Source organism: Microcebus murinus, chromosome 15 (genome assembly GCF_040939455.1).
Source record: "Microcebus murinus isolate Inina chromosome 15, M.murinus_Inina_mat1.0, whole genome shotgun sequence".
Taxonomy (NCBI): Eukaryota; Metazoa; Chordata; class Mammalia; order Primates; family Cheirogaleidae; genus Microcebus; species Microcebus murinus.
This window is the reverse complement of record NC_134118.1, coordinates 3160330-3304508: the sequence shown is the minus strand read 5'-3', so window position 1 is coordinate 3304508 and position 144179 is coordinate 3160330. Positions and strand designations below refer to the sequence as shown.

General features: G+C 41.6%; 3 protein-coding genes and 1 pseudogene across 8 annotated transcripts in view; 1 reads left to right on the top strand and 3 right to left on the bottom strand.

Moving 5' to 3' along the window:
* NQO2 (N-ribosyldihydronicotinamide:quinone dehydrogenase 2) overlaps positions 1 to 17803 on the bottom strand; it is a 24026-nt gene extending 6223 nt beyond the window's left edge. The window contains exons 1-4 of one of the 5 annotated variants that reach the window (XM_012768435.3): positions 17557 to 17803; positions 4750 to 4920; positions 4201 to 4293; positions 2447 to 2611 (exon numbers count right to left, since the gene is read on the bottom strand). In XM_012768435.3, coding sequence (XP_012623889.2) covers positions 2447 to 2611; positions 4201 to 4293; positions 4750 to 4852 — 361 coding nt within the window. In that variant the 5' untranslated portion in view covers positions 4853 to 4920; positions 17557 to 17803. Of the gene's footprint in view, positions 1 to 2446; positions 2612 to 4200; positions 4294 to 4556; positions 4921 to 17556 lie in introns of those variants that run through there. The other 4 variants (XM_012768430.2, XM_012768429.3, XM_012768436.3 and 1 more) reach the window with 4 other exon arrangements.
* A 25426-nt stretch (positions 17804 to 43229) lies between these two features.
* LOC105873486 (eukaryotic translation initiation factor 4E type 2) lies at positions 43230 to 44621 on the bottom strand. The gene has a single exon (XM_012768437.2). The coding sequence runs from the start codon at positions 44186 to 44188 to the stop codon at positions 43451 to 43453; it is 738 nt and encodes a 245-aa protein (XP_012623891.2). The 5' UTR covers positions 44189 to 44621; the 3' UTR covers positions 43230 to 43450.
* A 28893-nt stretch (positions 44622 to 73514) lies between these two features.
* LOC105873523 (acylglycerol kinase, mitochondrial pseudogene) lies at positions 73515 to 82407 on the bottom strand (annotated as a pseudogene).
* Positions 82408 to 94638: 12231 nt separating this feature from the next.
* On the top strand, positions 94639 to 123604 carry LOC105873487 (GLIPR1-like protein 1). Of its 2 annotated transcripts, XM_012768438.3 has the most exons (6): positions 94641 to 94930; positions 109332 to 109577; positions 113188 to 113288; positions 116909 to 116997; positions 123197 to 123223; positions 123312 to 123604. In XM_012768438.3, exons 1-6 carry the CDS (start codon positions 94757 to 94759, stop codon positions 123398 to 123400), a joined length of 726 nt encoding a protein of 241 aa, XP_012623892.1. In that variant the 5' UTR covers positions 94641 to 94756; the 3' UTR covers positions 123401 to 123604. The 2 variants fall into 2 exon arrangements, with proteins under 2 accessions (XP_075866877.1, XP_012623892.1); XM_076010762.1 differs by lacking the exons at positions 123197 to 123223; positions 123312 to 123604 and adding an exon at positions 120467 to 120693 and having other exon boundaries at positions 94639 to 94930.
* The last annotated feature ends 20575 nt before the right edge of the window (positions 123605 to 144179 follow it).

Sequence of the window (144179 nt, the reverse complement as noted above, 5' to 3'; positions counted from 1 at the left end):
CACACTTCTTCAACCCAACCAGGAGCCGCACCCTGGGGCAGGCCTGGGAAAGAGAAAGAGCCTAGGACGGCCACAGATTGAGCACTACTGAGTAGGTACTTAGAGAAAACTGGACCCATACCTCACATCATACACCAAAATAAATTTGAAATGACGAGATATTTAAATTTAAAAAGTAGACCCTGATCAAATACTAGGAGAAACTATAAAACTTTTAAAAATATAATCTTAGAGTTTATAGAAATATGACATAAAATCCAATGATCATAGAATAAAAGATGGATCAAAAGTCAACAAAGTCAATAAAACCCTACATGGAAAAAAAGCATAATAAGTAAAGTCAAAATTTTTTTAAAAACAAGCAATTTAAATAAAAAGTATTTACAATTCATATCCCACACTACAGGCTAATTTTTAAATATATAAAAAGCTCTTTAAAATCGATCTGAAAAAGACCAAGTCTAATAGAAAAGTGAATAAGAGATAAGAAAAGCTATTTCACAGGAAATAAAATATTTAATACATTAAAATATTAATATTAATCAATATAACATAAAATACTGCAATACTAAACCTCACTTATAATGAGAAAAGATCAATGAGAACTATACCAGAGACCATTATTCACTTGCCAGACCAGCAACTGGTAAAAAAGTGGTAATGGTATTGGTGACGTGAGCAACGAGCATGCACAGACATTGCTGGTGGGAGTGTAACTGGCACGACATTCATGGAAAGCAACTTGATACTGCCTATGGAAATTAAAAACACACATTTCCTTTGACCAGCAATTCCATTTCTAGATGTACCTGTATGCATAGGAAAACACATATGGCCATGATTATCTATTGTAGCCTTGTTTGTATCAGCAAAAGATCAGAAACACCTTAAAACATACTTTAGTAGGGGCTACTCAAACTATGACAACACAGCCATACAAGGGAAGACTTTGCAGAGGTAAAAAGGAAAGCAATGTGAAAAACAATGAGTATAACATGCTACCATTTTTGTAAAAAGCAGACAGAAAATGAAGAATCCCCTGATTTTCCAATTTGTTGGCATATAGTTGGTTCAGAATAGTCTCCAGTGATTCTTTGTATTTCCCTGGTCTCAGTTGTTATGTCTCCTTTTTCCTGTATAATTTTCTTCTGTCTTTTTTTCTTAGTCTTGCTAAAGGTTTGTCACTTTTGTTTATCTTTTCAAAAGCCAACTTTTTGTTTCATTGATTTTGATTCATTCTGCTGTTGAGAGGCTCTAAATGAATTTTTCAGTTCATTTAAAGAATTTCTCAGTACCAAGATTTGTTGAGTGTTTTTTATTATTGCAATCTCTGTTAAATGTGTCTGACAATTTCTGAATTGCTTTTCTGGGTTATCTTGGAAATCACTGGGTTTCCTTAAAACTACTCTTTTGGATTTTTGGCAGAGTACTGCCATAGGGTCAGTTGCTGGTTGTGTTGCGTTGTGTTTGGGAAGGTCATGGATCCCTATTAGCTATTGTTTTTGTGGATATGTGGCCATGTCTTTGCATTAAATGATTATTTATTTATTTATTTCGGTCTTCCCTGTCTGGCTTATTTTGGTTTTTATTGCATGTGTTTGCTAGAGATTCTTTGTCATTTACCTATTGAATTTCTTTTCTTCCCCCCACTAGGTTGCTGCCTCCTTTTCAGCACTAGATGGTACCTTAAGCCCAACTTTGCCTCAGCTCGAGTAAATGGTCTAAATGACCGCCCTGTCTCAAATGGGGAAGTCCCAAAGGGGCTATCCTGGAGTGCGGGAAGGCGGGCTAGGGGTTCCCACCCAAGGGACCTATGGAACGAACCTCCTCCAGCGTGGTGCTGAACAACCACTCTGATTTGGCGTCTCCTTTGGCCAAGGTACAGAGCAGTCTCCAGGGCTGGGCGTGGCGGTCCTGCCTCCCCGCTTGTTTCTGGCTGTTTTCAGGAATAGTTGTCCCTTCAAGCACTCCCAGTGCTTCCTGTGGGGTGAGGCAGGGACAGGCCTCCTTTGAGGGAACCCAAGATAATGGGGAAGCTAGTTGTCCACCTAGATCTCACATTTTCCAATGCAGAAACCGTGAGTTGGAAGGGAAAATTTCCACGTGCTTGGTGCTGGGCATATTGGGAACAGGGTGTCACAGATATGAAAGTCCAATTCTCTTACCATCTGCTTGGAGTTTTTCACCTCTCTGTGGCCCTGGGAGCCATCTCATCCTCATATTTGATGAGATGGGATATTGCTCATCTGGTATATTGCTGGGGATAATCTCAGTGCTATATATATATATATATTTTTTTTTTTTTTTGGCTTTCTGTGGGGGTAAGGGGAGTGAAACCAGCTTGCTTTTAGCTGCCCTTTTGGAATCAGAAGTCAACATGTTTTTAATTAAAAAACACAAAGAAGAAAGTTAAAAAAAAAAACAATAGAGCTGACCCGTGACTCACCAGTGATGTCGTTCCTCGTGGCCCTCGGCTCGAAGTCCATGGCATACAGGTCGGACACCGCGACCACGCAGCCCTGCCTGCGCAGCTCGTCCACGGCCACGTTCTTTAAGGTGCCGTTGAAGGACCGGGGCTCTTGGTGTGCATAGACGATGAGCACTTTCTTACCTGCATGTACAGAAGAAACAGTTCCCCTTGAAGAGCAACTTGTCTATGTCAAAATTCAATGAAGACTAAGATGAAAATTAAATGTCTCAGTGCATTATGGTGGTTGAAGCAAAGAAATACCAATGAGTGACAGTTTTAAAGCAATGGACTTTTTATCCCGTTATACCCCAGCTCAACATTACTTGGCTTTACTAACACATGAAAATACAATGGACCAAATTATGTCTCCTCAAAAATACCACCACTAAATTCTTCAAAAGACTGATCTAATTTGTTTATCCCCTGTGAAAAGGGTTAGGCCTGCATCCTAACATCAAAATTAAAAAGCTGCTGGAACTAATCTTCTATGCAACCCTACAGTGGCAGGCATCAGCTTTCGGTCTGGCCCAGTCTGTTTCTGCCTCCTCCACATCCATCACAATCTGACACTTAAACAAAGCCAGAAGAATGGAAGCCCTGGCTCCCACGGGAAGGCAGGGCTTCCGCGGGTGCGTCTTTCAGCGTAGAGGCAGATGACAAGTGCAGGCACTGGCCGTGTCACCAGCACTGGGAGCCCTGGAAGCAGAGTTTTCCTCGTTCAGAAGAGTCTGTGAGATCATGTACTGATTTTTTCCTGGAGGCAGCTTGGTGATTTGCTTAATGAAATTTACCTGGTAACATCTAAGAGGATGTTAAACTCTTGATTTAAAATTTTCAGTCTAGGACCTTAAAGAGAAAATACACATGTTTGAAGCAAACAGTTTCCAGGGCATTCAGCCGAGTGTAAAGGTTGAATTCCAGGAGTTAGGTTAATAGTTAACATTTCGATTTTGCTTTCTCAGACTCCTAAGTTACAAAGCAACTCTACTTTGGGGCTTAACAGGAAAATGGATACAAATGAAATACCCATAAAGTTTCTCAACTGGGGACAGTGTTGCCTGTCAGGGGACATTTCTCAACATCTGGTGACAGTTTTGGTTGTCACAACTGGTGTGGGAGGAGTGCTACTAGCATCTGATGGGCAGAGGCGAGGGGCACCGCTAAATGTCTCACAGTGCGTAGGCCCGATCCCATGATGAAGGATTATCTGGCTCATGATGTCAACAGTGCCAAGGTCAAAAATCCTAATCTACACTATAATATATAGAATAAGGTAAATCTGTGTGTTCGATAATGAAAGGATTTCCATGTTATATTGCTGAATGAGAAAAATGAAGTTGCAAAATTGTGTGTGTGCGTGTGTGCGTGCGTGTGCGCATTATAAGCAATCACAAGAGTAAAGAAGGAACCACACCAAGTTTTTGACCAAGGGGGGGTCATCCAATCAACAACTACTTTGGGGCAGCATGTCCCAAGGGTGATTTCAGGGACAAGAGACAGAGAGAAGACAGGACAGGAAGGCTCCACATTTGAGGAACTTACATTCTGGAGGGGATGAAATGGACAACAAAACAAGTGAGAAAAATTCCAGATAGTGGCCCATGTAATAAAACAGGTTTATATACTTCCATGTGGTTTGGATTTTTTGTAACAGTTTATAACAATTTTTTATAAATTGGATTTTTTCAATTTATCATGAAAAGTCTGCGTCCCCCATGACCACTGGTCACCTGCCATGCTGTGGTACTGCGGATCCTTCCTCTCTGACTGAGTGGGTGGCCCGGGCTTCCAGCTGCGGTCACTCTCCTCAAGAACCCAACAATCTGGAAGAGAAAAGGAACCCAGGGAGGTGGCTGTGCCATGGCTCGGCCCCACCGCAGGTTCCTGGAGGACATGCAGATGCATCAGTGAAAAGGCATCTCAAGATAGGCAAGGAATCCTCCGGAGACTGAGGCCTCAGAGCACAAACCATGCAGGATGTCAAAACCACTCCTTTATTTGTTTGAGGGAACTCAGAACCTTCTGTGAAGGCAGCCATGGAGAAGAGGACCTGGGAAACAAGCCGGGTAGGAAGCAGGAGCTGTACCTCCTTGGCCTTCCTGCATCCCTTAAGCGTCCCCTTCAGATGGCAAGTGGAGCCGGGCAGAGGAGGCTCGAGGTGCGAGCTGCCTCCCTGCCCGAGCTGCCTGGATGCCTCAGTAGTGTTGGAGACACGAGCGGATGGGAGTGGGTGTTGCTAGGCCTCTTCGTCACCTGAAATAAGGGGAGTTGGTTTCGACCTGGTTTCCCGCCGGAGGTGTCAGAAGTTCCTCCAGGGAGGCAGTGTAGGCCAGTGGACACCTCGTTGTCAGATGGGCTTGGTGTAGGCTCCAGCTCTGCCATCTGTAACTGTGGCCCTGCAGCGCGTGCCTTCGCCTCAGCCTCCTCCTCAACAGAGTCACAGCATGGCTCTGATGGAAAGAGACGGTCCGGATGTGTGGTGGCGGGCACACAACAGGGCTCTGGGAAAATGTGAGTTTCCCCTTGGGGGCCTCAAAGGCTGTGTTGTCACCCCCCCGTAGCCATCTCTGAAATAACTGGCTTCCTTCTGAGAGAGACTAGATATTTCTAACAAACCTATTCTGGTTGCTGAAAAAATAGCTCAGATAAAACTCAACACCAAAAACCAAACAACTCAATTTTAAAAAGGTCAAAGGAACTGAATAGACATTTCTCCAAAGAAGATATACAAATGACCAACAAGCATGTTAAGAGATGATTGACATCACTAATCATTATAGAAATGCAAATCAAAACTACAATGAGATACCACCCTGTACCCATTAGAATGGTCACTCTCAAAAAAACAGAAAATAACACTGTTGATGAGAATGTGGAGGATTGGAGCGCTTGTGCACAGTTGGGGAAGATGTGAAACGGTGCATCCACTATAAAAACAATACGGAGGAGCCTCAAAAAATTAAAATGAGAGTTACCATACAATCCAGCAATTCCACTTCCAAGTATGAACTCAAAAGAATCGAGAGCAGAGTCTCAAAGAACCGTGTGTTCGCTCACATTCACAGCAGCATTCTTCACAGCAGCCAAAATGTGAAGCAACCCAAGTCCATCAATACATGAAAGGATGAGCAAAATGCGGTCCATCCACACAATGGAGTATCATTACTCCTTAAAAAGGAAGGAAATTCTGACACAGGGGACAACATGTACGCGCCTGAGGGCATCTTGCTCAGTGAAATAAGCCAGACACAGAAAGATAAATACCGTGTGATTCCATGTATACCAGGTTCCTAGAGGAGTCAAATTCATAGAGACAGAAAGCAGGATGAGGGTTTCCGGGGCTTGGGAGTGTGTGTGGGTGGAGTGAAAAGTTAGTGTTTAATGGATACAAAGTTTCAGTTTAGCAAGATGAAAATAGTTATGGAGATGGATGGTGGTGATGATTGCCATTATGAATGCACTTATGCCACTAAACTACAAACTTAAAAATGGTTAAGATGGTAAAATTTTATGTTAGGTGTATTTAACCACAATAAAAAAATTGGGGAAAAACCCAAACAACTCAGAGCATGTGACTGGGGCTGGTGTGAAGACACTGCATGCTGCACACTGTGTCCGACAAGTCTACCATATCAGTGCATCTTTATGGGATACAAAAAGAACAGAGAGATGCAGAAGTTGAGCTTATCCCATGCTACAGCGGGATCCTGGAGCCCAGCCTGCTCCTACCTCCAACTGTCCAGACGCACAGTGCAGGGCTGGGTCTGTAGAACACTGCCAAGCAGCGAGGGCTGCAGAGCAGTGGGCTCCACCAGGTGGGTGCCCTGTGTACAAAAGGAAAAGAGGCTTCCACCATCCTGGCTGGGGAGCTAAGTTGGGGGGCAGGCCTGGGACTTACAGAGTGGGGTGCTGTCACCGCTAAGAGGGAGCAGACAGCTCTGGTTGCTCCAAACACCCTTACATCCCAAAGGTGAGTTAAAGTCCTTCCCCATTCACCTGACTATTGACTGCCGCTCTGGCTACCCAGCATCCCTCCTCGTTCCTCAGGAACAGAGCCGGAATTCATTCAAGGAGCCAACGTGCCCTGGTGAAGACCACATTTCCCCAGCCTCCCTTGCAGTCAGTGGTGGCCAGTGAGGTGTGAGCAGAAGTCATTAGGTAGGGCATCTAGAAAATGTCCTTAAGGAGCTAACTCAGCTGGAGGGTGAGGGGAGGTGCCATTTTGGCCCTTGTCACTGGCCTTCCTCCTAGCTGGACTACGGTATACGAAGGCACAGTCAGTCATCCTGGGAACAGAGGCTATACACGGAGGATAGGGAGCAGAAATACAAAGGGAACCTGGGTTCCTGATGCCTTACTGGAGAAGCAAGATGGTTCTGGAATACCAACCTCCAGATATTTTTGCTTTGGTTTCTTTCATGCAGGAACATCTGCAGTGGCTTTTAATCTGTGGGGAGGGTCATGGACTGTCTCTTTGGAACTACATAAGCCCTCAAGGTACATGTTTTGTGTCCAAGCACTTCAGTGTGTTCAAGCCCTGTGTCATGAACTTGCTACATCAGAGCACAGGTGAATGTGGGAGAGGTCACATTCATTCATTCAAAGTTCAGGGGGTTTCTATTCTGACAACAGCAACACAATGGTGAACCTAAAGCTGGGCAGTGAGGAAGGAAAGAAAAAAGAAAGCGTATGATGACAGATGGTATTGTTTGAAACAAAAAGTTGCAATATAAATCACAACGAAAAATACTATGTCATTAAAACAGAAGAGTTCACCTGATCGAGGATATGGCCTTTGGATTTCAGACATTTGCTACCTCTTGTAAGTCCAGGGACCTGTGCTACCCCTGCTTTTGTTAGGGACCGACCTTCCACAGCCCCACCGGACAGAAAAGCAGAGACATCGAGGATGCAATCACACAAGAGGAGGTTTATTTTCTGGCTAGCCAGGGTCTAAGCCCCAGAGCACCAACGCAGTGGCCACTCTTGCAGGCAAGGACCCCGACCTGAATTGCGGGGTGCCTTTTATCCCCCCCCCAAAGGGCCCTAGCAACGCACAAACTAATCACACGCTGGTCATGAGCTGACCTTTGAAGTGATTAATTTCCTTAGTATTCTGCGCGATCCCTGCGCATCCCACCTCCCTTTTGCCTTTCTTCACAACCCAAGAGATAACCGGAGGTATGAGTATAAACAGATGTGTGCTGTTCGCTAATTGCCTCACCCTACTTCACACGAAGGGGGGGGGGACTCTTTTCTTGTTGTGCCACTGAGACGCCGCCGAGGCTCCATCGAGGCGCCCCCACATTTCCCCCTTTCCTTTACATCGCCGACGAGCACTCTTGCTCGTCTTCTGGGTAATGTATAAGTTCTGGGTCTGCATTATTTGTCCCGAGTCTTTGATATTGCTGTTGCAGCACCAGAAGCTGAACAGCACTGACCCTGTCTCTTACAAATCTTATGAGTTTGTTTAATATGCAGGGCCCAAATGTCAGGGCTAAGAGTAAGATCACCAGTGGTCCTACAAGCGCGGAAATCAGGGTAGTCAGCCAGGGGGAACTATTGAACCAGGACTCAAACCAACCTGTTTGTTCTTCGTATTCTCGTTTGCGACGAGCAAGCCCTTTTCTTACTTTGGCCATGGACTCTCTTACCACTCCTGTGTGGTCGGCATAGAAACAGCATTCCTCCCGGAGGGCCGCACATAGCCCTCCCTGTTGCAGGAACACCAAGTCTAACCCTCTCCGGTTTTGCAAAACTACTTTCGAGAGGGAGGTTAAAGACTTTTCTAAGTGTGAAATTGAATCTTCTATCCTTGCAATATCTTTATCAACAGCTGCCCTCAGAGTATTAAACCCTCTTTGCTGCATTGCCAGAGAAGAAATACTAGTTCCTGCTCCTATTGTCCCTAAGCCAAAAAGAGTAGCCAGGGTTATGGCTGTGAAGGGCTCTCTTTTTTTTTCAAAAATTAGGTTGGTGACTCTTCGCCCTACTATGCCCTCATACATTATCTCCTCAGTGTGGTATATTATTTTTGGGAACACTAACACCATTATACAGTAATCTTTAGACCCATGTAAGGTTATGGGGTTGGTGGGGGTTTGGGGCAGTAAGTACAGCTGTAGGTCTCTATCCCAAAAACATTGGACCAAAAACACAACATCCCTAAAACACAATAACCAACCCCCCACCGCGACCCATCCATGTTTGTCACCCAGTCAATCTTTAGATGCCACAACCCCAGTCCAAGTCTGTGTCAGCGGTCCTGGGCTGTCACTGCCACTCGGGTCAGTCTGGTCTTCAGAGGATTCTTCGGGTCTGCAGTTGCTTTTTATACTGGTCCTGGCACCGCTCCTGGTCTTTTTTTATTAGCAAGTCTCACGTGGGAGCGGTGTATCCAGGTCGCTACTATTCTATCAACCTTAAGAGCAGTGGGGGTAACAAGAATAATTTGATAGGGGCCCTTCCACCTCGGTTTCGAGGGTTCTGTTGTTATGCCGTTTCACCCACACCCAGTCCCCCGGCTGGTGTGGGTGAAACGGTGTCCGGCACCCTCCTCCTCAGGCTGGTAGATAGCACGGAGGCCCGGCCATACTTGACTGTGGACACGTTGCAGAGCCTGCACCGCTTGTAACACTTCTTTGGGATGTCCCAGAAGAGCCTCAGGGCTCATCCTAGGAACTACAGGAGGGGGTGTGCCATACATGATTTCAAAAGGGATTAAACCCAAGTGATAAGGGGTGTTCCGGGCTGGGAACAGGGCGAAGGGAAGGAGGGTCACTCAGTCTCTGCCAGTCTCCAGGGCCAATTTAGTCAGGGTCTCCTTTATTGTTCTATTTATTAGCTCTACCTGCCCAGAGCTCTGGGGATTATATGCACAATGTAATTTCCAATCTATCCCCATAGCCTGGGCCAGCCCTTGACTAACCTGACAGATAAACGCAGGCCAATTATTTGATTTTATCTCTTCCGGCAGTCCATACCTGGGGACTATTTTTTTCAATATTTTCTTAGCTACTGTCAAAGCTGTTTCTCCTTTCGTAGGGAAGGCTTCTACCCATCTGGAAAACGTATCTACCATGACCAGTAAATATCGGTACCCGTATTTTCTAGGCTTGACCTCTGTGAAATCCACTTTCCAAAATAGTCCTGGCTGCTTCCCCCTTCCCTCGTACCTGCGTGGGTCCCTCTGGTCCTCCCCGGCTGCATGACCTGACAGGCTCGGCAACTTTTGATGATGTCATCTGGAACCCGTCCTTGTGACTTGAACCTTAGTTGAGCAGTGTCCAGCAGTTGCAGCATCTTTCTCTTCCCTAGATGTGTGGTCTGATGCAGGTGCTCTAACAGGTGGCGTCTTAAGAGTTCTGGCACTATTAGGCGATGCCCTTCGTCCCGCAACCAGCCATCTTCACATAGCTGCTCTGGGGCCCAGACCTCATCTACACTGGAATAGTCCAGCAGAGGAGGCAACCGTCCCATGCCTGGGGGTGGCAGGCTAAGGTGCAGGATGTTTGGCTGCGGAGTGTCTTCTGCAGCCTTCTTAGCTTCAGCGTCCGCTCTCCGATTGCCCCGTGCTTCCACGGAATCCCTGCTCTGGTGTCCCGGGGTATGGACTACCGCCACTGCCTTTGGCAGCAAAACAGCCTCTAGTAGGTGGAGTATTTCAGGCATGTGCTTAATTTCCTTTCCCTCTGCCGTGATGAAGCCCCTTTCCCTGTAGAGGGCCCCATGTATGTGCACAGTCCCAAAGGCATAGCGGCTGTCAGTGTACACCGTCAGCCTTTTTCCTCAGGCCCGGCTAAGAGCCTCTGTCAGTGCTATTAGTTCTGCCTTCTGAGCAGATGTCCCTTGCGGAAAGCGTGCTGCCCAGACAAGTTTACCTTGGTCGTCTACTATGGCCGCCCCTGTGTACCTGCGTCCGTCCTGGATGAAACTGCTTTCGTCCGTGAACCAGGTCAGGTCGCTACCTGGAAGGGGGCGATCCTTTAAGTCTCTACGGGTCGTCTGGGTCTCGGCTAGGATCTCAAGGCAATCACGTTTAGGTGCGGCTGCAGCGGGGGTTGGCAGAAGCGTAGCCGGATTCAAGGCAGCAGGGGCCCAGAACTCGATGTGGGGTGCGTCCAGCAAAAGCCCTTGGTAATGAGTCAGCCTCGCATTTGGGATCCACCGTCCCGGTGGCTGCTTCAGAACCCCCTCTATGGCGTGCGGGGTGGTGATCTGCAGCCGCTGCCCTAGGGTGAGCTTATCAGCGTCTTTGACCAACAGGGCCGTGGCTGCGATGATTCGCAAGCACACTGGCCACCCTGCCGCCACCAGATCTAGTTTTTTTGACAAGTACACCACCAGTCTCTTCCAGGGTCCCAGGGCCTGTGTGAGTACCCCCTTGGGTATTCCCCTCTTTTCGTCTATGAACAGGTGAAACTCTTTTGTAGGATCAGGGAGTGCTAGGGCCGGGACTTCCAGCATGGCTGCCCTCAGGGCCTGAAAAGCATCTTCCATTTATTTGCACAGTCCACTCTCATGCTCGCCCCGCCTTACGCCCTTTATACAGAGATCAGCCTTTTCCGCAAACCCAAGGTCATCATGGAGGGCCTTGTTGAACAGGGTAGGCGAGTTTATCTTGAACCCAAATCCAATCTCTGCCATGTGGTCCATCGATATAGTTTGGCTCCTGTTGCCCCCTGCACCCAACTTGTCTTACTGGACAATTTTCCTGTGTCTTCCGTTAGTACCAAATGTTCTGCTCCTGTATCTATGAGGAAGCTGACTGGGTTCCCCTCCACTTGCAAAGTTATCCTAGGTTTGGGGAGGGGGACCGAACCCCATCTTCCCTATTAGTCTATCACCTGTCCTGCAACCATGACTTTTTTTAGGACCTCTAAGTCTTTACCCCCCTTTCTTTTGGGGCACTCTCAGGCCCAATGTCCATGCTCTTTGCAATTGGCACATTGATCTTTGCCTAGCCTTTCTCACCGGGGCCTTTCCCTATCCTCTGACCCTATCTGCCCCCCTCTTGTGGCGGCTAGTAAGATTTCAGCCATCTCTCTGTTTGCTTTCCGTGCTTCCCTAGCTTGGAATTTCCTATCTTCTATCCTGATCCTCTCTAACCTCTCTTCTGGCGTCTCTCTATTGTTATAGACCTTCTCTGCCACTTTTAACAGGTCCTGCAGAGTCTTTTTGCCCAATCTATCTATTCTCTGCACCTTGCGCCTAATGTCGGGGGCCGCCTGATTGATAAACGCTATCATAACAGCTGCCTTACTCTCTTTCATAGTGGGATCTATGGGGTGTACTGCCGGAAGGCCTCCATGATCCTAAGTATGCTGCCGGGCTCTCCTCTGGCCCCTGACGAACATCTCCTACCTTGGCCAAATTGGTCGGCTTTCGCGCCGCCATACGGAGACCGGCCATCAGAGTCTGGCGGTAGACCCGGAGACGCTCCCTACCTTCAGCCTCATTGTAGTCCCAAAGCGGCCGTTCAAGGGGAAAAGTTCGGTCGATGGTTTGTGGGTTTGTAGTAGGTCTGCCGTCCTCCCCGAAACCAGCTTCCGTGCCTCCCCCTGAATCCTTTCTCTTTCCTCCATTGTGAAGAGCACCTTAAGCAACTGCTGGCAATCATCCCAGGTGGGCTGATGAGTAAAAAGAACAGAGTCTAAAAGATTAATTAGGTCTCTCAGATTCTCAGAGATTGGCATCCGGCAACACTGGCGTCCCAACGGACCGCGTGCCCTCTCCTTTCTGGCCTCTTTAACTACCAGAACTCGCGCCTTTCCCCTCGGGGCAGGTAGGAGGGCCTTCAGCCAGGGTGGCGGGTCTAGAACCAAGTCTTGCCAGACCACGATATAGGGGATCTGATCAGGGTGGCCGTGGTGGCCAAATACCACCCCTTTTACCTTTTCGATCAAGGAGGCATCAAACGAGCCCTCCCTGGGCCACCCCACTCCAAACGTGGGCCACTCGGCCTTACAAAGGGTAACAAACTTTCCCTTCTTGACCTCCAAGGACAGGTTGTGTGCCCTTGCCCTGACATCTTTAAAATGGCTCACCAGGATGGACAATGGTGTTGTTAGAGCCTGTCCCATGGCTAGTCGATAATAGGCAGATGTGCAAACCAATATTCTGCAGTTGGGGCACTGGGGACAAGGATCTGAATCCCTAGCCTTTCACACTCCCTACGGAGGTAACGGCCGTGCCCCTCCCACACTAGCCACTTCTGGCACAGGCGGCAGGAGATACACTGTGCGCTGCCAGCCCATGCAGGGGAATACTCACCTGGAGGTCCTAGTCGCCCCTGCAGATCTTTTCGTGGGTCCCCTGATTCCATGGCCCTAGCCCGAAAACCCATGCAACCCTGATGGGTTCTCGGGCTGAAACCACAGAACCCAGAGACTCCAACAAGCCAACGAGAGATGTCACACTCACTCACACACACACAGAAAGCCGGCGACAAACAAAGCAGACAACAGACAAGTAGACAGTGAGGTAAACACACAACCTAACCTGGTCCAGACCTGCTCCCCGGTATCCTCCTGACCGAGCCCTAGGCTACAAGGTCAGCTCCGGAGTCCCAACAGAGCCAGAGGACGTGACCGAGCCCTTGGCTACAAGGTCAGCTCTGGAGTCCCAACAGAGCCAGAGGACGTGACCGAGCCCTTGGCTACAAGGTCAGCTCCAGCTCCTCCTGACCGAGCCCTAGGCTACAAGGTCAGCTCCGGAGTCCCAACGGGGCCAGAGGACGTCTCCGCCTGGCTCCAACCGGCGACCCACCAGCGCGTCCGCCTAGGTCCTGTGCCGGCGTCCTGATCCGGGGTCCCGCAAGGATATTCCGCGTCCCTTGCCCAACACCACACCCGGCTAGTCCGGGGTGGATTTTCACACTCCTCCCTCATCCCTGAATTCTATCCGGTAGTCTGTGGGGAAGGCAAATCCCGGACGAGCCCCCAAATGTTAGGGACCGACCTTCCACAGCCCCACCGGACAGAAAAGCAGAGACATCGAGGATGCAATCACACAAGAGGAGGTTTATTTTCTGGCTAGCCAGGGTCTAAGCCCCAGAGCACCAACGCAGTGGCCACTCTTGCAGGCAAGGACCCCGACCTGAATTGCGGGGTGCCTTTTATCCCCCCCCCCAAAGGGCCCTAGCAACGCACAAACTAATCACGCGCTGGTCATGAGCTGACCTTTGAAGTGATTAATTTCCTTAGTATTCTGCGCGATCCCTGCGCATCCCACCTCCCTTTTGCCTTTCTTCACAACCCAAGAGATAACCGGAGGTATGAGTATAAACAGATGTGTGCTGTTCGCTAATTGCCTCACCCTACTTCACACGAAGGGGGGGGGGACTCTTTTCTTGTTGTGCCACTGAGACGCCGCCGAGGCTCCATCGAGGCGCCCCCACACTTTCCCAGAGTTATTAGTGCAGAGCATATATTGTGAGAGACACGGTTGTCCCATTGCTGAGGCTGAAATTCTGGATGTTCTCAGCAGCACAATTGTGGAAAGGAAGCTCAAAGCGAGCACGTGTCTAGCTCCCTGGAGGTCACTCCTCAAAGCCTGCTGATGAGGCAGGTTTCCAGGATCCACTGTCCCAGGGCTAGCTGCTGACACCAACACCTCAGGCAGTGAGAAATATGGCTGTAACTTACAGCACAGGCCAAAAGGGCAAGTCATGGTGTGTTCATCGCATTAAGAAAAACAGAGTTAACGACTCAGCTGGGAGGCTTTGCAGTGCCTTGGTAGACAGACATTGCCTTGAGGTTTAGCTTGTAGAAAGTGAACTTCGGCCATCATATGTATGTAACATCATATGTATGTAACAATGTAACAATTGCACGTGGAAGCCAGAGAAAAGAACGGGGCGACAGAAGCCGAGTTGGTGAGCCAGGTAGGACGGCCCATCTGGTGATTCCCTGAGCATCAATTAGCATGGCAGCTCATGGCCTGGCTGACCCGATCAGCTTCTCTCTCAAGTCTATCATGAGCATTTTGGGAGGCCAAGGCAAGAGGATTGCTTGAGGCCAGGAGTTTGAAACCAGCCTGGACAACATAGCAAGACCCTGCCTCTACAAAAAGTTTAAAAATTAGCTGGGCGTAGTGGTGCATACCTGTAGTCCCAGCTGCTTGGTTGAGGCAGGAGGTTGAGCCCAGGAGTTTAACCACTTCGGTACCAGCGTCAACTATAGTCGATAGCCACTGATGAACACACACAACAACTTTAGCCAACAGCCGTGATATGACTTTTCTAATTTTTTTTCTTTTTCTTTTTTTTGAGACAGAGTCTCGCTTTGTTGCCCAGGCTAGAGTGAGTGCCGTGGCGTCAGCCTAGCTCACAGCAACCTCAAACTCCTGGGCTCAAGCAAACCTCCTGCCTCAGCCTCTTGAGTAGCTGGGACTATAGGCATGCGCCACCATGCCTGGCTAATTTTTTCTATATATTTAGTTGGCTAATTAATTTCTTTCTATTTATAGTAGAGACGGGGTCTCGCTCTTGCTCAGGCTGGTTTTGAACTCCTGACCTCAAGCAATCCACCTGCCTCAGCCTCCCAGAGTGCTAGGATTACAGGCGTGAGCCACCGGGCCTGGCCTAATTTTTCATTTATCAAAATAAAATCGTAAACATTTAAAAATAACATAGTAACAACATATATGTATATGTTACCTACTCTGATTTACATTACAAGTGAAGCTGCCTATAAAGTAAAACAAGCTTTCCTCATCACACAAGATCAAAACGGATCCATCGTCAATGCACAGCACAAACTGTCGTGTGAACTATGAGTGCCGGCCGTGGGCAAGGTTTCATGGCCGTACCAAAGTGGTTAAGGTTACAGTGAGCTATGATCATGCCACTGCACTCCAGCCTCAGTAACAGAGCAAGACCCTGTCTTGAAAAAATAAACAAATGTAAATAAAGTCTGTCATGAACCTGGGAGGAAGGCAGCTGCTAAGGAGCACAAACTACGGAGAGATCCTGAGGCCAGAGCTGGTGGTGGTCTGAGGTAAAAACAGGTGCTCTGAAGCCAAAAAAAAAAAAAAAAAAAAAAAGAAAGAAAGAATCTAAAGCACAATTGAGAACAGGTTCCCAGGAGGGTTACAGGTCAAGTTTGAGGTGAAACTGTGAATGGGAGGTGAATATTGAGCTCAGATTCAGGCAGGTTCCAGAAAGGCTAATGGTTTCAGACAAATTCCAGATTTCTTCACATGAGAAATCAAACCCTGGGCTTTGTGAAAGCCACTGGAATTGACCCTATTATGATACGAGCAGTAAATGAGACACAATTCCTAACAGATATGCTCATTCCTTCATTCGGCCATGTCCAGCCTTGGAGGTGACCACGCACTGCACTGGGTGCTGAGGCTACAGTGGTGAATAAGCCAGATGAGAAAGGAACTTTGTATTATACTTCTGTCCTGGTGGTGATGGGGAGTAAACAAACAGGCAAAGAAAGCAACCGTAGAATTCCAGATGCCAGTACACAATAGTAAAAATGGTAAATAATGGTGATCAGCAAATAAAGTATTTAGTGGATAAAATGGCAGGGATATGTTTGGTACTTTAGAGGTAGTCCAGGAAGGTGTCTTGGAGCAGGACAGTGAATGGTGACATGGAACCAGCCATGCAAAGATCTGGAGGAAGAGGTGTCCAGGTAGATGCAATGGCCATACGGGCCTGAGGTGGGAGCTGGCCTAGGTTCAGGAAACAGCAAGAGAGCCTGTTTGGCTGGACTATAGTTGAGAAAAGAAGAGTTCGGTGGTGGGAGATGCAAACAGAGAGATGGGACAGGCCTGACCCCTCCTAGGGCATGGGCAAGGATTTTAAATTAAGCCCAACAGAAAGCCACAGGAGTTTCTTAGGCCAGGGAGTGATGTGATCGGCTTTACTTTTTAAAAATGCTGCCAGTGCTTCTGCAGACTCAAGGAACACCTTATCCTGAGACTCCCAAACTGAGGGCCAAAGACATGTTGGTTTGGATCAAATGCTTTTAGTTTAAGGCCTCTATGCAGGTTGGGCACCTTCAGTGTCCCCAACCCTCACCACTCCCTGTGGTCTTGCTTGGCCCAGTTTACATATTTTTACATCACATGCCCAGCCTGGCATTTGCGTTTGTGAACCTCCATCTCCAGTTCTTCTAGTGCTGTGGTAAGAAACTGAGGCTCAAGAACTGAGCAACTTGTTGAAAATAACAGAGAAAAGAATCCAACCAGGACCCTGACTCACAGTCCAGGGCACTTCAGCCTCAGGCACCTCCCTGAGCGCCCCATCCACAGCAGGGATCTTTTCTCCTTTGTTAGAAACTATGCATTTACCTAGGCCTACAGGAAAAAGGGCCCTGTGGTTATTAAACACCAAATGGGCTTTGCTATTGTTGACACACACATTATTTCACCTTAATCAGCATCCTGAATGTATTTTACCATGTTTTTGCTTTACTTCCTGTGCCTCTTTCCATTAGTGCAGGCCCCATGCTGGACATTCTAACAGCTAGACAACTTTTCACGGTGTAGCAAGTGTAGTGACACCATTGCCCACCTGCCCTTTTGTGCGCATTTCCCTATTTCTGGGCACTCAGGTTACTTCCATTTTTTAAAAAAAGAACTATAGGTAGCATGGCTAAAAGTGTGTATTATTTAATACATATTCCTTTTCACATGTTGGTTTGGCTGAGATTTTCAGAGATTAAAGGTTAAAGACACTGATTTTTTCAGACTGCCACAGTGTCCTGGATAAGGGCAGCGCCAAACCGCAGTGACTCAGCCGCGGGGTCAGGGCAGCCCTGGGCGGTGCCTGGCCTAAATCACCGCACCCTTTGCAGACTGACCTCGGGCTCCCGGATTCCTGCGTGAAATACGGGCCGAGGGCGGACTCGGTGGGATGACTCCTGGGAAGCGCTCGCGGCGCAGCGGCGCGCACGGAGAGGTCAGCTCCACCACGTTTTCGAAATGGTCCGCAGCTGGGGCGCAAGGAACCACGGAGCCCACGTGCCCACCGTCTGGCCCGCCAGTTAAAATCCCAGAGACCTCTCGGGCCCTGCGGTCCAGGGAACTGTCCCTCCCAAGCCCCGGGTCCCTGGTCAGGGGTCACTCACCCTCTGGCCAGAGCAGGCCCGGGTAGAAGCGCAGGGCTCGGACTCGCGCCTCCCCGAGGGGCGCTCCGGGCGTCCGCTCCAGGTTCCCGCAGGGCCCAGCAGAGCACTCGCAGTCGGCGGCGTGCGGGAGTGCCCGGCAGCGCTCTCCAGGACCAGGTGTCGGCGCGGTCAGGGCTGCCGAAGCTGGTCGTCGCCGCCAACACCGCCCACGCCCAGGCCCCGCCTCCCCGAGGCGCTCCGCCCACGCCCAGGCCCCGCCTCCCCGAGGCGCTCCGCCCAGGCCCAGGCCCCGCCTCCCCAGGAGCTCCGCCCACGCACAGGCCCCGCCTCCCCGAGGCGCTCCGCCCACGCCCCGCCTCCCCAGGAGCTCCGCCCACGCCCAGGCCCCACCTCCCCGAGGCGCTCCGCCCAGACCCAGGCCCCGCCTCCCCGAGGCGCTCCGCCCACGCCCAGGCCCCGCCTCCCCGAGGCGCTCCGCCCACGCCCAGGCCCCGCCTCCCCGAGGCGCTCCGCCCACGCCCAGGCCCTTTTCAGTCGGGCGCTCACGCCCAGGCCCCGCCTCCCAGAGGCGCTCCGCTCACGCCCAGGCCCCGCCTCCCCGAGGCGCTCCGCCCAGGCCCAGGCCTACGCCCAGCCTCCGCGCAGGCGCTGCGCGCACGCCGAGGCCCCGCCCACTCCTCCTCAAAGTCCTGGGCGTCCGCCCGGGCCTCGCTCCCACTCGGGCGTGGGGCAAGGACCCTGGTGGGTTCCAAGGAGGTGGAAAGTGGACCAGCAGGACCGGACTCCCGGACGCCGTGCTGGGAGGAGCAGCGCCCTCCACGCTCGTCCGCGTCCGCCCGCTCGCCGGCGCCGGGGCGAGGAACGAGGGCGGCCCGCCAGGCCGCGGCGCGGCACCTAGCCGCGCGAAGCGAGCCACTGACACGCACAGCCGCCCGGAACTGCGGCGAGTCGGCGCGTGGAAACTGCCGGCCCGGAGGCGAGCGCCACGGCGCGCGCCCCGAAGGAACAGGTCCTGCGGGCGAAGGTCGGCGCGCGGTGGGCAGGCGAGCGGCCGGGCTGCGGGGCCGCGGGGCCGCGGGGTCCTGCGGTCGGCGGTGCTGTGCTGGCGGCCGCCGCCGGCCTGCGGCTCTGAGAGACGTCGTCTCTGGGAGGACTGGGTAGGGGTACTTGGCTCGCAAGGAAAGAGTAAAGGGAAATGGACGCGGGGCGCCGTGAGCCCTGCCTGCAGTCCAGCCACTCCTTAGGCGGAGGCGGGAGCATCCCTTGGGCCCAGGAGTTCGAGGCTGCAGTGAGCTGCCATCAGGCCACTCAGCCTGCGCGACAGAGCCAGACGCTATGTCTTAAAACAAAAAACCAGGAAAATGGTTAAGATCAACAGCATCCCCTAGAAAGTGGAAGGTCTTGGAACCAGAGCCTGGGGGCCTAGGGGTGGGGTGGGGGAGAGCACTGATGCTGAAGTTCGGGCTACTTGTCTGCTTTTCCAGTGCTCTCTGGTTTGCGCCACCTCATTTGCAGCCCACCTGCCACCGTGACCTCCCAAAGCCCCTCCCTAAGCTCTGTGCCTTGATTTCTGGTGTCCTGGGATGGCCTTGTTCCAACAGCAGAGCAGAGGAAGGTTTTCCCTGTGTGCATAGGTTCCTAATGAAAGTAACCGCAGCCGTTGGTTCCTGGGACCTCCCCTCTTAGATTTTGTTTATTTACTTTTGCTTTTCCTCGCAGTGGCCATCCCCATCTTAGCATGTGGCGTTGGGCTTGGTGTGTCTGTCGATGTTTTCCTTGCCTTCAGAGATGGGAATATGGCCTCTCTGACATATCCTCATGCCTAGGCGCTCCGCAGCAGGGAACAGGCTGCCTTGTCTGGCGAGCCCAGATCACAAGACAGTTTCCTTTGGGAACGGTCCTCCGGGAGCAGGACGTCTGCACCACAACGTCGCCACCGTGTGGCAGCAACGAGAAATCACAATGGATGAGCAAGCTGCAAGCTGGACTGACCTCAATTCTTGGTTCTTTTGAGTGGTGTTAAGTTGAAAGGTGGTTGGTTCCAGGACCAGTTCAGTGGGAGCCCATCTTCAAAAGAGAAATAACAGAACTTCTAGCTAATCTGGCATCGGGGGCTTAGCAATTACTGCAAACAAATGAGGTGTGATAGTATTTGTATCCCGAGTTTGAGGAGGAGGTCATGCTATTAAAACAAGATAAAATGGAGTAAGCACCAAAGAGAAACATCACCTCTGGGGGGATCCAGACTTGCATATATACCCAGCAGTGGAATTGCTGGTATTACAATAATGCTATGATAATTCTATATTTAGCTTATTGAGGAACAGTCAAAATATTTTCCACAGTGGCTGCTCCATTTTGCATTCCCACTAGCAATGTGCAAGGGTTCCAATTTCTCCACATTCTCAGTCACATTTGCTTTATTCCTTCCCCATGGCTATAAAATTATAGCCATTTTAATAGGTGTGAAGTGGCATCTCATTGTATTTTTGATTTCCCTAATGATTTCCCTATTTTTGTATTTCCCTAATGACTAATAACTTTGAGCATCTTTTCATGTGTTTACTCGCCATTCATATATATATTTCGGGAAAATGTCTGTTCAAGTCCTTTGCCCATTATTTAACTGGTTTTTTAAAAATCTATTTGTTGTGGAGTTGTAGGAGTTCTTTATATATTATGGATATCATTTGATGTATGATTTGCAAATATGTTCTATTCTATAGGTTATTCATCTTCTTGATAATTTCCTTTGATACATACAAGTTTTACATTTTGAGGGAGTCTAATTTATCTATTTTCTTGTATTTTGTTTTGGTTTTTTGTTTTGCTCTTTTGCTTTGGCTTTTGGTATCATATCTGAGAACCTATTGCCAAACCCAACTTCATGAGGATTTACTCCTCTGCATTCTTCTAAGAGTTTTATGGTTTTAGTTCTTATGTTTAGGTCATTAATTGTGAGTTATTTTTTGTATATGGTGTGGCATAGGGGTCCAACTTCACTCTTGCTTGTGGAAATGCAGTTGTCCCAGCATCGCATATTGAAGAGACTGTTCTTTCTCCCATTGAATGGACTTGTCACCCTTGTCAAAAACCAGCTGGCTATAGATGTATGGGTTTATTGATGATCTCTGTATATCTCTTGCTGCTTTTCAGATTCTCTGTCTTATACAAGCGTATCTCTTTTTATTGCACTTCCCTTTATTGCAATTCACAGAGACAAATTGATGGTTTTTGGCAACCCTGTTTTGAGCAAGGTACCATTTTTCCAGCAGCACATGCTCACTTTGTGTTTCTGTGTCACATTTTGGTAATTTCTGTAATATTTCAAACTTTGTTATTATGACATCTGTTATGATCTGTGATCAGTGATCTTTGATTGTTTTCACGAACCATGCCCACATAAGATGACAAACTTAATTGATAAATGTTGTGTGTGTTCCAAGTGCTCTACAGCCTGGCTGTTCCCCCATCTCGCTCCCTTTCCTGGGGCTTTCCTAGACACAACAATATTGTGTCTGAGACACAATTTTCCCTGAGACACAACAATATTGACATTAGGTCAATTAATAACCCTCCACTGGCCTTTCAAGTGAAAGGAGGAGTTGCACTTATCTCACTTTAAATCAAAAGCTAGAGGCCAGATGGAATTATGCCTATAATCCCAGCACTTTGGTAGGGAAAGGTAGGAGGGTCACTGGACGCTAGGAATTTGAGACCAGCCTGGGCAACATGGCAAGACCCTGTCTCTACAAAATAAGTAAATAAATAAATTAGTTGGGTGTGGTGGCATGCACCTGTAGCCTTAGCTACCTGGGAGGCTGAGGCAGGAGGATCCCTTGAGCCCAAGAGTTCAAGGCTGCAATGAGCTATAATAGTACTGCTGCACTCTAGGCTGGGCAACGGAGCAAGACCCTGTCTCTTAAAAAACCTAGAAATGATTAAGCTTAGTGACAAAGGCATGTTGAAAACCAATATAGGGTGAAACCTAGGACTCTTGCACCAAGAACTTACCCAAGTTGTGAATGCAAAGTTCTTGAAGGAAATTAAAACTGCTATTCTAGTGAACACAAAAATGACTAGAAAGCAAAATAGCTTTAGTGCTGGTAAGGGGAGGTTTTACTGATCTGGATAGAAGATCAAACCAGCCATAATACTCCCTAATCCAAAGCCTAATGCAGAGCAAGGTGTAGGGACTGACATATATTTTCCTAGTTTAAGAATTAAAGTTAGTGAAGTAATGTATGTTCTGCCCTGAGCGTTTGACAATAATGTATTCCAGACAGGCTCCCTGTGATAAACAAAGCTGATGCCTAGAGGCATAACAAAGGATCTGAGTTGCAAGTAAGCAAGAGCTGCCCCGCCCCACGGCATTGAGGGTCTGGAGGCCACATGATAAACACCCCATAAGATGGCTGGTTAGTCAATGATGGGTAAGACCCCTCAAGGGAGGGATGACCTAAGCCAGGCACAGCCACCGGGGTTCAGCCAAAGATCTTAGGGGGTCACCCTAAGAGAAGCTGGGGATGAGAAATGCCCCCTATGGCTTGCCTTGCCCATCCTTGCTAATCTCAGTCCATGATCTATGCCTAGCACCTAGAGCAACCACCGCATTCTGGAATTTATGGCCATTGCTGAAATGCCTGGGTGTTTACGTACAAGGAACTAACTTTAATTTTTTACAGTATAAAAATAAAACTGACCCAGTGTATTATTACTCGAGTCAACCGTCTGTATGTGTGTCTGCGTTTTTCTTTGTGTTCTGCGTTTTTGTTTTGTGTTCTGTGTTCATTCTCCGTCCTGTAAACGGGCCATGACAGCAAGGCCCTGATTCTCTTCAATTCTGTGAAGACTGAGGGAAGTGAGAATGCAGTGGCGAAATCATAGCTCACTGCAGCCTCAAATTCCTGGGCTTAAGCGATCCTCCTGCCTCAGCCTCCCAAATAACTAAGACTACAGGCACACACCACCATACCTGGCTAATTTTTTAAAACAACTTTGTAGAAACAGAGTCTCACTGTGTTGCCCAGGCTGCTCTCAAACTCTTGGCCTCAAGAAATCCTCCCACATCAGCCTCCTAAAGTACTGAGATTACCTGTGTGAGCCACTGTGCCTGGCCCTTGAAGAAAATTTTGAAGCTGGCAAAGGTTTGTTCATGAGGTTTATGGGAAGAAGCCATCTCCGTAACTAAAAGTGTAAGGTGAAGCAGCAAGTGCTGATGGAGAAGCTGCAATAAGTTATCCAGAAGATCCATTCTGCAGGCCATATATCAAGGAGTAATTTCAACTTTCAATTGATATTATTTAATAATTATATTTCATTAGACTATAGCTGCCATAAATAGTGATTATTCTGAGAGATCTGGGCAACGTAAATTGAAAACCTTCTGGAAAGGATTCACCATTCTAGATGCCATTAAGAACATTCATGATTCATGGGAGGACATAAAAATATCAACATTAGCAGGAGTTTAGAAGAAGTTGATTCCAACCCTTATGGATCGCTTTGAGGGGTTCAAGACTTCAGGGGAGGAAGGAACTGAAGATGTGATAGAACTAGCAAGACAACTACAATGATAAGATGTGGTTGCACTGCTGCAATCTCATGAAAAACTTGAATGAACGAAAAGTTGTTTCTTATGGATAAGCAAAGAAAATGGTTTCTTGAAATGGAATCTACTCCTGGTGAAGATGCTGTGAAAATTGTTGAAATGACAACAAAGGATTTAGAATATTACATAAATTAAGTTGATAAAGCAGCGGAAGGGCTTGAGAGGACTGACTCCAATTTGAAAAAAGTTCTGTGAGTAAAATGCTATCAAACAGCATCCGATGCTATGGTGAAATCTCTTGTGAAAATAAGAGTCAATATATGTGTGGCAAACTTCATTGTTGTCCCATTTTGAGAAATTGCCACAGTCACCCTAACCTTCAGTGACCACCACCCTGATCAGTTGGCAGCCATCAACATCAAGGCAAGACCCTCCACCAGCAAAAAGAGTATGACTTGCTGGAGGCTCAGATGATTGTTAGCTTTTCTAAAGCAATATTTTAAGATTAAGATATATATACTATTTTTATACATAATGTTTTTATACACTTCATTGACTATAGTATAGTATAGACATAATTTTTGTATGCGTTGGAAACCACAAAATTTGCCTGACTTACTTTGTTGTGATACTCACTTTACTGTGGTGGTCTGGAACTGAACTTGCAATATCTCCTCAGTATTCCTGTAACTAGTTACAATGTGTCTCTATGTGAGCCTCCTTGAGTTCCTACTTGGAGTGCATTAAGCATCTTAGATTTGTAAATGCATATGTTTTATCAAATTTGAGAGGTGTTGGGGCATGGTTTCTTCAAATATTCTGTGTCCTTTCCTCTCTCTCCACTTTCCAAGACTGCCATAATGTGTATCCACATGACAGGGTCCCAGTTTCCTTAGGCTGTGTTCACTTTTCTTCATTCTTTTTTCTTTCTGTACCTCAGACTCAATTACTTCAATTGCCCCATATTGTCTGATTCTTTTTTCTTCCTGCTCAAATCTGTTGAACCTCTCTAGTGAATTTTTCATTTCAGTTATTCTACTTTTCAGCTACATAATTTCTGTTTGGTTCCTTTTTATAATTTCTATCTCTTTATTGACATTCTCATTTTGATCATACATAATTTTCCTGATTTCCTTTAGTTCCTTGTCCATGTTTTACTTTAACTCTTTGAGCATATCCAAGACATTTCTTTTGAAGTCTTTGTTTGGTAAGTCTGATGTCTGGGCTTCCTCAGGGACAATTTCCATCAATTTATTTAGTTTCTTTCAATAGATTATATGTTCCTGTGTCTTTTTAAGCTTTGTGATTGATATTATCCATTTTTATATTGCTATTTTTCAGAAAGGTTAGGCAATCTATTGAGACTCTAGCATGGAGTGATCACACACATAGCCACATGTACAACAGATATGGATACCCTGTCAGTCACAAAACTGTATAAATTTATCAAAGCAATCTTTGAGTTTAGTTTTCTCTCTGGTATGACCTATCTAAATGGAGATAAAATTTTTTTAACTACTTGCATTAATCTAGATTTATTAATAGATACAGTAGTCTCTACACATCCATAGGTTATAATACAGTCTATCTGCTGATTCAACAACCATGGATGGAATGTGTGTGTGTGTATGTATATGTATGTGTGTGTGTGTGCGTGTGTGTATTATATATAATAACAATACAACAATAAAAAATGATCCAAGTTTTAAAATACAGTATAACAACTATTGACATTTTATTAAGTATTATAAGTAATCTAGAGGTTACTGAAAGTATGGAGGAGGATGTGCATAGGTTATATGCAAACACTATATCATGTTATATAAGGACTCAAGCATCTACAGATTTTGGTATCTGTTGGGGGTGGGGGGTCCTGGAACCAATCTCCCTCAGATACCAAAAATCTACTATATATTTAGTAGAAAAATCAAATAATCCCATTAAAAAGTAGGCAAAAGACACGAATACACACACACACACACATAGTAGATTTTATATATATATATATATATATATATATATATATATATATATATAGATTCTTGGATTCTATTATATATATATATATATAGCAAATGTTTTCTCCCATTCTGTACACTGTCTGTTTGCTCTGATTATTTCCTTGGCTGTGCAGAAGGTTTTTAATTTAATCAAGTCCCATTTATTTTTGTTGTTGCTGTAATTGCTCATAAATTCTTTGCCTAGGCCAATATCTAGAATTATATACATAAAATTTCAAAGTATTATGGGGACATAAATATTTCTGGTTACATGGAAAATTTTTGTAATGCTTGAGTCAGGGTTAAAGTGTGCCCATCACCCAGATAGTGTTCGTTGTATCCGCTAGGCAGGTTTTTGCCCATCTCCTCCTCCTCCCTCTTCCCTCACCCTGTTTGATTTCCATTGAGTTTTACTTCCCTTTATCCACATGTGTGCTCATCAGTTAATTCCAGTTTAGTGGTAAGTACATGTGGTGTTTGTTTTTCCATTATTTAGATACTTCACTTAGGATAATACTCTCCAGTTCCATCCAAATTGTTGCAAAAGGCATTAAGTAATCCTTCATCATAGCTGAGTGGTACTCCATGGTATACAGATACCACATTTTGTTAATCCACTCATGAATTGATGGGCATTTGGGTTGATTCCACATCTTTGCAATTGTGAATTGGGCTGCAATAAACATTTGAGTGCAGGTGTATTTCTGATAAAATAACTTCTTTTCCTTTGGATAAGTACCCAGTAGTGGGATTGCTAGATCAAATGGTAGGTCTACTTTTAGTTCTTTGAGTAATCTCCATACTATTTTCCATAGAGATTATACTAATTTGAAGTCTCACTATCAGTGTAGAAGCATTTCTTTCTCTCTACATCCATGCCAGCATCTACTGTTTTTGGATTTTTTAATAAAAGCCATTTTTTTTTTTCTGGGGTAAGGTGATATCTCATTGTGGTTTTAATTTGCATTTCCCTGATGATTAGTGACATTGAGCATTTTTCATATGTTGATTGGCCATTTGTCTATCTTCTTTTGAGAAGCTTCTATTCATGTCTTTTTGCCAACTTTTTAATGGGGTTGTTTGATTTTTTTCTTGCTGATTTGCTTGAGTTCTTTATATGTTCGGTTGTTAGTCCTTTACCGAATGTATAGCTTGCACATATTTTCTGCCATTCTGTAGGTTGTCCATTTGCTCTGTTGATTATTTCCTTGGCTATGTAGAAGGTTTTTTATCTTAACCAAGTCCCATTTATTTTTTGTTGTTGCTGTAATTGCCATTGGGGTGTTCCTCATAAATTCTTTGCATACGCCAATATCTAAAAGAGTTTTCCAAATATTTTCTTCTAGAATTCTATGGTTTCATGCCTTCATTTAAGTCCTTTATCCATCTTGAATTAATTTTTGTGAGTGGTGAAAGATATGGATCCTGTCTCATTCTTCTGCCTGTGGCTATCCAATTTTGCCAGCACCATTTATTGAAAAAGGATTCTTTCTCCCAGTATATATTGTTGTCTGCTTTGTCAAAGATCAGTTTGCTGGATGTGGATGGTTTTGTATCTGGGTTCTTTGTTCTGTTGCATTAGTCTATGTCTATATTTTTGTGCTAACCCCATGCTGTTTTGGTTACTGTAGCCTTGTCGTATAGTTTGAAGTCTGATAATGTGATGCCTCTTGATTTGTTCCTTTTGCTTAAGATTGTTTTGGCTATTCATGTTCTTTTCTGGTTCCAAACAAAGCATAGAATTAATTTTTCTAGATCTGTAAAATATGATGTTGGTATTTTTATGGGGATTGCATTGAATCTGTAAATCACTTTGAGTAGTATGGACATTTTAACAATGTTGAGTCTACTAATCCATGAGCATGATATGTTTTTTCCATTTGTTTTTATCATCTGTGATTTCTTTCCTCAGTGTTTCATAGTTCTCTTTGTAGAGCTCTTTCACCTCCTTGGTTAAGTATATTCTTGGCTATTTTATTTTCTTTGTAGCAACTGTGAATGGTATTGAGTCTTTGATTTGACTCTCAGCTTGACTGTTATTGGTGTATAGGAATGCTACTGATTTGTGTACATTGATTTTTAACCTGAAAGTTTGCTGAGTTTATTTATCATTTCCAGGAGTCTCTTGGAATCTCTGGGGTTTTCTAGAAATAAGATCATATCATCTTCAAAGAGCAATAGTTTGACCTCCTCTTTCCTGATTTGGATGCCTTTAATTTCTTTCTCTTGCCTGACTGCTCTGCCTAGGACGTCCAGCACTATGTTGCATAGAAGTGCTGACAGTGGGCATATTTATCTTGTTCTAGTTCTTAGTGGGAATGCTTTCACCTTTTCCCCATTCAGTGTGATGTTGGCTGTGGGTTTGTCATGTATGGCTTTTATAATTTTGAGATATTTTCCTTCTATGCCTAGTTTGTTGAGGGTTTTTTTTTTTTTATCATGAAAGGGTGTTGAATTTTGTGTAATGCTTTTTCTGCATCTATTGAGATGATCATATGATCTTTGTTTTTGCTTCTGTTTATGTGGTAAATCACATTTGTTGATTTATGTATGTTGAACCATCCTTTCAGCCCCAGGATGAAGCCCACTTGGTCATGGTGGATTATTTTCTTGAGTGCTGTTGAATTCTGTTTGCTAGTATTTTATTGAGGATTTTTGCATTTATATTCATAAGCAATATTGGTCTGTAGTTTTCTTTTTTGTTGTGTCCTTTCCTGGCTTTGATATCAAGGTGATACAACTTCACAGAATGAGTTGGGAGGATTCCCTCCTTATCAATGTTATGAAATAATTTCTACAGAATGGATACCAATTCTTCTTTGTAGGTCTGATAAAATTCAGTTGTGAATCTATCTGGTCCATGGCTTTTATTTGTTGTTGGAAGATTTTTTTATTGCTGCTTTAATCTCATTGCTTATTATTGGTCACTTGAGGAGTTCTGTTTCTTCCTGATTGAGTCTTGAGAGGTTGTTTGCAGAAATGTTTCCATTTCCTCTATGTTCTTGATGATATTTTGTATTTCTGTGGTATCTGTTGTAATATCTCCTTTTTCATTTCTGATTGAGCTTGTTTGGGTTCTTTCTCTTCTATTCTTGGTTAATCTAGCAAGAGGTCTATCAATTTTGTTTATTTTTTCAAAGAACCAACTTTTTGTTTCACTGATCTTCTTTATTATTTTCTTATTTTCCATTTCATTTAGTTCTGCTCTGACCTTAGTTATTTCTTTTCTTCTGTTGGCCTTTACTTTGGGTTTGGTTTGCTCTTCCTTTTCTACTTCCTTGAGATGTGTGACTAGATTGTTAATTTGTGATCTTTTTGTCTTTTTAATTTAGGCATGAAAGGCTATGAATTTTACTCTTAGGACTACTTTTGCTGAATCTCATAGGCATTGCTAGCTTGTGTCCCCTTTGTCATTTAGTTCAAGGAATCTTTTAATTTCCATCTTAATTTCATCTTTAATTTCCATCTTAATTTCATCTTAATTTCATTATTGATCCAATAATCATTCAGTAGCAGGCTGTTCAATTTCCATGACTTTGTGTGGAATTGAGTGTTTCTCTTGGAGTTGATTTCTAGTTTTATTCCACTGTGGTCTGAGAAGATACATGGTATGATTTCTATCATTTTTAATTTTTTGAGCCACATTTTATGTCCTAAAACATGATCAATCTTGGAGAATATTCCATGTGCTGATGAGAAGAATGTATATTTAGTAGTTTTGGGGTAAAATATTCTGTAAATGTCTGTTAGGCCCATTTGTTGTAGAGTCTCATTTAAGTTCAGGGTTTCTTTATTTATTTTCTGCTTGGATGATCTGTCCAGTTCCGTCAGTAGGGTATTGAAGTCCCCAGTAATTATGATGTCGCTGTTTATCTCTTTGCTTAAATCTAGTAGCATTTGCTTTAGGAATCTGGGTGCTCCTGTTAGGTGCATAAATATTTAGGATTATTATGTCTTCTTGTCGAATTCCTCCTTTTATCATCATATAATTTATTCACTATTGTTGATTTAAAGCCAATTTTTATCTGATATGAGAATGGTTATACCTGCTCTCTTTTGGTGTCCATTTTTTCCATCCCTTCACCTTGAGTCTGAATGTGTCCTTGTGGGTTAGATGTGTTTCATGGAGATAGCAGATGCTTGGCTTGTATTTTTTTTCCATTCAGCCAGCCTATGTCTTTTGAGTAGGAAATTCAAACCATTCTTGTTGACTGCTAGAATTGATACTTGGGATGCTGTTCTGTTCATCCTATCCTGTTGGATAGTATGTTATTGCTTTGTTTTGCCTCTTGTACTATTATTGTTTTATATGAGCTATGTACTTTAGCTTTTGGATGGTTTTACTCTGGTGGGTGACTATTGTGTTGATCCATGTATAATGCATTTCTGAGTTTCCTGCAGGGCAAGGCTGGTCTTGATAAATTTCCTCACTGTTTGCTTGTCTGGAAAAAACTTTATTTATCCTTCATATATGAAACTTAGTTTTGCAGGATACAAAATTATAGACTGGCAGTTGCTATGTTTAAGAAGAGTAAAAAAAAAAAAAAAAAGAAGAGTAAAGATGGGGCACAATCCCTTCTGGCTTGTAAGATCTCAGTTGAGAAGTCTGCAGTTAGCCTGATGAGTTTTCCTTTGTAAGTTACTTGATGTTTTCACCTTGTGGCTTGCAGGAGTTCCTCCTTCATGTTGACTTTGGCCAGTTTGATGACTGTGTGTCTTGGTGATTGCCTCTTTGTGATGAATCTCTTAGGTGTTTTTTTGAGCTTGCTGTACCTGGATGTTTAAGTCTCTATCAATACCAGGGGAGTTTTCCTCAATTATTCCCTCAAACAGGTTTTCCAGATCTTGTGTACTTTCTTCTTTATCCTCAGGGATGCCTATGATTCTTATATTTGGTCATTTTACATAATCCCATATTTCTTGTAGGCTTTGTTCATTCCTGTTTATTCTCTGCACTTTATTTTGGACTGAATGAGTTAATTTGAAAGAGCTGTCTTCAAGCTCTGAGATTCTTTTTTCAGCCTGGTTAAGGCTATTCTTAAAAGTTTCCATCATGCTTTGTATTTCTTTAAATGAATGTTTCATTTCCAGACGTTCTATTTGGTTTTTTTTTTAATATTTCAATCTATTTAGCGAATTTTCTATTCATTTCCTGATTTCTTTGAGGTGGTTTTCCATTTTCTCTTGTACTTCATTGAGCTTCCTTACTATCCATATTTGGGATTTTTTATCTGTCATTTCAATATTTTCATTTGGGTTGGTACCCATTGCTAGAGAGCTGGTGTTCCCTTTTGGGGGTGTCCTTTCACTCTGATTTTTCATATTTCTGGAGTTCTTTTGCTGATTACTTATCTAATCTGGAGCAGCTGTTGCTTCTTATTTTTGGATTTTCTTTTGTTTAGATGGGGCTCCCCCCCACTCATACATGTGTGTTTGTAGTGTATGTTTGGTAAAAACTTTTGACTTTGTTTTGCTTTATTTGCTTTGATGGCGATCTATGTTCTGGATTGATGCCTTGATTATAGCTATCTTTGGTGTGGTGGTTTTTCTCAGTTGCTAGTTGTTTGTAGGCTGTAGGAGTGGTAGTCTATGTGAGTGGGCAGATTCCCTGTCTCTCTTCGATGGGGGAGGATGGAGGTCTTTGAAATCCTTTCTCTTTCCCCAGCCCTATGGTCCTCTTAACAGTACGACTTGTAATGGTAAGCCCAGTTTAATCTCTGAGACATTAAGTGGTACTCGTGGGTAAGAATCAACCACACCCCATATGCTTGAGTCAGTAAATGCTATAAAAGGCATGTAAGTTGACCTCCTTGTCAGTAGGTGGTGCTTGACAGAAGGGAAAGCTGCAATGTTGTTTTGGGGACCTGTGACTAGCTCTAGTCCCTCAGGAGAGGTACTTGAATGCCAGGTGGTGGGTGTGGCCCTGGAACTTCCAGGTGAATCCCTATTCTCTGCCACAGCAGAGACAGGTAGGTGAATGGCACTGGGTGGGGCTGGGTAGGGTGAGCTTGCCCTCAGACTCCACAAAAGCTGGCAAGGTATTTGTTTCAGCAGAGGTCAAAGGTCTGCTCCCAGCTTCTGGACAAAGCCACCAAGCAGGGGCTGAAGTGGTCCCAGCCAACTAGAAAGGGCCATCTGAGATTCACGATCTGGCTGTCTGGAGCAGGCTTCACTTTTCTCTCCCCTCCTTTGTTCTGCGGTTCTCCTCTGCTGGCCATCTGCCAGCATGCAGGAGTTCAAACTAGCTGAGCTCTCCCATGATTGTGCTGCAGACTAGAGAACTTTCCCATCCATGATCCCGGCTTGGGCTGAAAGCACAGCCTTCCTGTGGGGGGAGGGGTGCCCCATGAATACATAGTGGCTGGGACCCACACTTTCCTCTCAGTTCTGCCCCCATGGGCTCCCTTGCCTCCCAAGATTAGTTCACAAATGTCCCCTGTGTGCCCCTAAGCAACACGATCGAGACCTGGGGTATGGGATCTAGCATGTGGGCCTGATCATGGATCCCTGAAGATTAATCCCTGACCATACCAGGGAAAAATTTGCTGGTCCTGAGTTGCCTATGGGGTGCTCAGGCAGGTTTGATGTCCTTCTGCTTGGGGGTATGCCCTGCTCTGATGGGGCCACCATGCAAGCAGCACCAGGGAGGGCTGGTGAGTAGGGAGCTCATAGTTGGAGCACCTCCAGCCTGCTGCAGGACCTTAAGAGCTCTCGGCAGCCACTGGTGGGGGAGGGAAGGGGAGGAAAAGAGTCTGGATGGAGGAAAGCTAGCACTCTGGTTGTCTCTGTCCCTCCCTCCAGGAGGCAGCCCACCTAGAATATCCAGGCTCTGGTCATCCAGATCCCCTGGAATCCAGTAGACCCCTGTGACTCCCACAGTCTAGGCCAAAGTTCGGAAATGTTTGTGTGAGAATGAGCAAGACAAAACCTGAGGAGCTGACACCCCTTAGGGAAGACAAAGGTACACAGTGGGTAGAGAAACAATGTGGTGCCTGCCATCCCAGCTGGGGTCTGTGGTGATAGGGAGCACCCTGGGAGGGCGGGGGGGTTGGTGCTTTGTCCACAGGAAGCTCCCAGTTCACTGGTGGCAGCAGCTTTTGAGCTCATGAGGAAGAAAGTCTCCCCAGCAGCTCAGGAACCTGCTTACTGTCGGAAATGTGAGCCAGGGAGAAACACACTGGGCCACCTGCCCTTTTCACTGGACTCCAAGCCAGTTTATTTCAGCCAATGTTTCACTCCTCCTTGTTCTGTTCCACACCTTCTTCCTGTGGAGTCTCTTGTAGGTTCTGCACCCTTCCCTCAGAATTATACCCAATCTATGTTTGTTTGTTTCTCTTTCATCTAAAACTTTTGCCTCTTACTGAGATGCTTTGGCAGCTGATGTTTCTGGTCAGCCATCTTGAATTCCTATGCCTGTTTCTCCTATATATATATTTTTTTGAGCATTAAACCACCTTCTGAAACTTAAAAAAAAAATTTATCAAGTAAACAATCTTTAGGCAACATAATCTGTACTAGTGCCATCTTTCAAGTATTAGTTGTTTGTCAGCCACGTTTCTATTAAGACTGACATAAATTTGACCGGACCGTGTTTCTGAACAACTCACTTGCCCAAGCCCAATGCTAGTGTCTCATTCCATACGTAGCCTGTCTTTCTTTGCAGTGTCTAGTTTTTCATACATGCCAGACACCTAACACTTATAAATTCTTATGGCCTTACTAGTATGTAGAAAATATTTTCAAATCATGTCAGAACTTGTGACACTGGAGATCATGGTAAATGTAACAATGTAGATACTGCAGTCTTAGACTCAACACTCATTCATATGTGGCCGCCTTCTAAGGACTGGAGGATCCTGGTCTGAAGCTACTGTCACGTTATTGATGCAGATCATTTGGAAATATGTCATTGACAGCAAATACTTTGGAAAACTCTCAAGGTGGCAAAAGCACCTGCTTTGAAACAAATGTGTCATTTTTTGAAACTATCAAACTGATCAGTTTTCTTAGTAAATAAGTCTTGAAGTAATGAACTGTAGAGATCCTGTCATATCTATACAGCTAGAGAGAATAACAAATTTTACTTTTATCGCTTAAACATATTTTGTCTTAATATGACTTTTATTTACATTTCAGAAACACTATGTTATTTAATTGCATACCTTATAAATCTTGAGGTATTTATAAGGTCACTGTATTATTATTGTCACTGTATTTCACATGCATTACTTAGTGAAGAATAATCTTTACCAAGGCCTCATTTCTCAAGTACATTGATATAATATATAGTTAAAGGTGATATGTTATTATTGATAAATAAGTTTCTCAAGAATATCATTTGTTTGTTTATAAATCACCACAGTACAATTAAATCCCTTTTTTCTGCTGACTATTTTTAAAATACTTAGGCTGACATTAATGGAAAAACTGTGAAATCCAAATGAAGTCTATAGTTTAGTTAATAGTAATGTACCCATATTGGCTTTTTAGTTTTGGCACATGTATCTATTTTAATTTGGGATCTTTAAGATGGAAACATCCCTTCAATGAGTAGGAAAGACATAAGATAGAAATAAAGATATTATTGCTCTCAGGCTCTGGGGGTAGACAGCATGCCTGGAGGCCAGACAAACAGGCCAGGGAGTGTGGAGACCCATCGGCCAATGACTTTATTGGGGTCAGGGCATTTTTCAAACACGTTTCCCAAGGGAAGTTTTAATTGGTGGGTTTAAAGTAAGCAGGCATGAGTTCTAGGAGGTCATACTATGACTGAGAGGGGGTCACTGTGCCACATCTGCACAGTCCATGCAGGGTGTGAGGGCCAACAGATTGTATCCAGCTGTCCCCCAGGGATGTGGTCACCAGGAGGCAGTTATACAAGGCAGATATCTGGGTCAACCACATAAAAGAACTGGGAGAAGGTGGAGAACTGGAAACTGTGTCCAGGGCGACTAAGCCCTGCTTCTAGTATGAGAAAGTCCAATTTATATTTGCAATGGATGCTGAGACAACATAAAATTATAAGAATTTGATACATTATCACAGTAATATAAAATGTTACCATTAAGGGAAACTGTGGGCTGGGCTCCGTGGCTCATGCCTGTAATCCTAGCACTCTGGGAGGCTGAGGCAGGCGACTTGCTCGAGGTCAGGAGTTCGAAACCAGCCTGAGCAAGAGCGAGACCCTGTCTCTACTATAAATAGAAAGAAATTAATTGGCCAACTAATATATATAGAAAAAATTAGCCCGGCATGGTGGTGCATGCCTGCCTGTAGTCCCAGCTACTCGGGAGGCTGAGGCAGGAGGACTGCTTGAGCCCAGGATTTGAGGTTGCTGTGAGCTAGGCTGACACCACGGCACTCACTCTAGACTGGGTAACAAAGCAAGACTCTGTCTCAAAAAAAAAAAAAAAAAAAAGGAAACTGTGTTAGGGGAACTCCCTGTATTATCTTTCCAACTTTTCTGTGACTCTAACATTATTCCAAAATAAAAACTGTATTGAAAATAGCTTATATATATAAAAGTTTAGATATGCTAAAATCCCTGCTTTAAAAAATCTCATGAGCTAAAAGAGCAAATTTCTAATTTATATAAATATAGATATTGTTAGCTATAAGAAGAAATTCTTTAGTAATACTAAGATCTCCCCCAAATTATGTTTTTCTAATTTCTTTTAAAACCCTACCACACTACTACTTATTGGTGGTCTCATCAGCTGCTATTCTAATTTTGGACTGATTGCATTATTCTAGGTTGTTTTTACATATTCATTTAATAAAAAGAAAAATTGGATCTGACATGAATAGTGTATATATTAGCCCAAGAAATTGTCTTTTCTGAATCAAATCTTGGTCCTGTGTTATAGGATTAAAGAATTTTAGAGCCTAATGCCAGAGATAGAAAATTATAATAATTATTTTATCATATCTTTAAGACACAGTTTGGGTCTATCATAATATCTCACATTAAATGAATAAAAATCCCTTGTGTTTGTGTTTTAGCAAATTACAAGTTGTGTATGGTTGTGAACTCAAAAGAGAAGCAGGTAACATGTGAATTGGGATCATGGAAACCAAGCTAGAATAAAGCAAGCCCCGCACAACACTATCCTGGAGGCGGACAGTGAGAAGATCTTAAGCATAATATATTTCAAACAAACAATAAAAGATAAAGGATGACCCTAGAAGCTTTAGATCAGTAAGAGTTAGTCAGGCATTCATTCATTTAAAAAGTGCTTACTAAGAGCCAGGCACAGTGGCAGGGTCCTATAGTCCCAGCTACTCTTGAGATTGAGGCAAGAGCTGGCCTGGTGTGGTAGCTCACGTCTGTGATCCCAGCACTTTAAGAGGCTGAGGCAGGAGGATTGCTTGAGCCCAGCAGTTTGAGGCTATAGTGTTCTAAAATATTGCCTGTGAAGGAGACACTGCACTCCAGCCTGGGCAACATAGTGAGCTCCTTCTCCAAAAATAAAAAAAGAATTTTTAAAAAAGTATTTACTGAGCCTCTACTCTGTCACTCACTATTTGGGGCATGGAGGACTTATTTCCCATCAAAAACAGACCCTAGTCCCCTGGTCTCCTGGAATCATGTAGCTTACAGACTAGTGGGGGAAATGGACTAAAATTCAGACCTAGTGCAAAGAATGACTGCAAAATAAATTGCAGTCATCTTGAAGACACATGCATGTGTGTGTGTGTGCGCATGTATGTATGTGTATGTTATAGATATAGATCTATACAAACGCACACACCAGGCTTTTTAAATAAAGTGGCTTTAGGTGGGGGAATTTTGCTGACATTACTCCCTTAGTATGCATTTATGTAGCCTGTCTTTTTGAAATCATCACAGTAGATGATAATCATGCTTTGGTAATCTCATTTGTTACCAGAGAAAAATAAAATTATTTCAGGGTCCTGTCAGAAGGAGTTTCAGTTCCTGCTGGGTTGGTTTTGTTTTGTTTATAGATCTTCCTTTACCAATAGTATGGTTTTATTTTTGTAAAAATATTACATAAATGTAGAAGGTAATGTACCTAGGGTATCTGGGGGAAAAAGAAGAGATAGTATATTTTATTACTTTCTATAATTCTGGATTGCTTGATTTTGTTACAAGAACATATATTGCATTTGCAACATTCTTAAAGCAAAGTGTATGTAGAAGAGTCCTCTGGGCTAAGCTTGGAGTGGAAGGGGAGAGGCCTACATTTACAGAATTAAAAACAGCATGGAAGCATTGTGTTGCAAGATGGCATCTAAACTCATGTGAAGCCTTTCCATCCAAATTCTTTGAAATATAAAAAACTTTTAAAAACATAGGCAAACCTTTAGTCCCACTAGAAAACAAGAAGGCAAGCTTTGGTGGGCCAGAAAACTCTCAGTAAGCACTAACAAATAGAAAGTTGACTATGAACTTTGGGTGACAATAATGTGTCAACGTAGGTTCATCCATTGTAACAAATGGACCACTCCCGTGGAAAATGTTGATAATGGGGGAAGGTATGCATGGGGTGGGGGGAAAAGGTATATGTGAAATCTCTGCACCTTCTTCTAAATTTTGCTATGAATCTAAAATTGCATTTAATTTTTTTTTATAAAATAAAAAGCTGGGATCAGTTCAAAGAACTACACTACTGATCAGAACATTCCCAGGAGAAGCCCGCTATAAAAGTCAGGAACAGCTCAAGAAAAGCCCCTGAAATGCACCAGGCCCCTCAGAGACGGACCGCAGGGTGATTAGTCAAGGACCTCAGCAGGAGCAGACAGGAAAATCAGCTCTTGAATGTGAGCTCTGCTTCCCTACCAAAGTTAGCAGCAAAATGATGCCTTTATCTGGCCTACTTTGAGAATAGTACACTACAGTAACTAACCAGCAAAATTTAGCAAAATGCATCTAGTTTTAATGATCTGCATAGGATAATGAAAATTCTACATTTTTTTTTTTTTTTTTTTTGAGATGGAGTCTTGCTCTGTCACTTGGGCTGGAGTGCCCTGATACCAGCCTAGCTCACAGCAAACTCTTGGGCTCAAGCGATTCTCCTGCCTCGGCCTCCCAAGTAGCTGAGATTACAGGCATGCACAACCATGCCCAGCTAATTTTTCTATTTTTAGTAAGGATGAGGTCTGGCTCTCGCTCAGACTGGTCTCAAACTTCTGACCTCAAGCGATCCTCCCTCCTTGGCCTCTCAGAATATTAGGATTACAGCTGTGAACCAGCCTCACTCAGCCAAAATTCTACTTTTTGATTGATGTTAGGCTATTTATATTTTGTGCTTATTTTGGAAGGTGCTTTAAAAATGGTCTGAAGTGTAGATAAGATCTCAAATAGCTAATGAAAAACTGGAGCAACAACAGAAAGCTGGGCTGTAGGACTTCCACAAGCACAGACTGCTGCGAAAGTTGTCAGAATCAAAATGGAGTCACTGGTACTAACAAAACAAAACAGAAAAAGCCCTGACCAACAGAGCCTGGGAAGGCCATGAAGGGAGTTTTTATGCACCAATGCCTGATAACAAGAACTACCACAAAAGACTGCAAAAAACACAACCTTGCACAAATGTCATCACAACTTACACAAAAAATATTTCTACAAAGACATCCTCCCAGCAACTGCCTGTCCAGCTTTGGACTGGTGCCACCTTTGTTACTGATCCTTGTAGCCAAAGATAATTATCTCAAAACAATTATGTAATCTTCAATTTTCCTCTAAACACCTGTGTCTTCCTTTACCTCCCAAATAAATATCGTTCTTTTCGAGCACCTCCCTGTTATTTAGGTTGACGCTGCGCATGCAATGCCCGTTCTTGGTGTGACTCGTGGGGATCCAACTGGTGTGCGGGCTTTCCTTGGCTAAGCCAGGGGCCCTGACAGTGGCCTGAGCGGCCCTGGCGTGGGTCCGCAGGTTGGACGTGGTGAAGTTTCTCTTAGTGCTGGGCCCGTTGCGAGGCAGCCAGTGCCGGCAGCCCACGCGGACGTAGGCTGGGCCTTGGCCCGGAAGCCGGAGGTCCCGCGCGCCCATCTCCTGAGCCCGGCCTCCCTCCCGCGCCGCCGACGCCAGGAGCCCGAGCCCTCTCCTGGAAACTGCCTTCTAGTGGACCCCGGGATGACTGAGTAAAACTACAGACGGTGACGAGTGCTGCGACGGAAATAAAGAGGAAGCTGCGGAAGACACGAGCAGCCGCGCCCCCTTCGGGTGGCCTAGGTGTCGCCTGGCCCTGCTCCACCCAGCCTGGGCCCCAGCCCGCCCCCGGCGCAGCCTCCCGCCAGGCCCTTCCGTCCTGGCCCCCGGCCCCAGCAGCCCAGCCCGGCCCGGCCCGGCCCGGCGCGGCGAGCCGCGTGGCGGGAGCCTTCCGCCGCCAGGGCGCGCGGGACGCGGCCGCTGGGTGTGACCGTGGGGCGCGCCGGAGCGCACCTGCTGCCAGGACGGCGCCAGGCGGGGCTCTAGCCGGGCAGCCCGTGCGGGGCGCGGCGGGGAGGAAGGGACGCCGCGAGAGAACCGCCCTCCTCGCCGTGGACCCGGCGGAGCCCTCCCGCAGCGCCCGCACCGCCTGCTCCATGCGCCCGGCAGGGCTGCGGAGGGCCTGGGTTCTGCCACCGCGCGCAGGGGCTAACCTCTGGGGAGCCCGGCGGCGTCTGTGGCTTTCAGGGGCCGCGTTCCCTCTCGGTCTCCGTCTCGGTCGCGCTCCGCTCCCAGTCCCGACGCGGGCCCGACCCGAGCCCGGCGCCCCCGCCTCCCGGAATCCTCGCCTGCGCTGCGTGACTCCGCCGCACTCTGCCGCCGACTCACCCAGGCTCTGGTTGTCGGGAGCGCGACACCGTGTCCCCGTCTCCCCCGCTGCTGCAGCGCTCGGTGTGGGGCCACGCGTTCCCATCCCTCCCGCCCAGGGCAGGGGCCGCAGGAGAGCTCGCCCGCTCTTGAGTCCCTCCCAGACCACTAGAAGCACCAGCCTCCACCCTGCTGGCAGCCCTTATTTCCCCAAGCCTGGTCATTTCAGGCCCACGCGTGGAGGATTTTAGCGCCCGACTCGGCTTCCCCACCAACCTCCGTCCCGCCTGCAGCCTTCAGCAAGCACCCTCAGAGAGGACGGCCTAACCCGACCCCTCAGACCCTACCCCGCCCACTCTGAAGGCCACTGCCTCTCAGCCCCGGTCTCCCACTCCTGCCCAGACAGCTCAGCGTTCTTTAAAATGCTCCCTACTTTAGTGTGTTTTTAGTGCCTCTTGCTTGATTTTTTGCATGCCTCTCTGGCCTCTCGTCTTTTTCTGGATCTTTCCTCTCTATTCACCCTATGTATGGCATTCCCTGGAGTTCTTGCTCTTCCGGGAAAACCTCACCATGCCCATGCCTTCAGCTATATTCATTTGACCCCACGTTAACATCTGGTGCCTAGACCTCTCTGCTGACCTTTCACACTATGCCAAAAAGCAAATACATTTTTTTCCCCTTAAAATTCATTCACCTTTCTGTCTTCCCAGTCATGCTTGTTGTCACAGCCATGCACCTGCTGGTCCAAGTCAGTAATCTGAAAGTCCTGCTAGGTTCCTGCTAGGCTCCTCCTTCCTGATCCACCCATCCAACAACCTTCAATCCCTGTCTATGCTCCTTTTAAAACAGCTGGTACATCTGTTCCCTCATCCCCACTGCAGCTGCCTCGTTCACCCGTCGGTTTCCTGCCGCAGTCTGGCTCCATCCGTTTTGTCTAGGTTGCTGCAGAGCCGTCTTTCCCACGGTAACTTTCCCGTGGTAATGATGTGACCACCCAGCTCAGGGTTCTTCAGAAGCTTTCCGCTGCCTATAAAAGGAAATAAAAACTGCTTGGGGTAACTTATTGAATATAAGGACACTCTTCATAGGTGCCCAGTCTAAATTGCCTGGTGTTTAATGATGTAATTGACAACCCCAAATAAGTGACTGAGGCAAAGACCTCAATCAATGGAGATTTATTAGGCCAAGGGTTGAGGACGCACTGGGAGAAGCGCAATCCGCAGCATCTGTGGCCTGTGCTCTCTGGAGAGGGATTTGGAAACTCAGTATTAAGGGCAGAGGGCACACAGAGAGAAAAAGGAGGAGGGCGTGGGCAGGGAGGCAAATGGTTACATTCTTGTGAGGCTCTAATTAGTGCTCAGTAAATCTATATTTTACATAAGATGAGGTGAATGTTTGAACAGAAAAAGGGAGTGAAGGAAGAATTCATTATGCGAATGTCTCTGGATAGGTGGAGGAATGATTGATCTTGTCTCTGTTCTGCACCTGGGAAGATAAACTTGTAATCAACATTATTTAGTGTAGAGTCAGACTTTAGTTTTAGGAGCCAGACTTACAATTTGCAAGTCCTGGCTTGAAGGCCAGCCAGGAATTTCCTTATGAATGATCTGGGGGTGGGGGCGGTCTCTGTAGATGTCTGAGGCCTTTTACTTGTCCCTGGGGATCTGACTCAGGTACGATGTTAGTAATAATGAATAGTAATAGTTGTTCATTTGGAAGGGGGTGTTGCATGACTCACCCCCAGGCTTGGACTTTCCTTTTACATAAGGAGTTGGAGTGTCTTGGGATTTTTATTTTTCTTTACATAGTAATAGTAAGCTATTTGTTCACTCAAATGTCCATACTTTGGCCTGTTCCCAATCACCTAGGTTGTCATGCAGCCCTCCTGTGTGTCACCTGGTCAGCTCATCCTCATTCTTCAGATCTGAGCTCAAGTATTAGGTGCTCTGGGACACCTTTCTTGATTCACCTAGTCAGACTTACTGTTACTACTTCTAATTTTTCTTGCCCCTTACACTTGGCGCCATTACAGTACATAAGCATCTTATTTCATTTGTCTGCACATCTGTATGGTGTTTAGAAGCCAGCAACTGTGTCTCCTGTCTTCATATTGCCAGTCCTTAGGCTCCTGGCCTATAGTAAGTACTCAATAAAAGTTTGTGGAATGAATGAAACAATTAGTTACACCACAGTCAGTGAGTAGGTCATGTAACGATGTCATTACAGCTGATCAGCAAAGGTCAAGTTATCCAAAGGAAAGCACTGCCAATGATCTAAAGGGCTTTGCCCATCAGGTTGCATAACTGAAAGGATTAGAACTCCCCATAGTCCTTGTGAAAATAGTATATTGCCTTTGGGAGTGGTGTTCAGCTTGGGAAAGAAAAGAGTGTGCATTGGGGAAATGTTTTGTGTGGGAGAAGTGAGAGAGGAAGCGACAATGGTGACAGATGGTACAGCCCCCTCATTCAACCCTAGCTGCTTTGTCCTTGGGGCTCAGTGAGCAGACATCTTCCTGCTAAGGGGCTGGGGTTCTCTAATTCAGGGAGGGGGGTACTGAAAGTGAACTGCCTGCCTTTGTTTAAAAAGAATGAAAATTTCTAATCACTCTTATTATTGTGAGTAGGAAGAATGAAAATGCATATCTCAGCCAGGCACAGGTGGTGCACACCGGTAGTCCCAACTACTCAGCAGGCTGAGGCAGGACAATTGCTTGAGCCCAGGGGTCCAAGGCTACAGTGCACTATGATCGCACCTGTAAGTAGCCACTGCACTCAAACCTAGGCATCTTAGTGACACTCTGTCTCTAAAAATATTTAATTAAAAATGCATATCCCATGCCTTCTTTTGCTCTAATTCTGTAATAGCCAAGCCTGCATTTGGAATTAAACCCCTTACCCTTTGTGTGAAATCCAAGTGGGTCTTCAAGGGGATCCCTTTATGGGGAGCAGTAAGTTTGACCAAGGAGGCACCCTTCTGGATCTTCAAGGCCACCTTGCTGTAATGCAAGTCCCAATTTCAGCCCCTGTCTCCAAGAGCATCCTCTGTTCCAGGGTGGCATGATCCAGAGAGTCTTGTTGCACCATGGCACCAGCCACCAAGTGGCTGGAGTTATCCTTGTCAATGGAAAAGAACACAAACTCTGTAAAATAATTTAAAGAGGTTTATTCTGAGCCAAGTATGAGTGGCCTGGAGCCACATGCAAGAAGCCTTGAGCAAGTAGTCTCACCATGGTTGGGTTACAGTTTGGTTTTATTTTAGGGAGACACGAATTACACATAAAGTCATAAATTGATACACGGAAGGCATAGATTAGTTTGGCTCAAAAAGGCAGGATATCTCAAAGTGGGGGGTTACATATTATAGGTGGGTTTAAAGATTCTTTGATTTGTATAATAATTAGTTAAGGAAATGAAGCTTTGTCTAAAGGCTTGGAATGTTTTAAGTTAAGATGAGGAAGTCTGCTAATCATAGACAAGCCACTGGACATGTATCAAGACACAAGTGATCCGTCTAGTAAATTGAAGACCTGCAGAGGTGGTTTAAGCTGTGTCTTGCATAGCCTTAGGCCTGTTAATGGGTTACAAAGGATTATCTCAAAGAAGGCAAGAGGGCATGTTGAGGTATATCTGACCTCCATTCTCATGGCCAGCAATCAGCTTTAGGGCATTTCTGGGGTCCCCTTGGCCAAAAAGGGGTCCATTCAGTCAGTGAAGGGCTTAGGATTTTATTTTAGTTCACAAACTAAAAAAGTAAACAAACAAACAAAAGCTGTTGAGAATGGGGCTCAGTGGTTATGAGGCTGTGAACTAAAACAACATGTTAAATCCCCCAGCTGACGGAACAGACCCCTCTCTGCCAAGGGGACCCCAGAGAAACCTGAAAGCTGAGATCCCAGCCACGATGGGAAGGGAGGTCAGACACAGCTCATCACACCCCCTCCCTTGCTGACAGCCACCAGGCTTTTCTTTTTTTTTTTTTTTTATTTTGGCATATTATGGGGGCACAGATTTTAAGGTTTCAAAATATGCCCTTTTCCCCCCTCCCCCCACAAGTCTGAGTTTCCAGCGTGACCATCCCCCAGATGGTGCACATCTCACTCATTATGTATGTATATACCCATCCCCTCCCCCCTCCCACCTGCCGAATACCCTATTACTGTAGTACCTATGTGTCCACTTAGGTGCTGCTCAGTTAATACCAGTTTGCTGGTGAGTATATGTGGTGCTCGTTTTTCCATTCTTGGGATACTTCACTTAGTAGTATGGGTTCCAGCTCCAACCAGGAAAATATAAGATGTGCTATATCACCGTTGTTTCTTAGAGCTGAATAGTACTCCATGGTATACATATACCACATTTTATTAATCCATTCTTTTTTTTTTTTTTTAGTTTAGCACCATTTATTATTAAGTGATCTCAGCTGTTGTTGTAGCTGCTGTGTGTCAGCCTGTTCTTAAAACATAAAATGCTCTTCCAATTCCTCTCGTCCAGGACAGAAGGATCTTCCAGGTAGCATGCCAACAGAACAAGAGACTCCGATGACGCCAGCTTCAATGATGGTGCCATCCAGAGAGGGAGAGGATCATGGCACATTCAACCGTGGCTTCCAGAGGTTTTGAAAAAGGAGCCTTTGGGGGCCCAGCCTGCCTGGCATTTTGATGCTGTCGGTGTGAGTTTTGTATTCCATAATGGTGTTGGGAGGTAGGTTAAGCACTCGCCGAAGCGTATCCCGGATTCGGGCTGTGGTTGCTTGGTCGCTGGCAGTCTTATTCCATATTGAAATAATGTCCTCCTGAAAGCGGACAGAGACCACAGCCCCACAGATCTCCTCTCCAACCATGACCTGTTCCCCCGACATGGCCAGGATGAGATTCTCCCAGCAACGGGAGGCCAAGCCTTTCCGCAGCCGAATAATCCACTTGCCACCATTTTTATTTGCGTCGTCCTCCCACATGGGTTTAATTCCTTCTTTGAAGAGATGGAAGTCACTGTGGCCCGTCAGGTCCCCGGGACGTACCATATGGCTATAAAACCTCCAGAACTGCTCCACAGAGGCAAAGGCGCCAATCTGTTTGATATTCTGTTCATAGCTCTGCGAGCTGGCAGGACGGCCGGGCATTCTCCTGGAGTCCCAGAAAGTGTAGGTGTACGGAAGGGGATGCTCTGCCGGTCCAGGGACAACAGCCTTCCTTTTGCTGCTGTTCTGATTCTTGTCTCGTTCCGTTTTTTCCTTCTCACCATCTTTCTGTGTGCTGTTTTCTTCATTTTGATCATGGTCCCCACTGTCATCATCTTTCAAGGCGTCGAACTTGTTGTTCATCCTCTCGCTGCCGCTGTCTCCACAACCTCACGGAGTGACTTCCTATTAATCCATTCTTGGATTGATGGGCACTTGAGCTGTTTCCACAGCCTTGCAATTATGAATTGTGCTGCTATAAACATTCGGGTGCAGGTGACTTTTTTGTAGAGTGTCATTGGATCTTTTGGGTAGATGCCCGGTAATGGGATTGCGGATCAAATGGTAGAGCCACTTCACTTTAAGGTATAGCCATATTGCTTTCCACAGAGGTTGAACTAATTTCCAGTCCCACCAGCAGTGTAGGAGTGTTCCTCTCTCTCCACATCCACCCCAGCATTTGTTATTTGGAGACTTTTTGATAAAGGCCATTCTCACTGGAGTTAAGTGATATCTCATGGTGTTTTGATTTGCATTTCCCTGATGATTAGAGATGTTGAACATTTTTTCATATGTTTGTTGGCCATTCTTCTGTCTTCTTTAGAAAAGTTTCTGTTCAAGTCCTTTGCCCACTTTTTAATAGGGTTATTTGATTTTTTCTTGCTGATTTTCATGAGTTCTAAGTATATTCTAGTTATCAGCCCCTTATCAGATGCGTAGGATGCAAAAATTTTCTCCCATTCTGTAGGTTGTCTGTTTGCTTTCATGACTATTTCTTTGGCTGTGCAGAAGTTTTGTAGTTTGATCATGCCCCATTTATTTATTTTTGTTGCTGCTGTGATTGCCTTTGGGGACTTCTTCATAAACTCTTTGCCTAGCCAATGTCTAGGAGAGTGTTTCCAACTTTTTCCTCTAGAATTCTAATAGTTTCATACCGTAGGTTTAAATCTGTTATCCAGCGTGAGTTGATTTTTGTGAGAGGTGAAAGGTGTGGGTCCTGCTTTAGCCTTCTACAAGTGGCTATCCAGTTTTCCCAGCACCATTTATTGAAAAGGGATTCTTTTCGCCAGCATATGTTTTTGTCTGCTTTGTCAAAAATTAGATGGCTATATGAGGATGGTTTTATATCAAGATTCTCAGATATGTTCCACTGGTTAATATTTCTATTTTTGTGCCAATACAAGATTGTTTTAATTACTGCAGCTTTGTAGTATAGTTTGATATCTGGCATATTGATACCTCCCATTTTGTTTTTGTTGCCTAGGATTGCTTTTGATATTCGGGGTCTTCTTTGATTCCATACAAAGCGTAAAATTATTTTTTCTATATCTGTGAAGAATGCCGATGGGATTTTAATAGGTATTGCATTGAATCTGCAGATCAGTTTGGGTATTATAGACATTTTAATGATGTTGAGTCTGCTGACCCATGAGCCTGGTATGGATTTCCATTTGTTGACATCCTCTGCTATTTCCTTCCTCAGTGTTTCATAGTTCTCCCTGTAGAGGTCTTTTACCTCCTTGGTTAAGTATATTCCTAGGTACTTTAATTTCTTTGTTGCTATTGTGAAGGGAATTGAGTCTTTGATTTGGTTCTCAATTTGATTGTTGTTGGCGTATATGAGTGCCTCTGATTTCTGTGTATTGATTTTGTATCCTGAGACTTTACTAAATTCATTTATCAGTTCCAGGAGTTTCTTGGTTGAATCTTTGGGGTTTTCTAGATATAATATCATATCATCAGCAAACAGTGAATGTTTGATCTCTTCTGCCCCTATTTGGATACCTTTAATTCCACTTTCCTGTCTGATTGCTATAACCAAGACTTCCAGCACTATGTTGAACAGAAGTGGAGATAGTGGGCAGCCTTGTCTGGTTCCAGTTCTAAGTGGGAATGCTTTCAATTTTTCCCCATTCAGTATGATGTTGGCTATGAGTCTGTCATATATGGCTTGTATCATTTTTAGATATTTTCCTTCTATGCCTATTTTATTAAGTGTTCGTATCATGAAGGGGTGTTGAATTTTGTCAAAAGCTTTTTCTGCATCTATTGAAAGAATCATGTGGTCTTTGTTTTTGCTTCTGTTTATGTGGTGAATTGCATTTATAGATTTACGTATGTGGAGCCATCCCTGCATCCCTGGGATGAAGCCCACTTGGTCGTGATGGATTATTTTTTTGATAAGCATCTGGATTTGGTTAGCTAGGATTTTGTTGAAAATGTTTGCATCTATATTCATTAGGGATATTGGTCTGTAGTTTTCTTTTTTTGTTGCATCCTTTCCTGGTTTTGGTATCAGAGTAATATTCGCTTCATAAAAGGTTTTGGGGAGGTTTCCGTTCTTCTCAATGTTGTGGAATAGTTTCTGCAAGATAGGTACTAGTTCTTCTTTGTAAGTGTGGTAAAATTCGGGCGTGAAACCATCTGGACCGGGACTTTTCTTTTTAGGGAGGTTTTTAGTTGCTGTTTCTATTTCAGCTCTTGAGATTAGTCTGTTCAGGGAATCTATTTCTTCCTGGTTGAATCTAGGGAGGCTGTGTGTTTCTAGAAATTTGTCCATTTCCTCCACATTTTCCAGTTTGTGTGCATAAAGATTTTTGTAGTATTCATAAATTATATATTGTATTTCCTTGGGATCAGTTGTGATATCTCCTTTTTTGTTCCTGATGGAGCTTATTAGAGATTTCTCTTTTCTGCTTTTCGTTAACCTAGCCAATGGCGTGCCAATTTTGTTTATTTTTTCAAAGAACCAACTTTTTGTTTTATTAATCTCCTGAATCGCTCCTCTGTTTTCAATTTCTTTTAGTTGTGATTTGATCTTGTTGATTTCACTTCTTCTTCTGGGTTTGGGGTTGGTCTGTTCTTTTTCCAACTCTTTGAGTCATTTCATTAGATTGTCTATTTGTGATCTTTTTGCCTTTTGGTTATAGGCATTTATGGAGATAAACTTTCCTCTCAGAACTGCTTTAGCTGTGTCCCAGAGGAGTTGATAACTTGTCTCTCCATTGTCATTTTGTTCATAGAATTTTTTTATTTCCATCTTGATTTCTTCATTTATCAATTAATCATTTAGTAGGAGGTTGTTTAATTTCCACGTTTTTGTGTAGAAATGTGAGTTTCTGTTAGGGTTGATTTCTAGTTTTATTCCACTGTGATCTGAGAAGATACATGGTATGATTTCTATTTTTAAAAATTTCTTGAGGTTTACTTTGTGTCCTAGGACATGGTCAATCTTAGAGAATGTCCCATGAGCTGATGAGAAAAACGTATATTCAGTAGATTTTGGGTAGAATGTCCTGTAAATGTCAGTCAGACCAAATTGTTCCAGAGTTTTGTTTAAGTCCATTATTTCTTTATTAATTTTCTGTTTGGAGGATCTGTCTTGTGCCATCAGTGGGGTGTTGAAATCTCCGGTGATTATGGAGTTGCTATTAATCCATTTGCTTAGATCCAGTAAGGTTTGCTTTATGAATCTGGGTGCACCTAAGTTGGGTGCATATATATTTAAAATTGTTATCTCTTCTAGTTGAAGTGTGCCCTTCACCATTATATAATGACCCTCTTTGTCTTTTACTACTTTTGTTGGTTTAAAAACTAAATCATCTGAAATTAGAACTGCCATGCCAGCCTTCTTTTGGCTTCCACTTGCTTGGAATACTGATCTCCACCCTTTTACTTTTAGTCTATATGCATCCTTGCAGGTTAGATGTGTTTCCTGAAGACAGCATATACTTGGCCTGTATTTTCTTATCCATGCAGCCAGCCTATGTCTCTTGAGTGGAGAGTTTAAGCCATTCACATTTATTGAGAGAACTGATAGGTAAGGTAGATTACTGTTCATTCTGTTGGGTTGGATGTTGTTGCTTCGATTTCTCTCTTGGGCCATTGTATTATCTGGCCTTTAATCTTTGGGTTTTGGTTGTTTTTATATTCGTGAGTTTTTATTATGGTGTTCCGTGCGTAACACTGTTTTGAGTACTTCTTGTAGGGCTGGTCTTATTTTGGTGAATTCTCTGAGACTTTGCTTACCTGAGAATGTCTTAATTTCTCCTTCATATATGAAGCTTAATTTTGCAGCGTACAAGATTCTAGGCTCGGCATTATTTTGTTTTAAAAGAGTGAGAGTGGGTCCCCATTCCCTCCTTGCTTGTATTGTTTCAGTTGAGAAATCTGGAGTTATTCGGATTGGTTTTCCTTTATATGTAACTTCCTTCCTCCGTCTAATAGCTTGTAGGAGGGTCTCTTTTGTTGATATTTTGGTCAGTCTGATGACTACATGGCGTGGTGTTTTCCTGTTTGCATTGTATCTCCCAGGAGTCCTTTTGGCCTCTGGTATTTCTAATTCTAGGTTACTGGTTAGACCTGGGAAGTTTTCCTCAATTATTTCTTCAAAAAGCTTATCTAACTCTTGGGGTTTTTTTTCCTCCTTCTCTGGAATCCATGGACCCGCAGGTTGTTTTTCTTCGTATAATCCCACAATTCTTGTAAGCTTTGCTCATGTCTATTATTTTTCTGCTCTAGCTCTGTGATTAACTTATTTGATTTGAATGAGTTGTCTTCCAGCTCTGAGATTCTTTCTTCTGTTTAGTCCACTCTATTTTTGAGGCTTTCCACTGTGTTTTGAATTTCCCTGAATAAATTCTTCATATTGAGGATGTCTGATTGATTCTTCTTCAAGATGTTGATCTCCTTAGTGATTCTTTCTTCCAATTCTTGTATCTTCTTTGTAGTTTCTTTGTGTTGGTTATCCATTTTTTCTTGTATTTCATTGAGCTTTTTAACAATCCAGTTTTGGAATTCTTCTTCTGTCATTTTAGTGTTTTGGGTTTGTTCAGGCTTCATTTCTTGAGAGCTGGTGTATCTCCTAGGGGGAGTATTTTCGGCTTGATTTTTTGAATTGCGTTTGGTCCTCCCCATCTGGGTCAATTGCTAGAGCTGAGTTGACTACTTTTTGTAGGTTCTTGATCAACCACTGGGGGAGCTCTTCCACCATACTTGGAAGGTTCCCCTGACAGGGGTATCTTTTGGGGAAAGTGGGTTTTCTTGTCTTTCCCCACCTCCAGGGGTGGAGCCTACTTTGGGCAAGAGAGCTGGGGGCTGAGGGGAGGCGGTATCTCCCCAGTCGGCCCTGCACGCCCTGCCCCCCAGTGGCTGTGACTCCCCTGGCTGCTAGGCTTCTCAGTAGATCCTTGATGGAGCCAGACCTGACGAGCCGATCGCAGATTGTGTAGGGGCGGGATTTGCTAGGAGAGACTCTAGTCTGGGCGGGGGCGGGGCTTGGCTGCTGCCGGCTGGGCTGTGGACCCCCTCAATGGTGATTGCTGGCCCACTCGTAGGGCACCAGTACTGGGGGCGACTGATTAGGGTGCAGCGGTGCCGGGTTGGGGGCCTGGGTCAATAGGACGCCCGGCAGGTTCCTCCACGCCGCCTGCCCTCCCGCCTGTTCAGTCGGAGCCCACACTTTTACTGACCCGCCCTGTGCGGTTTTATTCACCCGGTGCATTACAGCTTAGAGGCCCTGCTTAGTCTCCCTGGTTACCAGAGGCGAGACCTCTAACCGCCTCCCCGGTCCATGGTCCATGCAGATAAGTTTCCTCCCGTCCTGGAGCCGTCCTAGCACGGGGCTCAGGGGAGACCACGCCGCCGCCTTTCACCATCAGCTGCACCCTCCAGCACCCTCTTCTCCTGCTGCGACTTCGCACCAGTTTCAGACAGGTCCCTGGCTGGCTGGGTGTGGAGGTCGATGGGGAAGCAAGGAGTTCTCCTGTGGGTCTGATCCCACTTCACCACCTGGCCGGCAGGCGGCGCCCTCCCACACGCCCTATTGTTTGCTTTGTTCTCTCCAGAGAACGGATCTTATTTCCCCATCACCTTGTTTATCCTTTTATGAGAGTCCCGCGCTGAACCTCTGCGGATTCTCAACGCTGTCCTTGTAGTGGGGAGATCCACTTGCCCGTAGGAGACCAAGATCTGCGTCTCCTTCTCTGGGAGCAGGAGTCCGGAGAGTTACCTCTACTCCGCCATTTTTCTGACTGCCACCAGCCACCAGGCTTTTCCGTAAGGGCTAAACTGAAACCAGTCTCGTGATTCAGACCAGCATTCTCTCTGGAGAGAGACCACCAACCTTGGAGTGGTTTTAACCAGTCTACACAGCATGTACAGAGAGGGTTTTTATGTCCTTGTATAACAGAAGTGAGGGCCTAAAAAAGGAAAAATATATTACAAGTTTTCTCTTTAAAACCTCTCCCACTCTTGTTGGGAATGAAAACTTACATTCCTGCCTAGTAATAAGAGGGCAGAGGAGTGTTCTTTGTTTTAAACCTCAGGAAATAGCTCAACTATCTTCACCAGAGATAAGGCCAACCAGGACCGCCACCCATAGCTCAACAGCAATAACCTGAAGCTAAACCCCCTTTAAAAGCGCTGTGTTTCTGCTAATAGGCAGGATGGTGGTTCTTTAAGAGAAGAGTCTGCCATCTTCCTCATTTGCTGGCAAATTAGTAAACTTCTCTTTCCTTTTCCTCAAACCACTTGTTCTTGTTCTTTGTTCAGCCTCAGGGACAAGTACTGAAGTTTTGGTAACAATTGCTTCACATTTTTGATGTAGAGGTGGCCATTTCTGACCATGGACCCCATAAAGGAGCATAAAGCACCATTATATAGGCACATGTTGCTTTTCTCACAATATTCATGACTTCTCCCATAGCTTGTTAAATATGTATATTTGGCCATCCTGCACAGCATAAATTCCTATTCCCATTGTCTGTGCCTCAAAGCAGGTGTTCCTGGCTTCTAGCCAGGGCCTCAGCTTTCCAGCCTGTTGGAATGGTCACCTACAAGCTGCAACCTTTTATGAAAAATAAAGCTCTTTTCTCCAAGTTATGAACCTTGTTATTTCTTCAGTTGACAAGTTTTAAGGGCTTTGTTGTCACAGGCCTGGTCAGGACTACTGTAGCCAAGCCCACTAGGCCTCTCTAACTTAGCATTGGGGGAGAGGTCTCCTTAACTTACTCATGTGATTGACCCAGCTCCCCGCAGCAATTACCTGGGCCCTCAGGGGAAGGTGCCCTGAGTCAGGGTCAGGCACAGCCTGTCCCAACACACTGGGGACACACTCACTTGGCTCTTCATTTTCATTTTGAAATGGATCACCCAAGTAACTCCAGACCAAATAAGAAGATGAGCTTCTCTTGTTATGGAAAAAGAGACAGGAGAGGGAGAGATCGACAGAGAGAAACCTCTATTCTGTTATTTAGCTATTTCTTAAATTCTTATGACCAAGAATATTTTTTTAAAATCTCCAGGATAAAAATATTCTTTTAATTTAACTCAGATTTTAAATACGAGCATATAATCTTGTAGGGGCATGAAAGGTGTGACACTCTTTCTCACCTATCATAGGGGTAGGCCCGCATTCCTATAGCAAAGGACAATCCTCCGTCCAGCCCACACCCAGCTCTGGTAGCCCTTGCTCATTCTTCACCACTCAGTTTCTTGAAAGCAAGAAGGGAGGTCTCCAGGGCTATAGGAATTCAACTAGCTTTAGTAATTGGCCTGTTTTTCAGCTTCTTGTGTTACAGAACTCTGTGAGGCCTGTGGCTACCCAGCCAGCTAAAACTACCCCTGACAGACCCTGGAAGCTTACAGAGGAACTCAAGGGAACTTTCTTGATTACCATGCTACAGCCTCCACCCTGGAAGGAGCTATAGCTTCATTACCATAGCATGTAGCTTATGTGCCAGCATGACCAAGCCACTATGCTTGTGCAACCGGAACCATCCCCTGCATCTGATAACACATTATTTCCTCCCCTCCCCTCCCCTCCCTTCCTTTCCTGCCCAGTTAATTTTTCTATTTTTTGTAGAGATGCAGTCTGACTCTTGCTCAGGCTGGTCTCGAACTCCTGGCCTCAAGTGATCCTTCCTCCTTGGCCTCCCAAACTGCTAAAATTACAGGTGTGAGCAACCTCACCAGACACATCTTTTTCTTTTTCTATCATCCCATACAAAAAACCCTATGCTATTAATACTTTACCCTCGGAGAGACACTGCTTTGGAAACTATTCCCAGTCCTCTCCTTACTGTTTACAAGTGGTAAAACTGCTACTGATCAAGACCCCTATTCTCGTGGAGGGCCATCTGTTACTCACCAGGCAAACAAACCCCAATTTTGGGGGTCTCACTGAGAGGACTGTCTCCATGTGTCTCTTTCCAGGCCTGAATCCCACTCAGTTTGGTGTTCATCCCACTTGGGTAACTCGTGACGTGGGAATGGGAAGTGCTCTCTTGAGTTCTAACTGTCCCTTTCAGCACCAGCTGGGGATGCTGTTGGCCTGTGCTCCACGTTCCTCTGTCTTCTCCTCGGTCCTCTTTGCCATGTGCTCTTTTCCAGCTGTCCTTTAACATGGTGGCTGGTATTGCCACAGCTTCTGTCCTTAGACACATGCCTCCTCCATATATGTGCTCTGCGGGCTGCCACCCGCAGTTTCCTTCCCATGGCTTAATTTAGCACGGGTCAACACATCCACCTGCGTCTGGACACCTTTGCCTAAGTGTTTCACAAGTCTAAGTCTCTTTGACTCAAACTGGTTCCTATGTGACCCCTGCCCCTCCTCCCTGCATATTCTCTTTCAGCTAATTTTATCATATGTGAGTTAGAACGAATGCTACTGAAAGGGCAGCCTTCCAAAAATAACAGGAAAATACCGAATCCCACAATCTGCTAGTAACAGTTGAAGCTCAATCCTAAGGCCTCTCACTCACAGGCACCCTGCAGGAGTTCTGTTCTGCACAACTTCTAAAGAAAGCTGAATGGATGGAAAAGAAATATAAATCTCTCTTTCAAAATTGTTTTTTGAGACTCTGCTTTTGCACAGTTCCTGAGTAAACAGCAGGAAAAGGAGCCCCAGCGCCAGCCGTGTCTCGAGGGCAGAGTCATGTCTCCTGTAATCATCCCTCCTCCAAGGAAAGACAGGAAGCCAAGCCTTGGAATTTGACATCCTGTGGCTGCTTTTGTTATCAACTGACAGCGTCACTGTTTTATTCTCTTCATGCCCCTTAGAATGAGCGAGCAGCCTGGCCTCACTGCGGGCACCCCTTCTCTGTCTTTGGGATGCCACGCAGTCAGTCTCCCTTCTCTCTTCCCCCTTTCCTCTCTCTTTCTCTTTCCCTCCCTCCTCTAAAAACATAAAGCACACTTTTTTTACTTTTATATATCTTAATCTCTGCTTGAGAAATCTTCCTCCAGCCCCGCCGGGAGCACCTGCTACCCTTCCCCCTGACAGCTACAGTCACCTGGAACGCTGCTCCCCTGCTCGTCGTCTCTCGCCAAGTCCACGTGGCCGGGACAGGCCGTGACTGCTGCCTCCTAGTTAGCTCTCTGCCTCGGGGGCCACTGGAGCCACTGGAGCTATGGGATCTTGCCGTGGGGAGAGACTGGGCTCCGCTCTGAGCACGCGGCAAGTGGGGACTGGTGGCCCAGGAGCGGGTGCGGTCCGTGGGTGCGAGATGACTCAGAGGAGACATCGGGGGTCAGAGGGATCCTGGCTGACCGACCTGACAAGATTCTTCTGAAGGCAGGCCAGGGGCCAGACAGCCCCTGCTGAAGGACCAGGACCCCATCGGGTACGGAGGGGACCAGATATTGAAGGTGGGGGTTCTGGCTAAAATGACTTACAGAGTTCATCTCTAAAACTGGGTCGTATAAGAAAGTGCACAGATGGGCCTAGCCGCAGATCTGGAGGCCAGACTAAGGCGTGGCGGAAGAGTCCTTGTCACTCGCTTGTTTTCTCCCAACTCCCCGTCTGGACAGTCGCTCCTCCCACCAGCCCAGCTCAGCTGACCCGGAGCCCTGCCGCCCGCCGCCCTGCCGCCCCGCCGCCCGCCGCCCGCCGCCCTGCCGCCCCGCCGCCCGCCGCCCTGCCGCCCCGCCGCCCGCCGCCCGCCGCCCCGCCGCCCCGCCGCCCGCCGCCCCGCCGCCCGCCGCCCCGCCGCCCCGCCGCCCGCCGCCCGCCGCCCCGCCGCCCCGCCGCCCGCCGCCCCGCCGCCCCGCCGCCCGCCGCCCCGCCGCCCGCCGCCCCGCCGCCCCGCCGCCCCGCCGCCCCGCCGCCCGCCGCCCCGCCGCCCGCCGCCCCGCCGCCCCGCCGCCCCGCCGGCCCGCCGCCCCGCCGCCCCGCCGCCCCGCCGCCCTCCGCCCCGCCGCCCCGCCGCCCGCCGCCCCGCCGCCCCGCCGCCCCGCCGCCCCGCCGCCCGCCGCCCCGCCGCCCGCCGCCCTCCGCCCCGCCGTCCGCCGCCGGCCCCTGGGCGCGGGCGCTTCCCGGGCTCCTGGGCTTCTGGAAGGGGAAGGACCGCGCTTTGTTCAGCTTCGTTTCTCAATTCCTCTGTGACCTGATCCAGAGAAGTGCGACGAACATTCACGCAGTTATGGGGACTGGCGGCTGGCGTGTTTTCTGTACTTCCTAGCCCTGCTGCCTGCTGGGGCGGGCCTCACACGTAGGCATTTGCTGTGGGGAGGGTTTCCAATATCCAGTGATAGAAAGCTATACAGTGGGTCAAGACAGCACGGCCCGGTCACATCTCTGAGTCCTCCCCCTCATGAACGACTGTCTGGGTTGCGGGAGCGGGAGAGGCAAGGCCATGCTGGACTTCCCCAGAAATTCCAGGGAGGAGGGGAAAGCCGTCATTCGGTCTGTATCGGGGGCCACCGCTCTCCCTCAGTACCAGGGACGCCGTCACGTGTGAGGGAAAGAAACCCAGGGGACTGTAAGGACCCTGCTCTGGCTCTTAGCCCAGAAGGAAGCTGGGGAGGGGCCACTCGGAAAAATACCTTCCACTGTGGGTGCCGGATCTCCCACTGAGATATCTGGGGAGATAAGGCGGGCAGCAATGAACAGATGGCCCTTCCTCCTCCAGTGAGGTTGGAGCCCATCAAAAATGTTCTTCACATTTCTAAAATCGTTTCAGGAATTTTTTTTCAATCTATATATCAATAGCAACATTTTATGTCAAATAAAAATGTGAACTGAAAAAATAAATGAGGGAAACGTGGGGGCTGGCCGGGAAGGGGATTTCCGCGGGACGGTCTGCCCGGGGCGGCTGCACCTGCCCGTCCGAGTGCGTTTCAGCCTCCTTCCACGCGAATCTCTTCCAGTTCACTCGCGAGGGATGTCGGTGGACCCTGGGTAGAGGCGCCGTGTGCTCTAACTGGGCATTCCGCCCTTCCCTCCACCCCCCCAGGCATTTTTGTTCTTCTCTGTCCTCCCCCTGCTTCATTTCTCCCTGGGTTAGGTCAGAGACGGCTCCTGCTCCTGGTTTCCTAGGTTGGAGACATCTGGCTTCACCCTCAGCCCTTTATTCACTCCTCCTCATCTGTTGGTTGTGTTTATGCTTAACTCGGGTGCCCACCCACCCCAGAAGCCCAGCCACGGGGGCAGATGTCAGGAAGAGCTTGGTGAGGGCCAGGCCTGAGGACCCACCATTGGGTTAAAGAAAGCTTTGGACAACTTTTCAAAGAAGAATCTCTAGAAGAATCCATCGGGGGGCTTCCTCACTGCCTCCTCCTCGGCTTTTATTCCAAGACTTCACCTGCCTCCTCCCTCAAGCTCTTTGCTCAACCCTGTTTCTAGAATTTCAGAATTCTACCGCAAACTAATCTTGCTACTGATCTTATTCTCATAGTCTACTGCTTTTAAAGTATCTGGATTCAGTTTTACTCCCAATAACCAATGTCTCTCATGTTTCCACACGTCCAGAGGTTGGTACGTTTTCTTGCCCCTGTAAGCCCTTGCGGTGCTGGCATGCAGGCTGGGCACTGCAATGCAGTGGCGATGACTGCGTCGCTGCACTCCAGCCTGAGGGACACAGCGAGACCTCGTCTCTAAAAAAATTCAAGGAAACTTTTAAAAATACTGATGTCTGGCTTTTAAAACTGGCCATGTTCTTGTCACCAAGCTCTGTCCATTTAAATATTTGCTCTGCTCCCTGACACACAGTGTCCCCCGTGGGCAGGGGGCTGCTGTCCCCTTGCATGTGCCTACTCTTTGCTTCCTCTGCGTGGTTGTGCTTTCTCCAAACTGAAATTCATCCCTCTTTCTTTACCTCTATGTAATTCCTGTCCCTCCTTAAAAGCCTAGTGATGTATGTTCTAGTCTTTAAACCCTCCCCAATGACTTGTGCCCAAAGAACACTTTCCCTGCATTTTTATTGCTCCTCAGTAAGTTACAAATGGTTTGAGATCGTTGAGAATGCAAGCCACGGTTCGTGTGCATTGACTATGATATATGTTGCTTTGGTAGTACCAACAAATGACATATTGCTGATTAAGATAGCAGTGTTTGGAAGATTTATTATAAAATGGGTTAAAGCGTCTGAAGAAATTCCCCTAAAATATATGTTAAGTTAGAGAATAAAAGGCGGTGGGTGTGCAGAATAAATCATTTTTTAGAGTAAACATCTCTGTGTTGAAAATCACTGTAAATGGCAAATGGTATTTGCATCACATTCTCTTGGGATTAATGAGGTGTTAGAATTTCATAGGTTTCAGGGAGTTTCCTGGATTATCTGTTTTGCCTCAAAAATTTCAGACTTGGTGCTGTAGAAGACAGCAGCCCTAAGTGGTAATTAGTGCAGAGGAAGGAAGAAAGGGAAGAAAGAAGGAAAAACATCTCAATAACAGCCTATTCTCTTAGCTAATGAACCAGAAAACAGGAACCCTAAAAAGAGGGAAGGAAGAAAGGGAAGAAAGAAGGAAAAACATCTCAATAACAGCCTATTCTCTTAGCTAATGAACCAGAAAACAGGAACCCTAAAAAGATGGAAACGTTCACACAATAACTCATCTACTCCATCCAAGTAACAGAGAATACCTGCAGCCCCATTTCAACGCCATGGCAAGGGCCGGTGGGGAGCCTAGCCATGCACTCTCCCGAGGCCGTGCCCTGCCTGTCCCTGGGTGCCAGACGAGGCTGTGTGGGGAACCAGGACTCTCCTCCCCACCAGGTGTCCCCAGAAGTGTCCGTGGAGACCACGCGAGACATCCGGAATTCCACCTCACCCAGCAATAGCAGAAGTCACCTCAGTCCCTCCCTGCTGAGGTGGTGTCCGAAAAACCTGCTGGGCAGTCAGGACCGTCCCCACCGTCCGGAGGTGCTGAGCCTTCCCCTGACGGCAGTGCAGACCACACGGCGGGCAGTAACAGGCACTCCTGCCCCTCCCAGCAAGGACGCTACCAGTAAAGGCCTGGTTGCGAGCCCAAACTCCCAACCCCACAGAGCGGAAGTAAGGAGCCCTCTGTCCCTGGGTGTCAGCAGACAACAAAACTGAGACCTGCAGACCCTGACCTAGACTCCCACCCTCACCAGACAGTAATGACATGGTGTGCCACTTCCCTGCTGAAATATCTGAGAATAAGCCAGTTAAATATACAATTTAAATAAATCCATAACATAACACCCCATAACATAATACCCCAAACATTCAAGTTTTCATTGGAAATTACTCACATAACAATAACCAAGGCAATTACAGCACATATAAGAAAGACATTGGAGATACCTTAAAGAGATACAAGTAGATCTACCATTTGATCCAGCAATCCCATTACTGGGCATCTACCCAAAAGAACAAAAGACATTCTATAAAAAAGACATCTGCACTAGAATGTTTATAGCAGCACAATTCACAATTGCAAAGATGTGGAAAAATCCAAGTGCCCATCAAGACATGAGTGGATTAATAAAATGTGGTATATGTATACCATGGAGTACTATTCCGCTATAAGAAACAACAGTGATATAGCACCTCTTGTATTTTCCTGGATAGAGCTGGAACCCATTCTACTATGTGAAGTATCTCAAGAATGGAAAAACCAGCACCACATGTACTCACCAGCAAATTGGTTTCACCGATCAACACCTAAGTGTGCATGTAGAAATAACATTTATCAGGTGTCGGGCAGGTGGGAAGTGGGAGGCAGGGATGGGTATATGCATACATAGTGAGTGTGATTCGGACCATCTAGGGGATGGACACGCATGAAGCTCTGACTCGAGGGGGAGGGGGGACAAGAGCAATATACGTAACCTTAACATTTGTACACCCATAATATGCTGAAATAAAAAAAATTAAAAATATATGCAAATGACCAATAGGTATATGAAAAAATGTTCAATATCACTAATCATTAGGGAAATACAAATCAAAACCACACTGAAATAACATCTTACTCCTGTTAGAATGGCTATTATCAAAAAGACAAAAAATAAAATACATGCTAACAAGAATGTAGGGAAAAGAGAACTCTTATGCATTGTTAATAGGAATATAAATTAGTACAGCCACTATGGAAAACATGGAGATTTCTCAGAAAACTAAAAATAGATCTTCTATATGACCCAGCAATCCCACTGCTGGGTATTTTATCCAAAGGAAAAAAAATCAGCATTTCAAATGGATACCTGCACTTGCAATTTTATTGCAGTACTAATCTCATGAATCAATCTGAGTGTCCATTAGATAAAGAAAATGTGACATTTATACAGAATGAAATACTATTAGGCCATAAACAGAATAAAATCATGTCATTTACAACAGCATGGATGGAACTGGAGGTCATTATGTTAAGCAAAATAAGTAGATGCAGAAAGACAAATATCACACGTTCTCGCTCACATGTGGGAGCTCTAGAAGGTGCCCTCATGGAGGTAGATAATAGATGACAGATGCCAGAGGCTGGGAACAGTGCACGAGTGAGAGAAAGGGATGAAAGGATGTTTGTCACAGGGTTCAAACATGCAGTTAGATAGAAGGTGTAAGTTCTAGTGTTTAATAGTAGAGCAGGGTGACTATAGTTAGCAACAATGTATTTTACATTTCAAAATAGCTAGAAGAGAAAACCTGAAATATTCCCAACACATCAAAATGATGAATACTCAAGGTACAGATACCTCAAAAACCCTAACTTGATCACTACATGTTCTATACATGCAACAAAATATCAGAAACACCTCCTAAAGAAGTAAATATGTATCAATAAAAAGTAAAATTGAATGTAAAATAAAAAAAAGACATTCAATGCATGACAACACAAAAGATGTCAGGGACATTAGAATTATCTGACAAGGATTTAAAATCAGCCCTTTAAAAAGTGCTTCAGTGAACAATTATGAACATACCACACTAGAAAAAATAAAATAAAATAGCAAGTCTCAAAAAATATAAAAAAATACAGAGAAGAGCAAAATGAAAATTTTAGAACTGAAAATTATAATAATGCAAATAAAATACTAAATGGACTCAACAGCAGAATGAAGAGAACAGAGGAATTAATTAAAGAACTTGATAACAGAACCATAAAAATTACCCAATATGAGTAACAAAAAATATAAAAATAATTTTTTACAAAAAATAAAGCCTTGGGGACCTGTGGGAAAATATCAAAGGATCTAACATCTGTGTTGTTGAACTTCTGGAAAAAGGAGAAAGAATGCAGGGATGGCCGGGCGCGGTGGCTCACGCCTGTAATCCTAGCACTCTGGGAGGCCGAGGCGGGCGGATTGCTCAAGGTCAGGAGTTCAAAACCAGCCTGAGCGAGACCCCGTCTCTACCATAAAAATAGAAAGAAATTAATTGGCCAACTAATATATATATATATAAATCAGCCGGGCATGGTGGCTTGTGCCTGTAGTCCCAGCTACTCGGGAGGCTGAGGCAGGAGGATCGCTTGAGCCCAGGAGTTTGAGGTTGCTGTGAGCTAGGCTGACGCCACGGCACTCACTTTAGCCTAGGCAAGAAAGCGAGACTCTGTTTCAAAAAAAAAAAAAAAAAAGAATGCAGGGATGAAAAAATATTCCCCCCAAATTGGCTGAAATCTTTCAAATTTGACAAAGACACAACCTAAATATGCAAGAAGGTGAGCCAATCCCAAATGGGATAACTAAAAAAAATCCATATTAATACAAAATATAGTCAAACTTTTGACAACTAAAGATGAATTTTAAAAAAGGCACCCACAGAGCAACTTGTTGAAAAACATCAGAATGACAGCAGATCTCCCAACAGAAACCATGCAGGCCAGAAGGAAGTGCCATCATATTTTTCAAGTGTTGAAAGAAAAGAATTGACAACCTTGACTTCTACATCCAATGAAAATATTTTTTCAGGAATGATAGGGAAATCAGATATTTTTATAGAAATAAAAATTATTATAATTTGATACCATCCGACTACCCAAAAAGAATGGCTAAATAAAATTATATGAAAACTAAGGAAATGATAAAACAATGAATTTGAAAACATCAGTATGAAGAAAGAACAGTAAAAAGTGTAAAAAGACGCATACATAAAATAGATTTTCTTCTTCTTCTTGAGTTTGTTAATTATATTTGCTGTTTAAACCACAAATTATACTTCTATGCGATTCTCAATGGATATAGAGGAAATACTTAAGAAAATTATATTATAAACAAAGGAAAGTAAAAGTACATAAAAAGAAGTAAGGTCTTTGCATTTCAATCAAACTAGTAAAATGTCAACACAAGTAAACTGTGATCAGTTATAACTATGTAATATAATACCTAGAGCAATAACTAAAAAAGAAATATTAATCCATACACTAAAAAACACTACAAATAAATAAAATTGGGATTCTTAAAATGTTCGAGTAACAAAAAAGGTGATAAAAACCAAAATAAATAGAAAAAATTAATGGCACACATAGGCTTTTAAAGGCAAATAATTACTTTAAATGTAGATACTCTAGATACATCTATTAAGACAGAGATTGGAAGAATGTATTTTTTTTTTTTTTGAGACAGAGTCTCACTTTGTTGCCCAGGCTAGAGTGAGTGCCATGGCGTCAACCTAGCTCACAGCAACCTCAAACTCCTGGGCTCAAGCAATCCTCCTGCCTCAGCCTCCTGAGTAGCTGGGACTACAGGCTTGCACCACCATGCCTGGCTAATTTTTTGTATATATATTTTTAGATGGTCAATTAATTTCTTTCTATTTTTAGTAGAGACTGGGTCTCTATCAAGCTGGTTTCAAACTCCTGACCTCGAGCAATCCACCCGCCTTGGCCTCCTCGAGTGCTAGGATTATAGGCATGAGCCACCACGCCTGGCCTGGAATAATGTATTAAAACAATAATTCTACCACATACTGTCTGTACAAAACTCACCTCAAATATAATTATATAGGCAGGTTGAAAACAAAAGGATGGAAAAAGATAAAACATGTAAGCCTTAATCAAAAGAAATCAGGAGTGGTTATATTAACATCAGATAAAGTAGAATGCAGAGGTAAGAAAATTATTAGAGTTAAGGACAGGCATTACAGATTAATAAAAGGGTCGATCCACTGAGAAAACATAGAAATCCTAACTTCGTATGGGCCAAATAACAGCTGCAAAATATGTGAGCAACCGATAATAGAACTGAAAGTAGAAACAGACAAATCCACAATTATAATTAGAATGTCCACCATTCCCAAACTCAATAATTGATTGAAATATAAGTAGAAAATCAGCAAGGATTTAGAAGTTAACTACACCATTAATGAACAGGATTTAATCAATATTTAGAATGCTCCACCTGATAACAGCATAATACATATTATCTTAAGTGCCCAAAAAACATGTACCAAGCAAGACCATATTCTGAGCTTTAAAACAAACTATGACAAATTTGAAAGAATATCATACAGAGGGTGTTCCCTGACTAAAATAGATTCAAACTAGAAATCACTGTCAGAAAAATAACAGGAAAACTCCCTAACACTTGGAAAATTAAACACTAAACTTCTGAATAATTCATGGATCAAGAAAGTCTCAACGGAAATTTAAAAATCCATTGAACTGAATAGAAATAAAAATAAAACATGTCTACATTTGTGAGATGCAGCTAAAGTGGTGCTGAGAGGAAAATTTATAACACTGAATCCTTCCATTACAAAAGAGAAAGAATTTCCACAGATACATAAACTGCTATCTCAAGACACTAGAAAAACAAAGGCAAAGTAATCCACAATCAAACACAGGGAAGGATATAAAGAGCATACATAAATGAATTTGAAAACAATAAAAAATAGAGAAAATTAATGAAACAAAAAGCTGCTTCTTTGAAAAGATAAATATTAAATATGTATCAAGACTAACAGAGGAATATATAGAGAGACACAAATTTTAAATATCCAGAATGAAATGTGCTTATATTTCAAATATCAAAAGGGTGTTAAGGAAGTACAACAAATACATTTGACAAATCTGATGGATGAGACCAGTTTCTGGAAAAGCACATAGTACCACAACACACCCACTATGAAACAGATACTACCTATAGCTTCATAATTGTAAGGGAAATTTAATTTATATTGAAAAGCTTCCAAATAAGAAATATATAGGCCTCAATGGTATCATTGAAGAGTTCTACCACACCTACTAGAATGACTAAAATTAAAAAAAAAAAAGGGGGTATCATTGGATGTTGGATCAAGATGGTGGACGAGAAACACCAAGAGACAGAGTGTCTCTGCAGAAAAGACAGATTCTAGCAGAAATTAGAAAAAAGAAGCAAGAAGACGAGCACACAGCAGACGAGGGCCGGAAGGAAGGGTACCTGAGACCCCCGGAGACTCCACGGGAGGAGGCTGCGGAGGAGAACTGGAAGCTGAGACCCCCGGAGCAGCCCGGAGACCAGCGGCAAGGGTAGGTGGATTTGCCGTTTCCCCTCCCCTGCATTTGGGACTGCTGGTGGGCTCCCCAGTGGGTGGAGAGACCTGCGGACACCAGCCCAGAGACGGCCGCCGCCAGCTAGCGGTGAGCCAGTAGCGGACACAGCACCAGGCTCCCAAATTCCTCCGGGCACCTCCGTGTGCACAGACCCGAGCCGCGCGGCAGGCACCATATTGCCTCCTCCTCCCCTCCGCCGACCCTACCCACGGCTGCTCAGAGAGACAATACAGCCACCAACCGGAGGCACCTCCAGGGAAGGGGACCTTCTCTTTTGGGACCCTACAGCTGACTAAGGGGAACTCAGACTGTGAGCTCCCTACTCGCCAGCCCTCCCAGGTGCTGCTGGCACGGTGTTCCCAGGAGAACGGTGCCCACTCAGAGGCTGAGAGACATAGACCCAGCTTGGGCTCCCTGTGGGTGAATTGGGACCAGAACTCCTCTCCCTGGAGGGGATACAGTTTGAACTCTGGGACCCAGAGGTCGTACCTGCAGACCAGATCCCGTGCACTGAGGTTTAGCATTGCCTGGGGCACAGGAGGGATATACGTGAACAGCCTACTGAGGTGTGTGTGCCTTGAGGAGCAGATCAGCGTCCTAGAGGGCAACCCTCCTCCCAAAAGGAGGCTGCACGCCCAGCCCAGGTGGCGTTCCTGTGCAGGGAACCTCCCCACCGGCATCACAATCCGGGGAGGCCTGGTGGGGTGTGGTCTGGCCTGCTGGCAGAGGCCCAGGAGTAGCTGCGGAGTTGGGGAGGGTGGAAAGAAGCGAGACCCGCACCAGACTGCGGGTCTCAGACAGCCCCACCCCCACACACAGACTTTCTAGCTGAGCGGGGCCATTCCAGCCCCACCCTCACTGCTTTTCCTGGAAGCAGAGAACAGAACTTTGACCCCTGCTAACGGCATTGGTGGTGCCTGAGGGCAGGCTTACCCAACCCAGCTCCGCCCAGAACCAGAGCTGATAACAGGACACAAAAATAACAGCATAGCCTGTTACTCCAAGCAAGCGCCACCTACTGACAAGGACGCCATCCTGCACAGCCTTTTCAGGCACCCACTGACTCATTATACAGGGAGTGGTCGAATCTCACCCACAGACACCACCTAACAGCTCAGAACTAAACAAGGCGTGTGAATACCCAAACAAAAACCTAAAGGAAAGAAACAACAACTGATCAACATGGGAAGAAATCAGGGAAGGAACTCAGGAAATATGAAGAACCAAATGGAAAACACACCCCCAAAGAGGAGCACCAGCCCCCTAGAAACAGACACCAACCCAAATCAGACAACCAAAATGACAGAAGAGGAATTTCGTATGTGGATCATAAGAACACTCACCGACCTGCAACAACAACTCAATAACCAACACAAAGAAACCACAAAAAGCCTCCAGGACCTAGAAGAAAAGTTCACTAAAGAAATAGACACAATGAAGAAAACTTTAACCGAACTCCTGGAAATGAAGAAACAATTCAGGGAACTACAAAATACAGTGGAAAGTCTCAAGAACAGGGTAGATCAAACAGAAGAAAGAATCTCAGACCTTGAAGATAACATCCTCCAACTAAATAAAACCATCACAGAGATAGAGCAGAGAAACAAGAGAAAAGAGCAAAGCCTACAAGAGATGTGGGATTATGTGAAGAAACCTAATGTGAGGGTCATAGGGTTACCAGAAGGGGAAGAAGACAACACTCAAGGGTTGGACAAGCTATTTGAAGATATAATAGAGGGAAATTTCCTAGGCCTTGCTCAAAATCTCGATATACAAGTTCAAGAAGCTCAGAGGACCCCTGGGATCATCTGCAGACAGGAAGACATCACGACATGCAGCCATCAGACTGACCAAAATATCAACTAAAGAGGCCTTTCTAAGAGCTATAAGACGAAAGAAGCAAGTGACATACAAGGGAAAGCCAATTTGAATAACACCAGACTTCTCTAATGAGACTTTACAAGCAAGGAGAGACGGGGGCCCCATTCTCACTCTTCTGAAATAAAACAATGCCCAGCCTAGAATCTTATTCCCTGCAAAACTAAACTTCATATATGAAGGGGAAATAAAGACATTTTCAGACAAGCAAAGTCTCAGAGAATTCACCAAGACAAAACCAGCCCTACAAGAAGTACTCACAACAGTGTTATGCATGGAACACCATAATAAAAACTCATGAATATAAAAACAACCAAAACCCAAAGATTAAAGGCCAGATGTTACAATGGCCCAAGAGAGAAATCAAAGCAACAACATCCAACCCAACAGAATGAACAGTAATCTACCTTACCTATCAGTTCTCTCAATAAATGTGAATGGCTTATACTCTCCACTCAAGAGACATAGGTTGGCTGCATGGATAAGAAAATACAGGCCAAGTATATGCTGTCTTCAGGAAACACATCTAACCTGCAAGGATGCATATAGACTAAAAATAAAAGGGTCGAGATCAGTATTCCAGACTAGTGGAAGCTAAAAGAAGGCTGGTGTGGCAGTTCTAATTTCAGATGATTTAGTTTTTAAACCAACAGAAGTATTAAAAGACAAAGAGGGTCATCATATAATGGTGAAAGGCACACTTCAACTAGAAGAGATAACAATTTTAAATATATATGCACCCAACTTAGGTGTACCCAGATTCATAAAGCAAACCTTACTGGATCTAAGCAAATGGATTAATAGCAACTCCATAATCACCAGGGATTTCAACACCCCACTGACGGCACAAGACAGATCCTCCAAACAGAAAATTAATAAAGAAATAATGGACTTAAACAAAACTCTAGAACAATTTGGTCTGACTGACATTTACAGGACATTCTACCTAAAATCCACTGAATATACGTTTTTCTCATCAGCTCACGGGACAATCTCTAAGATTGACTATATCCTAGGGCACAAAGTAAACCTCAAGAAATTTAAAAAAATAGAAATCATACCATGTATCTTCTCAGATCACAGTAGAATAAAACTAGAAATCAACCCTAACAGAAACTCACATTGCTACACAAAAACGTGGAAATTAAACAACCTCCTACTAAATGATTACTTGATAAATGAAGAAATCAAGATGGAAATTTAAAAATTCTATGAAAAAAATGACAATGGAGAGACAAGTTATCAAATCTTCTGGGACACAGCTAAAGCAGTTCTGAGAGGAAAGTTTATCTCCATAAATGCCTATAACCAAAAGACAAATAGATCACAAATAGACAGTCTAACAAAACGACTCAAAGAGCTGGAAAAGGAAGAACAGACGAACCCTAAACCCAGCAGAAGAAGTGAAATCAACAAGATCAAATCAGAACTAAACGAAATTGAAAACAGGGAAGCTACTCAGGAGATTAATAAAACAAAAAGTTGGTTCTTTGAAAAAATAAACAAAATTGACATGCCATTGGCTAGGTTAATGAATAGCAGGAAAGAGAAATCTCTAGTAAGCTCCATCAGGAACAAAAAAGGAGATATCACAACTGATCCCAAAGAGATACAAGATATAATTTATGAATACTACAAAAATCTTTATGCACACAAACTGGAAAATGTGGAGGAAATGGACAAATTTCTAGAAACACACAGCCTCCATCGGCTCAACCAGGAAGAAATAGATTCCCTGAACAGACCTATCTCAAGAGCTGTAATAGAAACAGTAATTAAAAAATCTCCCTAAAAAGAAAAGTCCCGGTCCAGATGGTTTCACACCTAAATTTTACCACCCTTACAAAGAAGAACTAGTACCTATCTTGCAGAAACTATTCCACAACATCGAGAAGAACGGATATCTCCCCGAACCTTTTATGAAGCGAATATTACTCTGATAACAAAACCAGGAAAGGATGCAACAAAAAAGAAAACTATAGACCAATATCCATAATGAATATAGATGCAAAAATTTTCAACAAAATCTTAGCTAACCGAATCCAGATGCTTATTAAAAAAATAATCCATCACGACCAAGTGAGCTTCATCCCAGGAATGCAGGGATGGCTCAAAATATGTAAATCTATAAATGCAATTCACCACATAAACAGAAGCAAAAACAAAGACCACATGATTCTTTCAATAGATACAGAAAAAGCTTTTGACAAAATTCAACGCCCTTTCATGATACGAACACTTAATAAAATAGGCATAGAAGGGACATACCTAAAAATGGTACAAGCCATATATGACAGACTCATAGCCAACATCATACTGAATGGGGAAAAATTGAAAGCATTCCCACTTAGAACTGGAACCAGACAAGGCTGCCCACTATCTCCACTTCTATTCAACATAGTGCTGGAAGTCTTGGTTATAGCAATCAGACAGGAAAATGGAATTAAAGGTATCCAAATAGGGGCAGAAGAGATCAAACTTTCACTGTTTGCTGATGATATGATATTATATCTAGAAAACCCCAAGATTCAACCAAGAAACTCCTGGAACTGATCAATGAATTTAGTAAAGTCTCAGAATACAAAATCAATACACAGAAATCAGAGGCATTCATATACGCCAACAACAATCAAATTGAGAACCAAATCAAAGACTCAATTCCCTTCACAATAGCAACAAAGAAATTAAAGTACCTAGGAATATACTTAACCAAGGAGGTAAAAGACCTCTACAGGGAGAACTATGAAACACTGAGGAAGGAAATAGCAGAGGATGTAAACAGATGGAAATCCATACCATGCTCGTGGATCGGCAGACTCAACATCATCAAAATGTCTATACTACCCAAACTGATCTACAGATTCAATGCAATACCTATTAAAATCCCATCAGCATTCTTCACAGATATAGAAAAAATAATTTTACACTTTGTATGGAACCAAAGAACACCCCGAATATCAAAAGCAATCCTAGGCAACAAAAACAAAATGGGAGGCATTAATATGCCAGATATCAAACTACACTACAAAGCTGTAGTAATTAAATCAATATGGTATTGGCACCAAAATAGGAATATTAACCAGTGGAACAGATGTGAGAATCTTGATATAAAACCATCCTCATATAGCCATCTAATCTTTGACAAAGCAGACAAAAACATATGCTGGTGAAAAGAATCCCTTGTCAATAAATGGTGCAGGGAAAACTGGATAGCCACCTGTATAAGGCTAAAACAGGACCCACACCTTTCACCTCTCACAAAAATCAACTCACGCTGGATAACAGACTTAAACCTAAGGTATGAAACTATTAGAATTCTAGAGGAAAAAGTTGGAAACACTCTCCTAGACATCGGCCTAGGCAAAGAGTTTATGAAGAAGTCCCCAAAGGCAATCATAGCAGCAACAAAAATAAATAAATGGGACATGATCAAACTACAAAGCTTCTGCACAGCCAAAGAAATAGTCATGAAAGTAAACAGACAACCTACAGAATGGGAGAAAATTTTTGCATCCTACACATCCGATGAGGGACTGATAACTAGAATATACTTAGAACTCACGAAAATCAGCAAGTAAAAAATCAAATAACCCTATTAAAAAGTGGGCAAAGACTTGAACAGAAACTTTTCTAAAGAAGACAGAAGAATGGCCAACAAACATATGAAAAAATGTTCAACATCTCTAATCATCAGGGAAATGCAAATCAAAAACACCATGAGATATCACTTAACTCCAGTGAGAATGGCCTTTATCAAAAAGTCTCCAAACAGTAAATGCTGGCGTGGTTGCGGAGAGAGAGGAACACTCCTAAACTGCTGGTGGGACTGCAAACTAGTTCAACCTCTGAGGAAAGCAATGTGGAGATACCTTAAAGCGATACAAGTGGATCTACCATTTGATCCAGCAATCCCATTGCTGGGCATCTACCCAAAAGATCCAATGACACTGTACAAAAAAAACACCTGCACCCATATGTTTATAGCAGCACAATTCATAATTGCAAGGCTGTGGAAACAGCCCAAGTGCCCATCAATCCCAGAATGGATTAATAAAATGTGGTGTATGTATACCATGAGTACTATTCAGCTCTAAGAAACAATGGTGACATAGCACATCTTATATTTTCCTGGTTAGAGCTGGAACCCATACTATTAAGTGAAGTTTCCCAAGAATGGAAAAACAAGCACCACATATACTCACCAGCAAATTGGTATTAACTGAACAGCACCTAAGTGGTCACATAGGTACTACAGTAATAGAGTATTGGGCTGGTGGGAGGGGGTAGGGGGCCTGGTATATACATATATAATGAGTGAGATGTGCACCATCTGGGGGATGGTCATGCTGGAGAGTCATACTTGTGGGGGGGGGAATGGGGATTTATTGAAACCTTAAAATCTATACCCCCATAATATGCCAAAAAAAAAAAAAAAAAAAACACCTGACAATATCAAATGCTCATGAAGATACAGTGAAATTGAATCTCTTGTCAATTGCTGGTGGGAATGTAAAATGGTATAGCCACTCTGGAAAAGAGTTGGCTGTTTGGAATAGTTAAACACACACTCACTGTATAAGTCATGTTATATTCATGAAAATTTATGAAAACTTATTTACACAAAAGCTGATATATTTATGTTTGTCCAGCTCTATTTCTTTTTTAAAAAAACTGTATGTTTAATACATTTGAATGAATAGAAGGACTACAACAAGGATTAAAATTTTATAATGTAGCTTAGATATTCATGTAAAGGAGGTTTCATTATCCAAAGAGGTTTCCCCTATTTCCCTGTCTTTTCTATCTAGTCAGAGCAATAAATAGTAATTACAACACAAGCTGTTCTATTGTGTTGGGCAGTAATTATATCTTTATGTTTCACATCATCATCTCCAAAAACTCTACCCTTCATTTCACAGCAGTCTCCCTGCTCTGTTTCACAGTAAAATTGTTCTCCACTCAAATTTGATTAGCTCAAAGAAATGAGAGCAAACAGCAGCCAAATTCATGTGAATACATGAGAACCAAAGATTTTTGAGTACTGATTTAGTAAAATAGTATCTATTGAAACAAGCTTTATTAAACCGGAAATAATAGTTAGGAAACCTACATTAATGAAGAAGAAATTCTGGAATGAGGTCATTAAATATAACTAACTACATTTTAAATATAGATACAATGTATTTCCTGATTAATAGCAAGTAAACACCTAACCTATCTATCCTGAGTTCTGGTCTCTGTGAAAAACGTCAGTTGTAAGAGTCAAGATTCATAGGGCCGCAGGACAGAGAGACAGAGTCAGCGAGGCTGTAATTATCAAAAGGAGTTTTATTGTCTAGCTCAAGCTAGGGCCCAAGCCCCCAGAGTGCCAGCGCAGTGGCCTCTTCTTTGGGCAGGGATCCCCCCCCCTTGTGTGTTAGTGACCCTTTTATACCTAAGCTGTTTACACACTGATCATGCATCCGCCCCCACAGTGATTCTTACTTCATCCTGCCCCTGATAGGCTCCAACCTGTTCCAGGTCGTAGCTGAGAGACTCTGGTTTCCACGTTCTTTGTCTTTCTCCTCTGCATCCCATAATGTACTCAAAATGCCTTGCAGTTAGCAAGCAAGCAGTAAACAGAAGCTGGAAGGTGTCCATTGTCCTCATAGCCCAGTATCTTACACAGTAACAATTACAAAGAAGGTGTTTCAGATTGTCAGGCCCATTTTTAAAACAATGAATCCTTAACTCACTTTAGTCTTTCTTTTTATCAGACATTTCTGTTGGTAATCCATTTATGCCTCCACCCTTACAGTCTACGTTGCCCTTATTTTTATCTTTGGATTCTTGTATAGCATTTCTAGGCCATATATGATTGACAAAAGGGGAACTCAGAGAATGTATGGCTCCAGGAATTTTTTGCGAACCAGAGCAGAATTGGAATGACATACAAGAAACATACTATTGTCCCAGGCTTGAGCTCCTGCATGTGAGAGCAAGGTGGGGTGCATGGGGAGAGCGCACCAGGAGTGCAGGTGGCTGCGAGGTGCCCAGGGATGCAGAGGAGAACGGCACACAGGCTGGGGCTCCTCCAGTGCCCTCTGGGCTGGAGTCCAGGGAGAGCCCATCCCTGGCCCAAACTCCCAGCCCAGGCCCACCCCAGCCCTGCTAGCCAGCAACCACCAAGTCCAAAATCTCTCCAGCTTTATTTCTAAGAGTCAAAAACTGAAAACAATCTCCTTGATTTATGATGAATATGTTTTTCTACCTACTTCACACATAGAGCCAGGAAAATAATAAAGACTCCTTTACTGATACAATATGCTTGAGGAATGTTGGTTCCAGCGTTCTCACATATTGTTGATATTTCATAGTGAAATAAAGGGATATGAGTTACTTGTAGCAAGAATATTTTATAACTAGGGAATGGAAGGAAAATAAAAGCCCTGGGGATCTTGATAAACCATATGAATTTGCTAAAATCTTTTCATTGGTCCCTAAACTGCTTCACAGTCTTACATTAAGAACATCAAGGCAAAGGTTCTAGGGAATCTACCTGGGTGTGGCAGCCTGGTATAAATCATCCTTCTCAAAAGAAGACTGAATAATGGCCAGCAAACATATAAAAAAATGTTCAACATCTCTAATAATTAGAGAAATGCAAGTGAAAACCACAACGAGATATCACCTAACCCCAGTGAGACTGGTGTTTACCAAAAAATCCCCAAACAACAAGTGCTGGCGAGGATGTGGGGAGACAGGAACTCTTTTACACTGCTGGTGGGACTGCAAATTAGTGCAACCTCTCTGGAAAAGAATTTGGAGATATCTCAAAGAGCTAAAAATAGAAATACTATTTGATCCACCAATAGCACTATTAGGCATCTACCCAAAAGAGCAAAAGTCATTCTATAATAAAGACATCTGTACCTGAATGTTTATGGCAGCACAATTCACTATTGCAAAAATGTGGAAACAACCCAAGTGCCTGTCAATTCATCAGTGGATTATTAAAATTTGGTATATGTATATCATGGAATATTACTCAGTTATAAGAAATGACAGTGATCTAGCATCTGTTATATTTTCTTGGATAGAGCTTGAGCTCACCTTCCTAAGTGAAGTATCACAAGAATGGAAGAATAGGCTCCACATGTACTCGCCATCAAATTGGCACTGACTGATCAACACTATGGCGTTCACATGGTAGTAATATTCTCTAGGGATTAGGGGGTTGGGAATGGGTAAACTCACAACTAATGGATGTGGTGAGCATTGTAGGGGGGAAAAGGCACATTCCAAATCATGGTTTGGGTGTGGCAAAGTCATAACATATATCCAAAATGTTTGTATCCCATAACATCCTGAAATAAATAAAGTCTTTTTCTTAAGTCACTAAACCATTTTAATTAATTAATTAATTTTTAAATTTATTTCAAAGTATTACAGGGGTACAAATATTTTGGTGACATGGATGAACACTTTTATAATGCTTGAGTCGTGGTTATAAGTGTGTCTGTCACCGAGATAGTGTTCATTGTACCCATTACTCAGGTTTTCACCCATCCCCTTCTCCCCTCTCCCTCTGATTGATTTGTGTTTCATTTTACTTCCCTCTGTGCACATGTGTGCTCATGGGTTAGTTCCCATTTAATAGTGAGTACTCGTGTTTGTTTTTCCATTCTTTAGATACTTCACTTATGAAAATGGTCTCCTGTTCCATCCAAATTGTTACAAAAGGCATGAAGTCATCATTCTTCGTGGCTGAGTAGCAGTCCATGGTATACATCTACCACATTTTGTTAATCTACTTATGAATTAATGGGCACTTAGGTTGATTTCACACCTTTGCAATTGTGAATTGTACTGCAATAAACATTTGAGTGTAGGTATCTTTTTTTTTTAATTTTCTACTAAAGGACTAGTTCATTTATTTTTATATATGAATGAAGGGTGTCAAATTGGTATGGTATTTAAATTACACTGGATATGTTTAAAAGAGTGATGTAACAGTTATTTTAAAATAATATTTACATGATGCCAGAAAGTACATACTTTGGCAACTATTTAACATCCCATGAAAAATTTTAGGTATCAACTTAGATGTGTGAGGAAATACATGATTTTTCAAAATACATGAGCAGAATAGTTTAGGAGGTGACTGCTGTAAAACACTTTTTCCACATAAGGTTGAGGGAGCACTGATAGAATCTCCTTAGGAAGAGTGGCCAGTTTTTAAGGCCCCATCCCCAGATTGAGTTACCAAGTTTTGAGTAGGCCCCAAGTAAAACAGTTTTCAACATGCACCCCACGTGGTTCTCATGCAAGCTAGCATTTTATAGTATCTTAGCCATGGCTGAAGAGGGAAACCACCTCACATGTTTCTGGATTGAGGACAGAACTCAAACGAAAGCTAACAAGAACCGAGCTCACAAAGTAGCAGCACCCCTGGGGGAGCGTGGGAATAGGAAAGGGTAGCCGGGAAAGGCGGCACTGCCCCTGGAGTCCCTGGACAGTTTAACAGAGCAGGAACCGGGGAGCACAATCTGAGGAGCCTGCTCTCCACTGTGGTTGCACTTGGGGACAAAACAAAAGAAAGCCCTTTTCCATCCAATGAATGTGAGAACTACTTGAACCAGCCTGAGGAAAACCAGTGTTTAGGAGGGTTGACTGTTAACACCAAAATAAAAGCATGCGCTAGCGAAGCTGAGTGTCAAGCGGTGGCAGAGCACACCTTGGGAAGCACTGCTGGAGGGAGGCGGAGGGGTACTTGCCACGAAATGCCCTTGGGATCCTCTGACAGCACTGCTGGGACAGCTGAGCCACCTGTTCCCTTTTGGTCCCGCTGGTGGCCTGAAATCCAGCCTCGGAGCACCCGCTCACTGGGCTGTGCTCTGCAGTCCCCGCTCCCTCTTCCTAGGGTCACAGAAGAACTGCAGCTTTCTGGGGAGCAGCTCTACCTACACAGGCATCGCTTCATACTCCTCACTGTCAATGCTGAAAGAGCCCCCTGTTCCCTCAGGCAGAAGCAAGGCACACTGGCTGGCCTGGAGACACGTGGTGCCCTGGGCATGCAGCTTGGGGTCTCTCACCTTTTTACTTCCTATAGTTATAAAGTCTCCTTTGCTGACAGCGTCGGGTTCAATGCAAGTGTTCATAAAGTCTTCTTTACTTGTCAGATCAAGCTGACCATTCCGTGTTGCGATGGACAGTTCAATAGTTGACAGCTGCACTTCTTTCCAGACCTCTGGGCTCACCTCTTGAGAGGGGGCATCCTGTGGTTTTGCCAGCCTTCATAATATTCTCCTATACAAGGAAGGTCGGGGAGAGGTCTCTTCTGGTTCACTGGGAGATCTCTCTGTAGGTCCCGTGTACGAGATAGAGGCTTGATGAATCTGAGGCCACTCCTTAAGAGTGCTGAAAAAGTGGGCTGCTTTGGTTTTTAGAGGCCCAGGATGCCAGTAATTGCTGACTTTGACGCCAGCGTCTCTGAAGGATCCCATCGAAGGCCAGTCATTGCAAACACAGGTTGTTCCTTTTCACCCTTGATCTGGAGACATCAAGTGGAACAGCCTCTCCTTTCCCAATGGCAAGTGCAGCATCTGTAATATGCTGGACTTGTTTCCACTTTCGGCAGAGGGTATGACTCAAACTACTGGTCTGTCCCAGTGGAATAAATCCAATGGGAATCTTACTGAAGGTAGCCTCATCTGTTCTTCGAAGAACTCCAGTAACAACCTCCTGCAGGCTTCCCTCCCCTCCAGCAACAGTGATCACATCTGTGCTTTCCATCAATTCCAGGAGCTTCTTGGCTTGTCCCTCATAATCTGTCTTAATGACAGTCACATCCATGCCAGATAAATGCCAAATCAGGGCAGCATTTGTTTCAAATAGAGTCCTGGCTTTGCCTTTACAAGCTGCAGGACTGAGAAAGACAGTTGCTTCTTCACTTGCGCGTTGGGCGGAATGAGTTGATCGCCAAACACCTGAGCTCCTTGACAGGCCGCGCTCCTTAGCAGGCCATCAGTGTTTCCATAGAGCCAGTGGCCTCCCCACTCCGCCCGCTCCTAGGGGAGCGCTGCGCAGCCCTCGGGCCGGCTGGGTCGCCGCCAGCGAGCGCGGGCCGGAGGCGGGGCCCCGCGGCCGCCCGGTGCAGGTATCTTTTTGGTAAAATGACTTCTTTGCCTTTGGGTAGCTACATAGCAGTGGGATTGCTGGTTCAACAGGTAGGTCTACTTTCAGGAATCTTCGTACTTTTTCCATAGAAGTTGTACCAATTTTCAGTCCCACCAACAGCGCATGGTAAGGACTTCTTTATTCCAGAATATGATGCAGGGATGCCTACCGCTAAAGCCCATAGCTGGAAGAGGGTCCTATTGAATGTGGGTAAGTGATACGGAGACACTCACAGAACACGGGAGATTGCCTCCTGGACCTCTGAGTAATGATTGCAAGCATTTGTACTCAGCATTAATCGCAGTGAGCACAGTGGGATGGCGTGCAGCATATACTATGATACCGCCACAATCCTAAACCTTTTCAGACGGGGCCATACAGTGAAAAGAACAACTGCCGAGTCAGGAAGACCTGAGTTCTGGTCCGAGCTCAGTGCCTCACAAAAAGAAATCACCTAATCGCTGTCTTCAGCACTTTCCTCCTTGAGGATCTGAAGTGGAGAATGTCAGTGCCAGTTATAAAACGCGGTCATTCCGACCGCTCAGCGTAAACACCTACAATCTTCAAAGCAGCCGCACAGAAAGGGACGTCTCACACGTGTCCATGTTCAGGACTACTTTATTACAACTACACAAAATAGTCTAGATGCAGAGAAACCATATTTAAAATCTATGAATACAGTTAGTTATGTATTTTAATTTCATCCTTTTCAGTAGCATGTATTTTATTTCCTCAAAAGTACGTTTCCTGGCTATCACACGTCTGCTGCAAGAGGTTTCTCTAACACCTCCTGCAGTCCAAGGGGCGCAGAGAACTCTAGAAGTGAACAGACCCAGAGTCACAGGCGTCCCTGCTGGGATGGATAATCTATCACATGATGTGCCCTCATCTAAGCCTCTTTCTCTCTCATTGCTCCGCACGGTTTACTCCTTAGCTCCACCACCTGGCACAGTGAGCCTTCTGGGAAGAGAGTGACTTTCCAGTTGGAACATCAGTATTTCTTGCCTTGCCCAGGGCCTCACACCCCAGACCCCGGACTGTGTTTCTATACGCCTCTGCCCTTTAGTGACATTCACTGACCATCCGACTTTTCTTGCTCCTGTCGAGGCCCCTGAACCCCCTTTAATGGAAACAAAGTGTGTTCAATGATGGCTGAAGGAACAGCGACCAAAAATGGGACCCTAGTCACTAACCTATTAGAAAACTTACTACAAACCAAAGAATTAGCTGTTCTCAAAAGCAAAGCTGGTGACAAAGATGCTAAAACTGATGCTTCCCAAGAAATGTCTTCTCCACCACCTACACACTTCCCCTGCTCAGCCTTCTTTAGAGAAAGAATCTCTTTTATTTTCTTTTAAATGGAGATATCTTTCTTCACAAGATTATGATGAGAAAGAAATTATTTGTGCATTTTGAAACCACTTAAGCCTTGTATAAATGCGTTTTTTTGGGGATCTCTACTGGTTCCTTGGTAGAGCATTAGAAAAATAACAAGTAGGTCCTTATCGGTAAAAGTCTGGGGATCCTTAATCTAATGTCAATATTATCTGAGGCCCAAGGAGGGCCTGGATTTTCCCTCCCCATGGCTAGTCTGGGGCAAGCCCCTGAGGGTTTGGGTGAGAGCTCATTGCTGGACTAGACTAGTGTCCAGGGGTCCAAGTTCAAATTCATGCTTTCTTTCAGATCAAATGTCACAATCCACAAATACTCTAAAGGACTGAAAGAAAGGGAACCCCAAAAGATGGTGAGGAGAAAACCAAGATGCAAGGAGAGAGAGGGTCTGCTTGTTGCCAGGGCTGGAACGTTAGAGTCAGAGAGGGAGGTTGGTGGCTGGAATGATGATGCATCTCATACAGTGGAAGGGCAATGGAGAGCAGGAGCTCGCCATCCTGAGGGAAAGTGGGGCCCAGGGAAAGGGGCCAAACACATGAATTTTAGTTCCAACCCCACAACTCCTGGCTTGGAGACAGAATCTCTACTTGAGGAACTTAAGACATAGCTGCTCACATCCAAGACAGAAAAAGCTAATTGGAAAGAGGTTGGATATTTTAGCCACTTACATGGGTTTTGGAGACACCCAGATGACCACTTGGTGTCTTCTTGGTCTGTCCCCCAGAATTCAATCCATAGTCTCCATGAGATTACACGTAATGGCAAACACATCTTAAAGGCCTCCTTCAAATTATCGGTAGAGCAAGTTATGTCTTTTACGTGAACTAGTGAGTTTTATTTCTGTGTATTTGACTGACCCACAGTTAAAATTTTAGAATTGAAGCTCTTTATTTGTGTCTGTCTCTGTGTTTGTCTGTGAGTGTGTAATTCCATACTTCTGGATGGTATAACCACATTAGTTTATAAAATTCCTTAAAGAGCTCTATTCTGATTGGTTTAGAGATAAATATTTATACAAATTGAATATTCCTAAAATTCCTAGAATTAAGGAAACTGAACTTCCAAAATCTTCATATGCTTAAAAAAGCATTCTTATAGAAACTAATCTCAGAATATTTTAAATCCAAATTTATATAATGTAGGTAAATATTTAGCAAACAAGACTAGTTTGATATTGTTTTAATAAAAGTAGCTATTGCTTCTGAATTATCAACATTGAATATAACATAGGCATACATTTCATTCTACTTGAAAATGCCCTTCCTAAATTTATAAAGATTTTCTGATCAAATCAACTACCATTATATCTATTAGATGTTTTAGATTATGAAAAATGTAAATTTGTACTTAACCACATTGAATCATTATTCTGAACAACTTTATTTCAGTAGTAATTATGATATGTATTATAAAGATAGTTTCCAAGTTCTTAAAACCTTGGAGTTATGCTAACTTGAGTTTAATACATATTCATAAGATAACTAGGTTATTTCTAAACAAGATAGAATACTGAAAATTAATTACTAAATATGATTTTAAGATTACATGCTTTTTGCCTCTCATTTTCACTTGGCACAGACAGACTTTTTATTGTGACATTTTATATTAATTCTGGTATCTGTCTTTTAAGATGCCTCATCTTCAGGTCTCTAAAACATCAGATCTTTGCCACTGCCTCTCAACAGATCATTCAAATGATTTTTCAGGAACAACAACAAACACAAGATTATATCTAAGATCCTTCTTCACCCCACTCAGAAGGTTTGACTGCCTCTGAGCTGTTCAGCAACAAATAATATTCATTTGTCTTAAATAAAAGTGAGGTTTCACAGCACTAAATTTTAACTGTGCACTGTGGTCCCACAAAACTGGGAAATCCTGCCCCCCTCCTTTTGTTTTCTGAAAATTTCCCGTGCTTTTGTGTTCCCAGAAAGAGCTTCCCACAAAGAACTACCTTTCTACACATGAATTAGATAAGACTCCTTGCCCATGATTTCTCAAGACTTCCATAGGAACTACAAATGTCTCCCTTGTTTAACCGCAACCAGGAAAAACACCAATGTTTCCCATTTTGCCTAAACCTGCCAGTAAGGCCAGACACTGTCTTCTCAACTTTCTGTTCTTTGTCTTATAAATGATTAGCCAAGATTAGAGCTGTTTATCCTTCTGAAGTTAGCCAAAGTGATACATTCCTGTTTATTTCTAACTGAGAATTCCCCTGATTGCAAAATGACTCTGACTGTAAATCACCCCACACCTGTAACTTGTATACATCACCATATAAAAGTCCTAAGGCAAAACCACTCTGTTGAGACACTCTGATTTTAATATCTAGGGTGCTCTTATTGCAATTGTTTGAATAAAATTAGTGAATAGGGATTCTTTTCCCCAGTATATGCTTTGGTCTGCTTTGTCAAAATCAGATGGCTATATGAGGATGGTTTTATATCTGAGTTCTCAGTCCTGTTCCATTGGTCTGTGTCTCTGTTCTTGTGCCAATACCATGCTGTTTTCGTTTCTATAGCCTTGTAGTATAGCTTGAAGTCTGGTGCTGGGAAAATTGGATAACCACATGTAAAAGACTGAAACAGTATCTGCACCTCACAAAAAATGAACTTACAGTGGATAACAGACTTAAATCTAAGGCATGAAACGATACGAATTTTAGAAGAAAATGTCAGAAAAATTCTTATAGGCATCAGCCTAGGCAAAGAATTTATGAAGAAGACCCCAAAGGCAATCACAGCAACAACAAAAATAAATAAATGAGACCTGATCAAATTAAAAAGCTTCTGCACAGCCAAGGAAACTATCACTAGAATGAATAGACAACCTACAGAATGGGAGAAAATATTTGCTCTCTACACATCCAATAAAGGGCTGATAACTATAATCTGTATAGAACTCAGGAAAATTAACAAGAAAAAATCAAACAATCCATTAAAAAGTGGGTAAAGGACATGAACAGAACCTTTTCCAAAGAAGATTGACTAATGGCTAACAAGCATATGAATTATTGTTCAACACCTCTAATCATCGGAGAAATATAAATCAAAACCACAGTGAGGTATCACTGAACTCCAGAGAGAATGGCTTTTATCAAAAAGTCCCAAAACAACAGATATTGGCATGGATGTTGAGAGATAGGAACATTCATATACTGCTGGTAAAGATGTAGAAACAATCCAAGTTCCCATCAATACATTAGTGGATTAATAAAGTGTAGTATAGGTGTACCATGGAGTACTACTCAGCCCTAAAAAAATGGTGATATAGCACCTCTAGTATTATCCTGGATAGAGCTGGAGCCCATTCTTCAACTGAAGTATCACAGGAATGGAAAAACAATCACCACATGTGTTCACCATTAAATTGGCACTAATTGATAAACACTTACATGCACATATGCAAGTAACATTCATTGGGTGTAGGGCAGGTGGGAGGGGGCAGTGGGGATGGGTAAATTCACACCTAATGGGGGCAGTGTGCATTGTTTGGAGGATGGCCACACTTGTAGCTCTGACTCAGGCAGTGCAAAAGCAATATATGTAACCAAAGAAAATGTCTCTTTGTTCATTTTTTGTCTTCAGTAACATGAATGAAGACATATTTATTTGTTGATTTATGTGGGCAAGTTCTGTTGCATACATGAAGGGAGCAAACAAAACTATGGGCACAGCTGAATCAAGGTCCTGAAAAAATCTTAATAACTATATAGCCAAATTAGGAACAATGTGGACAGAATCACTTGGAATGAGGGTGGAGGAACTACCCTAATGTGTTTATTTGTCCAGGAGATTTTACTTTCCTTTTAAGAAATTAAGAACTGAGATCACAAGATATGTCATTAATTTATTAAGGGACAGCTTTGTAATTAAATAATTATGCTTTCAGAATATAATGACTTCCTACCATGTCCCCAGCACTAGCTGTGGTGGCATTTACAGACATGAATTTGACAGAATCATGTCCTCTTTAAGTGAACCACCCTTGCAGGAGGAGCCACTATTCACATTTTAATTCACTTCTGAAATTCATTACAACCTCCAGCCTGGCCGACCTTCTCCTTGTTCTCAGTTTTCCCACTTCCTCTGCCTCTTCAGGCTTCTGTCTGCACCTAGGCTTGTGTCCCCCTTAGCCCATCCATTCATTAAATGATGCAGTTTGGTCCTCCACTTCCAGCTGTGACCTCAGCAACCTCAGGGCTGTGTATTCCAGGATCATCTTTTCTTTCTGTCTTCACACCACAAATTCTGTCAAGGATCTTCTTGCCATTCAGTTTTACTGATGTGAAAACTGAGGCACAGAGAGATTAAGCAACTTGCCCACATTTTGAGAGTGGCAAAACCAGATGTAAACCCAGGCAGAAATTTATTCACAGAAACACAGTCTATGTAGATAAATGTAATTTCAGTATAACTCATGCCATTATTAATTTTATACCTCCTAGGAAATACATGAACCCTCAAAATACAGTTCTTTGAATTCCACTTTTTCCCCTCCCATCCATGTAATCTCAAACATAACTACCTTTGCACCTCTTTCCACAAAATTATTCTTCCCTCAGCCTTCCAGGGACTAGAACACCTCTCTCCCAGGTTTCTACTGATTGTATAACTTACTTCATCTCATTCAACAAGTCCTTTCCTTCCCCACTTTACCTACTTTGATTCTCTCTCGGCAAAGTTCAGTTGCCTATCTTGGGATACTATTTTGTAAAGCAAATGAAGGGAGAATAGAGTGTGGAAACATGAAGTCCACTCAAATGTGAACAAACAGAGGCTATTTATGCAGAGATTGCTGTAGAAAGGGAGGCAGCCACCATCACTTGAGTTTGGCAGGGACCCAAAGGCAAGCAGGTAGTGGAAAACTTCATAGTAAAAAAAGAGTGTCTTATTTTGTTTTGTGTTGCTATAACAGACCACCTAAGACTGGTTGATTCATTAAGAGCAGAAATTTATTTTCTCACAGTTCTAGAGACTGGGAATTCCAAGATCAAGGTGCTGAAAAGTTCCATGTCAGGTGAGGTCTCAGTCTCCACTTCAAAGATTGTGTTTGAGTGCTGCATCCTGCAGAGGGGAGGAACACTGCTCCTCACATGGCAGAAGGAGAGAGAGAGAGAAGAGGGGGGGGAAGGGAGGGACAGAGACCACACCCAGAGCCATTTTATACCATTTAACTGTTCATAAGGGTGGAGGCACCTCTCACTAGGCCTCCCTCCCAACACCGTTGCCTCGGGGATTGAGCTTCAACATGAGTTTGGGAGGGACAAAAACATTGGCACCATAGCAGGAAGGCTTCACGTGTGCTCTGATTTGGGTTGTTCCTCCAGCAAAAGGAAGCTGGGGTGGGCAAATAGAAGTAGGGTGCCCTCTGTGATGGATGGGGGAAGCAGATTTGCCCCCTTCTGGTTGATCCTGAATTGGAATCAGGGGCAAAAACAGGAAAGCTGACTGATGTCCACTGACCGAGTCTGCACTCTCTGGACTGGCTGCTGCAGAGGTGGTGGGTCAGAGTCCTATTATCATACCTGGTCTGGCCATTGTTCTCAAGAGACTTGAATATTCATATGTGAATAATTTATTTCTCATCATAGAATTAATGCAGTTAATTCTCCAATAAATATTAATGTAATTGGAACAGGGTGAAGGGAACAATTGAGAAGGGGCTGCATCACCCTATTATAATATTAGCCAATAGGAGTTTCCAGAAAATTGGCATCTACCATGTTTCCCTGAAAATAAGACAGAGTCTTATATTTATTTTTCCTCAAGAAGACACCCTAGGGTTTATTTTCAGGGGATGTGTTATTTTTTTTAAGTACGGTACAACAATCTACATTTATTCAAATATAGGTAAGTTGTCTTCTTCTGGAACATCATCATAACTCTTCAAACCCCAAATTCCATCCTGAATTTCTTGCGATTCTATTTCCTTTAGAACCATTGGTCCCAATCTCTCATGTTGAGCAATAGAGCTCTCGTGGGACAGGTGAGAAGGGCTGCTCGTCTTCTTTACCGCCCCATGAAATGCATGGGTTGTGCAGATACGCTGCATAAATACTCCCATCACTAGGTCTTATTTTTGGGGTAGGGCTTATATTGCACAAATGCTTAGAAAGTTCTGCTAGGGCTTATTTTATGGGTAGGTCTTATTTTTGGGGAAACACAGTACACACTCTCTGTTATGTTTGCCCACTTTGATCTTACCTTCATTCTGGAAATTTTCTGTGTTACTCTGTACTCCCCTAGTTCTCCATGTGCCTACCTAGCCTGTCCCTTGCCATCTTCTCTGGCTCTTACAGACCTGAAATTCAGCTGTTGCCCAGGTTATACCCTTGGTTCCCCCTGTGTGAATCCAAAGTTCCCATAGAAAAGATCGGAAATCAGGGGCATTAGTATTCTCCAGAACTGCAGTTAAAAACATTACACTTATACTAAAAATTACCTTTGAAACTCTGGAGGTAAATAATTTCATACCTGAAAATAGATTCCCAGTTCAGTTTACCTCCCCTGAACACTTCATCAGAAAGACACTGGAGTGGGGGGTCCATGGAACAGATAGGAAGACCAAGGACCCACGGAAATGGGGGCTCAACATGAGATGTTGGAGGGGGTCTCCCACTGATGGGGAAGGAAGACTCCAAGATGACAACTGTACCACAGGCGCTGAGATAAACTGCTAACTAGGCACAGGGACTCAGAGGGCTTGAGGAGAGACTTCCCAAGGAAGATGATTATCTGAGACGTTTTCATGAATGGAGAAGAAATTTATGCTTAAAGGAGAATATTTGGGGGTGGAATAATGATGGTTACCTGAGAAATTAAGCAAAGAAGACTACTGCCACCTACAGAATCCCTTGTCCCCCCCAAAATGAATTCTGTATGTTCCAATATTTCATCACTTTCTCTTATTAAATAGGGTGAGTGAAATTGCCATTGAGTTGATCCAGGCCTCAGAGGGAATGATTCTAATGGTCTGTAACCTGGAGAAAACCCCGAGCAGTGATCCTCATGAGAGATGCTCGCTCTTCTTCCTGTTTTCATCTTACCGACTTGTACAGTGATCATCATGTCCAAGGTAACTACTTAAAACTGTTGGTACTGCTGCATGAATATTGCTTCACAGTAATAAACCTTTCAAATACGTATGTATAGGGTAAAGATATGCTGTATATTCCCATTATTTTTGTCCCAAAATACAAAAGAAAGAAAAACACTGTTTAAGTCATGATCATCTTTAACCACCTATACAATGCCCACTGTCCTATCCTGTGAAGTTGGTAAAAAGACTTCCAAAATTGTGTTGGTTCAATCCTGAGTTGTATTAAAAACACAATAACGGCCGGGCGTGGTGGCTCACACCTGTAATCCTAGCACTCTGGGAGGCCAAGGTGGGCGCATTGCTCGAGGTCAGGAGTTCGAAACTAGCCTGAGCAAGAGTGAGACCCTGTCTCTACTAAAAATAGAAAGAAATTAATTGGCTAACTAATATATATAGAAAAAATTAGCTGGGCATGGTGGCGCATGCCTGTAGTCCAGCTTCTCAGGAGGCTGAGGCAGTAGGATTGCTTGAGCCCAGGAGTTTGAGGTTGCTGTGAGCTAGGCTGATGCCATAGCACTCACTCTAGCCTGGGCAACAGAGCAAGACTCTGTCTCAAAACAAAAACAAAAACAAACAAACAAAAAACACCCCACAATAGCCACTGATAATGTCAGTATAAAGAGCTTTTCTTTATTCAGGACTATATAATATTAATACATTCATCAATTCCACGATCTAGGTTCTCATAATTCCTATTTTATAGACAAACTAAAAGTTTTCAAAATGCTAAATAAATTTTATCAAGTAAAAAAATGAGTACTTAAACCTATTTTCTGCCTCTCTGAACATCTTTGATTTTTCTTTCAATCACTTGAAAAGAAGAAAAATAGAGGTAATCATATGGTTGTTTGATGAAGATGAAACAAAAACATGAGACCAAATAATGTGACAGATGCTACAACAAATAGAATGAACTAAACAAATTTAAGGTCATGTATACATTCTAAGTGGCACAAAGTTAAAATCAGCAAGCATACAGAACAATGACAACTGAGAAAAAAGAGGAAGATAATACTTTATGAAATATATATGTCACTTAAGGATGGAGAAACAATTTTTTTAAATTTTAAAAACATAACATTCCCCAATAGATCTTCTTTGCTATTTCTTTTTTATTGTCTTTTATACTTTTGGAATAATTTTAAAATAGCAGCAAGGATATCTATTGTTATTTTTCTGTAACTTTTCATCAAAAATTTATGTTACTATGCCCTTAGAGACATTTATTTTATTCTTTGAGTTATAATACAGTAGTAGGTTGTGTGTTTTGTGGCTCAAGTTTTAAACTTGTCTAGTTTAATCTTTGTTTGGGATTTAAACTATTCAGTCTCTGTCCTAAGTAAAGAATGCTGAATGACTCTTTTCCCTGTAACTGCCTGTTGCTCTCTGAATTTCATGCTGGTTCCTTTTCCTGTGACCTCAGTTCACTGATGGGCTCGAGAGAACATTCATTTCATTTCCAGAAATGCTCTTTCTAGCTCTCTACATTTCTGAAGTCAGTAGTTAAACCTTTGGAATCTGTCAGAAGTACCTTTTCATTTATCTGTAAAAAGTGTCTCAGAAAAATTTCTGGTAAAACATGATCCAAGAGCTCACATGAGAATAATAGATATTTAATTACAATACAATTTCTGGCTCATTGGTTCTACATGATTTGATGGGTTTTTTTGATCCATGCTGGTGTCATTAAAGGAAATAAAAATAGACTATTTCTTAGTGGCACTTCCATCCTCTCTCTTTGTATCATGTTCCTGTGCGTCACTTTACAAAACCTATTGTTCACATAAGGACCACAACTCCACCCTATAAATCATGCTTTCTTTCTATATAGCAATATGCTCACTTCATGCTTTGTCCTCAGTTGGAAAATAAAATGAATTATTAGAAACAGAAAGCTATTACTCCCATACAGCATAGCAAACAAGAAAAGGAAAAGTTCATGCAATTACCTCCATCCATCAGACCTCATGCAAAGGTCTGTGAATACTGTAGCTGAGTAATTAGTGGGCGCTGCCCTATGCACACAGATGCTAGTACAATGGGACTGGCTGCTGAGAAGAGAAAGCCTTTATTGCAAGTCAACTTGCAAGGGACAAAAGAAAACTCTGAAATCTGTTTCCCTGAACAGGGCAGGGCTGGGGGGTGGGGCTGGATTTGGTTTTATAAGCATAGGGTAATGAGGTGTGATCTGATTGGATCTGGCAATGAGGTGATGCTAGGGATGAATCTGATTGGATCCTGGATCCTGCTATATGGTGTCTACTTCTTAATTCACTCCTGGCTCCTCAGTCCAAGCACCTGGGTTCCACCCATGGTTGTACATGTGGTTCATCCGGGCATGCTCAAGTGATGTGACTTTTAACCTGGGAGGGGGTGGCAATTGCAAAACAACTCACAATTCTGTCACATAAAACTTGAGCCAGGTTGGTCTGGTGTGGTTACAGATCCTGCCCCCCCCCCTTTTTATGACTGTTCCTGAATCTTGAGGGAAATGGGGCCATCACCACTCTAGCTACTTCCTGCTGACTATAGGTTAGAGGAATGAAATTGTTTCGTGTTTCTCTGTGGGGGTTTCCCAGTATACAGATTGGTAGGGTGTGAAGTCCATATGCATGGGGAGATAGAATGCTCAGACAGTGATTAGTATATACAAAAGTAAAAGTTTATTTATTTTCCCAAGAAAGAAAGGAGAGAGAAAGGGGGGGGGGGTAGAGGGGAGAAGGGAGAGAAGAAAGAGAGAAAAGGGGCCATGACACAAAGAGGAGGAAAGAAATGTTGGGCAGCAGGAAAGTTGTTTCCTGCTTTTAAATGGTAGAAATGTTTTTTTCCCTTTTCTCTGCTTCAGGGGACTGATAACAAAAGCGATTGTGAAGCTGCTCTGTTAGTATTTTCTGTTTCTCACGCAGCAGATTGACAGTAGAAATTAGTTTCTTTCTTCTTGATAGTGAAGCTTGCAGGTCTACTCTCCACTCAGACCTTTTTCAAGGCTGAGAAAGAACTCAGAGATAACAAGCTAGGCCACACATGTTTTAATTAAAGGGTAGTTGTGTTGTGAGTTCGTTTCTCTTACTTTCTGTTTGATAGTTTATTTTCCTCTGTTAGATAGGTTATCAGTAAGGCCACCTTTCAAAGACCACGTTTTAGAAGGAATTGTTTCAACTCAGTTCCAGATCAAAGGCATAAAGAGCTAGCAATCTAAACATTACTCATTCTGGAGAAGAAGGAAAAGCTTGAGTTCCCACCCAGGTTTCCCATCAAGTCTGTTTATACAAATGAGATGGTGGCTTCTGTCTGTAGGGTGCTGGGATGTGGGGTGGTCACCATGGGCTCTGGGACTTCCAGGCTCCCATCTCTCAGATTATTCTTCTCCCAAGCCTCATGCTCATCCTCTGTGTGCCACCATCAGATGGCTCCTGTGCACTGGGTCATGCCAGAAAGGAAGGTGGTGGCTGCAGAGTGAGATGCTCCTGTCACCGAGGCTGAGCCCAGAGGAGCCAGCAGGGCCCATCTCCACCCAGACTTCAGCGGGCACGGAGGGAGTTCTGTGCAGGGTGGTCTCTTTCCTACTGTACGATCCAGTGGGCCAGATCTCTCCGCCTCTGAGCACAGGGCCAGCACCACCACCCCTAAAACTTCCCAGCCCACTTTGGGGATGTGAGGCTGATTGGCTTCCAAAATTACAGAGCCCGAGGGGAATTTCCACCCTACGAGTCATCTATAAATCCATCCCGCACTGCTGGACAAAGTTCACACAGAGGGAAAGCAGGAAAAACAGGGAAAGCCATGTCATTGTTAGGAAATAAATACTTACTAAGTTGTTTAGACAACACAAAATGTAATATTCATTCACCAAATAATTTAATTTTGGATTAAATATTAAAAAATAGCAATTTGGGTGATCATACTTCTGTATTTTTAAGCATTCAGTCATTACTGCCCCGGTTGCCTTCCCCAGCTTTTTTGCTCATCAAAATTCTGTACATTCTTCCAATGAATAGAGATGTCATTCCTCATGAAAATTTCTCTAACCCCCACATTTAACTATTCCCTCTTCTTTGAACATCCATATTTTATATAAATTCCTATAGTTAAATGTAACACTGTTGGAATTATAAATCTTGCCCATAAGACTAGAGGCTCCTTGAGAGAAGTCTTCATCTCATTTATTGCTGGGCCTGTAACACCTAATATTGTACTAAGCACATTATAAGCACAAAATAAATCAATCCAAAGGAATCCAGTCACTGATATAACATTTTAAATAAACATAATGTATACTTTCAAGTAAGATTGGTTTATGATCTTTTAAGCCTCCTCTGAATATCAACTACATTATATATGATATGACCATTAAAAGTATTTTAAAAATTTTTAATAACATTGAAAATGCTTATGCTTTATGTTATATAAAAAAGCAGGATACAAATCATACATACAGTTTACAATGGTGTACCAATTATGCATAAATCCACCAAAATGTTAATAGGGTACATCTTTTTTATATTTTCTGTAGTCATAGATAATGTTTTCAAATAACAATAATGAAATAATAAGTTTAATTTAAAACAAGGAAAACTAACTCAAGCAGTGGCAAATTTTCAAGTAATTATTATTATTATTATTATTATTTTGAGACAGAGTCTCGCTTTGTTGTCCAAGCTAGAGTGAGTGCCGTGGCATCAGCCTAGCTCACAGCAACCTCAAACTCCTGGGCTCAAGCAATCCTACTGCCCCAGCCTCCCGAATAGCTGGGACTACAGGCATGCGCCACCATGCTCAGCTAATTTTTTCTATATATATTAGTTGGCCAATTAATTTCTTTCTATTTTTAGTAGAGACGGGGTCTTGCTCTTGCTCAGGCTGGTTTCAAACTCCTGACCTCGAGCAATCCGCCCGCCTCGGCCTCCCAGAGTGCTAGGTCAAGTAATTATTATCTTCAAATTTCATGGTCCCATTCTTCAAATCTAGAAAATACTTATCCTAAATGTTTGTGAGTACAAATAGCAATAAGAACATGAAGAAAGGATCAGAAAATTATTTAATGATGCCACAAGAGGAAAATTATATAGCTTATATACTTGTAGTGGCTTCTTCTAGAGAACAGCTGAATTTGGCTCTTAGAAGAAGTAATTCCTTTAACTTCTAAATCCATTCACATTCATGCAGTAATAATGCACTGTACTTTGAAAAAGTTAGAATAAATACAAAATGATATATCTTACTCTAATTCTAAAGAAACTATACAAATTACATAATAATACTACATGGAAAGGAATCATATGGTTAATAACTGTTATTTCCTACACCAAAATGAACTTTTGGAAGCCAGTTACATTATTCCCTGTGCTAGTCTGAATAGCATACCCCCAAAGAGGTCCATGTCTTAACCCCCAGACTCTGTAGACATGTTGCTTTACATAGAAAAAAGGGCTTTTCAGGGTCAGGTGCTCATACCTGTAATCCTAGCATTCTGAGGGGCCGAGGCAGGAGGATCTCTTGAGCTCAGGCGTTCCAGACCAGCTTGAGCAGAAGTGAGACCCTGTCTCTACTGAAAATAGAAAAATTAGCTGGGCGTGGTCGTGTACACCTGTAGTCCCAGCTGCTCAGGAGGCTGAGGCAGGAGGCTCTCTTGAGCCCAGGAGTTTGAGGGTGTGGTGGGCTATGATGATGTCACAGCAATCTACCCTACTCTGTCTCATTCATACATATATACGCACATAAATAGATAAATTTTTAAGAAGTTTTCAATGGGGAGATTATCCCGGATTACTGATGGGCTCAAAGTAACCTCCAGGGTCCTTAGAAGAGGGAGGCAGGAAGGTCAGAGTGAGACAGAGACCGAAGGACGGACGCAAGGTCAGAGAGGAGCAAATGTGCTCTGCAGCTGGCTCTGAAGACCAGGGAGAGGCTGCGAGCAGCCTCCAGAGGCAAAGAGGCAAGGAATGCCTTCCCCCTGGAGCCTCCCCAGGAGCCAGCCCTACTGACGGCTGAGTGGTAGCCCCTTAGCACTCCTTCTGATCTCCAGAACTGTGAAAAGAATAAATCTATGTTCTCTTACACTAATAAGTCTATGATAATTTCCTCATGAGCAATGGGAAACTAACGCACATCCCTCTTCTCTATCACAGTGAGATACACGTTTATTTTCTTCACTCATTTCCTAAAACTGTGAGTTTTGGTTTAGCCAGGGTAGGCTAATGGAAATATTTTTAGCAAATAGTATTCTTTATCTAATACAAAGAATAAAAGAGTGAATAGTCCAATTAGTAATTATGTGGTGATTGGTAAAAATGTTTCCAAGGGAATGTTGAAAATAATCAACTTGCAATTATGTATAGAATAAAACTCAGGTGAATATCCTGTCATCAAAACTTTGCATATTTTATTATATACTTCACCCTTCTATTAAAAAGGATACATTTTTGTTCAGTGATTCATTCATATTTTATTTTTCTACAATTAGACTTGGATTTATTTAATAGTAAATTATCTCTGTTTTATAAAGGAAAGATAGCATGGCACAGTGCCAGCCTGGAGTTAGATAAACTTATGTTTTAGCCCTGATTTTGCCCCCTCCCATAATTAAAGGTTGAATAAGAAGTTAACCTCTCTGAGCCTACATTTCTAATGGGTAAAATGAATTTAATATTAGAACTTTTCTCATTCTGCTGGAATAATGTAACAGTCAACAAATGGTAACTGTCATTATTATTAAAATGTACTTTTATTTCATGCACAATGAAAGATATCCCAGTTCCTTACTATCTACATGGTTCCCTTCACCCCATCCCAAGGGCTCCCTCCCTTAAAAAGCCCTTTCCTTAAGCCTAGAATTCTACTCTGAGAGTAAAATCAAGAAGACTTACCAAGCAACATTAGACATATTCTGAAATTAAAATATTACAAATCATCCTATTGGAAAATACTCCTACAGCACTATAGATGGTTTTCTTTTCAAAGCTATTTTTCACAAAGAAGCAACTTTTTAGAGTTTCTATTGGTTTGTTTTCATTTTTGGTTGCTTGTTTGGAGGCTAGGGTTTGGCTGGTTGTTGGATTTGCTGTGGTGATTATTGGTAATGAGCCCAAGCTGAGACAGGGACACTGAGCACCCAGCAAAGCAAATATCTCCACACAGCAGCCTCTCAGTAATTTACATTTTAGACCAGGGGTCCTCAAACTTTTTAAACAGGGAGCCAGTTCACTGTCCCTCAGACCATTGGAGAGTGCGCACTGTGGGCCCAAGACGAGTCGGCTGCTAAGCAGGACAGGCAGCGGCAGCAAAAACATCCAGCGAGCTGGATAAATATCCTAGGCAGGCCATATGTGGCCCGAGGGCCGTAGTTTGAGGATGCCTGTCTTAGACTGTAGCCAAATAATAAAAAAACAGCAACATTTAAATGCTCAAATGTCTAGGTCCTCCTAGTCCCTGTACTTCCCCAGTCATGACAGTCATCACTCTTCACAGTAATAAGCTGTTTTCATTTTCCTAATAAACTGTAGAGACCATGAAGGTTGGTTTCTCCTGCCCTCAATATAGTATAGATCTCCAGGATGTGCAGAATTAGAACAGCTAGGCCACTGACACCTACTTTGAGAATCTTAAGATTTGGACAGGGTTTCAGAGATAAAAATGGCCCAACCTTCTGATTTTCAAGTTGAGACCCAGAAAAGTGGATTTTACTTTGCCAAATTGTTTTCCAGTTATTGCAGAGCCTGAGCACAGTTTTTAGACCGCTTTCCAGTACTCCATCCTTGCTGATACAGGTGATAGAAGAATAAGAAGGGAATTAACTTCAGTGGCTAAAGAACACCAGAAACCTAAACTTAGTGGCACTAGAATCAGAATTGCAAACAAACACCTGTAAGCCAATCTTTGGAAGAGATGCCAAAGGCTGTCTTTGTCCTAAAGCACTGAATATCCAGTTGGGATGTGTTGGGGCTAGGGGAGGCAGTCACGAGATGTTATTACTAGCATGTAGTAAATATTGTTGGCGAATATCTTAGTGTTACCAAAATGAATTGAGCTCATTGCCCACTTCCCTCCTTTTAAAAGGATGATTATTTCCATTTTCAATTATCATTTCTCTCTTGGTTGGGGATATTCCTGACTATTTTGTTGCTGATACCACATCAAAACATAATGGAAAGCCAAGAATAAACTGATCTAATCCAGATCATAAACAAGAAAGAAAGAGTCTTGTGAATATTATTTTGTATTTGAGCTCCATGAGGGCAGGGACCAAGTCTATCTTAGATGCCAGGTGATCGCAGACACAGGCATCTGAATCCAACCTGTTTTTCCTGATTTCAAACAAGACAGAGTAATCCTCCTTGCTCCCACATCACTCCCCTGAAATTAAATTAGACTTCAGAGCACCCACAGTGTACCCAAAGTTATTCTCCACTCATATCTGGGATTCCTGGACAGACCAGGGACACAAGGGACAACTAACATGACTTGACCTGACAAACTCCGTAATGAACAGGCCCAGAGTAGGAGGGCTGGAAAATGTATAAACTAGGGCGATTTCGCCAAAAACCATCTTCAGATGGCTTCATATGGGCCAGGCTGGAAGGGACAGCTTCCTGGAAGGCTCTGTATCAAGGGTCCTCAAACTTTTTAAACAGAGGGCCAGTTCACTGTCCTCAGACAGTTGGAGGGCCGTGGGAGAATGCAGTGCACATTCCACACATGCGCACTGTGGGCCCGGAACGAGTGGGCTGCTAAGCAGGACAGGGAGCCCCGGCAAAAACACCCGGCAGGCCGGATAAATGTCCTCTGTAGGCTGCATGTGGCCAACAGCCATAGTTTGAGGACGCCTGCAGTCTGTACAGTCTAGGCAGTGTCTTCAGGTTGCCCAGCAACAAGTGCCTCCGGACAGGGGCTCTACCTGCCCTTCTCACTTCCAGGGAAAAAACGGGGTTGTCAGCCTTGCTCCTTTCTCGCCATTTACCACCACCCAGTATGCACCTCCCTTCCTGCTGCTACCGCCCGCGTTACTTAAGACCCTGTGGAGCTCGCTGACCTGCTCACCAGAAAGCCCAAAGTCAGACCCACCGCGGCTGCTGTGTGGTCTTGGCCTGATTGATTCTGCTGAGTGTATTCCACAAAGCACCATTCTATGCTCAGCGCCCATACTGACACTTTGAGGGGAAATAATTTAAGCATATGCTGTAATAACTGCTCTCAAGGTGCTTGAACGTATTTTTAAAAAGACTGAAGTACATTACATAGAGAGATATCTAGATATTAGACATACATATTGTTGGAATATAGGACTCAGAGACATGTAAGATCTCAGGAGTTTTGCAGAGCTTTGCCTTGAAGGAATCTGTGAGGGAGTTAGTTTACAGACCAGCAGCCGCCTGGCAACAGTGAGCCTCTCACCAGTCAGGGGCGTAAGCAAGGCACGATGCCTGTCTGGAGACCTGGGGCCAGCACCTGGAGCTCGTGTGAGACAGAGCTTGGCATGCGGTCACAGGTGAAGGACTGATCTAAGAATGCCAGCCCAGCAGACACCTGCAGCTGAAACCAATTAGCTTCAAGGACAGTTCCTGCTTCACTCCTGACCACATGTCTCAGTTAATGAGAAACTAGATAAAGAAATATATAGCCTCTATATTTCTGTTTAGTTTTCTGCTAACTGACAGTTTTATCTTTAACTTATATACTCAGCTAGGTCTATTCTTAACTTAGGGCTTAGAAGTTTATGTTAGAAAAATTTTCTAATCATTTGCTCATGTAGATAGAATTAATTAAGGGATTTCTAGAAACTTTTGGGGAGCCTTGAAACCTAAACGAATAATCTGTACACATAAATCTGTAACCACTGGCAACCAATTGCTGATGCAGGACTTCACTCAGGGCCTCACAGCTCATGGGAATCCTGGAGGACCCCTGACTCCCCCATTACTTTAAACTGCACATTGCCTCTGTCTCTATTACTTCCAAATCTCTTGCAATGATCCTGCCCAGGACCTGTTTTGCTGGAAATATAGCTAACTCCTGGCAAAATATTACCTTCAGTATGTGTGCATAGGTATGCATGTAGAGGATTGCACATATAATTGCATGTATTGCACACACGCATATGGGTGTGTATGTGTGTGTGTATACATAAAATTACAATTTATAATGAAAAGGGCATAAGCCTAGAAATCAGGAAACCTCCATTTTATTCTTTACTTTGACAAAATTTTTTGTGTTTGCTCTGTGCACAATGTCTTTGGGTATCGACTCCTCATCCATTAAGGGAAAGGGCTGGTTTAAGATATTTCTAAGGTTCCATTCTGCTCTAATATGCACTAACTTTCCTAAATTACACAGGAAAGATTCACACACCCAAATTAGAAGGCAGATTTTATGAAGCTCAATCCAGTTCTGTTCTCACATAATCATTTTGCTTTTCTAATCTACAGTATTTTCTCAAAATTAGCATCCCTCAAAAGGCATGTGTCTAAATGTGCAGATTGGAGCCAGTTAGGAATAAAAATACAAATACATTTTTAAAGCATAAAAAAATAAAAATGGTGAAGTCAATGAGTATAATATCATCACTCTATTTCTCTGCTGTACTCTATGAAATTCATCCACCCATTAACCCACATAGAAAGTAAAGCAAAAATAAACTGAAAAAGGCATAAAAATGAAACCAAAAATGATTTTTAAAAAGTTATCAAAGATCTTAAAAAAATTCTGGTATTCAATTAACCTTTGGCCATTCCACAAACAGATATTCGAGAAACACTATTGGGACACGCCCTTGACCGCCCTTGGTGCTTAAGGTTTGTGTACTTAAATTGTTTTGTCTGTCCCGGAGGTCTGGTCCCCGCCCGCCCTGGGGGTCCGGTCCCCGCCCGCCCGCCCTGGGGGCCCCGTCGCCGCCCGCCCTGGAGGTCTGGTCCCTGTGTGTCCTGGGGGCCCCGTCCCCGCCCGCCCTGGGGGCCCCATCCCCGCCCGCCCTGGGGGTCCGGTCCCTGCCCGCCCTGGGGGGTCCCGTCCCCGTCTGTCCTGGGGGCCCAGTCCCCGCCCGCCCTGGAGGTCTGGTCCCTGTCTGTCCTGGGGGCCCCATCCCCGTCCGCCCTGGGGGCCCGGTCCCCGCCCGCCCTGGGGGCCCCGTCCCCGCCCGCCCTGGGGGCCCCGTCCCCGCCCGCCCTGGGGGCCGGTCCCCGCCCAGACCCGCCCTGCAGGGCTGCGCCGGGTCCGCGCAGAGCGTTTGGTTCCCACTGCCCGCACCAGGTTGCCCCGGCGGCCCGGGCGTTGGTGGCCGGCGACCGCGGCTGCACGTCGCGCCCCCGGCGGCACTGCCCGCGCGTCCCAGCCTGCCGGACATCACCGCGCTGGGCTCCCGGGCTCGAGCCGGGCAGGACGCGGAGCGGGGCGAGCGTGGCCCGGGGGCCGTGGAAGCCCGAGCGCCCAGCCGTTACCGTCCGCAGTCGCGGCTCTCCGCGCTCTTCCATGGCGCTGAGGAGGGCGCTGAGCTGCCTGTGGACCTTAGGCCTGTGCCTCGCAGCCGGCAAGTCCCCCGTGATCCCGTCCATCGCCGACCCGCACTTCATAGACAGCTGCCTCCGGGCCCACAACCAATGGCGCGGCAGAGTCGAGCCCCCCGCGGCCGACATGAAGTTCATGGTGAGAGGGCGCGGGCTGGGCTCGGGTCGCCGCTGCGCCCTGGGGGCTCTGGGAGACACAGTCCACCGGCTTGTCTGTGCTGGCTCGGTCTGGACAGGTGCGTGCGGCTAAAAATCACCTTCGGATGGGCTATCTCCTCCGAGGTAATGATGGGAGTGGATAAGAAAGGGAAACTCAGCTGCTGTCATCTAGGACTTACCTGCGGAGGGCGGTGTTTGGAAGTTGCTTGGTTTTCCCCACTCAGGTGTGTGTGTGCTTCGCACAGGGTTGTCGGTTTTCTCCCCGCCTTTGGCCAGCCGCTTCCCATCCCGCACAGCCAAGATACTACTGCAGATATAAAAGCAATAGCACAGGGGTAGAGATTCTCTTGTTTTCTTACCTATTTTTATATAATACGAACCCACTTAAAACAACACTTCATGTGTAGTGTTCGTTTGAAAAAAATCCTCTGCAAAGATGTGAATAATGAAATCAGTGCTTGAACAATATCAGATGGTCATTTTCATGAAAAATAACGACATGAATTTTAATTCCAAAGACATTGAACTGCTCGTGTCTTTCGTAGACTTCCATCATATAGACAATAAGGCAGAAGAGAGTATTCTAGTAAAGAATAAGCATAAAGAGCTTTAGGTTATTAAAATAATCCATAGGATTTTCAACATTTTAAACAAATTCTTGACTGTGAATTGTATTACTGGAAATTTCCCTTGCATTATAACTTTTTCTTGCTCCTAAATATATCATTATGAACATAAATGTTGATAGTATCAGTCTATTTTATGTACTATGCAGATGTAGACACTTTGTAACTCATATCTATTCCAGCTGTCTTCCAACAGAAAATAAAATGGAAGTAATTATAAAATTACAACTCAGGCACTAAAATACATTTAGAACAGCATTATTTTACTGTATGGGAAAATGATATTTTGAGGGGAAAGGTAGTTTCAAATAGGCTCAAAAAATAAAACAAAAATAAACTTACCTCTTTAATGCAGAAGTATTAAAATATTTTAATATATAATATTTACCTTAATCTTTTCAACAGGTTGGGGTGGGGAGTCTAGGGCATGAATGAACTAGAAATAATAAACTGAATTCAGAAATGCTAATATTAGTAGTGATATTGGTGATGTATTTTGAAAGAATTTTATTGCATAGTGTATGATATAAAAGTAAATGTGGGGTTAAATATAATAATATTCATATTTCTTTAATAGCATTGACTACTTAAAGAAAATGAAATGCAATGTATTGTGGGGTTTATTATGAAGTAGAAGCAAAATACATCACAACCAAAGCAGAAAGAAAGTTGCTTGATTTTCACCACTAAGGTTTATATATACTTTGCACAGGTTTGTTCATTTTCCCTCCCACTTTTTGGCTAGCCACTTCCCATCCCGCACAACCAAGATACTATTATAGATATAAAAGAAATAGCACAGGGGTAGATGGGGGTTGAAGTGGTGTTGAGGGGCAGAAATAGAATTATTCTGTTGAAAGTTCCTTACATTGTTTGTTAGGAGTTATAATAGTTCCAGGCAGACCAGGAGAAGTTAAGAATGAACATTTTAATATCTAGAGTAACCACTAAAAAATACAGAGGTAGACCTAAAAATCTAATAGATAGAATACTATAAAGTGCTCGATTAATTTTAGAAAAAAGTCAGGAAAAAGGGAATAAAGGAACAAAGAACATAGGAATAAGTAGAAAATAGATAATGGCAGACTAAAATTTAACCAATTTAGAATTATATTAAACACAAATGACTAAACGCTTCTATTAAAAGTAGAGATTACCAGATTGGATTAATTGTTTTTATACACAAACAGGTCACAGACAGGATCAAAGTAAAAGAATGAAAAAATACATTATGCAAACTCTAAACATAATTAAGATAAAGTAGCTACATTTATATCTGACAAAGTAGATTTTAAGACAAGGAGTATTACCAGAAACAAAAGGGGAGGCTGGGAGCTGTGGCTCATGCCTGTAATCTTAGGACTTTGGGAGGCTGAGGTGGGAGGATGGGTTGAGGCTGGAGGATCATTTAGGCCGGAAGTTTAAGACCCCATCTCTACAGGCTTGCTACCAGCATTTTTAGGCTAGAGGAAAAATAAAATGGAATCTGACATAATGTTTCATTGTGTGCTCAGTAATTAAATCTTTAGTAAAGAATATGAGGTTTTAGGGATTTCATCTGACCTCTTTAGGTTTGGGTTTGATTATAATATTTTTGCTCATTTTCATTGATGTTATCAAACACTAAATTTTCATTTTTTCTAAAATAACCAAAACTATTAAAATTAAAGAGCAAAATTATAATTAATTAATACCATTTTTAGTATTTTAAATATTTTAAAATTTTTAGAAAATTTAATTGTCTTATATATTTTTATAGATATCGAATTATTTGCCATTCTAGTGTTCATGTACATCTAGTGGCCAAAAAGAATTGTCACTTAGATAATATACAGATCTACATTTATCCCTACTTAACAAAAATTGAAATTGCTAGCATCACAAAATACGCCCCCTGCCCATCCAAATAAGAACATGAATAAAAGTAAGGAAATGGACTTTCAGTAGTACTGGTAAATAATATTATATTATGCAAGAATCTACTGTTTTCATATAAAATAAAGGATTTAACAAATTAATCTTTTCTCTTACCTTAGAGCTTCTGAATTTCAAATTCCTCTTGGATTCTGAAGCAATATCTATCTCCAGTATCATCAGTGATAATATTCACAAACCTATGCATTATGCCATTCAAACAGAGACACTTTTATTTTAAAAAGTGTGGCAAAGATACAGGCATTTAGTGTTGTAGGTCAAGCTATACCAGTGCTAAGGTTTAAAATGGGGATAATGTTTTGTTTTATAATAAATTGTGTGTGTGTGTGTGTGAGTAATATGTGATATCCCATACAGTCTGAGACCATAGCAAGGATCCTTCCTCCCTAGGTCTCAGGAAATTAGAAGTTTAGATTTTTATTATGACTGTACTCTACATTCAGGAATAAATTTTATAAGAGGCTAGGATAGGCTGTGGTATGAAATAAACCCTGCAATCTCAGTGGCTTAGCAAGACAAAGCTTAATTTCTTACCACAAAATGTTGTAGAGAGAGTGAGTTAGGATTCAACCTCTCTTGTTAGGGGAAGAGGGAGCCCCCAACCCCAGCTGACAGACAGGCAATATAACAAGAGCTTCCAAAGTCACTGATTAGATAATTTCTTTACCAATATGAAGAATAAAACAGTATCTAATGATTGTCTTACTATTTTAAATTAAAAGCTTTAATATTCTTTCACTTCTCATTTATTCCCCATTTTTGGTTGAATTGATATAACTTTTATATTCAAATTGTTGTTCTTCTTGTTTGTTATGTTGGAGGTGACTCATAATAATGCAAATAAATTTTAAGACTGCAAGTGTTGGCAAGGCTGTGGAGAAATTAGAACCCTTGTAACACTCATGGTGGGAATGTAAAGTATTACAGCAGCTACAAGAAACAGTGTGGAGATTCCTCAAAAAGCTAAAACTAGACCCACCATAGATGTTCAGTAAGCCCATTTCTGGGTATATTACCAAAAAAACTGACATCAGGACCTCAAAGAGATATCTACATCCTCATGTTCACTGCAGCTTTCTTCACAAAAACCAAGATTTGGAAACAACCTAGTTGCCCATTAAAGATGAATGGATAAAGAAAATGTGGTACATAAATACAATGGAGTATTATTCAGCCTTTAAAAAGAAAGAAATTTTGCCATTTGGAACAACATGGATGAATCTAGAGGATATTATGCTACGTAAAATGTGCCAGTCACAGAAAGACAAACACTGCACGGTTCCACATATGAGGTGTCTAACGTGTTCAAACTCACAGAAGGAGAGAATATAACAACATTTGCCAAGGAAACAGAACTGGGGAGTTGTTATTCAAAGGGTATAAAGTTACAGATATAGATGAATAGGTTCTAGATATCTACTGTACAACTTAATGCCTGTAGTTAACAATATACACTTCAAAATTTGTGACTGTGGTGATGGTATTACATGTGTTTGCTTAAGTCCAAACTCATCAACTTGTACATATTAAATGTATGCAATTCTTTGTATATACCTCAATAAAGCACTTTATTAAAATATTACTTTTTTTTATAGTACTCTCAGGAATTTTTGAATATTGTTACTATACTGTTTTTACTGCTCAACATCATTCTTTTTGTACCATCCATGTATAGTATGATTTCTTCAGCAGCATGCTAGCACATCCCAACATCCTTCTGCCCTCAACTCCAAGCATAACATAATGTTTCTTGCAAAAGCACAAGCAGAAACATCATGATTATATGAGCATATTCTTAAAAAATAGTGTGGGAACTCTCCAGCAGATGAAACTATTAAAATTATCTTTGTTTTGGTTTATATATTGAAAAATTCTTAGTAGACGTTCTTCTTCCTCCTAGTGTAGAATATCTTCAGTTATAATCAATAATATGAGGGCTTGAGTTTAAGTAAACATAGGATAGGTGATTGAGCTTTTCAAAGTTATGGCTATCATGGCAAATTTATCTATTTATGAGTTAAAGTAGAATATTGCTAAATAATTTTCCTTCCTAGGACCAGAGACTTAATAGCAATTAAGTTTTAGGTGAAAGTATTGCCAGATCTAAGGGGTCTTTAAAATATTTTCCCTAGAAAGATTTGCAGTTACATGGTTAAATTGGGGAAAAAACTTTAATTATGATTTACTTGAAAATTCTACAATGTAAATAGATGCTTTTAGGAATATACATATCTAGATAATTATAATTTGTACATCTTGTGCATTGAAATTGGATTGAAATACGTATTTGGAATGCTTATATATAATTCCTTACTCCTCAGATACTAATTTCTGCTCTTTCATGGTAATAGAGTTTACTATTTATATATTATGACTAGGTCTTAATTAAAATGGTAGAATGATTTTCTCTTGTGTCATACTTTGGATAAGGGATAATTTGACACAGAAGTCAAATTATCTTCTATGTCAGAACTATGTTTTAATTAATATTTTTCTTTAAAAATATATATTGGATTTAAGCTGCATTTTTCCCTTTTATTATTATTATTTTTTGCCCAGACCATATTTTTATTTAGTGGATTTGAAAAAACTGGAAAGCAAGAATAATCTAAATGTCAATATTACCTAAAGTCATCTACAGAATTAATGCAATCTCCATCAAAGTACCCCATCATTCTTTACAGATATAGAAAAAATAATTCTTCACTTTGTATGGAACCAGAAAAACCTTGGATAGCCAAAGCAATCTTAAGCAAAAAGAACAAACTGGAAGGCATCAGTCTTCCTGACTTCAAGCTGTACTATAAAGCAATAATAATTAAATCAGCCTGGGACTGGCACAAGAACAGAAGCATCAATATTTGGAATAGGACTGAGATTCCATCTGCATATGGTAACCTAATCTTTGATAAAGCAGACAAAAATATACAATGGGGAAAAGAATCTCTCTTTTCCTTTTAAAATAGAGAAATCTCCCAATGATTCAAGCAAAAAACTAGGACTCTTCTAGGCTTAAGGGAAGCTAAAGTTTTCTGGATTCCATACCTAAATTGAGATATCTTGGAGGAAAGAATGAATTGCATAAAAATTATAGTTAAGAATATATTACGTGAAAAGTCCTGGCTTGAAAATATTTGTTTGCTATTGTTTATTTCCTATTAATTTAGTTCTAGAAATGTATCTGCCTCATAGTAACTGTGAATAAAATAAGGTTCTATCTTCATGGTATTTTACCTGTTTCAAGTATATTGAATTTTGGTACAAGGGAACTCATCATTCGGTCAATTTTTTTAAAAGAGTCAATTATGAATAATCCTCTGGGAGCCGCTGAAGGCTTGCTTTGCTAGTGTAAACAAATTTTTTGAATACAACTATTTTTGTAGTTCAAAAGAAAATGAGTATTTATTTTTTATTTGTATAAATTTAAGGCATATAAGTGCAGTTTTGTCACATGGATATACTGCATAGTGGTGAAGTCTGGGCCTTTAGTGTAACCATCACCCAAATAATGTACAATGTGCTCATTAAGTAATTTCTTATACTCTCCTACCATTCCCAGTCTCACATGGCTATTATTCTATGAAAATGTCAAAAAAGAATTGAGGAAATAAACAAATGAAATTAGTTAACAGAATGAATTTAAATCTACAATGTCAAAATGGAAATAAGATGGCATTTATTTATTTTCATTAAATCAACTTCAATCTAAGTTTTAGTCCTCACATGGGCTAAAAAGTGGGCTATTTATCACTGTGATACCACTGACACTCTCCCTGCAGGTTTGGACATACCACTTCTCCAATGCTAGTCCTGTGGCACAGAAATCCTGGTGAAGGCTGGTAGAACCCAAGTCATATGTCCTATCTTCCTAGTCCACCATTCTACTGTCCCTGCTGAAATCGTGGTATATGCTCAGGGCTGTGATTTTCATACTGGATGTAGCCTTTATTTTTAGCTACTTAAGCTTTCTGCCATGCCCAAATTCTTGAGCCAAACTCATCATACCAAGAACCCAGAAAATCTCGACAGAAATGAGAAAAAGGCAATCAACAGATGCAAACACTTAGGTGACATAGATGTTAGAGTTATCTGATAAAAATTTTAAGGTATAATAGTTATAAAAATAAAGAGCAATTGCAAAAATGCTCAAAACAAATGAAAATATATAAAGTCTCAGCAAGGAAATAGAAGTTATAAAGAAGATTCACATGGGAATTTTACAACTGAAAAAAAAAAACTCAGTGGATGGATCAATAGCAGAATGAATAAAAAATGAATAGCAGAATGACAAAGGATAGAATCAGTAAATGTGAAAATAGGATAGAAATTACCAAATCTGAGCAACAGAGAAAAAATGTACAAAAAAGTATAATGCACAGAGCCTCATGGATGTAAAGGACAATAGTAAAATATCTAACATTTGTGCCATTGGAGTTTCAGAAGGAATGGAGAAGCAAGGGGAAGGACACAAAAAGTATTCTAAGGAATAGTGGCTGTGAACTTCTAAAATCTGGATAAAGATATAAACAATGAATCTGAGTGAAGCCCAAACATGATGAAACCAAATGAATCCATGCCACGATAAATCATAATCAAACTTCACAAATCCTAAGACAAACAAGAGAAGAAAAAAACCGAAAAGCCCTTTAAAAATAACTAGAGAAAAACAACCCTATAGGAGAACAACAATTTCAATGACAAAACAATTCTCATCCAAATTGATGGAGGCCAGAAGAAAGTAACACAATGTTTTTAATTTCAATTTCAAAAAGTGGTCAACTAAGAATTCATACTTCAAGAATGAAGGTAAAATCAAGATGTTCTTAGATTCAGAAGAACAAAGATAATTTGTCATGAGCAAAGAATGGCTAAGAAAAGTTCCATCAGGAATGAATAAAGAATAAGGCAAAGAGTAAAACTATGGGTAAATATATTAAGCTGGGTTTTTTCTTATGGTTTCGTAAATTATGTTTGGCAGTTGAAACAAAAATTACAGCATCATCTGATGTGGTTCTTAATATATGTAGAAGAAATATTTAAGACAACTATATAATTGGTGGAGTGGATAGTAAAGGAATCTAAATGGAAGTAATGTTTCTATATTTCACTCAAATTGATAACATGCTGGCACCAGTATCTTATAAATAGTCAAGTATATTGCATAATATCCATAGCAGTCACTAATACATTTATATAAAGACATATACTGAAAACGCTATAGGTAAATCAGAACAGAATTCTAAATAACATTCACAATAAGGCAGGTATAATAAAAACAGGAATTAAAAAATGGAGAGAGCTATGAGAGTTTTTCCAACATTTTCTTCTACAATTCTTATAGTTTCATGCCTTAGGTTTAAGTCTGTTATCCACTGTGAGTTGATTTTTGTGACAGATGAGAGGTGTGGATCCTGTTTCAGTCTTCTACATGTGGCTATCTAGTTTTCCGAGCACCATATATTAAATAAGGATTATTTCCCCCAGTGTGTGTTTTTGTCTGCTTTGTCAAAGATTAGATGGCTATAAAAGGATGGCTTTATATCTAGGTTCTCAGTTCTGTTCCATAGGTCTATGTCTCTGTTCTTGTGCCAATCCAATACTGTTTTAGTTACTATAGCCTTGTAGTATAGCTTGAAGTCTGGTAAATTGATGCTTCACAATTTGTTCTTTTTGCTTAAGATTGCTTTTGTTATATGGGGTCTTCTCTGGTTCCATATGAAGCATAAAATTATTTTTTCTAGATCTGTGAAAAATGATGTTGGTATTTTAATAGGGATTGCATTGAATGTGTAGATCACTTTGGGTAGTATAGTCATTTTAACAATGTTAATTCTGTTGCCCCATGAGCTTGGTATAGTCTTATAGTCATTGGCCTATAGAAAGAATTTATGAAGAAGACCCCAAAGGCAATCACAGCAACAACAAAAATAAATAAATAAGACCTGATCAAATTAAAAAGCTTCTGCACAGCCAAAGAAACTATCATGAGATCAAACAAACAACCTACAGAATGGGAGAAAATATGTGCATGATACACATCTGATAAAGGGCTGATAACTAAAATCTATATAGAACGCAGGCAAATCAGCAAGAAAAAAAATCAAACAACCCTATCAAAAAGTGGGCAAAGGATATGAACAGAAACTTTTCAAAAGAAGATAGACTAATGGCTAACAAACATATGAAAAAATGTTCAGCATCTCTAATCATCAGGGAAATGCAAATCAAAACCACAATGAGATATTACTTATCTCCAGTGAGAATGGCCTTTATCAAAAAGTCTCAAAACTATAAATGTTGGCGTGGTTGTGGAAAGACAGGAACACTCATACACTGCTGGTGGGACTGCAAACTAGTACAACCTCTGTGGAAAGCAATATGGAGATACCTCAAAGAGATACAAGTAGAACTACCATTTGATCAAGCAATCCCGTTACTGGGCATCTACCCAAAAGAACAAAAGACATTGTATAAAAAAGACATCTGCACTAGAATGTTTATAGCAACACAATTCACAACTGCAAAGATGTAGAAACAACCCAAGTGCCCATCAATACATAATTACACAATTAATAAAATGTGGTCTATGTATACCATGGAGTTCTACTCAGCCACAAAAAACAATGGTGATCTAGCACCTCTTGAATTATCCTGGATAGAGCTGGAACCCATTCTACTAAGTGAAGTATCCCAAGAATGGAAAAACAAGCACCATATGTACTCACCATCAAATTGGTTTTAACTGATCAGCACTTAAGTGCACATATAGTAATAACATTCACTTGGTGTCGGGCAGATGGGAGGGGGTTGGAAGGGATGGATAACACACACACCTAATGGGTGCAGTGCACACTGTCTAGGGGATGGACACGCTTGAATCTCTGACTCAGGTGGGGCAAGGGCAATATATGTAAACATTTCTACACCCATAATATGCTGAAATAAAAAAAAGAAATGAAAAAAAATAGAGGGAGCAAAAACAAAACAATAAAATGAGAGATTTATGCCCTGATATATGATAAGTACATTAAATGAAAATTGTTTAAATACATCAATTGAAACACAGGGATTGGCAGAATGGATTAAAGAAAACACAAGCCAATAATCTACTACAATCAGGAAACTCACTTCAAATATAATATAGTTAAAAGCACAAAAATGGATAAAGATGTATCATGCAAGCATTAATCAAAGAAAGCAAGAGTGGTTTTATCAATTTCAGATAAAGGAGACTTCAGAGCAAAGAAAATTACTAGAAACAGAGAATGGCATTACATAATAAAAAAAAAAAAAAGCAAACTGTAGTAGAGGCATTGTAATAAAAAAATTTGCATGTCCCCAACAATGGTACCTTCAAAATATAGAACAAAAAAATTGATATAACAGAAGGACAGAATAGAGAACTCCTAAATTATAGTTGATGATTTCAATTCTCTTCTCTCAAAAATCACACAGGAAATCAGCAAGGTTATACAATAACTGATCAATACCATGAACCACCTAGGATATAATTAAAATTATAGAACACTCCATCCAACAACTACAAAATATACATTCTTTTCAAGCATCTATCGTGCTTTCACCAAGATTAACCATATCCCAGACCACAGAAAAAAAGCTCAACACATTTAGGAGAGTTGAATATATAGAGTGTGTTCTTAAAACACAGTGGAATTAAACTAGTAATCTATAGAACAAAGATAACAAGAAACTCTTCTAATATTTGCAAATTAAACACACTTCTAAATAATCCCTGAACCAAAGAGGAAGTCTCAAAGAAATTTTTAAAAAATGTAGATGTGATAAATATATCAAAACCTGTATCATGCAACTAAGGAAGTGAAGAAAGGGAAATGTATAGCACTAAATGGTTACATTAGAAAAGAGAAAATATCTTGAATGGATAATCTAAGTTCCACCTAAACAACCAATAAACAAAAAGCAAATAAACATGCAGAAGGAAGAAAATAATGAAGATAACAATATAAATCAGCGAGGTTGCAAAGAGAAAAACAGAATAAAATTAGTGATTCGGTCATAAAAAGGTGGTGAACTAATACCTTTTGTAACAACCTGGATGAAAATGGAGACCATCCTCCTAAGTGAAGTATCAGAAGAATGGAAAAACAAGCCCCACTTGTACTTTCTTTTAAGTTGGAACTAAATGATCAACACTTATGTGTACGTATGGTAGTAAAATTCAATGGAAATCAAGCAGGTGGGAGAGGGGAGGAGGGGATGGGTACATTCACATCTAATGGGTACAATGCACACTGTCTGTGGGATGGACACCCTTATAACTTTGACTCAAACTGTACAAAAGTAATGAATGTAACCAAAATGTTTATACCCCCCATAGTATTCTCAAATAATAATAATAAAAAGCTCTCATTCTTAAAAAACCTCTGTACCTCATTGAGAAGCTGAATCTTCCTTTCTGAGGCTTCCAGTGTGTACACATTAAAATAAATTTGTATGGCTTTTCTCTTATTAAAAATAAAATAATATGAAAGAAAATAAAAAGAAAAAATAATAAAATTAGTGGAATAAAAATCCTGTTGTTTGAAAAGATCAATGAAATGAACACATTGTAGCTAGACAGACAAAGAAAAATAAAATGAAGGCATACATTACCAATATCAGGAATAAAATGGAAATAGCATTACAGACCTTTCAGACATTTAAAGCATAATAGAGAGATACTATGAATAACTCTGCACACACAGATTGGACAAGTTAGTTGAAATGGAGTAATTCCTGGAAAAGTACATACTAGTAAAGCATACAAAATATGAATAGATACTTTGAGTAGTCCTGTAACTATTAAAGAAATTTAATTTGTAGCAATCTCTAGGCCCAGCTGGCTTCACTGTATACTTCCAGCAAATGTTCAAAGAATAATTGATAATTGTACATAATCTTTACCAAAAAATAAAAGAGGAAGGAATACTGCCCAACACACTTTATGAGGCCAGTATTACCCTGATACCAAACCCAGGTCAATATGGTGTAAGAATGGACAACTACAGACCAATATCTGTCATGAATGTAGACACAAAAATGCCCAGAGAATATTAGCAAATCAAATCTAACCATATCTTTAAAAATTGATATGCCATGATCAAGTGGGGTTTATCCAGGATGTAAGGCTGGTACAACTACAACATTAGAAAATAAATTAATATAATTGACTATGTTAGCAAGCTAAAGAACTATCTGCATGATTATATCATGAAGATAAGAATAGAAATTGATAGAGAAAAAGCATTTGACAAAATCTGATACCGGTCAATAAAATCTCTTAACGGAGACAAACATTTTGTCAACTTGATAAACAGCATCTACAAAAAGCCTACAGCTAAAATTATAGTTAATGGAGTATGATGCATCCTTTGTCTTTAAGAAAGGGAAGAAGGCTAGGATGCATACTCTTACCACTCTTATTCCACATGGTACTGAAAGTCTTGGCCAATATGACAAGGAAAAAAAGAGAAAGCAATAAGAAATGTGCAGGTGGGAAAGGAAGAAATCAGCAGTTCCCCTTGCACATGATACTATATGTAAAAATTCTAAGGGATATATGCAAAACCTTATAGAACTATTGTGTTCAGCAAATTCACAGGATACAAGATCAACATACAAAAACCACACATATTTCTGTATATTTGTAATGAACTTATGGAAACCTTAAAATGGAAAAATTAAAATCACAGTATCATTTCAAATCATTCAAAAAAGAAATGCTCAGGTATAAATTTAACAAAATATGTATAGAATTTGTATGCTGAGAATTATAAAAAGCTAATGAAAGGAATCAAATATCTAAATAAATGAAAAGATGTACTGTGTTAATGGATTAGAAGAGTTAACTAAGTAAAGATTATTTCTCCACAAACTGACCTGAGGGTTTAATACAATTTTTACCAAAATTCCAGTAACATTTTCTGTAGATGGAGAAAAATTTGTTCTAAAATTTATAAGGAAATCATGATGGAGACTCAGACTTTTGGGGGGAGGGGGGAAATGGGCATTTATTGAAACCTTAAAATCTGTACCCCCATAATATGCCAAAATAAAAAAAAAATTTACTGGCTTAAAAAAAAAATTTATAAGGAAATACAAAGGAATGAGAATAGCTAATCAAATCCAATTTGTTCCTTTTGCTTAAGATTGCTTTTGCTATACGGGGTCTTCTCTGATTCCAAATGAAGCATAGAATTATTTTTTCTAGGTCTATGAAAAATGATGTTGGTATTTTAATAGGGATTACATTGAATCTGTACAATGTTAATTCTGCCAACCCATGACCATAGTATGGTTTTCCACCTGTTTACATCCTCTGCTATTTCCTTCCTCAGTGTTTCATAGTTCTTCCCGTAGAGGTCTTTTACCTCCTTAGTTAAATATACTCCTAGATATTTTATTTTCTTTGTTGCTATTGTGAAGGATATTGAGTCTCTGATTTGGTTCTCAGTTTGACTGTTGTTTGTGTATAGGAATGCTACTAATTTCTGTACTTTGATTTTGCAACCTGAGACTTTGCTGAATTTGTTTATCAATTCTAGTAGTCTCATGGCAGAATCTTTGGGATTTTCTAGATATAACATCATATCATCAGCAAAGAGCAATAACTTGACCTCTTCTGTCCCCATTTGGATGCCCTAGATTTGTTGCTCTTGTCTGATTGCTCTGGCTAGGACTTCCAGCACTACGTTGAATAAGAGCAGTGAATATTATATTATCTTAATGTAGCTTTACAATAAATCTTGATATCTGGTAGAGAAAGTTTCCAGTTTTGTTCCACTTTTAGTAAAGTATCTTAACTATACTTGGTCCTGTTCATTTCTATATAAATTTTACAGCCAATTTTCACCAAAACAGCTACTTGGATTCTTGTTAGAAATAAGTATCAAGATAACATTCTTTGCAATGTTTTAGCTTCTGATCCATGAACATTTTATATCTCTCCATTTGTTTAGATGTTTTAAAATTTCTTTTAGTGATGTTTTATAGTTTTCAGTATAGCCATCTGGTATATCATTTACTAGATTTATTTATACATATTAGATATTTTTGATGCTATTCATTTGTAGAGTATATACGGAAATACAATTTATTTTAGTATATTTTCCTTATATCTGGAAAATTTGATAATTTAACTCATTTCTAACAGTTTTGTTTATGTATTCATTTGAATTTTTAATGTATCCACTTATGTCATCTGTTAATAATGAATAATTTCAATGTTTATATGTTTTATATATTTTGTCAGGTTATCAATAGCTCTTATATTTTATAATACACCTAATCTTTTATAGATTGTTAAATAGAAGAATGAGGACAGACATCTTGTTTCATTTCCAATCTTGAGGGAATGCTTTTACTATTTCATTTTTATATAGAGAGTTGTATTTTTTTGTAGATACTCGATCAAATTAAATAAATTCTGTGGCTTTTCTTTTTAATTATCAATAAATATTCATCCTTTATTTATGATTGATTTGCATGGCTGTCTGATTTACTAGACTTTGAATTCCGACTTATTTTAATTGCAGTAATATTTATTTGTTGAGCATCTCCAATGTTACAGTCCATCTGCTAGTTACGGGAAATACAATAATGAACTGTCACAGAGTGAGTATTAAGTGTTTCTGAAGCAGAACTAAAAAAAAATAACTAATTGTGAACATGAAAAATACCAAAGAAAAACTATTTTATTAAAATAATATATTTAAACAAAATTTAATTGGTTATGATTATTCAAATAATTTTAATACAAACGAATATGCACAATTGAATTTAAATTATTTTATCTTTCAGAGTTGGGATGCAGGTTTAGCGAAGATGGCTAAAGCATGGGCAAACAAGTGCATATTTCAACATAACAGCTGTTTAGATCAATCATATGGATGTTATGCAGCTTTTGAATATGTTGGAGAAAATATTTGGTTAGGTGGAACGAGGATATTTACACCAAACGCTGCCATCACTTCTTGGTATAATGAAACTGAATTTTATGATTTTGATAGTCTATCATGTTCCAAAGTTTGTGGCCATTATACACAGGTAAGTACTTGACATCTTATTGATTAGGTCTCATTTGTGCACATTTGAACTGAAGGACAAATTTTTTAGTATTTTCTTCTGAGTTTCTTTTGAGTTTCTAGAAAACTCACCTTCATTTGGAAGATATTTTTATTGAGAATAGAATTTTGCAGTGTGTTTGTTTCCTCTGAACTATAACAAGCTTATTCCATTATTATCTTACTTGCATTGCTTCTGACACGAAACCTACTGTAACCCTCTTATTTATTCATTTATATGTAATGTGCCTTTTTCCTTTGGCTGCCTTTAAATTTTGTCCTTTATCATAGGTCTTGAGCAATTTAACAATAATTTACTATAGTTTTTTTTTTTTTTTATATTGTGCTGCAGTTCACTGAGCTTCTTAGAGCTGTGAGTCCATAGTTAAATCAAATTTGGAAAAATGTTTGCTATTGTTTCTTGAAATATTTCTTTCTCTTACTCTCTTGTCTCTCATCCCAGAGTCCAGTTACCCATGCAGAATGCCACTTAAAGTTGTCCCACTGCTGATTGATACCCTTGTCTCTTTTTTTCTTGAAATTTTTCTCTATTTAATTTCAGATCATTTTATTGCCATATCTTTAAGGTCACTAACCTTTTCTTCTGTAATGTTTACTGTTAGTCCTATTTAGTTTACCTTTAAAGTTTACATCACTAGAAGTTTTAATTTGTGTTTTTTAAAATATCTTCAATGTATATATCTCGTATGTTTGCTCTTTCATCTAGCGTTGTAAGCATATGGAATACAGTTATAATAATTATTTTAATATTTTTCCTGCTAATTTTAGCATCTGTGTTAGCTTGTGTTTATTTCAATGTATTGATTTTTATCTTCATTATTAATCTAATTTTTCTGCTTCCTGTCATGTTGAGTAAGTTTTATTATATTCCCAACATTGTAAATGTTGCCTTGTTGAGTGCTGAATTTATGTATACTTATAAATATTCTTGATTTGTCTTCTGGGGACATAACTAAGTTACCTGAAATTTGTTTCATCCTTTTGGTTCCTGCTTTTAAAATAGGTGGAATGAAAGCAGTGTTTGGTCTAGAGCTAATTGTCACTCACTGCTGAAGCAAGATTCTTCTGCATGCTCTACCCAATCCCAGGAGAACTGTGACATTTTCCAGTTTGGATAGTGGGAACAGTTCCTATTCCTGGCTTTGTGTAAGCCTCAGTATTGTTTTCTCTAGTTCTCACAAGTGGTTCTTTTCCAGGCCTAGAGTAGTTTCTTCACATTCGTGTTCTGATTAGTTCTCTTCTGAATAGATAAGAACCCACTTCAGATCTCCACAGTTGTGCCGCTGTACAATTCTCACCTCTTCAGTACTGTGCCTTTTAACTTCCTCCTTCTGAGTCTCCCCAGACTCTCAGTTCAGATCCTTTTGTGTACGTTGAGTCCATCAAGCTTCTAGTTTTCTACTCCCTGAGCCATAATCTGGAAACTCTCTCAGAGCAATAAGTTGGAACAATTACATGGCTTACAACTTTTTTCCTTATCTCTCAGGGACATGATCTTTTGTTGCCTAATGTCCAGTAACTTGGAAACAATTATTTCCTATAATTTTCCCAATTCCTTGTTTCAGATAGAAGTCAAATGTGTCCCTGCTACTCCTTTTTGGTGAAAAGTAGAATTCCCTTTTTAGCCAAGATTTAATCCTACACATGGCACTGAGCTCCTAGGAAGGCCTGTTGAAGCAACAGAAATAGCTCACTTCTCCAAACTTATCCATTTGTATGAGCTGAATTACAATATAGTGTCTTAAAGTGAGTCATTTTTATCAGAGGTGCAGTGAACAAAGGATAGCAGCTTCCACGTCCTCTTCTGTTCACTCTTTGTTCTGTAACAGGATGCTTTAAGTCTGAACACCCTTCAAGACATCAGGACAGAGACTGTGGGTAAAGAATATGGCTTGGCTATTGCTGGGAATAGCAACAGAGAATGAATCAGGTGTCAGGTGTCCTGATAGCAAGCAGAATACAGTATCACTAACATGGCATCAAGGCTGAGTCAAAACCTCTATATACCCTTTGTCTTCTCTTTGGTTAAGGATAAAGGAACTTGTTCCCAAGTGCCCCTTGTTCCTTAACATTGCTATATCAGAAATGGGAGCTTCTCTTCATTGGCTAACTTGTACATAAGATCAAAGAATTATGAATGGGTGCATTCTTCTTATAAGTTCAACAATTATGTCTTGCTTGATGTTCTAAACAAAATAAGGTAAATTTTCTTGCATTTACTATATACTGATATTTGTTTTAGAGTTACATCCAATATTTGTATTGATGTTACATGTAGTTCCTTTAATGAAAGCAGTATATTTTTAGCCTACATATAGTCAATAATTATTTTCACCATTCTCAATGGCAAAGAAAGATCTCAATTTAGTTACATTAAGCAAATAGAATTTCATAGTGTGGTTAAACATGATTTCTTGAAAATATATATACTTGGCAGTTGTATTGTTTATCAATATTTTTAAAAATTCAAAAGGAAAGGAATCTTTTAATGATCCAGGTTAATCTCATTTTATTAAATGGTAAACTAGTTCAGAATTGATCTGTCACTCTCCAAATCCACACACATGATTGGAAGCAAAGCTCATCTCTTAATTTTCAGTCCACTGTGCTTTTCATTGCACTTTGCTACATCTTAGGCAATCAAAGAGCTATTGAAATATATTTTTAGAAAACTATTGACTCTGGCTAAATCAAGACCATGATAAAAAGTGATTAATATATCAGTTTATGAAATAGGTTATTACATTTTGCTAACAGAGCTGTAAAAATAAATAAGTTTCAAAAATGTATTTTTGTTGTCAAAATCTATTCTGTATTAAATACCCTTGGATTATTTTTCAGATGGAATAAACCAGCATTTACCTCTTTATTCATTTGGAAAATTAAGAAAAATTTCATTCTATCATTGTCACAAAGGACTAGTAATGCTCATCACCTTTTTATCTCTCTCCATGGATAGTTTCCCATGGCTGTCTTCTTCCTTTTGAATAGCTTTGCTATTCTTTGCAACTAGATAAAAGTAAAGATTCACCATCTATATGGGAGAAATATTTTTTTAATTAACTCAACATATTTTTAATCCCTACTTGTCTCTTGTGACTTGACAAAATAAGAATATGGTTAAGACAACAAAACTAAAAATGTAATTATAAACTTTGTAACATTTTCCTGAGAAAAGCAAATAAAACTGAGTTATTGTTTTCATTTGTAGTTGGATGTTAATGCTGTTTGCATGATAAGCTCACGGAGAAAATTAAAATATATTTCACAAATCATCTAGAACAAATTATCATTTTGGCTATGTATTATATTATGATTTGGGCTATATTTTATGTTCTTTTTTTGAATTATGAGAATGATCAATGAGGAAAAACTAGTTAAGTAGCCCTCACAAAGGTAGCCTTAATGAAATAATCATTTTAAACTAAATATTGAAAATTATAAAAAGTAGCCAATAAATATTTTTGTACATTATATTTTGATAGCATGACAGAGATTATATGTATTCCCACAATGCATTATTTACATAGAATTGTTTTATATATTTTATTTTAAAATTGCTTTTCTTATAGCTAGTTTGGGCCAAATCATCTAACGTTGGTTGTGCAGCTACAATGTGTCCTAACCTTGGGGGACCTTCAACTGCAATATTTGTATGCAACTATGGACCTGCGTAAGTCATTTTGCTCTTAAAAAATATTTTGAACTGACATTAATATTAACAACTGTTTCAAAAAAGGATCTTAAACTAGAGACAGGTATATTTTTGTTAAGTAAATTCTCCTTCTACAATGCTAATACAATGAAATAGGTGAAAACAGAAGATGGTAATAGAATATTGCCTTGTATAAAGAAGACCTATAACCTATAAGATATTTAAACTTGAAAGTGAAAAATATATTGTTATGTAAAAAAGAGAGGAAATGATATACAGTGGTACAATAATATCTAAATGCTGGAACACAAAAAGGTTGACAGTGTTACTGAAAGCTTGGCACTTGTCCTGGAGCCTGCATCTGAAGAATGAGGACAAGTGGTTTGAAGAGAAGGAAAGAGAGATTTATTAATTTGCCAGCAAATGAGGAGGTTGTCAGACTCACATCTCAAAGTATCATCCTCCTCCTGAGCAAGAGTACAGAGCTTTTAAAGGTTCTGATCATTCCCATAGTCCCATTTTTGGCTAAAACAACCTCATGGCCTCCACCATGTTCAGCTAAGACAATCTTATGACCTCTGCCAGGCAATTCCCTGGAGCTGTCTCCTGTGCCACAAAGAACAAAGGACACTCTTCTGCCGCTCCTAACCACTGGCCTGAGGCAGAGATGTAGGTTTTAGTTCTCAAAAAGGGTGAGGGATTTTGAAGAGACAGAAAACATTTTTACTGTTTCACAGGCCATTTTCTCTGTTACAACAGATGCTTCTCTAATATAATATAACAAGTGGAATGAGAAAGTGATGAAGAATGATGGTAAAAGTACATTATCCCAAGAAAAGAATAATAAAATTTTTATTTGCCTTTCTGATAATTGGAAATATAGCATAAGCCTAATGAAAGTCACCAAAAATACAATTCTGGAACTCTAATCCCAGTGGATCTGTACAAGAAAGAAAATAAAAACAATTCATAACCAACTCTCCAACAAAAAAAAATTTAAAAATAAAATTGTACAAAAGATAAAATTAAAGACAAAGAATAAATATACAGAACTAGCAAAAATGAGCTGAGATATGCCAAAAATTACTATGCAGAGATAGAAATGTGTATCTCTCTCTCTCTCTCTCTCTCTCTATTTTCTTCCATTATCTCTTAGAAGCAAAATAAGAATGACAGATGCATAGCCTTAAAGCTTGGGGCAGAGTACAATTTTTATAAATTCCAGAGGAATTGTAGAACTGCTGACATTTATTACCATCTTTTCTCTTAAGGAGACTAATCACTGAATTTAAAAGGGAAAGAGAAAAATAAGTAATTGGAGATTAAGGTCAAAATTTGATGAAAAAACAATTAAAGCCCCATGATACCTAGAATAAGTCAGGTATGGGGTCCAGACAAATTATGTAGATTTACTAGGTACCAAATGAACTTCACAACACCACTTATAACAGCAGCATATAAATTAAATTATCTAGAGGTAAATCTGGCAGATTTACATAACAGATTTCTTATGGGTCTGAAAGCATAAAAGGATATTATTACATTCACTCCTGGCCAAATAATGGGGGCCAATATACTCTACTGCCTGAAACAACAACAGCAAAAAGAAAACAGACAAAATATACAAAACAACAGATTTTAAGACACTGGCTATCATAAAAGAAGGTCTGTGATCTCTGGGAAACAGAAAACAAAACCAAAAAAATTAGCCCTACAATCGGCCCAGCTTACTACTTTGAGAGGGTTTTCAGGCCATGGCACAGGGAGAGGGGACTAAGGCTCTACCTCTAAATTCCCTGAGTTGGAGAAAGGCAGCTAAGGGTGCCATAAAAACCCTTCAAGACACACAGTCCCTATAAAATGAGTGTATGTCAGTTATAACCTTAGGACTGTAGCCTAAATAAACTCTGAAATGTCAATTACAGATTTATCTGCATAGTTGCAAACCAAGGAAGAGATATGATCACTCTTCTACCCACCCCGAGAAGATCACAACATTGACAATTTCCTCTAACCTGATTTTTGAATGTTCATCTTATGTTATATAGATTTACTGAGCACCAAATGAACTTCACAAGAACTTCACTATCAACTACCTCTCTGCTCACCTCCTTCACCTCTCCCTTTGTCCTGTGCACTCCCTTTCCCCTTTAAATGTGAAGTTCTCAACCTCTGCCATGGAGAGCCTATAACCGGCTCCATGAACAAATCTCAATGGCCCCAATACATTTTTATAATCTTCTCCCTAACTAAAATACTTGACCTTTTGAGTTGTTTCCCAGAAATGGTGGATTTTCTGCAAGGCAAAGGAGTTGAGATTCTGAAGGACCCTGGGCAGACTTCCTGCTTCCAAGACTCACCATCCCCTTCAACTTGCCCCAAGGATCTGTGCCCACATGAGGACTTACACATGAATGTTCAAAATGTTCACAGCAACTTTATCTGTAGCAGCCAAAAAATTTGAACAACCCAAATATCCATCAATGGATAAATAAATTGTGGCATATTCTTCAATGGAATACTACCCATGTTATTATCTTTTTCTATGTTTAATCAAGGTAAATAAGTTTTTAAGTTTTAAGTTTTCCACAGACACAGAGATTAAAAAGTGAAGCTTGCTAAAATATATTGGCTTCTACTATTGAAAAGTAGGCATTTTGGTACATCATCAAATAGAACTAGATAAAGACTGTTCTTTGTACTTTCTTCTATTTTTGTAGAGACAAGGTCTCACTATGTTGCCCAGGCTGATCTTGAACTCCTGGTCTTAGTGATGCTCCCATCTTAGCCTCCCCAAAGTGCTGGGATTATAGGCATGAGCCACTGCATCCTATACTTTGTATTTTTAAACTAAACTATAAAGCACATGTTTTCATTCGCAATTTAAATTTCACTTATTCCATTTGCAAAATGAAGAAATAATTATAGTGTCTATGACAAAAACATTGTAGCTATCACATTGAAGTCACATCTAATTTGTCTTCTATGGGCTATTTAAGAATATAGCTGTCACATGGTTTAGGGATATCCTGTAAAGAACAGTATTAACAGTTTCTTTTTACAAAAGAAATGAGCATAAAATTGGGACAAAGGTTGTTCTTTTCCTTTTCAACATTTATGACTTAGTGAAGGACCAAAGCTGTTAGGCTGGCTTAGGATGGGAACCCAAAAACTATGCGTAGGACGCGATACTTAGATAGTGAGCATAATGTCGTGAAATAAAAGCCACAGAAGTCTGGAGAGTCCAAGGTCATAAATCTAACTTTGACCACAGACAGCTGCAGCGAGGCCGGTATTCCTGCCTCCCCCGGCCATGAGGACTGACGCTGCCCTCTCCCCTATCTCTACAGGTGTTAGCCACTCCCCCGAGAAAACCCTCTATAAAACTTTCCCTTACCTTGTGGTGGAGGCTTTTTTTTTTTTTTTTGCCTCCACCCATCTGCACCCAGATGTTCAAAATAAACGGCATTTTGTTACACCTGAGGCTTGGAGCGTCTCTCTCTCTCTCTCTCTCTCTCTCTCTCTCTCTCTCTGCTCCGGACCTAACAAAAACAACCTGCGTAAATGAATGCACAAAATTAGAAAAATTAAAGTAACAGCCATTTAATGTTTCTAACAAATGTTTCTCTCTTTTGCAGAGGAAATTTTGCAAATATGCCCCCTTACACAAGAGGAGAACCTTGCTCTCTGTGCTCGGCAAAGGAGCGATGTATAACGAAGCTCTGTAGTAAGCAAAAAGGAAAAAAAATAATCATAACCCTTTATTTGGACAGTAAAGTTTCCAGAAATTCATTATCTTTTCAAATTTATCTTCTCAGATTTATAATTTATGGATAAGATTTGATTGCTGCTGTATAAAACATTTGTCATAAATTATTGCAGTTAAACTTAGATGATACCTTGTTTTTGTCACTGATTATTTTCCTTCTCAAACAAAAGAGCGGAAAGGAATGAAGTACAACTGTGATCCAGTTTGCTGCCACCAAAATACGATTGGTTGACATATTTCTTACTTGTATTTTTTTTAACTCACTGCCTTTTATTAGTTTTTATAAGAATAGTGACTCATTCAGAAGTCATACATTAATCAATGTCCAAATTAATTGTGACTTAAAACTAACATGTTCTTTTCCATCACCAGCTTTTTGGCTTCAAAACCAAGATACTTTTTAAGGGTAAATATCTAAACTTGTGGTGGAGGCCGAAGTGAAAAGGGTACAGAGAGTAGACAATTTGGAAATTGTAAGGAAACAAAAGAAATGTGGTGCCATGGAAGAAGACAGACCCAAAAGAATGGATATTAAATGATTCCATTTATATAAAGTTCAAAATCAGGCAAAAATAATTAATGTTTGGAGTGAGGACAGTGGATACATTTGGAGAGGAAAGAGGAGTTAGTGAATGGAAGAGGACACTGAAAGAACTTTCTGGACCTATTCTGTGGCTACCTAGGTATGCTCACTTTGTAATAATTCATCAATCTTTCCATTTATGAGAAATGAATTTTTCTCTATCCAAATTATACTTCCATTAAAAATGTATTAGTATGGTCTCTCTAATTTCAGATTTAATTCAAAGCAGTTTTAAAAATAAATTTACCATTTACCTCCTGTTGGCAAACTAATGCTTCCTAGTTAAAGGGATGTAAAGATAACAATGACAAATTCCTTGTTTTCACTTCTTTCCTGCCAGTATCTAGGCCACTGACATTTCTTATCTGAACTAGTGCAGTCTCTCCCACTTCTCTTCTTATACTGCATTCCAAATTGTTTTACAGAAAAAAAGTCTGATCAAATCACTTTTTCTTATATCCTTCAATTGCTTTTTATTTCCAATTAAGGAAAAATCAGATTCTATCCCATGTGCCTGACGAGCCAAACATGATCTGGCTCGTGCTGTCTCTCTCTCATAATACCTTTTGTACCTCTCTTTGACACCCTAAGCTCTGTTAGCACCACCCTCAAATACTCCAACCTCCTTCTAAAAACTTCAACATCTGGATCACCTGTAGTCTGTTTCTAGTTTCCAGTTTGTTTTCTTTTGTTTTCTCTTGGTTTTGGTAGTATCCTGTTTCTTGGTGTGGTGAATTGTCTTCAAATGGCCACCAACAATTTCTCCCAACCTTTCCTTGCCAGTACATGCCAATCCTCCCATCAAGAAGGGAAGCCTGTTTCCCACCCCTTGAATAAGGACTTGATGTTGTTAACAGTTCTGGGTCTACCCTTGAGAAGACCTGGCAGCTGTGGCTTTTGCTCTGTCGGAAGCTGCCCAGCATGTAAAGAGTCCATGTTCTCCTGCTGAAAAGGCCACTTTGAAAATGGCCGTGGACAAGGGAGGGACTTGTTCAACCCCACTGAGCTCCAGGTAAATGTAGCCATGACATCGAACCTGTGACACTGCATATAGCAGAGGAATTACCTAGCAGAGCCAGGAATCCCTGCAATTGTGAGAAATACTAATACATTGTTTGGGTTTTAAGCCATTACATTTTGGAGAAGTCTGTTTTACAGCAGCAGATCATGGAAACAGTTGGTATGCCTGAATGTTTAGCGAACCCTTAACAACACACATAAAACAAAAATGTAGAAGTTTCTGCCTTTTCCCCTGCTGGACAGTTAGAGTCAGGGTTGTTCAACTTAATCCAAACGCCATTTGGTTAAGTCTGGGTTAGAATCTGTCTGCCTAGTCTGCCTTCGCTGCCCTGCTCCAGAGGGTGCAGACCTGCACGGTTTCAGCGAGAGCCTGGCCTGGTCACTGGGGCCTTCTCCCCGGTGGGTTCTGAACTCCAATCCTTACTGCTTCAGTACTCTGAAGTTCCTGAAAACTATTTTGCATTCCAGAGCCTTTGAGCCTAGGTTTTGAGCATTCTGCCCCTCATAGTTTCAAAATTAAGCAAATATTAATAACTTGAGTATAAAATGGGAAACTCTCAGGCTCACTTCTCCACCTGCCTCCTCTACCTGGATCTTGACCCCTCTGTTCTTCAGTGTTGTCTCTGTACCCTTCAAGGCCACCAAAACTCTGCTGGTTTCCTTGTTTTTCGAGAATTTGCCTCTAGCTGGGCAGAGTCCAGATTTTCAGCCTTAGATCTGAGTCCAGGACCAACAGAGGGTCCCAGGAAAAAGCCTCTTTCACAACATCAGCATATCTCCTGCTCTGCAGTGTTGGTGCCTCTAGCTTTTGTTGCCTTAGCAAATCTCTGATGCTCTTAAACTATGTTTTGTTGTATTTTATTCGGATTTTCCAGTTGTGCCTGCTGAGAGCCTTTGTCTGTCACAAGTTACTCTGTCCAGGACACGTGAGCAGCCATTGGCCGCAGCCTCCAAGACAGCACCAGAGAGACTGCAAAGGCTACGATAAGTTTGATGCCCATTTGGAGGTGTTTTCCCAATCTGTTCTTTTTCCAAATTATTCTAAAATTATTTGACTATTCTTGGTCCTTCATTCTTACAAATTAATTTTAGAATAAGTTTGTTAATTCCACAGAAGACCTAGTTAGAATTTTGGTTGGAATTACAGTCATGCATAGCTTAAGGACAGGAATATGTTCTGAGAAATGTATCATTAGGCAATTTTGTGGTTGTGTGAATATCATAGAGTGTACCTGCACAAACCTACATGGTACGGCCTACTACATACCTAGGCTATATGGCGTGGCCTATTGTTCCTTGGGTATAGACCAGTACAGCACATTACTGTACTGAATACCTTAGGTAATTGTAACACAATTGTAAGTACTTGTGTATCTAAACATATGTAAACATAGGAAAGGTACAGTCAAAATACAGTATAAAAGATAAATAGTGCTGTACCTGTTTAGGACATATGCCATGAATTGAGCTTGCAGAATTAGAAGTTGCTCTGGGTGAGTCAGTGAGAGGTGAGTGAATGTGAAGGCCAGGACACAAGTGTACACTGCTGTAGGCTTTATAAACACTGCACACTTAGGCATCATTAATTTATTTCTAAAAATTTCTTTCTTCAATAATAAATTAACCTTAGCTTACTATAACATTTTTACTTTATAAACTTTTTAATTTTTAAAAACTTTTGACTCTTTGTAATAACACGTAGCTTAAAACACAAACACAATGTATAGCTGTAAAAAAGTATTTTCTTTCTTTATATCCTCATCTATAAGCTTTTTTCTATTTCTAATTATTTTCTCTTTTTAAACCTTTGTGTTAAAAACTAAGACGAAAACAGTTACCTAGGTCTACAGAGGGTCAGGATGATCGGCATCACTGTCTTCCACCTCTGCATCTTGTCCCACTGGAAGGTCTTCAAGGGAAATAAGATGCATGAAGCTGTCATCTCCTATGGTAACAAGGCCTTCTTCTGGAATAGCTGCTGAAGGACCTGCCTAAGGCTGTTTTACAGTTAACTCTTTTTATAAGTAGAAGGAGCATGTTCTAAAATAATGGTAAAAATATAGCACAGTAAATATTAATACATAAATCATAGTTGTCTATTATTATCAAGTATTATGTACTGTATCTATTATAATTATACTGCTTTGCTTTTGTATGTCTGGCAGTGCAGTAGATTGTTTACAACAGCAGCATCACAAACATATGACTAATGCTTTGGGGTGTGAGGCAAGACCACTAGGCAATAGAAATTTTTCATCTTCATTATAATTTCATGGCACCACTATTGTATATGTGGTCTGTCATTGGCTGAAATATAATTATGTGGTGCATGACTAAACACTGAATTTCTACATAAATTTGGGAAGAATCAACATCTTTACAACAATGACTATTTCTGTTAATAAAAATGCTTTATTTAGGTCTTTTTAGACATCTTTCAGTTAAGTTTTGAAATTTTTTTCAGTAAAGAATTTGCATATCAAATTGAATTTTCAGTGACATATATTTGTTACTATTATAAATATTTTAAAATTATATTTTCTAACTGATTTTTACTGGTTTATAGAAATATAAATGCTTTTTTATATTAGTCTATTATTCGGAATCTTACCAAAGTCTCTTGTTATTTCTGATAGTGTATTGATTCTCTTGGATTTTCTATATTGACAACCATGTTTTCTATTAAAAAGTGCAAGCTTTGTTCTTACTTCTAATCTTTATATACATTATTTATTTTATTAGTATTAATAGTTCATTCTGCAGTGCAATGTCGAACATAAGCTGTAATAGTGGACAACCTTCAATTGTTCCTAACTTTAAAGACAATGTTTCACCATTGTGTATATTTATTTTAGATTGTTTTAATTGGTCATCATTGCCAGGTTATGAGCGTTTTCTCTTTTCATGATTTTGCCAAGAGTTGTTTACTTGAGTGAATGCTAAATTTTTACAGTATTTTTTTCTGCATCTCTTGAAATGATCCTAATTTTTTCCCTTTAATGTCTTAATGTTCTAAACTATATCAAAGGATTTCTGATGCAACACAGCTGTGCTGTAAAATTTCAAAAGGTACCAAGAGTTAAATGCTGGTTCAGTAATCCAATATGAAATTATTCTTTCATTCCTGCAATAAATCCAGTTTGGTTATGAGGTTTATTTTGTAGATGAATAGATTCTTGTGAACATTTTATTTACAATTGTTGTGTTAAATTTAGAATTATGACTGACCTATAATTTTCCATCTTCATTTCTCTTTATATGACTTTGACATCAAGATTGTAATAACTTCATTAAAAAAAACTTGGCAGTTGGGAATATTACTTCTTTTAATATTTTGGTTACAGTTTGTATAAGATTTTGATTATTTCAATTTTGAATGTTTGAGAGACATTTTCTATAAAACCATTTCATTTTATAATTCACATGTATATTATGTGTTTATAAATTTTAATTACTGACTTAATTTCTTTGATGGTTATGGAATATTCAGGTTAGGGAGAAACATTAGCAAATTTTCTGTTTTATGCAAATTTTAAAAAATTCTCATATTTTTATTTGTGCTCTCTTTGTAGTTATATTCTATTTTTGTTCTATGGCTTTTGATTTGTGCTTTTTCTCTTTTTGCCTAATCAGTCTTTATAAGAAAACAAGTTTTAGTTTGGTTGATTTCTATTGTTTGAAAGTCTGGATATACAGCATAATGGTTAAATATATGAGTCTAGGAGTCAGACGGCTTAACTCAAGAGGTGAATAAGAGGATTAAATAGGATAAATTATGCAAAGTTATTTGAGCACAAAACAAAGTAAATTCTCCATACATATTAGCTATCATTATAATTAAGTTCCTCATTATTTTCTATCATTTAGTCTGGTTTATATTTTCATAGCATTTATCATTCTCTGAAATTATCATTTTTATTCATTTTATTTATTTATTCAACTTAAAAAATTGATAATAGATTCTTCTCCTATAACTTTCCTATAATGAGAGGGACTTTATTTTTTCCTGATAATCATTATATCCACAGCCTAGAATCATACTCAATATGTAGTTGAAACTCAGAAAAACATATAAATGAATTTAAAAAGCAAATGGATTCCTAAAGAAGTGCAGGATCCTCATAGCATGGTAAACTGGAAGAAGAATTTGAGGTGGGAAAGATATGGAGCAGTGTTTGGAGCAAGGATGGTCACAGAAATGAAAGAGATTGTTAACAGAGGGTTCTGGTACCCAAAACTCGACATGAAATTCCATTTTTTCAGGGACTTGAATTGGGCATGATGGACTGCCAGAAATAAATTTAGCTACTTCCTAGTTTTGCTTGTGACTTTTGTGCCTTCCACACAAGAGGTGTTCTAGAAATATTTGTTGACAGGACACGTTTTAGAGGGAGCATCATAAAGACTTTTAAGTCCTATGAGATTGGGTAGGAAGCTTCCATTTTCTTAAGTTAAAAAGTTAAATTTTCCTTAGTTGCTTATCTTATTCTAAAAACCAGAAAAGCAAATTAATGCTTTCCACTTTTTAATAGTAACCTTTTTTTTCTGTTTTAGGGTTACCAAAACTTCTTTTACCTAGCGGTATGTATCAAAATATTTTAGTATTGATTCAATTATTTCTTCCCCTTGAAATGAAAGTGAGCTCTTACCTATTCTGTTTTATTGACAGTAAACCCAATGAATCCAATGGGGAAAGCAGCTCAGCGAATAGCTGTTAATCCATTCAGCCTAGTGTTTTTTCTTCTGAGAATCTTTTAATTGTCATTTATATACAAAGAAATTCTCAAATATGACAATAAAGGAATAGTTTATGGACAAATATAACTCATCATCATTTCAGTTCTCTATTAAGTCTTCTATACTCTTTTCTGGTATCTAAACTTAATGTGTATTTTTAATTCAAAATATGTATTGTAGTATGGAAGATGGCTAAGCAATAAAGTCTTTTTTATATTAAGGTTATTAAGTATGGAATGTCCAATTTCCTTAAGTACTAAGGTTGAAAATTGATATCTCTGACATTTCACTTTGACACTTTTTATTTTATTTTTATTGTGAAGGTACATCCTCATTCTTTCAAATGCATGTCTTTGCTTGTGATTATCTTTCAAATTTATTTTTAGAGCAATTTTTGTGAAACCATGGGTAAGTAAAAAATTCATGTTAAAAATGAGTCCCATCGTGGAATCAATGCAGCACAGACAGCTCAAAATATTAAGGAAGTGTTTGGAAAGAGGTGGCTAATGACCATACAGTACATCTATGTTTTGAGAAGTTACCTTCTGGTGATTTTAAATGAGCCACATGGGTGACCTAAGACCAAAGTGGATAATGATGGGCTGAAAGCTATAGTGGAAGCAAATCCATTTTATGCATGAATTCGCAGCAAGGTTTGACATTACTTATTGAATAGAGATTCTTTTCCCCAATGTATATTTTTCTCTGCTTTGTCAAAGATTAGATGACAATATGAAGATGGTTTTATATCTTGGATCTCTGTTCTTGTGCCAGTAACATGCTGTTTTGGTTACTATAGCCTTGTAGTAAAGTTTGAAGTCTGGCAGACTGATGCTTCCCAATTTGTTCTTTTTGCTTAGGATTACTTTGGCTATACGAGGTCTTCTCTGATTCTAGACGAAGCATAGAATTATGTTTTTTAAATCTGTAAAGAATGATGGTGGTATTTGGGGGGGGGCATGGGGAATATATGTAACCTTAACATTTGTACCCCCATAATATGCTGAAAAAAAAGACATATACTGGACAGAGCTGACTGTCTACAGAACTGGGTCCCAGATGATTAGGAGGCTGTCACTTCCTATTGGCGCCTCCCCTTCCCACCCCCCAGCAGAAGAGAGGAATTGTTTTGGCAGAGGATGTGAGCAAATCAGGCAGTGCAGCTACATCTGTAATTCATCCTATTTTAGGATATGCTGTCATGAGGCTCTACTGCATTTACAAACATGTTTTGCTTCCTAAATTAGTGTGCAAACTCCTATGGGCAGAGTGTGCCTAACTCATCTTTGATTCCCTGGCGCCTGGCACACAGTCACAGCTCATCAAATATTATTTCTTTTTCCATTTAGTTTCTCAGAAAAGTTAGGTGATGCCAAAGAAAAATTTCACAAGTTCACAGTTCAATCTAGGCTTGCTTCTCAAATTGTTCTCTTCTGTTTCCTTTCAATAAAAGATGGCAGAGGTGCCCCGGGGGGGGGGGGTGGCGGGGGGGGGTGGCGGGGGGGGGGGGAAGAATGATGATGGTATTTTGATAGTGATTGCATAAATTCTGTAGAACAGTTTAGGTAGTATGGACATTTTAACCATACCGATTCTACTAATCCATGAGCATGGTAGGGATTTCCATCTGTTTACATCTTCTACAATTTCTTTTCTCAATGTTTTGTAGTTCTCCCTATATATGTATCTCCCCATCTTCATTAAATATATTCCTAAATATTTAATTTTCTTTGAGGCTATTGTAAAAGGTGTTGCGTCTTTGATTTGATTTTCGGCTTGACCATTATTTGCATATAACCGGATATCCACATGCAGAAAATTGAAACTAGATCCCCCACTCTCATATCTCACAAAAATCAACTCACAATGGATAACAGACTTAAACCTAAGGCACGAAACCTTAAGAATTCTGGAAGAAAATGTTGGGAAGACTCTTTTAGACATCAACCTAGGCAAAGAATTTATAAAGAAGACCCCCAAAGCAATCACAGCATCAATAAAAATAAACAAATGGGAAGTGATCAAATTTAAAAGCTTCTGCACAGCCAAGGAAACTGCCATTAGAGCAAATAAACAACCCACAGAATGAAAGAAGATATTTGCTTTCTACACATCCAATAAAGGGTTGATAACAACAATCTACATAGAACTTAAGAAAATCAACAAGAAAAAATCAAACAACCCCATCAATAAATGGGCAAAGGACAGGAACAGAAACTTTTCAAAAGAAGACAGACTAATGTCCAGCAAACATATAAAAAGTGCTCAACATCTCTAATCATTATGGAAATGCAAATCAAGACTACAGTGAGTTATCACATAACTTCAGTGAGAATGGTGTTTATCAAAAAATCTCAAAACAACAAATGCTGGTGTGGTTGTGGAGTGATTGGAACACTCTTACACTGCTGGTGGGACTGCAAACTAGTACAACCACTGTGGAAAGTAATTTGGAGATACCTCAAAGAACTAAAAATAGAAATACCATTTGATCCAGCAATCCCATTACTGGGCATCTACCCAAAGGAAAAAAAAAAAAAGACAGTCTATAAAAAAGACATCTGCACTCGAGTGTTTATAGCAGCACAGTTGACAATTGCAAAGTTGTGGAAACAACCCAAGTGCCCATCAATGCATGAGTTGATTAATAAAATGTAGTATATGTATGCCATGGAGTTCTACTCAGCCACAAAAAGAAATGGTGATATAGCACCTCTTGTATTATCCTGGATAGAGCCTGAGCCCATCCTTTGAAGTGAGGTATCACAAGGATAGAAAAACATGCAGCACATGTACTCGCCATCAAATCGGTATTAACTCATCAACACTAAGGTGCTCACATGGTAGTAATACTCACTAGGTTCTGGTCAGGTGGGGGGGGTAAACCCACAACTAATGGAAGCAAAACACACTGTATAGGGGAAGGACATACTTATAGTCCTAGCTTAGGTGAGGCAAACCCATTACATGTAACCAAAATGTTTGTACCCCCATAATATCTTGAATTTAAAAAAGAAATACCAAAGATTATCAGCAAACAACCAGTAGCCAGGAAAAGAAAAGGAAAAACTTCTCTACAGGTTTCAGAGGGAACATATCCTGGCTCCAGAAATTTTGGTGGACTAGTCTCAAGAACTATAAGGTGGAGGAGGATCAAGATGGAGGACGAGAAACACCACCAGACAGAGTGTCTCTGCAGAAAAGACAGATTCTAGCAAAAATTAGAAAAAAGAAGCAAGAAGACGAGCATACAGTGGACAAGGGATGGAAGGAGGGGTACCTGAGACCCCGGGAGACTCCACGGGAGGAGGCTGCGGAGGAGAACTGGAAGCTGAGACCGCCAGAGCAGCCCGGAGACCAGCAGGAAGGGTAGGTGGATAAGTCACCTTTCCTCTCCCCTGCATTTGGGACTGCTGGTGGGCTCCCCAACAGGTGGAGAGACCTGCGGACTCCAGCTCAGAGACAGCCACCGCCAGCTAGCGGTGAGCCAGTAGTGGACGCAGCACCAGGCTCCCAACTCACTCCGGGCACCTCCGTGTGCACAGACCGGAGCCGTGCAGCAGGCGCCATATTGCCTCCTTCTCACTTCTGCCGACCCTACCTGCGGCTGCCCAGAGAGACAATAAAGCCACCAGCCGGAGGCACCTCCAGGAAACGGGACCTTCCCTTTTGGGACCCTAGAGCTGACTAAGGGGAACTCAGACTGTGAGCTCCCTACCCGCCAGCCCTCCCAGGTGCTGCTGGCACGGTGTTCCCAGGAGAATGGTGCCGACTCAGAGGCTGAGAGACATACACACAGCTTGGGCTCCCTGTGGGTGAATTGGAACCGGAACTCCTCTCCCTGGTGGGGATAGTGTTTGAACTCTGGGACCCAGAGGTCGGACCTGCAGACCAGATCCCGTGAACCGAGGTCTACCACTGTCCAGGGCACAGAAGGGATATATGTGAACAGCCTACTGAGGTGTGTGTGCCTTCAGGGGCAGATCATTGCCGTCCTAGAGGGCAATCCTCCTCCCAAAAGGAGGCGGTACGCCCAGCCCAGGTGGCATTTCTGCACAAGGAACCTCCCTGCCGGCATCACAATCCGAGGAGGCCTGGTGGGGTGTGGTCTGGCCTGCTGGCAGAGGCCCAGGAGTAGCTGCGGAGTTGGGGAGGGTGGAAAGAAGTGAGACTGCTCCAGACTGCGGGTCTCAGAAAGCCCCACCCTCACACGCAGACTTTCTGGCTGAGCGGGGCGATTCTAGCCCCACACTGACAGCTATTCCTGGAAGCAAAGACCAGAACTTTGACCCCTGCTAACGGCATTGGTGGTGCCTGAGGGCAGGCTTACCCAACCCAGCTCCACTCAGAACAAGAGCTGATAACAGGACACAAAAACAACACCAATGCCTGTTCCTCCAAGCAAGTGCCACCTACTGACAGGAACGGCATCCTGCACAGCCTTTTCACGGCACCTACGGAATCATTACACAGGGAGTGGTCGAATCTCACCCACAGACACCATCTAACGGCTCAGAAACTAAACAAGGCGTGTGAATACCCAAACAAAAATCTAAAGGAATAAAACAACAACTGATCAACATGGGAAGAAATCAGGGAAGGAACTCAGGAAATATGAAGAACCAAACAGAAAACACACCCCCAAAGAGGAGCAACAGCCCCCTAGAAACAGACACCAATCCAAATCAGGCAACTAAAATGACAGAAGAGGAATTTCGTATGTGGATCATAAGAACACTCACCGACCTGCAACAACAACTCAATAACCAACACAAAGAAACCACAAAAAGCCTCCAGGACCTAGAAGAAAAGTTCACTAAAGAAATAGACACAATGAAGAAAACTTTAACCGAACTCCTGGAAATGAAGAATCAATTCAGGGAACTACAAAATACAGTGGAAAGTCTCAAGAACAGGGTAGATCAAACAGAAGAAAGAATCTCAGACCTTGAAGATAACATCCTCCAATTAAATAAAACCATCACAGAGATAGAGCAGAGAAACAAGAGAAAAGAGCAAAGCCTACAAGAGATGTGGGATTATGTGAAGAAACCTAATGTGAGGGTCATAGGGTTATCAGAAGGGGAAGAAGACAACACTCAAGGGTTGGACAAGCTATTTGAAGATATAATAGAGGGAAATTTCCCAGGCCTTGCTAAAAAACTCGATATACAAGTTCAAGAAGCTCAGAGGACCCCTAGGAGATTCAATGCAAACAGGAAGACGTCACGACATGCAGTCATCAGACTGACCAAAGCAGAAACTAAAGAGGTCCTTCTAAGAGCTACAAGACGAAAGAAGCAAGTGACATACAAGGGAAAGCCAATTTGAATAACACCAGACTTCTCTAATGAGACTTTATAAGCAAGGAGAGACTGGGGCCCCATTCTCACTCTTCTGAAACAAAACAATGCCCAGCCTAGAATCTTATTCCCTGCAAAACTAAGCTTCATATATGAAGGAGAAATAAAGACATTCTCAGACAAGCAAAGTCTCAGAGAATTCACCAAGACAAGACCAGCCCTACAAGAAGTACTCAACACAGTGTTACGCATGGAACCCATAATAAAACCTCACAAATATAAAAACAACCAAAACCCAAAGATTAAAGGCCAGATAATACAATGGCCCAAGAGAGAAATCAAAGCAACAACATCCAACCCAACAGAATAAACAGTAATCTACCTTACCTATCAGTTCTCTCAATAAATGTAAATGGCTTAAACTCTCCACTAAAGAGACATAGGCTGGCTGCATGGATAAGAAAATACAGGCCAAGTATATGCTGTCTTCAGGAAACATATCTAACCTGCAAGGATGCATATAGACTAAAAGTAAAAGGGTGGAGATCAGTATTCCAGGCAAGTGGAAGCCAAAAGAAGGCTAGCGTGCCAATTCTAACCTCAGACGATTTCGTTTTTAAACCAACAAAAGTAGTAAAAGACAAAGAGGGTCATTATATAATGGTGAAAGGCACACTTCAACTAGAAGAGATAACAATTTTAAATATATATGCACCCAACTTAGGTGCACCCAGTTTCAGAAAGCAAACCTTACTGGATCTAAGCAAATGGATTAATAGCAACTCCATAATCACCGGAGATTTCAACACCCCACTGATGGCATGAGACAGATCCTCAAAACAGAAAATTAATAAAGAAATAATGGACTTAAACAAAACTCTGGAACAATTTGGTCTGACTGACATTTACAGGACATTCTACCCAAAATCCACTGAGTATATGTTCTTCTCATCAGCTCAAGGGACATTCTCTAAGATTGACCGTATCCTAGGACAGAAAGTAAATCTCAAGAAATTTAAAAAAATAGAAATCATACCATGTACCTTCTCAGATCACAGTAGAATAAAACTAGAAATCAACCCTAACAGAAACTCACATTTCTACACAAAAACGTGGAAATTAAACAACCTCCTACTAAATGATTACTTCATAAATGAAGAAATCAAGATGGAAATAAAAAAATTCTATGAAGAAAACGACAATGGAGAGACAAGTTATCAAATCCTCTGGGACACAGCTAAAGCAGTTCTGAGAGGAAAGTTTATCTCCATAAATGCCTATAACCAAAAGACAAAAAGATCACAAATAGACAATCTAATGAAACGACTCAAAGAGCTGGAAAAAGAAAAACAGACCAACCCAAACCTTCAAGTTGATTTTACTTGAAGAAGTGAAATCAACAAGATCAAATCACAACTAAACGACATTGAAAACAGGGAAGCTATTCAGGAGATTAATAAAACAAGAAGTTGGTTCTTTGAAAAAATAAACAAAATTGACACACCATAGGCTAAACTAACAAAAAGCAGAAAAGAGAAATCTCTAATAAGCTCCATCAGGAACAAAAAAGGAGATATCACAACTGATCCCAAAGAGATACAAGATATAATTTATGAATACTACAAAAATCTTTATGCACACAAACTGGAAAATGTGGAGGAAATGGACAAATTTCTAGAAACACACAGCCTCCATCGGCTCAACCAGGAAGAAATAGATTCCCTGAACAGACTAATCTCAAGAGCTGAAATAGAAACAGCAATTAAAAATCTCCCTAAAAAGAAAAGTCCCAGTCCAGATGGTTTCACACCCGAATTTTACCACACTTACAAAGAAGAACTAGTACCTATCTTGCAGAAACTATTCCACAACATTGAGAAGAACGGAAATCTCCCTGACACCTTTTATGAAGCGAATATTACTCTGATACTGAATGGGGAAAAATTAAAAGCATTCCCACTTAGAACTGGAACCAGAGAAGGCTGCCCACTATCTCCACTTCTGTTCAATATAGTGCCTGAAGTCTTGGTTACAGCAATCAGACAGGAAAATGGAATTAAAGGTATTCAAATACGGGCAGAAGAGATCAAACTTTCACTGTTTGCTGACGATATGATATTATATCTAGAAAACCCCAAAGATTCAACCAAGAAACTCCTGGAACTGATCAACGAATTTAGTAAAGTCTCAGGATACAAAATCAATACACAGAAATCAGAAACATTCATATACGCCAACAATAATCAAGTTGAGAACCAAATCAAAGACTCAATTCCCTTCACAATAGCAACAAAGAAATTAAAGTACCTAGGAATATACTTAACCAAGGAGGTAAAAGACCTCTACAGGGAGAACTATGAAACACTGAGGAAGGAAATAGCAGGGGATGTAAACAGATGGCAATCCATACCATGCTCGTGGGTCGGCAGACTCAACATCATCAAAATGTCTATACTACCCAAACTGATCTACAGATTTAATGCAATACCAATTAAAATCCCATCAGCATTCTTCACAGATATAGAAAAAATAATTTTACGCTTCATATGGAACCAAAGAAGACCCCGAATATCAAAAGCAATTCTAGGCAACAAAAACAAAATGGGAGCCATTAATATGCCAGATTTCAAACTACACTACAAAGCTGTAGGAATTAAATCAATCTGGTATTTGCACAAAAATAGGAATATTGACCAGTGGAATAGATGTGAGAATCCTGATATAAAACCATCCTCATATAGCCATCTAATCTTTGACAAAGCAGACAAAAACATACGCTGGGGAAAAGAATCCCTTTTCAATAAATGGTGCTGGGAAAACTGGATAGCCACCTGTAGAAGGCTAAAGCAGGACCCACACCTTTCACCTCTCACAAAAATCAACTCACGCTGGATGTCAGACTTAAACCTAAGGTATGAAACTATTAGAATTCTAGAGGAAAAAGTTGGAAACACTCTCCTAGACATTGGCTAGGCAAAGATTTTATGAAGAAGTCCCCAAAGGCAATCACAGCAGCAACAAAAATAAATAAATGGGGCATGATCAAACTACAAAGCTTCTGCACAGCCAAAGAAATAGTCATGAAAGTAAACAGACAACCTACAGAATGGGAGAAAATTTTTGCATCCTACGCATCTGATAAGGGGCTGATAACTAGAATATACTTAGAACTCATGAAAATCAGCAAGAAAAAATCAAATAACCCTGTTAAAAAGTGAGCAAAGGACTTGAACAGAAACTTTTCTAAAGAAGACTGAAGAATGGCCAACAAACATATGAAAAAATGCTCAACATCTCTAATCATCAGGGAAATGCAAATCAAAACCACAATGAGATATCACTTAACTCCAGTGAGAATGGCCTTTATCAAAAAGTCTCCAAGCAATAAATGCTGGCGTGGATGTGGAGAGAGAGGAACACTCCTACACTGCTGGTGGGACTGCAAACTAGTTCAACCTCTGTGGAAAGCAATATGGAGATACCTTAAAGCGATACAAGTGAATCTACCATTTGATCCAGCAATCCCATTGCTGGGCATCTACCCAAAAGATCCAATGACACTCTACAAAAAAGACACCTGCACTCGAATGTTTATAGCAGCACAATTCATAATTGCAAGGCTGTGGAAACAGCCCAAGTCCCCATCAGTCCAAGAATGGATTAATAAAATGTGGTATATGTATATCATGGAGTACTATTCAGCTCTAAGAAACAATGGTGATATAGCACATCTTATATTTTCCTGGTTAGAGCTGGAACCCATACTATTAAGTGAAGTTTCTCAAGAATGGAAAAACAAACACCACATATACTCACCAGCAAATTGGTATTAACTGAATAGCACCTAAGTGGTCACATAGGTACTACAGTAATAGGGTATTGGGCTAGTCGGAGGGGGCAGAGGGGCAGGTATATATATAATGAGTGAGATGTGCACCATCTGGGGGATGGTCATGCTGGAGACTCATACTTGTGGGGGGAGGGGGTAAATGGGCATTTATTGAAACCTTAAAATCTGTACCCCCATATATGCTGAAATAAAAAAAAAAAGAAGAAAAAAAAGAACTATAAGACAATAGACTTTTCTTGTTTCAAACCAAAAAGAAAAAAAATCAAAGATATATATCAATGATCAATAAATGAGAGTAACTATAATAAAAAAAGTGCTCCCCCCAAAAAAGAAAGGAAAAAGAGATTGTTTCAAAACAGGCATCATTTTCTCTTACAAAGCTTTTTTGAAACACATCCATACATGTGTACACACACGTTAGGTCAGATACCCATCCTTGGTGGGCTTTATCACCTGCACACTCAATAATCAGTGCTTACCATTTGGTACAGAAACTGTTAATCTGTCTATCTCCTATTGGATTGTGTCTAAGTTCCTCAAAGACCCTAGAACTCTCTTTATATCCCCCAGCACCTGATACAAACAATTCAATAAATGTTTGTCAAAGTAAATTAATATCTAAAATCAAGACTATCTTAGAAAATCAATAACTTTTAATCACTGTAATGATAATTCATTATATGCTACCTTCTATTATAATTAGCTGCTTGTCTTTCCACTAGCATACAAATATTAGGCTCCTCAAATAAATGATGTATTGAACTCAATTATCAGAGTAACAAATGAGCTAAAATAATTCACAAAATCCAGTGAATTACCTATGAAAAAAATCCATAAAAAAAGGAACATTCACATCATCAGGAACTGATTTTAGGATTTCAAATTACTACTTACTAGGTATGGTTTTTATGGACACTCTGATTTACCACATCATTCCTCAGAGTCCAACAGCCACAAAATCAGCATGCACTATGTAGAGACCTACAGAAAGCTCACAGCAAGCCAAGTGTCAATGTCCACAGCTGGAGCTAGGCGCTCAGTGGCTCTGAGGCACAGATGGCATCCCATACCCATCCTGAGACATCCCTGCCTCCACTAATTGAACCAGAGTCATTGCTTCGCTATTTCCCAACACAACTCTCCCCCAAGAGCATCAATTACAAGGCAAGAAGATAGACAATCACTATCCAAACTCAACTAAAAGCCCAGTTTAAAAGCTTTCATTACAAGAACTATCAAACAGTGTTAACCCACAAAAGGAAAAACAAAATTGAAAAATATTTGAGGACAGGGAGTCAGTCTTACCTACCTTGGACCTCTGCCACTTAGCACAGTCCCTGCATCTATCAGCTCCACAATACAGTTGTTGATGAATGGTTTCACTTATAGACCAGTTAGGGGATTTTTATTTTATCTATATTTTTAAAATTTTTTAAATGTATTTATGTATTACTTGTGTAAAGGTTTACATGAAGAAAAGGGGGCCGTATGTCTCTGTGTACTGTAGTCAAATTGACCATTTTGCTATTAAGCTATCATATTGAATGCATTAAAATGGCTTCTATTTCTATACAACCATTTTTTCCTGCAAATTTGTAAACATAAACTCCCATAAATGACTATGAAACCACTACAAATGGAGAATCTCACACAATTACTCATGTAATAGCATACAGTGTTCAAAACAACAGGTAGTTAACAGTCCCTCAACTGATTCTCATCTTGTCAGGTGGACAGAAGGTATGGCTGTTCCATTTCACAAATTATGAAACTAACTCAAAATCCAAATACGAATTGTTCAAGATTGCATTGCTTGTGAATTGGAGGTGAAAATGAGGACTGGGATGAACATTCATGTCTTCTCTACTTAAAATAGAGAGAGATATCCTGGGCATTAGTAGCATTTTAATTTTGATGTATTTGTCTTGATCAAACCATGAGCTGTGGGGGTCACCAGCATACTCCACTGTGATTTATACCTCCCATTCCCCATCAACTCATACTGGATTAAAAGGAAATAGCCTTAAATTAGAGCAGGAGGTCGGAGGCTGCTGGATAGATGCTGGCTAGGAGAATGTATTTGAGGACACCTCTCCTTCCTGTGGACATAAAATCACACACTGAGCTATGTTGTGGACAGTCCTGTTTGGAAGAGGAGGGTAGTCATTATATCCTATGGACTTTGTCAGCTATAATAGCCAGCATAGTTGTAAAGTCTGGAGATTTCTGTCCAAACAAACTTGCTATTACAGAAATGACAAATTTCTACAATGAAAGAGGTTCAATTTAGGAGCTTGCAAAGTAAATCCAGCTGCAAAAGTGTTTGTTTAATCAACAGGGTTCAAACATTTTAAAAATCAGTTCTTGATATTTAAAAATGAAAATGTTTCTCATGAAAATTTGGATTTCATAAAAATGTGAAGAGCTGGTAACCTTGGTGTTGAATGTGGTGCCTCTTTCATTTATTATTTTTTTAGAGACAGGGTCTCACTCTGTCACCCAGGCTGGAGTGCAGTGGTGTCATCATATTATAGCTTATTGCAGCCTTGAACTCCTGGGCTCATGTGATCTTCTTGCTTCAGTCTCCTGGGTAGCCAGGGACTACAGGTGCAAGCCACCACACCTGGGTAATTTTAAAATTTTTTGTAGAGATGGGGTCTTGCGATGTTGCCCAGGCTGGTCTTGAACTCCTGGGCTCAAGCAATCCTCTCATCTTGGCTTCCCACAGTGCTAGTATTAAGGATTGAGCCACCACACTCAGTGAGGTGCCCCTTTTAAATGGGGCTTTGGAACTTCAGTTTGCCACTACTCCCAGCTGTTTTATACCATTTGAGTGAGTGGCCTGTTTCAATTTTATGACTCACTCAAGTTGAATTCTGTGACATAGGATTAGTTTCTCTGTCCTTTTATGATATTGAAGACCTTGCCATTTCCCCACTTCCCTGTGAACAAGATTCCTCCTTTGAATCCTGTGGGTCCCAGCCACATCTAGTTGCTTTTGGTAGGTTACCTAATGTATTTTTTCCCTATCTTTTGAGGTAAATAAGCACAATCCTGCAATGGATTCAATAATCTAGTTATTAATAGATATTATAAATTAGGATTTAAGTTTGCTGTCGATTGTGTCTGTGTGCTAAGTAAAAAAATCCACCATTCACAATTTTGGTATTAACCCACATTGCAAAAGCTATGTTACTGGTCGGTCAACAGATTGTAACCATGTGCAACAATGTAACACAAGCATTAATAAGCATTAACATTTGTAAAGCCAAATATATCATGCAGGAATCTCCACACAGTTTTGTGGCAAATAACATTAAAAAGAGTTAAATCATACTGAAGAGAGAGAGAGAATGTCCCCTTACAACCCCAAATCCCAGAACCCACACCCCCCGCATACCGGCTGTGTGACAGTGAGCACCCACAACACGAGCCCAGCCCTCTGGAAGCGCAGGAGTGGCCTTGGGACCCCAGGAAGGCCTAGCCCACCGTGTGACCTCGGCTCCACCGCCCTGCTTTGGGCCTCAGTTTCTCCAACCCTGCCTCGCGCCGGGGGCCCCTTGGGAGCCTCGCGCCTGTGGAACTGCCGGCCCCTCACGCGCGCCCCAAAGCCGCCCGCCGTCCTGCCCGCTCGCGCTGGAAGGCAGCCGCTCCGGGTCGCCTGCCATGTGCCGCCCGCCAGGTGCCGCGTGCCTCGACCCTGGCCGGGGTACCTCACAGGCGCCATGGCCGCTGGGGTGGCGGCTGCCGCCCCGCCCCCGTGGGCCCCGCCCCCGTGGGCCCCGCCCCCGTGGGCCCCGCCCCCGTGGGCCCCGCCCCCGTGGGCCCCGCCCCCGTGGGCCCCGCCCCCGTGGGCCCCGCCCCCGTGGGCCCCGCCCCCGTGGGCCCCGCCCCCGTGGGCCCCGCCCCCGTGGGCCCCGCCCCCGTGGGCCCCGCCCCCGTGGGCCCCGCCCCCGTGGGCCCCGCCCCCGTGGGCCCCGCCCCCGTGGGCCCCGCCCCCGTGGGCCCCGCCCCCGTGGGCCCCGCCCCCGTGGGCCCCGCCCCCGTGGGCCCCGCCCCCGTGGGCCCCGCCCCCGTGGGCCCCGCCCCCGTGGGCCCCGCCCCCGTGGGCCCCGCCCCCGTGGGCCCCGCCCCCGTGGGCCCCGCCCCCGTGGGCCCCGCCCCCGTGGGCCCCGCCCCCGTGGGCCCCGCCCCCGTGGGCCCCGCCCCCGTGGGCCCCGCCCCCGTGGGCCCCGCCCCCGTGGGCCCCGCCCCCGTGGGCCCCGCCCCCGTGGGCCCCGCCCCCGTGGGCCCCGCCCCCGTGGGCCCCGCCCCCGTGGGCCCCGCCCCCGTGGGCCCCGCCCCCGTGGGCCCCGCCCCCGTGGGCCCCGCCCCCGTGGGCCCCGCCCCCGTGGGCCCCGCCCCCGTGGGCCCCGCCAGGATAGGGTCAGATTCACACTCAAAACAGTTTGCCAATGACCATGAGTATTCTTATCACAAACTAAGTCTTATAATGCACACTGGCATTATGTATACTATATATTTACATATATATAAATCTTATAATACACACCCCCACAGAGTCAGAGCCCATAGTGACCTCATGCCCGTAAGCACACACACGTACTGACGGAGCACACGACACACAGATCCCACGATGTCCCACAATCCACAGGAGGCTCAAAGACTCACAGGGAGACGGATGGGGAAGAAACCAGTTGGTTCATGTGATATCTCAGTGAAATAGTAGTTGAGCAGCATGACACTTTATATATGCGAAGTTATTTTACTCCATACAGTGCCAACTAAAAGATTGCTAATAAATGTATTGATTGACACATGCTTGTAGTGTGTTAAAGGAGAAATAGGATTAACTCATCCCTTTGAACCTGAAGTCCAGTAATTGAAACCAGATAAAGGCTGTAAATATCACTAAGTTTGTGGTGATGTCTATGTCTTTATTTAATCCTAACAAAACCCTTTCCTTTTATGGTTTCTTTATCCATTTGCCAGACGACGTGACCTGAGGGTCAGAGCGCTTTAGTGACATGACAAATTCATGTGGTTAGAAAGTTATTAGGCTTGAATTTAAACTTAGCCTGTCTTACACTCCAAATTCCTAAACCTGCTCACCCTGAGGGGACACACCAGAGCAAAGCTTTACCTGGCTATGTCCCCTCTCAGAGGTCCCTCCACACTTGAATAACCTCTCCCTCCAGTTGCTCACAAAATTACTCCTGATGTCCAGTTTCTCCTACCCTACAGGAAATTTTGGCACATTGATCACACATCCCAAACATCAGCAACACTGTTCCTATTTTTCCCCACTTTGTTTAATTCACACTTAGAACTTTAAACTTATATTTACTAAGGAAAAACATTCTCATGGCCCTCTGAGCTTTTAGTTGATTTGCCAATCAAGGCCACAGTCGTGGATGACCCCTTAAATAACTGAGCCCTCTATGGCTACATCTGACACAATACAGGAGCAGGGTGCTGGCCCTTGCCTACGTACAGAGTCACAGATCTCCCAATGCCTTTCAAATACCCCTGGCAATCCTAGGGTGTCTTTTTAAGGAATTAATTTTCCAAGCACAGATGGGACCATCTTCTACTAAACCAATGAGTTAGATGAGTTGAGAAATAGGCATGTTTGCTTATATCTACTTGCATTTGTCTGGTGTGTGCATTAGTATTTGGATCGTGGCTGGGTTTTGCATACATTTAGACATGAGAAGAATGTTTGTGTGACTTCTCTGTATAAGGAGGCTTTGAAATTATAAATTTTTGTACTTGCAGAGAATGTAGGGAATAGTTCATTAGAAAACTGGAGGTTTGGGATTTTCTGAAGTTGGTGGTATATTTTACAAAGATGTAAATTCTTCCAGACATAGTATGTTCCTGGGCTCTTGGCTGCAGAGTATTCATAACTTGTAAGGTTTCCCTAGATTGTAGCCTCTATAATTAAAAAAAGTTACCAATACTTTAAAAAATAGAGATCTTTGCACACAATCAAGGTAAAACTCATGTAATTTCAAACCATGTTATAAAAAGCAAATGTGCAACTAATAAAGGGAAATTAGACATATAGAACAATAATGAACATGTTAAATACTTTGTTTTCTGGCTTTCCTATAAAATAAGAAGTTACATTAAGAATTGCCTTAAAAGCCAATTAATCACCTCATGCATACACCCAGTTTGTAGTAGCATTACTCACAATAGCTGAAACATGGAAGCAGCCCATGTATCCATCGACAGGCGAATGGATAAGCAAAATGTGACATATCCATACAATGGAATATTATTCAGCTTTAAAAAGGAATAAAATATTGACACATGCTACAATATAGATGAAACTTAAGCACATTATTTTCAGTGACATAAGCCAGACACAAAAAGATAAGTACTATGTGATTCTACTTATATGAGGTAGGTAGAGTAGTCACAATCATAGAGACAGAAAATCTCTATGGTTGTTACCAGGGGCTATGGAAAAGGGAATGGGAAGTTATTGTTTAATGGGTACAGATGAAATGGGTACAACTGTTTACTAGGTGAAAACAGTTATGGAGATGGGTGATGGTGATGGTTATGTCAATGGAAAAGAAGCCAAACTCTGTAAAATAATTTAAAGAGGTTTATTCTGAGTCAGATTTGAGGATCATGACCCAAGCCACACCCAAGAAACCTTGAACAAGTGGACTCACTGTGGTTGGGTTACAGTTAGGCTTTATACATACATTTCAGGGAGACAGGGGTTACAGGTAAAGTCATAAATCAATACTGGAAGGCATACATTGGTTTGGCCCCCAAAAGTGGGCCATCTCAAATTGGGAGCTTATAGGTTATAGGTGGGTTTAAAAAGTCTTTGACTTGTAATTGGTTAAAAGATGAAGCTTTGTCTGAAGGCTTGGAATGTTTTAAGGAAGTCTGTTAATCAGAGATAAGCCACCAACATATATTTGTTTTATAAATTGAGGACCTGCAGGTGTGTTTTGCATAGCCTTAGGCCTGTTAATGAGTTACAAAGGATGTCTCCAAGAAGGGAGGGGGCATGATGAGGCATGTGTGATCTCCTGTCCTGGCAGGCAATTCACTTTTAGGGTATCCCTTTGGCCAGGAGGGGGTCCATTTAGTCAGGTGGGGGGAGAGTCTTAAGATTTTATTTTAGTTCACAGTTACATAACTTTCTTAATATATTCACCACTGAACCGTACACCTAAAATTATTAAGATGGTAATTTTTATGTTATGTGTTTTTAACAATAAATAATAAATTAGAAAAATACAATTAACAATTTTCTTAATATAGAGGTGGTGTTATTGAAAACCCAGAAACATTTAGATCTGAAAAATCACAATGTTACCATATTTCAGATTTTCTGTATTCTAGCAAAAGATTTCCCTATAGAGATAGTTATATAGTAAATACATATTTGTTAGAGAAAGGGGAGTATTTGAAACAATAGGCTAGCTTTAAACTCAAATATTTGAAAAAATAGTAGCCAAACACATAAAAAAAATGAAAAAAACCTCAAAATAATAGTGAAATAATTATATATATATATATCAAACATAAAAGAAAATATAAGAAAGACTAAATATGTTCAAATATTTATAACTTGGAATCCATGTACATGTTCATGGAAAGGAGAACATAAACAAAACGTAGAGTGAGAATGCGGCATTAACGGTGGACTAGGCAGAGACTGGATATAATACTTGCAAGGGGGCCTTGCAAAAATAACAGGAAAATCCCTAACCCCACAATTGCCCCAGTAACAAAGGTCAGTCCTGTGAGTTCCCTCACTCACAGGCACCCTGCAGGAGTTCTGTTCTGCAGAACTTCTGAAAAGAGTTGAATGAATGGAATCTAGATGCAAATCTCTCTCTTTCAAAATTGTTTTTTAAGAATCTGCGTTTACAGATTCCTGCGTAAACAGCGGGAGAATGAGCTACAGCCCCAACCTCATCTCCAGGACAGTCACCTCCCCTGTGACCACCCCTCCTCCAGGGAAGGGCAGGAAACCAACTCTTGGACTTTGACACCCTTGCAGTTTTTGTTATTTACCTGCTGCCGCTTTTGTTTTCAAGTGGCAGCCATCACTGCTTTTTTCTTTTTGTCCTCCTTAAAATCAGGGAGCCACTTGGCCTCACTGCTGCCATCTCCCTTCTCTTTCTTTGGGATGCCACGCCCATGCCATCTCCCTGCTATCATGCTCTCCCCTCCTTCTCTCTCTCTCTCTCTCTCTCTCTCTCTCTCTCTCTCTCTGTCATTCTCTCTCTCCCTCCTTTAAAACAATAAAATAATTTTTTTTCTTTTATAACATAATCTTTGCATGAGAAGTCATTGTCCACCCGCGCCACGAGTACCTGCTAGGCTTTCCCCCTAACAGTACTTAATCATATAACTAACTGTAAACTCAAAATACAGCACAACCCAGAGCCAGGGAATAGATCTCAGTGTGTGTGTGGTGGGGGAATAGACTCTATAAGGAATTACATATTTAACTTCAGAGAGAGGAGGATCCTTTATTTGAAGAATTATGCAGCAATATCTGGTTATCCATAAGAAAGAAAGAAATTAAATTGAGCCATAAATATTAAATATTTTAGGAAGAAAATCCTAAGATTTAATAATATTTTTTAAAATCCTATAAAAACCTTTCAAAACAGGCATAGTACAACAATATTAATCTCAGAGAAGTGCTCAAACAGATATATCTATAGACATGCATAGATATATTGGCGCAGATATAGAATAAGATCAGCTTTCATTATAGCATGAAGAGAGAAGGCATTTAACAATGTTGAGATAAGGAAAATGCACTTCAGTTAAACTGCTAAGGCTTATAAAAATTTTAAAGAGTGCATATTTCACTGGATGTTGAAAGAAGATCTGAATTTTCATGCAGTGTGTATTAGGATTATAAAGTATTTCACAATTAGAGGTTGGCAACCAGACAATATCTATTAACATTCAAAATACAGAAAAGCAACACAGAGCAATGCTAGTCCTAGGAGTCTCCCATAGAGTTATAAATTCAGGTGTAAGGAGCAAACTTCTGGACACCAATCCTATGGGGTGACCTTTATTTGTTGGGATATACAGGAGTTCTTCCTCATACATGATATGCATTTTTTGCACCTTTTCTGAGATTCTAACTTTATAATAAAGTCAATGATAAAACAGATTTCATTTTGATAAATCATTTTCCAAGATAGATGTTACAAGGGAGATTCTTGCAACTTGTCTTGCAGGTGAAGGGTATGACTTAGACTACCCAGGAGAAAAGTCATTGACAGGGACATAGCAAAGTGATGCTGTGTTTTTTGGCTGCCGTTTTTACTGCATGGCAGAGAAACACAGTAGTGATCTGTCCTTGCTGAACTCTATGTTCTTTGAAGAATCATAGTTCTCCATCTCACTTTACAGCATGCTGTTGGCATTCCTCATTTTTTTATGTGGACTAAACATGTTACCTGGTTTGAAATAATTTTCTCCTTCATTCAAACATATGTCTGGAGTCACTGCCTGGTCTGAAACTTGGTTAATGCATACTGACCAATTAGTTATTATAAATTTTTATATGTAAAAATAATCAATACTTGATTTTGTTGGGTATAAAATACTCACAATTGTTCATAAATCAATGGAGGGGGTTGCTGTTGGCTGTGTGAAGACTCATGTGGTGGTAATTGTATAATCATGGCCACCATTTGCGCAAGGTTTTTTGTTGAATTATAGCTAGAAAATTTCTATCTTTCCATTAAAAAGCTGTTGTTCTGTGACATAGTTTAGATACTGGTTTTCTTTAAATCTGATGTTTTAATTTGATCCCCAATGTTGGGAGGTTGGGCAGGTATTTGTGTACTGGGAGCAGATCCCTCGTGAGTGGCTTGGTGCTGTCCTCACAGTAATGAGTGAGTTCTTGCTCTATTCGTTCCCACAAGATCTGGTTGTTAAACAGAGCTGGGCACCGCCTTTCTCTCTCTTGTACCTTTCTCTCACCAGGTGACATGCTGGCTCCTTTCCTTTTCTACCATGGTTAGAAGCCAGAAACAGAGGCTAGCACCATTCTTCTTGAATAATCTGCAGAACTGTGAGCCAAATAAACTTCTTTTTCTAATAAACTACTCAGCCTCAGGTATTCTTTCATGGCAAGACAAAACACACTAAGACATTCTGTTATGTGAATTACACATCAATAAAACTGTTAAAAGATTTATTTTTTAGTATATATCAGAGAAGTTTTAGGTGGAGAACATTTTAAAAATAAATTTACTATAGTATTAAAATTAGCTTTAAATTAAAATTACTATGAAAATTGTTTTGATTATAAAAGCAAACATATTTTCAGTTGATTAGTAGTTTGTCTTTGCCTATGCCTGTAGCCCAACATTCTATACTTAGCAGCTGAGATGGGTAGGTAGTCCCGTCATAATAGTCTGCAGTAGAATTATTTGTTCATGGATGACCTACTTGCATGTTTTGGTTTCTGAGGAGTATGACATATAGATGCACACATACATGTAAATGAACATTAGTTCTGCCTTCTGATTATTGAGACTGCTAATTGAGCCATGTTTTAAAAGGAACTATCTGAACATTTGCGTTCAAAGGTTCATCTACTCTTAGGCTGCCATTACCTTCTCAATCTTGTGTTTACTGTGTTGGTCCTGTTGAACTTCGGCATAGTCCACTTGTTAATTTATATTTTCCTTTTGCATTTTTACTTTAGTGCCTTGGTATGTCTTGTTCATTTTGACATGCAAGTTATAGTTGCAAGACCAGATGTAAAATGTCATGCCAAAATTTTGAAATGGTATCTACAGAAAATAAAGTTTGATCAGTATAAGTCTAGTTCTGAAATACAGACATTGTTATCTCCACAAAATGGTAATATATCCACCACTCTGTTTGAGGTCCTTACATGATACATGTATTAACAGATCAGTTCATTTTTTTGTTCTTTTCCCACATTTGTATGTCTTTTTAAAAGGTCTGATGAACTGCTTTGCTTGAGAAAGGGAGAAGAATTGCTATTGCATTGAGACTGGTCTGCATTGATCAGATGTATTTGTTTTGGCAACGAATGTTTGAGTGTCTACAGAGAACCAGATCTCGGTCAAGGGGAAGAGAAAGGGAGAAGCATGGGGAAGGAAGGATCCACTTTAGATCCTGTAAGACAGGGAGGCCTGTAAAAAGTGTGAACAGGCCTCAGGAAGAGGATAATTCAAAGTAGATCTCTGCATTCCTCAGGAGCTAAGAGGAAAGAAAGGCCGGCGTGGAGTGCATTCACGAAGGTCAAGGCAATTGCAGGTGAGAACAGCTGTGGGCACAGAAGTGTCCCTCAGAGAGTCAGCTTTAAAATAAATGTCTTGTCCCGACTGCATAAAATCATCTCACAACGGTATCAGCCAGATAAGAACTCCACAACCAGGCTGGGCGCGGTGGCTCAAGCCTGTAATCCTAGCACTCTGGGAGGCCGAGGCGGGCGGATTGCTCGAGGTCGGGAGTTCAAAACCAGCCTGAGCGAGACCCCGTCTCTACTAAAAATAGAAAGAAATTAATTGACCAACTAAAAATATATATACAAAAAAAAAATTAACCGGGCATGGTGGTGCATGCCTGTAGTCCCAGCTACTTGGGAGGCTGAGGCAGG

Coding starts and splice junctions, on each gene's coding strand:
- LOC105873486 (XM_012768437.2), bottom strand. CDS start 44,188: ATGAACAACAAGTTCGACGCCTTGAAAGATGATGACAGTGGGGACCAT.
- LOC105873487 (XM_076010762.1), top strand. CDS start 94,757: ATGGCGCTGAGGAGGGCGCTGAGCTGCCTGTGGACCTTAGGCCTGTGC. Junction 109,578..113,187: donor TTTGTGGCCATTATACACAG/GTAAGTACTTGA, acceptor CTTTTCTTATAG/CTAGTTTGGGCCAAATCATC. Junction 116,998..120,466: donor ATGTATAACGAAGCTCTGTA/GTAAGCAAAAAG, acceptor TTAAAAACTAAG/ACGAAAACAGTTACCTAGGT.